The sequence below is a fragment of the Ambystoma mexicanum genome, chromosome 4q (genome assembly GCF_040938575.1).
Source record: "Ambystoma mexicanum isolate Mex_15411 chromosome 4q, UKY_AmexF1_1, whole genome shotgun sequence".
In the NCBI taxonomy this organism is placed as follows: domain Eukaryota; kingdom Metazoa; phylum Chordata; class Amphibia; order Caudata; family Ambystomatidae; genus Ambystoma; species Ambystoma mexicanum.
Genome location: NC_090928.1, coordinates 1,021,377,509 through 1,021,521,687, shown reverse-complemented (window position 1 = coordinate 1,021,521,687; position 144,179 = coordinate 1,021,377,509).

The window sequence follows — 144,179 nt, the reverse complement described above, 5'->3', positions numbered from 1 at the left end:
TACTGGATTTTCAGGCTTTGCTGTCTATTCCTGGCGTGTTAGAGGAGTGGGGGGCTTGTGTTGCAGATGCTTGTTCTTGAGTGGTAGCACATTGCATTTATGTGTGTGCTTACCACCATCACCCCTCCAGAGCTTACTTGTGTGTGTGGCGTCGTGAGCTCGCACTGTGGATGCATGTCCCTGATTGATTCCCCATGTGTCTGTGTGTACCACGGTCACCCTTATCTGTGTTTCATCATATGAGTTAAGTGGAAGTCTTGGGTTGTGGATTCTTTTCCCTGCGGTCACACTTCTCTGTATTCTTTGGTATAACTACAAGTGGAGTGGACGCTTTCTGTTGCTGATTTATGACGCCTCAATGGCACCCAGTTAATTTTGTGTGCGTTAGGGGTGTGTGTATGTGTGTGCGCATGCCATTGCGACTCCCGCTCTTTGTCCTGTTGAAACTTTCACACCAGATAACGTTCATGCTTGTTCTACATCAATATTGCTTGTCTGTTGCATGTATGATGCTCTTAGTGTGTGGCACATTTGCAGCTATCCTCCTTGTTTTGGGATAAGGAGGGTGGCGTGGTGTGTTTTGTTGTGTGAAATGCATAGAGGAGTTGCCCAATGTCTTTGTACTGCTAATATTCCTTGCATGGTAGTCGGTGATTGGTGAATGGTGCTGGAAGACAGCTCAGAGAAGATTGTTTGAGTGTGATGCATGAATGATTCTGTGAATGCCGCTGCAGACCTGAGCTAGGATCAACTGGTGGACATATCAAGGACTATGAGTTTCAAATGGTGTGAATGTCCATGTTCTTGCAGCATACACTGTACAGCTCTTCTGAGGCCACACTGCGCTTATGCAATTTTTAAGAGATGACATGCTATATTAGCGAATTCAAAATATTGAAGGCTACGTGCAAGTAAACTGCATGACGGTGCAGATGCTCTCATTTGCCTGTTTATTTTACTAATTTCATTACATGTTGCATTTATATTAGAATTACCAGCCATTATACTTTCATCTGACTTCAGGTCCCCATTGACTGTAAAGTTTCCTGCTGGTCTTTACATACGATGGGAAGATAAAGTCATTAAGCATGAATGTAACATGTTGACCAATATTGAAATCTGAAGCACTTTTTGCCATGAAGCATAATTTATAAATCATTTAGCAAAATATTATGTGAGAAAATCAACAATCATCTCGACCACTAACTAATTTAAGCTCAGTTGTGGCTTTTTATTCTATGGTATAAATGGTCTTATTTGTCCCCAAAAGTAAACAGTTGAGGTGTTGATTTAAAAGTAAAGATATTTAATAAACATTTGCAATAAACACCGTCTAAAATCATGTTTAATTTAATATTGCAACTGTTTAATGATATGTTTAATATCCTGGTCTCTCCCTGCTGCTTGCAAAGAATTATTGTGATTAATCAAAGCGTTGATTTAATCATGTGTTGAAAGGAGGAATACATTACTGCCAGGGAGGCTGCACAGTGGTGACTTGAATTAAGCATGTCTTGACGTACTTATGCTCTCTTCAAAATATTTGATTTGCTGGTACCTTTTAACTACCTTGTCATTTGTTTTATACACGCAGATACCTTTTATAAATGCAAAGAAAATTTTTCTGGATTCTGTAATCAGAGTTCTCCATGGGAGACTGAAAATACAGTCCGCTTCTTAGTACTGAAATGTAATTGAAAATATGATTAACGCCTAACAGTCTGTCCAAGAATATTTCAGTCTGTCTGTCTATATGACTGCCTTGTCGCTGTCTGGGTATTTTGGTTTGTTTGCCGACATGTTTATATCACTTTTTAAGTCCAAAAAGACATACTAATGTCATGTATCTAGTAGTATTGTTGAACAACAACAATGAGTGTTGTTTATAGGATCATTGAATTGAAGTGTCAAACAGAGTGCTATGAGTTTACTCTTTCTAGCAGCCATATTGTCAAAGTATGGCTCTGGTGTCCCCTAGGGGAGAATTGGCCCTGGCACCGGTGTCCCCTGCTGTTCCCATCAGGATGGTGTCATATAAGTTAGGCAAGGTGGGCATGAAAGGTCTTAGAATTCTTTACATGCAGGGGGAGATCAAATTCAGTGGCTGTAATTCATTGTGGTATCTATTTCTATTTATTGCGTGGCCAAATACATTTTTATTGCATTATGATATGATATGGCATTTGTAACGCGCCTATACACAAGTGTTAAGAATTAACACAATTCTCGGAGGCCAAAGGATTTATTCAGCTTCTGTAACTCAGTGTGTCATGTTTTTTTGTCAAGACCAAATACATGTTCCTTGCCAAAATGTGAAAAATAAGTTTGAACATTCTTTTTAGTCAATAGAGTGTATTCACTGGTTTCAGCTGAACATATTTATTTTTTGTGGCAAGTCAAAATACCAGTTGCTTGCATAGGTACATCTTATAATGTTTTGGTGGCAGGAGGAGATCTTACTTGCTGGCTGTAACTCTGTGTGACAATATGCGTGTTGCTTGCTAAATTGAACACAAACATTTTTTGGGTTCTCTTCTTTACCCAAAAGCCACCCCTTGGAGAATGTTTTGGGTTCTTCCCCCTATCTGAAAGCCAGCAACATGGACATCTTGTGATTCTACAGAAGAGAGACCGAGACATACTTTTTTCTGGGGTCTTCTGTGTAATTATGGGTAAAGGGTGAGACGTGAACAAAGCATAGATAATAGCCCAACACATAATATTTTCAAAGCCAGCAAGCATATAGAATGTAGTGATTAGAAGGAGGGGGACAAAGAGGGTCAAGAATGTGCTTTCAAGGCAGAGGTCGATAGGTATTACCAGTTTCACTGTGTGTGGTTGTGCCTCTTTCTCTACCATGCTTTATGTAAATAAGTACTAGCCAAAAACATCCATTCTATCAGCCACCTTCTTAGCGACCTTTTTTGACGGCCGCTCCTCTTCTACCACTTTCTCCATAGATGTGTGCTCCTCATGCTCTGCATCCACCTACAATTCCACCTCTAGGTGCTCTGCTGCTCTTCCTCCTGTAAGAGGATTCAATTCAACACTACAGCTAAGTCAACGCCTAGTCTAGAATACTGAATGAAAACCCTTATTGATATATCTTTATGTCCAGTTCATGCGTTCTGGATGACTACCCCTATATAACACCCCTCTCTTGGAATCCTCCTGACCCCACTGAGCCAAGAAGTAGTTCTGTTTTGCAAGTTAAAAGGTTTATTTGATAATTTAAACAATAGATATATATATCACACTTTATAATAAATTAATAATTGAATAGCACACTTAATCTGATATGATAAAGATTAACAACGGAGAATCTGGCACCAACACGCTTCTCTATAATCAATAAGGAGTTGACATGAAATGGATAAGGTAGCACACAGGTGAATAGGAACAAAAGAAGAAGGTGGTACAGAATGCTTTATGTAAGCTCAGGTGGATGCAATATTCAATGAATGCAATACAGAAAATACTCAATATGATTTCAACCAAACAATGTAATCACTTTTCTCTGGCTATTCACTCCCCCCCTCTTTATGCAATGCAAGGAAATGGGAGGAAAGCACACAGTTCTCAGAAATGCAATCAATTTAATTCAGTTCAATCCCCCCCAAGCACGCTTAAAGAAAACAGATAGGAGTTTTGAAAACACAGGCCCAAATGCTTTTATATGTGCTAGCAATGGATGAGAAATATGCTGGAAATGCCTAGAATCTCAGCTTCCAGATGAAAGTTACTGCAAGTCTCTAGCACAAACGGTCACGGAGATATGAGCGATTAAATAAAGGTCGTTTTTCAGATTTGAAATTTTAAAGTTAAAAAAAAAACAAGTGCAGCTTGCAACTAGAAAATGACAAGTGACAGCTTTACAAATGACAGGTGACAATTAGGAGACAGTTCTATTTAGATTAATAGCTTGGATTATATTATTTTAACTAAGAGATTGGTTCTGCACAGTTTTCTAGGTACTCACACTATATTCTTGAGTTAAATGGGCCTCGCCATGGATCTGGTCAGGTTTTAGACGGGACTCTGGTCTCTGCACTTCACAGTGATCTGGGTCTGCTCTCTCTCTGGATTCTGAAGATTGAGGGATTTAAAGTCTGGATCTTTCTGCACAGCTTTCTCTGGAGATTGATGGAGGTAAAGTATGGATTTTCCGGGCAGAGCTTCCAGCTGCAAATGGATTTGAAAGTCCCTATCTGTCCTGTCTGTCTGCTTTTATGTGTTTAGAATGTGGGTGTGTTCTAGCATCACTGACCCTACCTCTCTCTCAGCTTCTAATTGGTCAAACTTCCATTTCTCATTTGATTGGGGGAGCTAAGTTGTGTCAGAGTGATGTCATTTTATGGCTTGCAGAGAGTCCACTCCTCCTGTCAACTTACACACAAATCTAGATTTGAACCAAATACATATTTCATAACTACACAGTGGTTTGAAATTACATGCACCCATCACATATCACAGGAGGTATACCCTGTTCAAACTCTGCTCTTCCTGGGGGCTTGCATTCAGAAATGGCGATATTTTGCACTTTTTAACTGGTTTGCAATACCGGACATTAACCCAAATTTACACACATGTGCGCAAGGAGTATGGACATTAGTTGATGAAGTGTCAGATTTTTCACATGCACACATTTTGAGTAATATCCTCTTTTCCGCTAAAACCCCCCTGAACATGCCACCGGTTCGAAAAACCTCTTAAAATGTGGGCAGAAAAATCACAAGAATTATGGTGTCATTTATAAAATTTTCACATGTCCGTACTATGAGTTATTCATCTTTTTCTAAAACCATATTCTGGCTATAGAGGTGTGTCTTTTCAGGTCACATGGTACAGAAACCAGTCTTTCCAGTTTCTGCCAAGCTAGCTTGCTCTCACAGGCAGTGCCCCTCCCAGCTTCTGCCAAGAGGAAGCTGTTTTACGACCTCTGTAATAAACCATCTGCCTGGGTGAAGGGGGTTGCATTGTTCAGAGCTCCTGTGTTCTGTGGGGCTCCCCCTAATTCAATTATCAGAGAGATGGCATATCCTTAGTGTGGCCAGCAAAAGGCAGATAGGCCTGGGAACACAGTTGTGACTCAAGTTTCACTCCTGATGGGGGTAGTTGCCAGGCAAATTGGAATCTCTTTAAGCTGTCATTTCTGTTCCCCAGTTTCTGCATTCAAATAAACTAAACATTTTTACATATGCAGCTATAATGCTGATTCTAAGTTTAAAACTATGACATTTAAACAATTGCAACCTATGTGACACTCAAAGTAGGTCACTCATTTCTCTTAAACCTTGAGATTTTTAATGTCTTTCAGTCCAAATTTACTTGAACTGCTGAAATCCCCAGCTCAGCCAGTCTTGTTATAAACCTTCAAGTCACTTCAGAATATAACTTTACATTGTATCCACCTCTCAGTAAGTCTTTCTTTGGCTTGCCTTGGGTTCACTTATTCAGTTTTACACAAAAAAGTAAAATCTGGTGTTGTTTTAAAACGCCGGCTTTTGGATAGTGGTGAGTACTGGTACTGCACCCCTTTTTGGGATTTAAGAAAATGAATTCCCAACAGTTATGGGTTTGCTTTTGGCAATCAGCATTGCCACTCCCAATGGTTTCAGACTACTGTGTGGGTAGTCCAATGGTGGTTTTAGGCAGTGTCCTTCTGTGCCCATAACATCGGTAAAAATGAGTGGCAGCCTATTCTTCCTGCATTTCCCTGTACATTTTCTGGGAAACTCTGGCCATCATGATGTTTTCCATGTCAGTACTGCACAGTTTTGAGGTAGGGCTCGGATGCATGGGTAAATACATCCCACAAGCCCCCCTCTTGCGATGGCCATTCTATTTCACGAATGGGACTCGCAAGACCTGGGATGTTTCCTCATCTTCTTCCAATAGATGGCACAGTTCAGCATCTTTTCCTCCATCCGGTACTGATCGATCGGTTCTCCTCGCCGGTCCTGATGGGAAGATTAGGCGGTACCCCGGGCCCGTTGCGTCTCTGCTCGCGGTCTCCGGATCGTCCTCCTTGGTCATTCTCCATGGTTTCATCTCTCCTAGGATGATAAAGCAAAAGCGGCAATACCTACTCATAGACGTTTTTCCACCACTGTTGAGATAGTGGGGCAGCATATGCATTTCATCATAACAAAACATTACATTCTTATTTTGAAAAAAAAAACCAGTATAACTAAGAGACAGTTTCATGCAAATCACAATATTTTAGAGACTAGATGTGGTATGTTTTATGGTTGGAACTGAATTAGTCTGAGACAGTGCCCGCTAGGATTCCAGAGGATTCCTCCAGTTGTTGCAGAGTGTGCCTGGGATGGCAACATTTCAACTGGTTTATGTGGACCCACTTGTCTTCCCCCGCTGCCAAAGGACCTTTGGGGATGTGGATTTTGTAGGCCACAGGGGAGATTTTGTCGATGATCTCAAAGGGTCCCTTCCATGTAGGCAAAAATTTGCGCTGCTTGGCCTGGTTCCTTTGGAAGTTGTATAGATAGACCCGGTCTCCCACCTGATATTCCTTCCTGGAAGTTTTCAGGTCATAATGGGTCTTCATGCTATCAGCCGATCTTTCTAGATTCCGCTGAGCATAAGCAAAAGCATGTTGAAGGTGTTTCCTTAAATTCTCCAGATACTCATGAGTAGTGGAGGCATTTATCAGTGTCTGCTCTTGGGTCCTGTAGAGCAAATGCTGCGGAAGCACCATCTTGCGCCCAGTCATCAACTCAAATGGTGACATTTTGGTTGCAGATGAAGGGGTAGATCTGATGGCCATTAGGACCAGAGGTAATCGGATATCCCAACTTGGCCCAGAATCTGCCACAAACTTCTTTAATATGCTCACAATTGTCCGGTTATATCTCTCTACTGCCCCAGAAGAAGCTGGTCTATAAGCAATATGCAGCTTTCTCTTGACCCCCAGCATCTCCCACATCTTTGTCATTACTTCACTGGTGAAGTGGCTACCTCTGTCTGACTCAATCGTTTGAGGTAGACCAAAACAGGAAAAGATGTGGTTAATCATCAAGGCAGCTGCAGTTTCTGCCTTGCAATTTGGGGCTGGGAGACATTCCACCCACTTGGTAAACAAGCATGTGACAGTCAACATGTACTTATTCCCCCTAGCAGAGCGAATCACAGGGCCTACAAAGTCGATTTGTAAATCTGACCATGGCAGGGTCATCCCCCGCTTTTGGAGAGGCGCACGGTGCGTGAGGGATGATGGCTGAAATTGTGCACACACAAGACACCCCTTCAAGTATTGGTCGAGGTCCTGCCCCATGTGTGGCCAGTATGCAACCTCTCTTAAGATTTCCAATGTTGTGTGAAACCCCCTGTGACCGGCAGTGGCCGCATCATGGGCGTGACTTAACATCAGGCTTCGGAATGAGGTAGGAACCACCCACTGATCGTGGCCAGCTTTGGATTTCCTTACCAGCAAACCGTCTTGGATTCGGAACATTTTTGGACATTTCATCAACACTCTTAGGTCCTCTTTCCCAATATAATCGATATCCGTCAGGGGAAAGTTCTCAGGGTCCTCAAGGTGCTGGTAAAATTTACCAATTATTGGATCCCCCTTCTGAGCAGTAATCAAATCAGCATCAGGGGTCTCCTTACTCCATTGTGCAATTGAAAGGTCGTTGTGAGCATTTGTCTGGGACCTAGTGATAGCAGTGACCTGGATTTTCCCCAACAGGGACTCAATCTCAATTAGATCCCCTTGGATGGCCCCGGTTTTGGCCAGCTGATCAGCTAAGTCATTTCCAGTTTTGTCTGGTCCCTCTGCTTTGGAATGACCCTTGATCTTTTTCCAATAGATGGTCATCTCATTCGAGGTGACCAGATCATCAATGTTTTGGATCAACTTCCCATGTTTCAAGGGTTTGTTGTTAGCACATAACATGCCTCTGGTTTTCCAATTAACCAGGTGCTCCACGAACCCGTTCCGTACATAATCCGAATCTGTGATTATGACCAGTTCGTGGAGTTGATGCTGGACAGCAGTGAGGATGGCCTGATGCACAGCCATCAATTCTGCCACCTGACTACTTCGGGGACCAATTTTGTATCCAGCGGAGGGTTCTGGGGACTCATTCACCCATGCATTCCCTACGCCGGCCACCAGTTCTTTCTCCCCGTCGTTGTCAACATGGTAAGAGCATCCATCCACATACACAGTGGGCATTCCCTCACACTTGTCTTCTTCAAAGACTTTGTGGGGGGAATTAAGGTATGCCTCCATGTTGTCCTTTATTTTTAGACCTTCGTCCTCGAGACAGTTTTCTCTGGCACAATCATGCAAGTCAGCCAGACCTTGCGCGAGGGGACTCTTCTTGTTTTGGCCATATCGGACCTCCACAGGAAAGCCTTGCATTGACAGAATCCAGGAAGTAATTCGGGAATTACTCACATTTCCGGCCCGGATTCTGTCACTTTGGAGATATTGCAGAGGCTGGTGTGGAGTCTCCACTATGATGTGTTCCCCCTGGATAAACGGGCGGTAAGTTGCCAGGAGTGCCTTCTCACAATCGTTGAATTTTTCCTCCACAGAGGATAAAGTTTTGCTCGCATAGGAGATTACTTTATTGACCATGTCATGCTTTTGGTATAATACTGCCGTCAAGCACGTATTAGAGAACCCTGTCTCCAGGAAGAACTCCTTGTTTCTGACAGGGTATGCTAGGCAAGGCGCTTGTGAGAGGCTCCTTTTGAGTTGTTTTACCGCCTCGGCTTGTTCTGGACCCCATTCCCACTTGACCCCCCCCTTCAGGAGATGAATCAGGGGTCTGGTGATCTCTGCGTAGCCCTCAATGAACTTTCTGCTGTAATTAGTCAGTCCAAGGAGGCTCCTTAGTTCCCGCAGAGTTGTGGGGTCTTTCAGTTTCTGAAGTGCTTCCACTTTCTTTTCCTGGGGACAGAGACCCTGAGGAGTAATCTCATGCCCCAAGAAATTAACACGGGTTCTACACCACTGTGCTTTCTGAAAGGAAAGTTTTGCTCCGGCGGCCCTCAACTGTGTCAGAACATAACGGATCTCCGCTATGTGTTCCTCCACAGATGAACTTTTGATGAGGACATCATCTACATAAGCCAGGTTACCCCTCGCACCCAGGTCTGGCATGGCCTTATGTAGGAAAATGTTGAATTCATTACCGGAGTTAAGGTATCCGAAGGGAGTCCGGGTCCATGTGTATTGCTGGCCCCCAAAGGTAAAAGCCAGCTTGTATTGGTCCTCCCTACTGACAGGCACAGTCCAGTATCCATTGGTCAGATCTATTGCAGTGAATACCTGTGACCCCTGGATCTGGGCCAGCCCTTGGTCAATGTAGGGCAGAGGCCATCGGGAAGTATGGACCCGTCTGTTGAGCTCCCTGAGGTCGGCGCAGAGTCTCCACTGGCCGTTTGGCTTCAATATTCCCAGCACCGGATTATTGAAGGTGCTGTGGACTGGACGGATTATTCCCCGGGACTCAAGGTTCTTAATTATTTCAGTAAGTGACTCCATGGATGCGAGAGGCAAACGATATTGCTTCACAAACACAGGAGTCATGCCAGGGTCCGTGGGGATTGTTGTTGTGTGGATGTCGGTGCGGCCACAGTCATATGAGTCTACCGCAAAGAGATCTTGGAAATCCAAGAAAACTTGTTTCAACTTTTGCTTTTGTTCCAGAGTCACACAGGCGTCAGCTAGGTTGACTCTCTCTTCCACCATCTGCCTGAAGCCTGGAAAGACTTATGGTTTGGCTATCTCAGCGGCCTCCTCCAGCTGGGTGGAGAAGTCCCTGGTCAGAGTGCTGATTTGGACTGGAGGCTTCAGGTGGGAAAGGCAGCCCTCATGGACCTGGAAAATCACCTCACCCCTCCTGAAGTCACAAGTCACATCTTCCTTACCATAGGGGCAGGAAGAGTACACCAGGAAGTTTCCCCCATGCCGGGTAAAAATCCTGTCTGGTGTTGTTTTGTCCTCACTGTCACTGTCAAAACAGTCCTTGGGGATTGGTCCTAACAGTTCATTTACTAAGTCGATGGAAAAATGTCGGTCATCAACCGCCATTCCAATAATGGTGCCTGCGGCTAGAGTAATACTCTTTAAGTCGCTGTTATCCACCTCTATTGGAATGGTGTCATGTTCTATGTTGACTAATGGAGTTGGGTTTACCCCCAACCCTTGCTGTTGGAGAGAAGCATTGAGATGTATGTAAGCATCAGGGTTTTTCAAATGTTGTCCTCTTTTAACTTTCACTTCCAGGGAGAATTGTCGGGTCCTTTCTGGGATGGTGACTTCCTCTTTAATGTGAATTTCAACTGCATAAGGTAGCAATTGAGCTGACCTAAAGGCTTTTTCTGGATCATCAAAGCCCATGGGATTATCCGCTAATCGGGACCAAGCTTTGAAGTTTATTAGGGCCAAACTAATGGCAAAGCGATTGAGAATGTCACTGCCTAAGTAAAAGGCGGCAGGGACGTCTCGCAAGACCCAACAATTGTGGACTATGCTCTTGTTGCCAATGGAGATTTTGAGCATACACCTGCTTGGCAGGAGATGTTTGGAATTAGGTGCTTCCAGGTCCATTTCCCATTTGTCTATCAGTTTGAAGGTGGGAATGGCTGGATCTTTTGGGAGTTGGCGAAACATGGCTTCGCTGATGAAGCTCTTACCGTTGTTCACACACACTCGAGCGAGAACAGAGTCCTTCCCATCATTTAACTGAACAGGGATGAACAACTGCTCTCCAATTTGCTGAATATCAGCCAGGCTCTGAGCTGATTTCACATCTTTCTGGACTATAGGAGTGGGAGTTTCTGATTGTGGATTAGTATAGAATTTCAGAGTGTTTCCTTCCAGCGTGGAATACCACCTTAAACTGGAAGGAAGGTTGATTTTCAGAAATAGAGAGGACCCCCCATCATCAGTCTGTTGTCCTACTGCTATTACTGTCACGTCTGGAATTTGGTTATTCTGGAGGTGGAACTCTACTTGGTCAGACTTTTGTTCAACCATGTGGCAGGTGCCGTTTAAACTAACATGGTTGACACTCTGTTTTAATTTTATTGGTCGGCTAGTCTGGGTCCAGAGGACCTTGTTTACGCAATCTATTAGGGGTGACAACCTTCTCAGGACATCATTCCCTAGTAAACAAGGGGTGCCCTCTGGGGTCACTACTATGACCGGGTGTTTCAACTTATGTCGCCCAATTTTTATGTCCAAATCTGCCTTCCCCTCAACGGGAATTTCCTTCCCGTCGAAGTTCTGGAGTTGTCCAGGAAGAGAGGTGAGAGGAATTCGGTAATTCTCTCCCCTTCCTGCATTCAGTTCGTCAAAGGCCCTTCTGGACAGAAGGGTAGCTTGAGATCCAGTGTCCACCAGTGCCAAGATTGTACCCTGCCCCTGTACTTGTACCGGGGCATAGTATCTTCCCTCCTTCTCCTCAAGGGGGCACAGATAATGTACATTTTTGGACAACTGGTGGGCTAACTTTCTGGTTTTGGACATCGCTAGCGAAGAGATTTGGGAAGAATTCTGTGGAGAGCCTTGGGAATCTGAAAGAAAAAATTGGCAACTGGAGATCAGAGCCATGGTGGGTTCCCCTGGCTCCGGTTCTGGGCCGCCCCCCCCTTTTTGGAGGCAGTCACCAGGATGGGTTTGAACCAGGGGATTTTCTAGCTGTTGGTCCTGGGATGAGATGGTGGGCGGCGGTAGCTCAGTCTCCACATCTCCCCAGTCTGGATTTGCATCCCTAGGGACCCATTTTTCTTTGGGAGGAGTTCCCCCCTCTCTGAAGGAGAAGATCCTTTTCCCAGGATCCTCTGAGGATCCCTCTCCCTCAAATTGGAAGATCTGTACCTCCTCCTCAAACTGAGTCTGTTTGGGTCTTTTGTTTCTCCTACCCCCCCTCTGCTCCTTAGGAGGCAGACTTTCAGGGGCAAGAGATTTTGTTTCCGGTTCCTGGGTTTCCAGGGGCTGTTTACAAGTGAGGAAGGAAGCTTCCTCCAAGGCTTTACACCCCCCTTCCCTTTGTGCCTCCTCCCTGGGAACCGGTGAGTTATCGGGGTGCTGCCCCCGTCATTGTTCTGGAGCACCAGGTCCAGAGTTGGGTGCGTTCTGCGCCGGCACGCCCATCTGAGGGTTCTGCTGAGCCCTCAGTATGTGACCCAGATCCTGCGCCATGTTTTGAACCTGGCGCTCTAACTGGGAAATCCGCTCAGGCTGATACGGGGCCCTGTTTTCTCCCCTGGGCTGATCCCGGGAAGGGTAGCTGTCCCTCCTCTGGTAATACCCCGGGTTGGGAAGATTTGGGTACCCCTCCACCCTTTTCCTCCCCTCTCCCGGATTCAGTGGTCTGGGCTCAGGGAATTGGAGAAAGAAGGATGGATGGTTTTGGGGCTGAAAGTCGGGTGGATATCTGGGGAAAAAGTTCTGCCCAGGGTTTGGTAAATTTCTGCCCTCCTGTGGGAAGTTTGGAGGGAAGTTCCCTGGGTTAGGTGCTTGGCTGGATCCCCCCCCTTGGGCTGGAGGAGTCCACACATAACCCAGGATGGGTCGATTTCCCTTGTAACGGGGACTTACATAATCAGGAGAGCGAGGGACCCCATTTGTGGGGCTGCCTCCTTGGCTCCCTGTCTGTGACTGACCCGAGGACCTCCTGGGCCTAGCATTATTAGGTGCAGGTAGGTTTTTAGGCCCCCCCATCTCCACATCCAAAACGGGGGTGACCTTTACCTCTGCCACCTTGGCAGCAGCAGGGGTGCTGTTGGCTTTGGGTTTTTTCTGGGCATTACTTTTGCTATCTATCGGTTTCTGCACCTCATAGATCCGGGTAGCCTGTTCAATGACCCAGTCTAAAGATCTTTTCTCGTGAAAATCCCTCACGAGCTGGGTCATGATATATTTGGGCAAGGCATGGAAAAACGTATTTATAAATTCTCTGCTATCCGTGCGCACCCTTCTTGTGGTCTGTGCAAAAGCACGCTTTAACTCCTGCACAAATTCTTGTGGGGCCTGATCCTCCCCACATTGCAAAATGTAGGCTGCCTTGCGAGCCTCTTGAGGATTTCTGTGAACAGAAAAATGTTTCAAGATGGCCGCCTTATAGGTGGACCATCTTAAATGATTTTGGTCCTGCAGCCCCGCAAAGAAACTGGAGTATTCCGGGGAGAAGGTCCACTTTACATATTGAATACAGCTTTGGCTGTCCTTCAAATGGAAAGTCTCCATCATTTGTTCAAACAACTCTAAGTGCTCCCAAACAGAATACTTAGCGTTCTTATGGTAAGGCGTGATGACGCTCATGATCGCCTTAATCTGCTTTAAGGGGTCCTTAAGCAAGGCCCTTTTTGCCTTATTGGCCTTTTTGGTTCGGGTAACCCTTGTCCATTCGTCCTCGGACTCAGAGGCACTGCTCCCAGAGGTTCCCGTCTGTTCTTCCAGGTTTTCCCGGATTCTGCGAGCCTGGGAATGGCTGGCAGAATGTGGGGACCTGGTCTCCTGTGTCCTGCGCAGTTCAGAGGAGTCTTCAGATTCCTCCTTGCTGCCAGGATTTGATGGGTACCCCCTCCACTGACCTAACTGGGCAGAGGTTTTCAGGATGCCCTTAATGGGCCTACTCTCCTGGGGTTCCCCATTGAACTGTACTGTACTTGGGTGCCCATACCCGGATGCCCACCCCTCCATTCCTGAGTGGTACTGGCCTATGAGCCCCATACTCTTAGCTGGATAGTAATCTGCCATCCCTGTGGCCCTGTGCTCATGTGCGCCAGGGGACATGGGGGTGGTAGAGTCCAGGGACTGGGGGAGATGAAGGCCCCTGGTGTTAGGGCTCCTGCGGTTATGGTCAGGAATCTCTCTTTCCCAGCGGACCTCATCTCTATCCGCCCCTGCTCCCTGTTGCAATGCAAGAGCCTGCATTTGTGCTTTCAGTTCCTCTGTTAAGGCCTTACTTGACTCTATCAGTTTCTCCTGCATCGCTACCTGTTGCTGGAGCCTCTCATTGTGCTGGCAGAGAGCCTCATTTTCCCTCCCTGCTTCCTGGTTGGTCCTGGAGAACTGGGCCAGTCTTTGCTGCAGGAGGGTTACCTCCTGAGCTGTGTCCCTATTGGCCTGCTCCTTTCTTGCTAGAGCATCCTCCACCCTCCTGGTGTGCTCTAGCAAGTTCTGGTGTTCTTTTTGGAGGTCACCCAGTCCCTGGTGGGCCAGGTGATTTTCTTCCATTTTTCTTTTTAAGTGGCAGACTTCCTGGCCTAAGGTGTCCCTTTCCTGACTAAGAGTCTGCATCTGTACCGTCAGGTCGTCCCTTTGCCTTTGGAAGGCACCAGCTTTCTGGCGCTCCTGATCAAACTCTGCCTGGGTATCCAGGTCTTTCAGAATCAGTTTATTGCTCTCTGCCTTCTCCCTATCTAGGTGGCTTTGCAGGGTGACTACCTGCTCAGCACATGCCCTATTGAAGTCTAGCTGTTGCTCCAGCTTTTTCTGGCTTTGCAGTAGGGAGTCCAAACCTTCTTGGTGTTCCTTCTGCAATGCCAGAAATCTGGTATCCTGTTCTGACTTTTCCTTTTGCAGCACATCCATATCCTCCTTTATTTTAGTGATGTACTGTCTGGTCTCATTTTCTGACTCCTGGCTTCTGTGCGAAGAGTCCAGATCAGATTGGGCCTTCTCTAACGCCATCTGTTGCCTTTTTGCCAGATCATGGCCTTCAGCACATTTATTCTGTATGGCTCCCATATATAAATATAAATATGCCGCTATCCTAACGATCTTGTCGTGTTCATCTTTAGCCTTAGGAGCCATATATAGTTCACTCAGGGCCACATGTAATGGACCCTGATCTCTCCATAAGTCTGACCCTGTTTCAGTGACCTTTCGCGTGATGGCCTGCAACCAGGCATCCTGGCCCTGCTCAGCCCATTCACCTCTCACAAATAGTTTATGTAAGAAGTGCTCTCTGGCTATTTTCATATCTACCAAGGTCGTCATTCTAGAGATTGGTCTCTGTCCTGACTTACAGAAGTTAGTATTTTATTTTTGCAGAACAGAACTTTTCTTGGAGTGTCCCTTTTGAGGAATGCTTCACAGCGTAATGCAGCGTGGTGATCCGACTGGATGTATGTATCCCGTCAGTTAGCACACTGTATTAAGCTGCACAAGTGGTATTCTAACCCAGAATCCCGGATACGAGCCCCCAATTTGTAAGAGGATTCAATTCAACACTACAGCTAAGTCAACGCCTAGTCTAGAATACTGAATGAAAACCCTTATTGATATATCTTTATGTCCAGTTCATGCGTTCTGGATGACTACCCCTATATAACACCCCTCTCTTGGAATCCTCCTGACCCCACTGAAGTTAAAAGGTTTATTTGATAATTTAAACAATAGATATATATATCACACTTAATAATAAATTAATAATTGAATAGCACACTTAATCTGATATGATAAAGATTAACAACGGAGAATCTGGCACCAACACGCTTCTCTATAATCAATAAGGAGTTGACATGAAATGGATAAGGTAGCACACAGGTGAATAGGAACAAAAGAAGAAGGTGGTACAGAATGCTTTATGTAAGCTCAGGTGGATGCAATATTCAATGAATGCAATACAGAAAATACTCAATATGATTTCAACCAAACAATGTAATCACTTTTCTCTGGCTATTCACTCCCCCCCTCTTTATGCAATGCAAGGAAATGGGAGGAAAGCACACAGTTCTCAGAAATGCAATCAATGTAATTCAGTTCAATCCCCCCCAAGCATGCTTAAAGAAAACAGATAGGAGTTTTGAAAACACAGGCCCAAATGCTTTTATATGTGCTAGCAATGGATGAGAAATATGCTGGAAATGCTTTTAATTCCCTTTCAGAGGTTCAGGGTGAGTGGTATCTAGTTAATATTAGTCCAGGCTCACTCTTGCAATGATTCAGGAATGATTAGCAGGTTAAACGAATTTCTGGCAAATGGAAGGCAAGCAGCAGCAGATTTTTTTACACGTGGAGAAATTTGCAAATCACGGTAAAATTCGCGAATGCGCCGGGCGCTATTACAGAAGAACTACAAGGACTATCACTATCGTTTTGGGGTCCTAGGAAAGCCTAGAATCTCAGCTTCCAGATGAAAGTTACTGCAAGTCTCTAGCACAAACGGTCACGGAGATATGAGCGATTAAATAAAGGTCGTTTTTCAGATTTGAAATTTTAAAGTTAAAAAAAAAACAAGTGCAGCTTGCAACTAGAAAATGACAAGTGACAGCTTTACAAATGACAGGTGACAATTAGGAGACAGTTCTATTTAGATTAAAATAGCTTGGGTTATATTATTTTAACTAAGAGATTGGTTCTGCACAGTTTTCTAGGTACTCACACTATATTCTTGAGTTAAATGGGCCTCGCCATGGATCTGGTCAGGTTTTAGACGGGACTCTGGTCTCTGCACTTCACAGTGATCTGGGTCTGCTCTCTCTCTGGATTCTGAAGATTGAGGGATTTAAAGTCTGGATCTTTCTGCACAGCTTTCTCTGGAGATTGATGGAGGTAAAGTATGGATTTTCCCGGCAGAGCTTCCAGCTGCAAATGGATTTGAAAGTCCCTATCTGTCCTGTCTGTCTGCTTTTATGTGTTTAGAATGTGGGTGTATTCTAGCATCACTGACCCTACCTCTCTCTCAGCTTCTAATTGGTCAAACTTCCATTTCTCATTTGATTGGGGGAGCTAAGTTGTGTCAGAGTGATGTCATTTTATGGCTTACAGAGAGTCCACTCCTCCTGTCAACTTACACACAAATCTAGATTTGAACCAAATACATATTTCATAACTACACAGTGGTTTGAAATTACATGCACCCATCACATATCACAGGAGGTATACCCTGTTCAAACTCTGCTCTTCCTGGGGGCTTGCATTCAGAAATGGCGATATTTTGCACTTTTTAACTGGTTTGCAATACCGGACATTAACCCAAATTTACACACATGTGCGCAAGGAGTATGGACATTAGTTGATGAAGTGTCAGATTTTTCACATGCACACATTTTGAGTAATATCCTCTTTTCCGCTAAAACCCCCCTGAACATGCCACCGGTTCGAAAAACCTCTTAAAATGTGGGCAGAAAAATCACAAGAATTATGGTGTCATTTATAAAATTTTCACATGTCCGTACTATGAGTTATTCATCTTTTTCTAAAACCATATTCTGGCTATAGAGGTGTGTCTTTTCAGGTCACATGGTACAGAAACCAGTCTTTCCAGTTTCTGCCAAGCTAGCTTGCTCTCACAGGCAGTGCCCCTCCCAGCTTCTGCCAAGAGGAAGCTGTTTTACGACCTCTGTAATAAACCATCTGCCTGGGTGAAGGGGGTTGCATTGTTCAGAGCTCCTGTGTTCTGTGGGGCTCCCCCTAATTCAATTATCAGAGAGATGGCATATCCTTAGTGTGGCCAGCAAAAGGCAGATAGGCCTGGGAACACAGTTGTGACTCAAGTTTCACTCCTGATGGGGGTAGTTGCCAGGCAAATTGGAATCTCTTTAAGCTGTCATTTCTGTTCCCCAGTTTCTGCATTCAAATAAACTAAACATTTTTACATATGCAGCTATAATGCTGATTCTAAGTTTAAAACTATGACATTTAAACAATTGCAACCTATGTGACACTCAAAGTAGGTCACTCATTTCTCTTAAACCTTGAGATTTTTAATGTCTTTCAGTCCAAATTTACTTAAACTGCTGAAATCCCCAGCTCAGCCAGTCTTGTTATAAACCTTCAAGTCACTTCAGAATATAACTTTACATTGTATCCACCTCTCAGTAAGTCTTTCTTTGGCTTGCCTTGGGTTCACTTATTCAGTTTTACACAAAAAAGTAAAATCTGGTGTTGTTTTAAAACGCCGGCTTTTGGATAGTGGTGAGTACTGGTACTGCACCCCTTTTTGGGATTTAAGAAAATGAATTCCCAACAGTTATGGGTTTGCTTTTGGCAATCAGCATTGCCACTCCCAATGGTTTCAGACTACTGTGTGGGTAGTCCAATGGTGGTTTTAGGCAGTGTCCTTCTGTGCCCATAACATCGGTAAAAATGAGTGGCAGCCTATTCTTCCTGCATTTCCCTGTACATTTTCTGGGAAACTCTGGCCATCATGATGTTTTCCATGTCAGTACTGCACAGTTTTGAGGTAGGGCTCGGATGGATGGGTAAATACATCCCACACTCCTAGTGTCACTCGTCTCCCTGAATATGCTAGGTTAAACTGCATGTAGTATTATTCCATCACAAAGATTTGCACTTTAGCAAACATGCCCTTTAATAGATCTCTATGTTAGTTTCTAAGGGAGGACCATTATATAAGATTAACACCAAAGGTGCTGCTTGCGGGGGAAAGTATAATATTAGTAGGTGAACTGAAGCTCCTATCAGGCCTTATGACAGTGCCTTCCCCAGTTTGCTGCTTAGCCATCTATATACTTTATTCATAAGGCCCATTGGATTTTCAGGCTTGGTTGGTTCGGGAGTATTCAGAAGGAGTATATTCCTGCTGTCTGTGAGCATCTTCAATACCTTTGTACCTTGTCGTTTTTTGTCAACACACCATTTTTATGAGATGATCTGCATAGTCTAATCTAATTTAGTGCTTCCTGAACAGATGCAGGTAGCCATTCTGTCACCCTATTGGTGTCGATACTTAACGTTGCCTTCTTCTGTGGGTCAACTGGGCTTACTTGTTCTAGCGTGACCAAGTCTGGAACCTTCCCGCAAAAAGTTTGTAGACCGAGTTTGAAAATGTTTTTATGACTCGCTTCTAGATGGCTGTGTGCTGCAGAAGGACTTCCTTTTTCAGTGATTGTCCAGGTGTGAGTGCTTGCTGATGTACTTGCCTTATGTGACCGTCTGCCATCATTGGTCCTTCAGCCTTTCATATTTTTAATAGACTGGTTGTTTGGTGCTGGTATACAAGGCACCAAAGAACTCCTCTTCTCCATACAGCCTTGGTCCCTACATTCAGTCTATGCTTTGACTTGGTTTATATAACTACACAGATTTTACATTCTTGTTTAAATCTTTGGTATCATCTCCTTAAAAGGATCTGGGTTCATGTCAACCTTTGTACACAGTTTTCCAACTTCTTTAGTATTAGACTCTTCTGAGACACCTGTTGGCTTCTGCATTCCCAAATTGCAAGTGTTTCCATAGTCGCACTCTCCATCAACCATTGGTTTTCGTACAGGGCTAAGAGCTTGAATTATATTTGAGGGTGAGGATAACTTGTGATCCTTACATGGGCATTGAGTTTCCTGAAGCTGAAACGGTCTCTGTGGGATAGAATCCCATTCATGTGTGCATACTGAAAGCTATGACACAGGCCCTCATTACGAGTTTGGCAGTAACCATGCCGCCATTGGCAGCATGGCTGCCGCTGAAATCGCGTCGGGGTCTGGGTCCTCGGAATGAGGACTTACCGGGCCATTCCGAGGTTGGAAGGCCCGGTAATTCCTCCTTCCGAGGACCCGGACCCGGTTCTTCCCCATTCCCATTTCAGCTCCCATAGGGCTGAATGGGAATGGGAGAGGGAGCAAACAACGGGCCATTACGAGTTGGCCCGTTGTTTGCTCCCTCTTCCCCTCGCTGGACCTGCTCTGCACGTCTGGTGACACCAGACGTGCAGAGCGGGTCCCGCGAGGTGAACTCGGAATTCGGCGGTACGGGGTTGACGGCACCTTTACCGGTGCCGTTAACCCTGTACCGCCCGACTCAGTCGAGTCAGGTCTGGGGAGTTCTTCAAATCCGGGTCTAATTCGTTATTTATTCTACAACTGTCTTTTATAGACCACATTGGCACTGTCTCACCTGTATGCACTACTGCCGTCAAATGTGTGGTGCGTGTGCAGGGGTTTGCCACTTTCGTTTGCTTGTCACATAAACCCCCTCATTTGCTTCCAAAGTATCACTTGTAAAGCTTGCATACCTCTCCTCTGCGATCAGGGGAGGGATTATATAAGTTTTTGTTTCATCAACAGCCATACTAGATAATTTGTTGGGTCCTGTGTATGATTTTGTGCCTGGGCACTACACATGACCGTTGCTGCTTCCACCCCCACTAGCAGCTGATTGCTGCACACAATTGATGATAGAGCACTGCTTCTTCAATTTGTTATTAATGTGCTTAGGTTTAGGCCCACTTTAGTACTGGGGGCTACCTCGTTGCACTTGCTCGTGCCCATCCCCTCCTCCACCATTTGAGGTTAGGAATTTGATCAGAGGCTTTAGTGGGTAAATTTAGAGCTGCCTCCCAAATTGATATAGAACTGAGGCTAGAAGGTGTTGGTAATTTCTGTTATACTTAGAATACCTTTTAGCTTAGTGAAAAATGACACCACGCAAGTAGAAGCAACAGAGTTCCCTTAGACTAATTTGCTCCTGTAGCTTCTGAGCGAGAACACAACAGTGTACATGACCTTCCCCACTAACTTGATTCGACAGCTTCCAGTCATTTCATGAGACCACCAGCTAGACCCGACCTTTCTTCTACACTCATTCTCTTTCCTCAACAAGCATACTCGTGCAAAATAATGCTAGCTGGATTTACTCATAATTAGCCCAGAAATAGTGCTCCTAATTTTACCAGCCCACCTTTTCTTGTCTCACATAAGCATCTCACATTTCGAGTTTCAGAATCTAGTTTTTCAACAGCAATACCACTTCCATTTGCTCACCTGAAGTAACCTAACTCTAGTTGGCATTGGCTGTTGTTGCCTGTTTTATCCTTCACTAACATCACAGAATCGCTAAAAAGAGCTGCTCGGTATGACAGAAAGCACCTAATTGGAATTGTAAGATACACATTTATTACCAAATGTCTCTTACTTTACGTATGCTATCTTACATTACATATGATGTGCGGGACACATCACCTAATTTTGTGAACACATAACAGCATATGTCATCATTAAAATACTAGCAAATTGTTATTCTAATGCCACACTTTGCTTCTTCCAGTGGTAGGAACAGTAGAACTAATTGCAACCACAGTTACTTTGATAGAGTTTAACAACAGATTAAGGGCCCGATTCCTAGAATAAAATAGTGCTGAAAAACAGGCACTTGCGTGCAAAACTTGTGCAAGCGCTTGTTTTTTGATTCATGGAACACATTGCACGTGGCATAATGGAGACTTGCGCTGAATCCGCGTGAGTGCAACACCACGAATGCCTTGCGCGAGACGCCCAGCGAATGCACATACCGTCTAGCGCAGTCACCTAAAAAGGGGACGGAACACGTGGAATTGGGAACAACTAGCGTAAATGTGGGCATTACGTGGGAAGTACCACAGTAAAATACTTGCAACGCCCACATGCGCGCTAACAACACATATTAATGGAAGTGAACAGGGCTCTCCAGCGCGTGGAAAAAGACATGCTAATCTGGAAACACGTCCGCCAGGAGAAAGCAGGAGTAAGCGTCACTGCGCACTAAAAACAATGCATAAAAAGGGCGCGCGAAAAACCGAAGCGCTATACAGCTACGATGAATGTCCCATTTTTCCTAGCAGTGATTGCGGGACACCGCTGGAGGAGGATAGCCAGGGCATGCATTTTTTTACCCAGGACCAGCCTTTTTGGGATGCCTGAAGACCAGGTGTATGGCAGGTATAGGTTTCCATGTCATATCATATTAGACCTGGTCACGGAGAGTGAAGATGACCTCACATCACCCACCCTGTGCTCCCAAGCACGGAGCCCCTTGAAAAAGGTGCTCAATTTATTGCATTTTTTGGCCACTGGGTCATTTCAGCAGACAACTGCCATTGTCGGGGGCATTTCACTGGCCACGCAGTCACACTGCCTACACCAGGTGATGGCAATCATGACTGCATGTGCCTCAATCCGCAGGCACATATACATGCCCAGAACACCGGCAGAAAGGCAGGCCATGGTCCAGGACTTTTACGGGGTGGCAGACTTCCCTAAAGTGCTTGGTGCCATCGATTGCACCCATCTACGTCCACCTAGGGCCACAGAGCACATCTATCGCAATCGCAAGCACTGACATTCAATCAATGTGCAGGTTGTATGTGATGCCAAGGGAATCATCACCTCTTTATATGCCAACTATCCGGGGTCCACCCATGACATTTTCATATTCAGAATGTCACCCCTAAAGCGGGCCCTGGAAGCTGGGAGGCATGGCAACACATGGCTTATTGGTGAGTACAAATGGCCCTGCAAATGCATGCATCTCTCACACAGACAAAACCATACCACTGAAAACTAATCTCACCTCTGCAGGGGACAGTGCCTACCCTCTGAGCACCTACATGATGATGCCAATACGGAATCCCACCAAACCACCCCAGGTAAGATACAAAGCATCTGGACCCTGGGTGCTGGTGCCACGACGCTGCACAGCATGTCCCTTCAGCTTCGATGCACGGATAGCATCTGCCCATGTGTCTCCGTGGACTGGGGCGGGGAGCACCACAGGCATGGCTGGGTGACCTGGAGGCTGGATGGTGGTTGCTACAGCTGCCCCTGCAGCTTCCTGACCCTGTTGGTTGGGGGCATAGCTCTCCCTGCATGGGCCCGGACATATCTGCCATCTCGCACACCTCTGCCAACTCCGGCAACTTCGCCTTCTCAGGCGCTTCCGCCACCTTGGGCGCCTCTGCTACCCCGGCCACCTTTGCCTCCCTTCCCACTAGTTGACCTCCCAGTCATGGCACAGATGGATTGGTGCAATGGGAGGTGCAGCTATCGATTGTCCTGGGCAATTTGAGTGAGGGGGCAGTGTACGTGATGTCAAGCATACCAGTGTGCCCCAGCAAGGCTCAATGTTAATCCTTGGGAAAAAATAAAAGAGACCGTGTAGCACACAGGCACCCCAAATATGAAAAAAAAACATATACGCGACCCCTTGGCAGCCCACGTGTAAAGAAAAAACCTAATGCAGTACGATGTGACCCCGGCAACACAAACAATGCATACCGGAATGACAAGTAAGCTACAGTGATGTTAAATAAGGGGCTATGCGACACACAGGGGCACCCACAGATTGCAAAATGCATACGCAACTCACCATCAGCCTCAAAAGTACACGCGAATGTGTGCGGAAGCAATCCCCAACCAAAAGAAGAGGCTCGCGTGCAGTAAAGAGATTGTGTGGAAACAAAGTCCACACGTCTATACGCTATAACTTAGCAACCGTGTGATGCTCTCCTATGCACTACTTTATCCCGATCCTGAATGCCACGCCCAACACTCATCACGTGTCATGTAAATTACGCTGTTAGGGCCTTACCTCTGATTTCACAATAACACACTGTTTCAGAGTCACTGGGCCTCATTATAAGGCTGGCGCTCCCGTAATGAAGGGGGCCGGTACGGGACCGGCCCCCTTCATTCCGGGTGTGCCGATTACGAGCTTCCCATCGCGGAACCCGGGTCGCACGCCTGGTAAAACCAGGCGTGCTTTCCGGGTCCCGCGAGGGGAAGAGGGAGGCAATAACAGGCCAGATGTGATCTGCCTGCTATTACCTCCCTCCCCATTCCCATTGAGCCCTATGGGGCTCAAATGGGAATGGGGATGGGTTACTGCAAGGAGGAATTACTGGGTCCTCCTATGTCGGAGTAACCCGTTAAGTCCCCATTGCAGGAACCCGGTAATGGAGCCCGGAACGGAGATAGCCATGGAGCTTATAGCTCCATGGCTTCCTCCATTCTCGTATTGAGGCCCACTCTGTTTCCAGCTGGCCATGCGAGTGACAAGGATGACCCACGCTCCTGCCTACCAGTCAATGTACCTGCCACCAAGTGCCTCGAGCAGCCTCCCATGACCCCTCTGCTGCTGCCTGCCCACTGTGTGTGCCTGCTGCCCACATGCCCTGCAATTTGGTGCCTGCTGTACAGCCATTGCCAGAGCTCCTGTCACTGTGACCACATCTGCTGATCCTGAAGACTCATGATATGCCATGCCATGGCTCCACAGCCCAGCCCCAGGACCACCCTGCCCACCCACACCTGCCTCGGGGGTTGCCATGTCTGACCCAACATAACCTGAGGCAAGTGGAAACCCCCCGCAGCAAGGTAGCTGGCTGTCAGCTTCTCAACCAGAGAAGTTGGCATCCTGGTGGAGCAAGTCCTGGGACATTATGATGCCTTCTTCCACGGACCATTGGCAGTCGGCAAGGAATGACAGAGGAAGATCTGGGCGGACATCGTGGGTGCCATCAATGCGGAGGGGGTAGCACCCACGACTACACACATGTCCACAAGAGCTGAGAGCACTTCAAGGCCAGGACAGTGAACAAGGCCTTGCGCTTTCTCAAGGCTGCTGAGAACCAAGGGAGGTGGCAAGGCCGGTTGACCACTGACAACTATCGGGTCCTGGAGAGGTTCTACCCAGCGCTGTACACCCAGGTCATGGAGATGGATCTCCGTCTGGAGTGGACTGGTAAGTGTTCATGTGTTCTTGGACACCATGGTGCATGTGCATGTTGATGTACGATTGACGTGCGCACCTTGGCCTCATGCCTCGCATGCCTCTTATACAGATTTCTGTGTACATGTACCAGGCAGTGCTGCATGTGAATCCATTCAGACATGTGTGACAGCAATGGTCTTTGGGTTGCAATGCGTGAGGCACCCAGGCATGTAGCCACCTGCACATGTCTGCATGCATGTGTCTGTACTGGGGCATGTGAGTGGTGTTACACATGTGTGCTTTCGGCAACATCATGGGCATGCATGGTGTACATGTGCATGTGTCAGGGAAGTGAGTGTGTGAATGGCCAACATTCATGGATGTATGACACATGAGCATTTAAATGTGTGATTGACTCATGCTGCCAAGTTGTCCACAAGTGCACTCTGACGTGATTGCTCCATGGCCTGATGCATGACTGTCCGGTGGTGTGTGAATGAGATGTGTTTGTCCCATGATGCATGTGAGGTGTAGCCACAAATATGATGTGCTGACAGTGTCTTGTACATGGATGTGATTGTCTGTTGTGCATGACGTACATGAATGTGCATATGTGCTAATTGCACTGGCCTGTGTGTTGAGGAGGATGTTGATGGATCTGATGTTTAACTGTGCCACTCATGTACATTTGCTTTGTGACAACCATACATATGTTCAGTACCCTGATGCTTGTGTTCAATGTCTCCCTGTCCACAGCGATGATGGAGGAAGAGGGTGGAGAAGGGGCTGTGGAACAAAGCATCAGGAATGCCTCCAACAGGCACAGACGAAAGGCCCATTCGTCCTCCCAGGTACTGTCATCTTCCGGGAGCGAGGAGGCTGGTGCCGCGTCAGAGTCAACGGCCGCAGCTGCTGAGGGTAGGTCCAAGAGGGCGAAGGTGGTGGAGGACTCCTCAGCAGTGGGAGGGACAGATGACCCCGCAAAGGGCAAGGCACTGCGGAAGATGGTGGGGAGGCATCCAGGTTGGTGGTGGAGGAGGAGGAGGCCACATCAGTCCAGTTCATGGGGCTCGGCGGGGGTGAAGACGTAGGTGTGACTGATGCAATTCAGACTTAGGGGCCGGAGGCAGCACAGGTCGCCGTGGAGGTGCCTGTGCTTATTCCTGCCCCTGGGCCTGCGACTGCATCAGCATGTACCTGCGGGCATGCCTCAGGCTGGAACCAACCTCAGGTGGCGGATGTATCCACGCAAACGGATACACCAATACCTGCGGATGAAGCCATTCGGGACAGGGTGAAACCATTGCTAGCCGGTATCACGAGGCGTACAGGCAACATCCATGATGAGGTACAGGCTTCCAATCAGGGGCTTGCACTTCATCACAATGAGGTCTGTTGTCTCTTGAACTGGCTAGCACAGTTCCTAGTCTCGCAATGGGTCTGTGGGCTGACCACTTATGTGACCCCCTCCCCGTCTTTCTCCTCTGTGTGCCAGTTGTCCTCCTTGCCGTCTTGCAGCCCTGATACCACCAGGGCCCCCTGTGTATCTGTCTCAACCCCGGCGGCCAGTCTGGTGGAGATCACATCCCTGCCAGAGTTGGGAGTGGAGGTGGAATCGGTAAATGTGATCACCATAGCAACAGCAGCCGTGGCAATGGAGGAGGAGCAGGCACCAAGGAGAAGGGCACGTGCACAACAGCCCCAGGGATTGTCATCATCCCGGAGGCTGTCCTTGATGTGCAGGCACTGGGCATATTGGCAGCAGCAGGCTCAGAGTAGGATGCGACAGGACTCGGGGCTTTCAACAGCAGAGGGGCAGGTATCGGCTGTCAGGCAGGAGGCAGGAGGCACACATGGACCTTACAACAAGGCTGTCTTCCATGTTGGAGCATTTGGGCCAGCAGATCGGGGCAGAGTGGCAGCAGGCACAGGAGGCACCGGAGGCATGATTCCCCATGGCCAGGGCGGAGAATTCACTGCGTCGGGCAGAAAGGCGGGAGGAGGTCCTCGAGGAGACCTGCAGGGAATTGAAGAGGATCATGGTGGAGTTCTTGCAAGCCCTCGATGGGGAAGCATAGGCCTTCCTAGTGGAAGTGGATGCAGTGTTCGATGATGCCCTGGTGGAGACTATGAGGGAGCATGGTGAGAAGAAGGACTAGCCCACTGCCATTGTATATAGTTCTATACGTGTAGGTTTCATTTTATTTAACTTTTTTTGGAGTTCCTGGACTTTGCTCCACATTTTGTACATAGTTCTTTTTTAATGGTATTTTTTAGGATTTTAAAAAATGTTTTGGGGCAATGGACCCTGGTTGTTTGTAAATAGTTGGATTTTTCCAGGATCATTTTTAGTTTGTTTGTTTGTTTGTTTGTTTATTTTATTTGTATAGCGCTCCAAACCCAAGGGTAGAAGGGCACTTAAGAATACGGTTACAGCGTTGAGAAGTATCTTTGTGTTGCATACTTCGTACATACTTGTAATACATACATGTATATTCAGTTATCAATATCAAATACACATACGATACATACAATATACAATTTACAGTATAAATACAGTCCATAATCCAGTTGCCGCACAGGGGTGTAAGGTCTGGTGTTAGTGGGGCTACTCTTTGTTTAGGAGCCAGCTGATGACCTGCTTCCTGAAGATCTGGACGGACTCGATAGTTTTGATGTTTAGAGGTAGGGTGGTCTAGAGTTGGGGGCAAGTACTGAGAAGCTTGCCCCTCCAGCTCTTATTAGGTGGAATCTGGGCACTGTCAAGCATAGAGTATTGGACGATCTGGTGGATCTGATAGCAGGTTTCATGGTGAATTTGTTAGCTAGATATGGTGGTGCTAGATGATTGAGGGACTTGTACGTGAGGCAGATGGTTTTTATGCCAAGTTTTTGCCATATGGATAGCCATTTGCAGGCTTCCCTAGTAGCGGAGATATGTTCTCGTCTGGGAATATTGAGGGCTGCACACAGAGCGTTATTTTGTATTACCTGCAGCTTGTTAAGTACGGATTGGTTAGCACCTAGGGACAGGCTGTTGCAGTAATCCAGTTTGGATTGTATGAGGGCTCTGGCAAGGGTGAGGCAGCTGTTAGGTGATAGGAATGGTCTGCTGGCTAGTTCACCATGGAGGAATGGTTTCCTTTTCATTTGTGTTTTTATTTGGACTTACTTTGATGGAGATGGACCACATGTTTGAATTTTTCATTTTTAACATATGATTTATTTCAGTTTTCACAATCTTTTGTTTTTTTATTTGATTCATGCTGGTTTTATATGTTGTTTTTACTGAGTATGCTTTTAATACAGATTTTTTAAATATATTTTTAAATGTTGATATCGAAGTGGTGTCTGGTCTCGATGGTTTAGTACATGTTTCACTCTTCTTTGATTCAGTTCTTGTCCCTGCTGTTGATCAACGCAACGTTGTTTATGTGTGTTCACACATGCATGCTTGTGTGATTTTGGAATTCCGATACCATGGGGCATGTACTGGGGAGCATGAGCAATGGAGGGGTGTTTAGGTGCACCAGGAGTGTGCAGCGTGTGGTGGCATTTGATTTGACATGTGCTGCATGGATGTATATTGATCCAAAGTGTTCTGGGATGGGGGGGTGCCATGAGACAGGGCCTGCCTGCAGGTTGCCGTCACTGGTGGTGGTGGGGGGACATGAGGCAGGGCCTGCCTGCAGGTTACTGTCACTGGTGATGGTGGGGGGACATGAGGCGGGGCCTGCCTGCAGGTTGCTGTCACTGGTGTTGGGATGGGGGACATGAGGCGGGGCCTGCCTGCAGGTTGCCATCACTGATGGTGATGAAGGACATGAGGCAGGTTCTGCCTGCAGGTTGCCATCACGGGTGATGGGGGGACCCATGTGGTGTGGGCTGCCTGCTGGGTGTGGTCACGGGTGATGGGGTCCCATGTGGTGTGGACTGCCTGCAATGGTGGTCATGGGTGATGGAGGGTGCCATGTGGTGTGAGAGGCCTGCAGGGTGTTGTCACGGGTGATGGGGGTCCCATCTGGTGTGGGCTACCTGCAGGGGTGGTAACGGGTGATGGGGGGATCCCATGTGTTGTGGGCTGCCTGCGGGGGTAGTCATGGCTGATGGGGGGACCCACGTGGTGTGGCTGCCTGCAGGGTGTGGTCACGGGTGATGGGGTCCCATGTGGTGTGGGCTGCCTGCGGAGGGTGTTCACGGGTGATGGGGGCTGGGATGTGGCTGTCCCGTGAGGAAGGGTCATCTTCGAGGGCATTTGTATGTGTTTCGTGGGGTACACACTGATTTTACCAGCGCGTACCCCGGACGCAGCCCAGCCAAGTTGTGTGGAAACTCATTGTGTACCCCTGACGCACCCCAGCCAAGTCGCGTGGAAACTCATTGCGTACCCTGGACGCACCCCAGCCAAGTCACGTGGAAACTCATTGCGAACCCCTGACGCACCCCAGTCAAGTTGCATGGGAACTCATCACATACCCCGGACTCACCCCAGCCAAATGGTGTGGGAACTCATCGTGTACCCCGGAACACACCCCAGCCAAATCGCATGGAAACTCATTGCATAGCCCAGATGCACCCCAGCCAAGTCGCATGGAAACTAGGTGCATGCCCTGCCCCGTCTGCAATGGATTTTCACAAGATTTGCCTGAGGGGGTTGTATGCTGGACCTGGGATGACATGGGGGCTTGCGCCGTGTTGGGCATTTTGCTGTGCGTGTGGGTGTGTTGGGGGCATCATTGGCGCAACATGATGTTCCTTGCCACACGGCTAGTGTTGCCTCTGATAATACATGAATACGCGTGCCAAGCAATTGTTTATTTGCGCCACGGCTGCTGCACACATGGCGCATGTTCCTTCTTGACGCACAGCACTTGTGCCTACCCTGCGCTGAATTCTATGAATCGGGCCCTAAATGATAACTTGCTGCATTCGCACCCTTACCTCCAGTTTTCCATTTCAGCAAAATTACTTTAAAATTACAAACATGTAACAAAGGGCACGCAGAATGATGCTTCTATGGCGTACACAGCATAGGCAGAGTACGCTCTGCCCCTCAAACGTATGTTTACCTTTCTGGAACAGCAGTGACAATGATATTAGTTGAAGACATTTATTCAACACGTCATTGGACATATTAAGTGGTAATCTCATGATGAGCATTCATATACTTGGATTCGAATACTATTATGACAACATGCCTTATGCTGCAAGATAGAGCATTTGGGAATTACTTTCTTTGATTATTCTGATTATTGCCTTGAAAAAGCCCCATTTAGCATAACTCATGGCGTTGCATTCAGCGTTGCTCCATTTGTTATTACGTAAACAGAACCTGTTAAATCTCACTTTACTAACCCACACCTATTCCTTTTTGATAATGAAGTTGGCATTGTTATCAATTAAAGAGCTAACTGACAAAAATCCATATAAATGACCTTCATTCCTCATTATTAGAGCGCCTTCACTGGGGATTGTTTCAATTCTTTTCTCTATGTAATATTTGCACTAGGTTGTGTGCCAACAACCCCACAGTTTAGAAGCGCTTTTTTCAGACTTAGGAATCACTGAATTGGAATGGCACAGCTTGTACAGGTCTGAAAACCTTCTCACAGTTTAAATGTAACAAAGGGCATTTTGGGCGGGAGCTACGTTAGAATCTAGCTCTCAACCTTTTCTTAATTCGCTTTGTGATCTATATCTTTTTGCCCTAATGTAACCACAGAGAGGCCAATACATTCTCCATTTAATTCATAAAATAAAGTCAACATTTTTGTAAATGTACAGATAAATGAAAACTGATTTGACAACCTGCTGTCAGACAGTCTTCAATAGAAAGCGACACAAAACACGGCTGCCTCATTTTGTTTTACTTTACAATCCAGTCATTGTGGAACCTAGGCCTTTCTCCCTCTATTCAGGATTCTCAAACTTTGGTGGTTTTTTCCCCTGTTGTTTAATTTGCACTGTATCAATAGTGAAAATTGCAGTGTGAAACCTAGGCCTTGCTCTCTCTATTCAGGATTCTCAAACTTAGGTGGTTTTTCCCCTGTCTTAAACATGCATTTGGATAGTTCCTTAATCCTGAGTGTTGTCGTCTTGTCCTTTTGCTCAACCCTCTTGGCTCTCGCTTTCTCGTCTGCCTGCACCCTGCCCGGGGGCCTTCCCTAGTGTTCCCCACTCCCTTTCACCCTCTCCTCTCCCCTCCTACTCTATGGTGCTCTCTGTCTCTCTTATCTTTTCTAACTGCTTCTCTATTGACTATCCTGCTCTCCTCACAAAATCAGATAGGAAGAACTTTAAAAAGGATATCCTGGCCTCCAACCCAGGCCTCCGTATTGCTGACACCTATACCAGTGCCTCCTCCAAGGAAACTCTCACTGACATCCTCTTTGTCATTCCCTCACCAGACCTATGGACCCTACATATGGTCTCTGTGCTCTCTCCTTTCTCTTCTTCTCCCATTAATGGTGGCACCCGGTGGGGTGCCCTCCTGGCCTCCTACCTTTCCTCTAAGGTCATCATTAATGTTTATTCTAATGGGACCGTCGTGGTCCAATGCCCTCTGGCCAACCGTCACCTCTTTAATAGACGCTTTCCGCGCCTCATCAATTTCCTTTCTTCTCCGGCTGTCTCCTCTCCCCCGTCCATGGCCTCCTCGCCTTCCCCCGCTGCCTCCTCCTTGGCTAACTTGCCCTCTCATTCTCTCTCTGCCCCCCTTCGGGCTCCTTCCACACCTCTGCAGGGCATACCTCTGATCTGTACCCCTCCCAGGAAATCCTTCAAGGTTGGCAGCCTCCTCCACATTGCCACTCTTAACTCTCGCTCTGCTGTCAAACACTCCTCCGACATCTGCCGCCTTCTGGAAGAACTTGACCTTGATGTCCTCAGCCTCACCGAGACATGGATCATGGCCAGCTCTGTCACAAGCTTTGACACACTCCTCCCTGACGGCTACAATATCCTCTCTGCGCCCAGGTCCAACCGCTCTGGAGGGGCTGTAGCCCTGATCTTCCCCGTGTGGATTCCTGCTCTGTCATCCCTATGCAAGCCTACTCCTCATTTGAATGACTCATCTGCAGGCTCTCTCTCTCCCCTAGCCATTCCCTTACTGTGGGTACTATCTATCGGCCACCTGGTCAGAGTTCCTCCGTCATCTCTGAGTGGGCAGAGCTCTTCTCCTCCCTCCTGGCCTCGACCACTCAACTCCTCCTTCTTGGAGACTTCAACATCCACCTGGATGCCTCTTGTCCTCCCTCTGGACTCTTTCGTGATCTCTGTGACTCTCTCTCACTCACTATTCTCCCCTCTGCCCCAACTCACTCTGCTGGGCACACTCTGGATGTTCTGATCTCCTCAGATCTTCCCCTTCTGTCCCTCTCACCACTCCTCTCTCCTGGAGTGATCACTTTCTCGTTTCTTCCCATCTCGCCCTCTCTACCCCACAGGCCAGGCCACCTCCATCACTGCCAACCACCTTCTAGGTCCTCTGACCCATGAAGCGCGTATCAGATGAGGCTTTCGCTGCCACTTTCTCACCCCCTCTCCACCTTTGGCTGATTCTCACCCTGACACAGCCCTCTCCTCGCTCCACTCTGTTATATCTGATATTCTTGATATCCTTGCCCCTGTTTGATTTTGATTTTGATTTTGAGAAATTTTTAAAGCGCACCAGACGGAGTAAACCATATTCGGGGGCAGATGACAACTAAAATGTAGAATTGAGCAGCCAGAGGGACGAATTAATGTTGCAGTTCTAACAATCACTTTCCTCCTTTAATTAAATAGGAACGTTTTCAATTTCTTCCTAAATAAATCAAGGGTTTCACACATTCTAATTTCTAAAGGGATTTTATTCCAAACTCTGGGGCCAGATGCTCTGAAGCTTCTATCTCCTCTTGATACAAACTTCGTTCGTGGACTACAGATGAGACATTTATCCTCTGATCGTAGATTCTTTTTGGTGTGATATGGTATAATCTTATCAGCCAAGTACCCGGGCGCTAGCCCCTTCAAACATTTGAAAAACAAACATGCTATCTTGAATTTGACTCTGTCCTCCACCCTCAGCCAATGTATGGATCTCTGCATTGATGAAACGTGATCCCGTTTCCTAAGGTTCCCAATTACTCTGATTGCTGTATTCTGTGCTCTCTGCAGTCTGTCCTTTTGTTTTTTTGGGATACCTGCTAACAAGCTATTGCAATAATCCAAGTGGGGGTTAGTCATTGCCCCCACCACAGCCGCCCTATCTTCTATTGGAATGTAGGGTAATATACTCCGTAGTGAGAGCAGTGCAAAGTAAATTGTTTTTACCTTCGCTCCCACCTGACTCTCACTCCCTAGATTCTCCTGCCAGCAACAGCCTAGATGCTTTACTTTTTTGGCGTACTGTTCACCTAGAATCAGTGGTGGCGGATTTTGTCTTTCCTGTGACTTTTTACTTTTTGGATCAAACAGTATGATTTCTGTTTTTGCCGCATTTAACTGTAACTGATTGACAGTCATCCACTCCTTAAGTTCTTCCATACATAGATTTATTTGTTCGAAGGCATCCTGACTATCCTGGAGTTCTATGTATAACTGTGTGCCATCAGCGTATGAATGAAACAGCAGGCCATACTTTTTAAATATTCTAAAAACTGGATGAAAGTACAAGTTGAAGATGAGAGGGGATAAGGAGGAGCCCTGAGGCACCCCACATTCCAGCTCCACCATCTGGGAAGTAAATCCATCTAGTATAACTCTTTGTGGTCTGTCTTTGAGAAATTATTCAAATCATCTCACCACTTCCTTAGATGCTTTTCCCACTTCCCCTATACGTTGAGCCATTGTCTGGTGGTTCAGGGTATCAAAAGCCGCGGACAGGTCCAGCATCAACAAAACTGTTGATCTCCCCTCGTCCACTGCTTTGAGTAGGTCATCATGTACAGCTAACAGAGCTGACTCTGTGCCATGTTTAGGGCGAAATCCTGACTGAAGATTATTTAACAGTTCTTCCTTATCTACGTATGCTTGGAACTGGGAACAAACCACTTTTTCCAAGATTTTAGTTGGCCACATCAAATTTGCCACTGGCCGATAATTCTTCCTTACTTCCGGATCTAAATTGACTTTCTTTAGCAGGGGTTTTATTAACGCCTTTTTTAGGGCTTTAGGCACCTGAGAGTCTTGTAAAGACTTATTCACAATTTTTTTTATAAATGGTGTGAGCTCTTTTGCTAGCCGTTTAGTGACGTATGCTGGTATCCCACAAGAGAGATCATTTGTGGGTTTTTATTGACTCAACAACGGATCCTGTCATGAGGATCCGCCTGAAGCCCAAAGCCAAGTGCAACTCCTGGTACAACTCAGACCTCGTCACCCTTAAATGCAAATGCAGGGTGGCTGAGAGGAAATGGCATGCTTCTTGTACATCCTCTGACAAACTGGCCTGTCGCCTGCTCCAAAGGCAATACCGGCTCTCTGTCCTCTCCAAGAAGAGAGGTCATATCCAAGCCCGCATCTCAGCGGCATCTAATAACTCGGCTGAACTCTTTAAAATCTACATGGAACTGGCCAATCCTGCTGCAGTCTCTACCCCTCCTGTCCCTTCCCAGGCCCTCTGCACGGCACTGGCTTCTCACTTCATCTCTAAAACTCAGGACATCCTGTCCTCACTCTTCTCCTCTCCCCTCCCTCCCTATACTCCCTGCTCTTCCTCTGGCCCTTCTGCAGCCACCCCTCATCCCTCCTTCTCTGCCTTTCCCCTGTTCTCCGCAGACAAGGTTTCTAGACAAGTCCGATCTATGAAAGTCTCGTCAAAACAGGTTCACCCCTGTTCCTCCAAAACCATCAAGGACCACATTGACACCCTGGCTCCTGCTCTGGCTGACTTCTGCAACCACTCCTTCACCACTGGAGTCTTCCCTTCCCCCCCTGAAGCACTTCCTTGCACACCCTCTTCTTAAGAAACCCTCTGCCGATCCCTCCTGCCCAGCCAACTATCACCTAATCTCCATCACTCCCTTCCTGGGCAAGCTCCTGGAGAAACTGGCCATTTCCCAGCTTAATCTCCACATTGAATCTGTTGGTTGTCTCCATGACCATGAGTCTGACTTCAGAGCTGCCAGAAGCACTGAAACTGCTCTCCTGAACATCTGTGAAGACCTATTCTCAAACCTTGACTCTAACATGCCCTGTGTCCTCATCTTGCTTGATCTCTCTTCTTGGCACTGTCAACCATACAATCCTGCTAAAGTGTCTCTGGGATAACCTAGGTATCACCAGTCAGGCCCTGGCATGGCTGACTTCCTTCCTCTCTGACCGACCTTCCCAGGTCCAACTTGGGTCCTTCCTCTCTGCTATCTTTTTCTCTACCTGTGGTGCCCCCCAGGGGTCTAACTTCTCTCCCTGGCTGTTCAACCAATACCTGGCACTCCTTGCCCACCGCATTGCCACCCTCTGCCCCACCTTTCAATGCTATGCGGATGACACTCAGCTAATTTTCAGGCTACCTTCAGCCACTTCTTTCCCGTCCCTCATCTCTGACTGTCTATCTGCTATCCAGGTGTGGTGTGCCGCCAATTACCTCTGCCTTAACACAAAGACTGAGATTCTCCTCATTGGCAAACCCACTCTCTCCTTTCCTGTAGTTCTCTGGCCAGCCATTCTAGGCCCTCTTCCTGCTCCCACCTGCAAGGCTAAAAACCTGGGGGTCATTGTCTCTTTCCTACCTCGCATCTCTGACGTCTCTAAGAAATCACACTACCAGCTGCACCTCCTCAGAGGTATTCTTCCTTTCCTCTCCTTCCACCAGAAGCTCACTGTCTCTATAGCCCTGGTTCTCTACAGGCTGGACTATTGCAACAGCCTCTGTCTAAATCTGCCTGCTTCTACTCTACGCCCTCTGAAGCTCATCCAGAACAGGACTGCAAGACTTGTCCTTGGCCTCAAGCCCAGGGATCGTATCTCTGATATCTCTGCACTGGCTCCCAGTGGCTGTGAGGAATAAGTTCAAAATACTCTGCATCGTCCACAAAGCCTTCTGGGACCTCATTACCTTCAACTCTCTCTTCCTAAATATCTTCCTTCTCGAGCTCTTTGCTCATCCACCTCCAACTCCCTCAGGGTCAGTCGCTTCTCCAAGCAACGAGTTGGTGGCAGATCTCTCTCTTTGGCTGGGGCCTCCCTCTGGAACAGCCTCCCCGCCACCCTGAAATTTCAGGAGAGCCACTTTCGGTTCCAGAAGCATCTAAAAACCTTCCTCTTTGCTTCTGCTTTCTCTCCTCCTCTCCCCTGCTGAAGTCCTGGCTGACATTGAGACTGCACGGGTTACATGGCCACCCATCTGATCTCGGGCCCAAGCCCTGCAGGTTGCACGCTTGCGCTGCCTCCCTGAGGCAACCTCTGCACCTGGGGACTGTTTTCTGTATCCCTACAGTCCCTAAACCAGCACTTATGTCTGCACTTGCCACCAGCTGGCTGTTCTTATTTATTTTATGTCCATTTTTATTATCCCATGTTCTGCACTTCCTCCCCCCGCACTTTCTTTTCCCCCTTCCCTTGCACTTGCGTGGTCTGCTTGACACCTGGCCTAGTAAGATTGTTGTCTGTCTTCCCTCTGTTCCCCTTCCCTTGCCTTGTCACGCCTTGAAACACTTGTGTATAGGCACGTTATAAATGTCATATCATATCATATCTTTGAATCTTTAACTAGCCCAAAGTGCAGTAGGGTAATGTATTTATGTATTTCTTTTTTTTATTGAAGAACAGGGTGTCATTTCAAACAGGAATAACGTACAAAGTAAGCAATAACAGAGAGCAGCAGCTATCCTAGGTTAAGGTGCATCTGTATAGGGGTGTTGCTGGATTGAATGGCACATACCATAGGTGAAGGGTTAAGAGTGGGAACATATACCAGAGACATGGGCTGGAGGGCATAACCTATTTTTAAAATTGAGAGCTTATGGGCCAGCATTTACATATTTACAAATTCCATAAAGTAGACCTAAGGGCAGAGTGCAGGAAACATTGGAAAGAACATGGGAACTGAATTTTCTATCCAACTGCAAAATTACAAATGTGGTATTTTGCATTCAATGCCGCTGTGGCTTACGCTATTTTTGGCCGACTACCAGAGCAATACATGTCTGCATCAATGAACATCGGTCTGGGATTAGATGTAAAAATATTACTGCCCCTTTACTCTCCTATTTATTTGGATACCAACAAACCTGTCCATGACATATCCTGGTGGGTACTTGACACAGTTAGGTATGTGACTAATCCACAGAAAATACTTCTGTACAAGGAGGCAAGATGGATACATCACCTTAATAGCCTAGAGGAAGGACTTAATGAAGAAATACCAAACCTTTGGGGTACCAATGGGTGAATTGCCAACCATCACACTATATTATGAGTTATGCTCCATAATAGATGGTGCCTCTTTAGTCTAGCTCACAACGCTGTGATCCATACCCACTTTATTCATTTTTTTACTAGCCCACACAGGCCTGTTTATACATTGTACCTTGGTTGCACTACATATGGGTCATTGGGCTACCACACTGGATCCAGCCCATCCACCGTTTTTACTGTAGCGGGACCATTGGAATATATGCTATTCGTATCTCGTTCCTTATAGTGACCACACATCACCATGCAATTAGAAAGGCCACCTTCAGATGCATAGTTAGCAGCACTTCTAGTTACCTTTCCAAGATGGCCACCTCCCTTTCTTTTGATCGATAGCATCTTGTCCCGATGCACCTCACCGCTCTCCAGTGGCCTCTTGCTATTTCTGCCTCCAAAATGAGGCCATGTCCTCTCTTTCCTTTGGTTGCCCTGAAAACTGGCACAACCACACACACAGCTACTTGGCTTACTGCCTAACAGCAAGGTAAGTGTGACAGAAAGACTTGTTTCCTCGCACCTCGTTAATGCGTGTACCTAGACAGGGACAAATGGGCTAGCCTTATACTTAGAATTCCTCCTTCCTGCCTTTTATACAGACTCCGACACTTCTGACCAACCAATCTGTTCTGTCCATAACGGCAACTGTGGCTGCCATGACAGCGTGCACTCAATGCTGACACAGAACCCAGCTTGCCATTCCACCACAGGCTCCTCTAAGTATCCTCTCTGCACTGCCATGACAACTGTTTAGATTAGGACACCAGTATCTGCCCTTGCGCTCAACCACCTGCTGTCCCTCTTTTCTATAAACCAGCCCGCGGGCAGGCTTACCTACAGCTATTTCGCGCACTGCGAGGGTCCTGCACCAAGTAAGCACTGCACATTAGGCAGTCTTAATGGGCCCAGCTAACTCTTCTAGCTTCCGCACAAAGTCCTGAAACATCCCCTCTCTGGGACTTTTACAACATGGAGAAGACACTTATCCCGCAGTTGTAAGGTTTGAACTAATAGTAGGGGCATACATCTTCTATCATCTATGTGGAGATCCCAAATTTGGAAATTTGATTTTAATTATGACTATGGTGATTGTGCTTCTCTTTACTTTCCTTCTATTGTTTCTTGTAAAGATTTTGTTTGGTGTAGTACCCATTAGTCACTCTAGGGTTGGGGTGTTACTTTTATATACACCTCTGTAGTGGCCACCTCTGTCTATCTCTTCAAATAGTATTCCTAATATGCTGACTCTTGATACATTTCTTCAATCTCTTTTTGGTCCTAAAGGGTCACTATACTCAGTTTGGTCTCCTTTGAAACTAGGCAGAGAATAAGGACTGTGATATTGATACGCCACGTGTAAAATTGTTAGCAATTGTGTCCATCAATATATTTTTCTGTCCTTTTACTTTACGTTTTGTTCTCTTTTCTTTTTCTTGAATTAAGTACAAACAACCAATCATGGCCAAATGTATATATAGTATGTTGTATTGGATGCATGTATTAATTTATTTGCATTGATATGTCTAATGACTATTGAATTGGTGATAAAATATGAAAGTGATTTTACTTTTTGTAAAATAAAATACAATACTTGAGAAGTACAGGTTTAGAATAAAAATCAAACTTATGTATGAGTTGCCTATGATCTGTTGAACACATTAGTCAAAAAACATGCCCCTATACTTATCGTGTTAGTGTTTAGTAGGTTGGCATTGAATGCACCAGTCTCCACCACACATGACACACTTGCAACCAATTTGTTTCTGTTAATTTAAATCATTCCCGCGGGGCACCTTTTCTTTGTAATCTGGAAGCATGGGTTGGATAGATAGTATTGATTGATGGTTGGAGGTTTTGTGGGCTCCTTCAAAAAGGTGGGGTTTGAACCTCCATTTGAAAGTTACACTCAAGAGATTGCTTTAATGGCATGGGGAAGAATATTCCAGTGCAGTCAAGCAAGGGTTGAGGGTGAAGCATTGCATGCATAGGATGTGAAATGACAAGTACCATGGTGAGTACAGTTAGATGCATTCAGCGAGGTACTGGGGTCGGAGGGGGGTATACCAGTAAGCAGTGTAATAAACAAATCCAACTTGCTGGGCACACGACTATAGATAAGGGTTTTATAGAGCACTATGTGAGGTGTGGCCTGATTTTTACAGTTTTTAGGGGGTTGAGACTGGATGTGATGTCTGTAGCAATACCTTCCCTCTCATACTCTTTGCTCCTCCACCTCCAACTCCCTCATGGTCAGTCGTTTTTCAAAGAAACGAGCTGGGGGTAGATCTCTGTCTTCGGCTGGGGCCTCCCTTTGGAACAGCCTCCCTGCCACTCTAGAACTTGAGGAGAACCTACTCCGGTTTCCAGAAGCACCTCAAGACCTTCCTCTTTTCTTCTGCCTTCACTCCCCCTCTCCCCTGCTGATCTGTGCTCTCTTGACCCCGTGCACCTGGCCACCATCTGTCCTCCGGGCACAGGTACCTGCTCACCCTGCCACCTTCTCGCACTGCCTCCGGCCACCCCTTGCACTGGGGTCTGTATCTGTACCCATACAGCCCCCCCTTTTCTTCCTGCACTTATCAGACCTACCGTGTCTGCTGCCTTAAACCGAGCACTTGAAAATTGCTGGCTGCACTACCACTGTTTGTTGCCTTTATTATTTATTTATTGTTATTTATCTGTTTCTTCTCTGCTTTGCATTTTCCACTTCTCCCCTTTCCATGCACCCCCCTTTCTTTAAGTAATTGCTTCTGAGTGTCCCTTCCAGCTCCTTCCCAGCTATCTGACATACAAACAAGATGTGTGGTACAGTTAGTGAATATAAAATGAATGTTGAAAAAGTAAGTGGAATCCTCATTGTACAAATTTAAATGTTGCCATTGGAGACAAATGGGCAGCATCCAAGTCTCCTTATATATAAAATGCTTAGGTATGTTTTCCATGCTCAGCTGATGCAATTTATCAGTGTTAGGTTTTCCTCTGCTGTCCAAATGGCAAAGTACACCCACTTCAACAACAGCTACCATGTCAACAAACAGAATAAGCAGGGTTCTACGTGGTCACCTTCACCATCCACTATCGCAAACATTTGGACGTTACTTCTTTCCACCCCCACTTCTCTTCACATATGGCATGGTTGCTCCAGTTTCAATGAACAGCTAATTACCGGCTGTATCAGTTTCTAAAAGTGAAATGCTGTAGGGCAAATGCCTCCTCACGAATTAAAACTGAAAGTAGGTGCTGTAATTATGCTACGACTCAATCTTATGTCATCACAGGGACTCTGCAATGGAGAAGGTTGACAATAGCGCATCTACAAAGACACATTATAGAGGCCTGCATGATTGATGGAACTTAGATCCCGCTCTTACACTGCGCACACCTCTCATTCCATCTGATACATTTAGCCTTTTCAATTACCATTAATAAGTTACAGGGCTCACACCCCCCCTTTGTGGAAGTAATCAGTGGCAATTGTGATATTTAAGAAGGGCGACAGAAGTGACCCTATGCATTACAGACCGATATTGACCTTTAAAATATGGTAGAACGTGAATGTTGTGCCGGGAACAGCTAGTTTCTAAAATTGTTACCGTGAAAATGAAATGCATAGTGGGTAAAATATCTACTGATGTTGACAAGAGGCAAACATTGCACCTGGTCTTGTCTGGGTGAACTAAAGATGATATAAATCAAATCATTGCTGTCAATCGTGTATATATTATTAATAACTTTATGCTAAACATATAGTAGAGAAATGTGAACTCTTTAAAACAATCTTGCTGTAACAAAAATACCATGTTCTCCTCAAGTCATTGCAAATGTCATTGAACCATTGAATTAGCACCTCCCCAGCATTTTAAGCTAACTTTCAGCTAACTTTCAGCTAACTTTCTCATTGCTCGAGTGGATCATGTATTTCGAAATCTACCTGAAAACTATTTCACTTAAGGGTCTCTATTTAAATTGTCATCCAAATGGCTTCCCCTTCACCATCCGTTCGTAATGACTAAGAAGATCATTACAAAGATTTTCAGGGATAAAGTACAAGAGTACTTGCTCGGTTATATAGCGTGTGTGTGGGTTTGTGCATGTGTAAGTGTGTGTGTCTGTTGTGTACTGGTGAATGGGATAAATGGTACTATGACCCACATAGATGAGAGCACATGTGTTCACAGCTTATAGTGAACAATTGTGTGCATCATTTTACCAAGTCTGGGCACTGATTTAGTCTTGCAAACTATGATCTTTGGCACTACCAATGTCTGAGATCTGTATTAGGAAGTTGCCATGGTAGGCCGTTATCCCTTTGAAACATTTAGAATAGCTGAACCCAGAGATTTCGATTCAAGCCCCGTCCAAGATCCTAGGGAAAAAAGGTCCTACAGAAATCCTGGGCAACCTCATGTTATCTTAAAATCAATACAGCAGACTGGTGTCCAAACATGCAACAATTAAAAAAGTCATCGCCTAATCAAGGATGCGAAGGAGTGACTTTCATGAAGCACTCTGGCATAACATCTACTTCTGTATGGCAAGTGAGGTAAATGGGGCTGAGTAATGGTAATGATGAGAAATGCCACAATACCATGTAAATGTGAGGTTTAAAAATCCGGAGCTAACTCGGTATTGAGTCACAAGAATACTCACAGAATTCTGAAAGGTACATGGAATTGGATTACAAGTATGCACTGGTGTTTTCATTCCAACATACTATATGATGCTTTCGGTCTTCCTTTTTGTTTAAAAAATAAACAAAAGAATGACCTGCCCTTTTCAAATACAAGCTTAGCTGTTCAACTGAATGGTACTGCGAACCACTGCAAGGGGGGAAGCAAGTCTGTCTCAGAGTACACAATGATGTATGAAGCACTGCACATCATTTTAAAACATTGGTGGTGGGTGAAAGCTTGACTATGTTCTGCAAATAACCTGTTTCTTATGGTTAATGAGGTGTGACATGCTTTCATTTAAAGGCTGCAATCTGAAGAGAACAAATAACCCTAAAACTCTTTCTTTTTTTGTAAGGTAGGAGAACACACAGTGTAACATATTTTGGTGAGGAAAGCCAGAAATGTCAATGAAAAAAGTTCCATCTGCTCAGCTCAGTTAAATCATGCTGAACGCTATTGAATACGAGTTAGGCATTAGAAGATTAAAGAAGCATATGACTGGCATCCAGCCTTTTAATTAAATAATTTACTAATCACTCACTGTGGTACAGCTTCGCAATCAACTCTCCCCAGCTAAATCTCTGCCCCCTCCCACCTCCTCTCCCCGTCCTGCTCCTCGCGTAGCTTTCCCTCAACAGTTCACTTCAGGAAAGTGTTCAGCGGAGCCCATTAAGAAACGCTTTAATTCGAGAGGGTCTGGCTGATCAAGAAAAATTAAGCTCCTAATACCGGCAAAATCGACGGAAATTTAGACAAAATGACTCTCCGCATCACAGATTTTGTTTACTGGCGGGTAATTAATTCTCCACATATGCTGGAAACATCTGTTATGGTGACCTGCCATCCTAACTGCGAAATGACTGCTGCGTTGCTCCTCCGCAGGTCATTAGCAGCACTCCAGAAGGTGTGGCGTGCCTTCCCCTCCCCCAGGTTGGGCATTACTTTGCTGAGTGAGTACATAATGTTCTGACTTTAGTACGTCTCTGATCGCCCAGCATGGTAATGCATTTTACCTTGAGTATACTGAAACTCACTGAATGGCATTTTACAACAACATACAATTAGACTATTGGGTAAGATTACAATAAGTGCTGTTTTTATTCCCAGTTGTATTCCCTCCCAAAAAACAAATCGTATCTAGTTTATAAAGTTTAGAAGATTCACAAGCAAGGCAGGTACACTTTGAATTTTGCCAAGATTATTACATTTTTACCTATCAAACATTTCTTTTGCGTCCAGGTCTGTGGCACAGTAGACTAATGCATCCACTAAAGGGACTTATGTTTGACCTCATGGTCACAGGTTCAAATTCCAGCAGGTCTTTCCGAGGTCGGGTAAAAATAAACATCTGTTATTAGCGCCAAGATGCTCCTTTGGGGGTGAACTTATGCTTTACAAATATGCCTTTTATGTTACTGCAGGTTGTGCTGCTTCGACTCTATGGGTTTCACTTTGGCTGAGCCTGGATAATGCTTGTATACATGTAGATTAACATTCAAGCAGTCCTCTGAGTGCAACATTGATTATTTTCATGTTGAGCTTTAAATTATGCATGGAAGTCTGGTGACGGCTTTCCTGGTATGTGTGGCTCTCAACATGCTAACTATTTCAAATCGTGCCTGCTAACTCTAAGTCTGTGCATGGCAGGAGGATTTTACATGGATTCCTATTGGCTGAATTCCCACCACACATCTACCTTCCCTGACCTCCTCCCCCACACTATCTCATCCAACAAAGAGAGATCACCCACACACAGAAAGAGGTGGCATTGTCATAATTTAAAACCCAGACCTAAAACATTTGAAACCCTATCTATATACTGATCTCCTCCATCACACCCACACCCTGCGTTCATCTACCTAATTAACTGCCTCCAACATGCAATCACAACTTCCACATACAATAGTCTGATGTCAACACTAACAACCACAGCTCCCTCTGCACCGCCATCTACCTTAGCAATTTCAACCTAGGCAGTTCCCACAGAGACAGCAACCCAATACTAAACAGTAGCCTCACTCTGCTCACCCCTATGACTCCACACAACACAAAGCCTATCCCACACACGTGGCTGGCAATAACCTTGATTTTCTGATGTCTTTCAATAATCACATTGATGCGCAAACTGAAGTCTGGGTATCATGGTCAGACCACTTTTTGATCAATTTCACAATCACTTCTCCACACAACATCCTCCATATGCCACACATTTCCCATGGCCCCAGCCGTATACATCAAACACATTAGAGACACAGCCTTATCACCACTCATACAACACCTCACTTCCCATCACCAACATCCATCCACACTGCTCAACAATTTCAACAGCATCAGCAACCAGACACTTAACAAAACACCCCCCTCATCAACACACAAAAACCCACAACCACCACCATAAACCATGGGAAACAATGACCTTCATTCCACCAAACTGGAAGCCATATACCTTGAAAGAACCTGGTAAAAAATCATGCCCCACCACACAAACACTTCTTAAACACTGCTGCAACAAATACAAGATGGCCATAGATTGCTGCAAAATCAACCACTATCTTCAAATACTCTACTCAACCACCTATTGCACACAGACACCTTTCAATATATTGTCAAGACATTCTCTTGCCATCAGCCACACATTTACACACCCATACACCATAGCAGGCAAATCCCCCATGGACTATTTCAACTCCCTCCCCTCTGCAATCACACTCCCACACCCTACTCTCAAACATTCGAAAACATGGGACACATACCCCCCCATCAACCAACACAGCCAGAATAAAACCAGCAAACATCCAGGATGATGCAGGCCCACCTGAAGCCGCATCAAACTGCATCACTATCCTGCCCTGCACTGGAACAAAATCATCAACTCCTGGTTCTCACATGGTACAATCACTTCCACACACAAAATAGTACACATTTCCCCTCTCCTCAAAAAGCCACCTCCCTTCCCCAACCTCCCTGGAAATGACAACCCTATAAAAATCCTGCCATATCTCACCAGAATTATAGAATGTTTCATCACCAGCTAATTAAAACATGACATCACCACAAACAACATTTTCACCCTTCCCATCTCATGTTTGACCCAGCCACAGAACCAGGATTGCACCACTTCCCATCCTCAATTACCTCCACACCGCCAAAGGACACACAGGCCCTCATTCCGACCTTGGCGGGGCGGTAGTCCCCAATCCCCATTTACCCTTCCCCATTCCCATTTTTGCCCCATAGGGCATAATGGGAGTGGGGAAGGCGTTAATTACGCCACCGTAAATTACGGTGGCGTAATTAACAACGAGGTCCCTTAGCGCCATGGATTTTAACACCTGCTAAAAGCAGGTGTTAAATCCGCCATGGCGCTAAGGGAACTCGTACTCAGGCGGTAAGGGTCGGCGAAGTTTACGCCGGCGTAAACCCCTTACCGCCTGGGTCGTAATGAGGGCCACAGCCTCCAGGTATTCCTGGAGCTCTCTGTAGATTTTGACACATTCAACCACACCATTGTCCTGAACACCCTATCCCACTGGTTTAACCTCTCAGGCACTGTTCTTGACTGGTGTACCTCCTTCATCACTGACAGGATACATTTGGTCTCCTTGCCCTCTATTGATCAGACCCCACCACAGTCAAGTGTGGGGTTCTGCAAGGACACTGCTGTATCCCTCCCCTTCAACCTACATGCTGGATCTCTCAGACAGACCCTTAGCAACTCAAGCATTTCAATTGGGCGACACACACCTTGGTCGCAGATGACTTCATCTTTATTTTATGCAGATTCAATTTGAGCTGGTACACAACTCGTCTCACACCCCCTTTTTAAAATACCTCGGGTCACAATGGACCATGAACCAGGCTGGTTGGTGAAAATGCAATATGTTATTTACTTTAAGATTCAAAGGAAATCATACAATTCTAATATTGAGCAGCAATCACCAATAGAGTGATAATTACAATGGAAATGGAAGCAATGCACTTGGTTAACCTTCTCCTAGAACATATACAAAGCACAAGTGAATAGGAACACTTTTTGAATTAGGATAGATAACACCCAGGAATGCACTAGCAATCACAATGCAATGGATCAACAAGAAGCATACAATTCGAAAATTAGTGGAAAGTTAGAACATGCTGCAGCCGAATGACAAGTTGGAAAGTTGCAATTTTCTCAATTCCCGTTTAAAATGACCCAAACGTTTTTTTTATAAAAACGGGTGAAATACTGAAAATCGCAATGCGGTTTTTGGTCTGAGGGACAGATGTATATCACATGGACAATATCAAAGTGAAAGAATGGTGGTAGCTGAAGATTTGGATGAGATTTTCGGGGTGGAATGAGGTTCAGTTTTAGGAAAAATAAAGCAGTTAAAATGAAAACTTCCGTTTTGAAAGAAAGGCAAAAGTTACTTAAACAGAACAACAGAAAAGATTGTCCAGAGTAACAAATCAATTTGAAAAAATGTGTACCAAAAAGTATTGAAAGTGATACCAACAATTTAAACAATGGTGAGTCAATCACAAATAATTAAACACTGCTCACTTTAATACAGCAAAACAGCAGCAACCGTATGCCTAAAGTCGGCTAAAACATTGTCACACATACTTGCCATTCATAGTGTACTCATTCAAACCCAACTCAACATACCGTGACATACACCCAAAATCTTAAAAGACAAAAGAATCATGCTAAAAACCTGTGGGGAGAAGGAATTCATGACTGGTCCCCATCGAACAGACATCATTTTTATATTCATAATCAATAGAATTAATTAATAAATAATCTATTGTCAGGGTGGATCGGAAGGAAAAGTGCAAAAGATCACATCCCTGTAGGGTTTATCTCTCGACCGGTTTCGACGTGTAGTGGTAGTAAACACAACGTCTTCCTCAGGAGGTGGAGGTTACCATTCTGTAAAACACAAAAACATGGCTATAGATTACTGCATAGAACATATGAGTCATAGCTGACTGTCTGCCGAATACAATTAAAAAGAGGGGGCAACTACAAAAGAGCAGCCCAATTTTCTTTGTGAAAAAACTCAGGGATCATATATGCCGTATAACCATTAAGCAAAATAGGAATCCCAATCTAACAGCTATATATGACAGAGCGAAAGGGTTAGTGACTCCCAAAAGAAGACCGTGCAGAATGGTGGGGAACCTTCAGGACCATGGTTTATCTGCAACAAGTATATAAATGCACAATGCAGATTATATATGAACATATGATTGTTAGTCAGGTCCGGGATGGAACCGTGACCCCGAAGAAGACCAATACTGGACCAACCTGATGAATGCCAAATTGCTATGGTGGCCGTAACGAAGTGATATGGTCAGTCATGCTGGGGGAAGCCAGAAACAAATCCTAACCTAAAGCAAGACCGACATGCACAAAATGAAATAAAACGAGACAAAAGGTGCTATATCAAGTGCTGTTCGATGGGGACCAGTCATGAATTCCTTCTCCCCACAGGTTTTTAGCATGATTCTTTTGTCTTTTAAGCTTTTGGATGTATGTCATGGTATGTTGAGTTGGGTTTGAATGAGTGCACTATGAATGGCAAATATGTGTGACAATGTTTTAGCCGACTTTAGGCATATGGTTGCTGCTGTTTTGCTGTATTAAAGTGATCAGTGTTTAATTATTTGTGATTGACTCACCATTGTTTAAATTGTTGGTATCACTTTCAATAAATTTTGATACACATTTTTTCAAATTGATTTGTTTCTCTGGACAATCATTTTCTGTTGTTCTATGCAATTGTAATACTCTGGTCCAGAGGCTAGAGTTTCCCTGCCCTTTTCAGATTAAATGTTACTTAACCTACATTTTCTAGACTATATTGTTAAAGAGGAACACAGTGCGCTCCAAGGTTGTTTCACAATGTCAACCTTATCGCCCCAATGCTCAACCGTACCTGGAAATAAGTTTGATTACTCAAAATATGACTAAGCGCTTATGATTTACACCAAACAAAAATGGAAAGAGAGATGGCACTAGCACTTAGAAATCAATGACAGGGTGCACTGAGAATTCTAACAGTTTTAACAAGTTATCAGGGTATAAATAGGATTGCTTGGAGGGGGTAATACAAACAAAAGGGTCAAGATGGGGAGACTATGGGCCTCATCTGAGTGCGGCGGTAAGGAGTTAACAGTGCCGGTAAGGATGCCGGTGCTGTTAAGCCCTTACCGCTGCATTCCGAGGTCCTTTAGCGGGTCCCGCTAAGGGCGGCTGGTAAAACCAGCCGCCCTTAGCGGGACCCGCAAAAGGACCAGGGAGCTAATAATGGGCTCGTTATTAACAGGCCCGTTATTAGCTCCCTCCCCATTCCCTTTGAGCCCTATGGAGGCTCGAATGGGAATGGAGATGGCTTCCCTGAATGGGGAAATACCGGGTCCTCTAAGGTTGGAATGACCCGGTAAGTCCCCATTCAGGGAACCCGGACCCGAGTTTGGAGGCAGCCATGCCACAAATAGCGGCATGGCTACCTTCAAACTCGGAATGAGGCCCTATATGTTTCTCTGTGATGGGGAGATACTCACATTCCACGCTTCCGCTTGGAATTATGGAACAGCCAATTGGGTCTGGTCACCACATGGCGGGCGCGCCTTACAGCAAACAGCTGGGCAATTCTGGTCACCGGATGGCAAGGACAGCTGGATGGCAGGGCTGCAGCGGGCATGCAGGTAGTCGGCAGCAAGCTGGTCAGATTTCAGGATGCAAAAGGTCCACAGCTTTTCCCTTTTTTTAATGGGATATTAGTGTTTTTTTCTGGATAGATGGCCTTGCTGGGACAGGATCAGCAATGCTTTGGCCTTGCTGGAGTAGGGTCAGCAATGCTTTGGCCTTGTAGTGAAATCTGGAATCAGCAAGATGAATGGAGCAGATCAGGAACGCAGCCACAGGAAATTCAGGAGAGAGTGTGTGTGTGGGGCTCTGTCAACCACTTTTATTTATAGGGCATGGTGACATCACAGTAGTATTGGTGGGCATAACTTAGCTAGGCCTACCTCCAAGAAGCGGATAGGACAATTAATGTTGGTTGCCTCCTCGAGGAGGAGTCCCAGTTTATGAGGTTGCATATTATGAGGTTAAAAGCCATCCCACAGTCCTTTTTGCCAAACATCAGTCATGACCTAATTTAGAAATTTATACATTTGTTGCACTTTAACAAATCACATGGGCAGATTACATATTGTATGTAGAACATAGCTGTCATTGATATCAGGCAGGTAGTTGGGGCAAGCTGGGTGGAGGCTTGGCAGGCCTGGCATAGGCAGACAAAGAACCCATAACAAATCCCTCCTTTCATTCCTTCCTAGTGTTTGTAGTAACTTCCTGATTACCACTTCCTGTTGCCAACCAGGAAGTGCATGATAACTCATGAGCTCTCTAGTGTTTGGGTGTGGCTGGCTATATAAGCCACACCCAAGATTCTTCCAGTGCTTCGTGTTGCTTACTGTGAGCTGTATCAGCAACACACTTGCCGTGCTCTGGATCATCCTGTTTCTGCCTACCTGCTCTGGATCATCCTGCTTCTGCTTACCTGCTCCGGATCATCCTGTTTCTGCTTACCTGCTCTGGATCATCCTGCTTCTGCTTACTTGCTCCTGATCATCCTACTTCTTCTTACCCGCTCCGGATCATTCAGTTTCAGCTTACCTGATTCTTACTCCATGCTGCAGCTATCTCCAGCCAAGAGGGCACTTCTACAAATGCAACTGTAAGAACAAATAAGAACAGTGGTAACACGCGCAGATCAGTAACGCTGTGCATACTCACTGAATCATCCCGCGATGCAGGAATCCAGGTTAGTTGCACGAGCGCACAAACCCCTGTAAGAAAGAAGAGACATTATTCATTGCGCTCTCTCCAATAACGCGGACACTTATTTCACTGTGCTCTCTCTCAATGCGGTGCATACTTACCAAAAGCCTCAGTGCAAACTTACCTAACCACCAAGACTCCAGTAGCGCTGAACCCGGACTCGAGGTACTAATACCACATAATTCCTCCTGCAAGGGAAAGGGAGAGACATTACCAGGCGTGCTCGAATTGAAGGCGCTGGGCAAACCTACCAGCAGCTAGCTTCTACACACAGCGCTACTCACCCACAAAAATACGGCAAACAAAGACTATATGGACAATTTTGGACACTCAACATTCTCCGCGCAACGTTCACTTGTGGGAAGGACTTTCTAGCCAGTGAAGAAACTGGCACCTTGAACTCTCGGCCTCGCTGTGAAGGCATAAAACAGCGTTTGGCACCTGAACTCAGCCTTCAGACATTGGCACCAATCATATGAGTGAATCGCACCCCTGCAAATGCAGGATGGAGTGCACACCCTACTAAAGATCAAGGTAAAGCAATAGGGGGACATCACAGCACACAGTAAAGAGAAGGGAAGTGCCCAGGGGAATCAGGTGAATTCAGGTCTGAGTGTACACCTTGTATTTGACAGGTATTCCTCCGGGTGAAACATGGGAAGTGAAGACTCAGGGTCAAGGGAGGCTTGTCCATTGCTCCTGCAGAGACACAGGTGAGTGTGACAATAGCAGTCTAATCCTCACGGTTGTGGGACCTTGTTTCACCCTTCTACCAGTTTTTCACACTTTTCAGTGAGAATTATATTACTTAAAATTCTATAACTTTATACATGGGTGTGGATTATCATTAGGCATTAAGTATTAAAATCGCAATGGCATCATGGATACTTTCCTTATAATACCCAATTATCTGCCATTTCTATTCCCCATTTGTCAGTGAAGTCTATGATGTCTTAAATGAAAGCCCATAAAATCACATTTAAACTGTTAACTTTTCACATTTTTGCAAAGTCCTGTGGCAAAGATAACAGTCTTACAAGTTTTATTTATAAAATAGTCTTTGGAAACAAATGTTCAGTATTGTTCCCCATATACGGGCATAGCTTCCAAGCTCCCCCCTAAATCCAGGGTTTGTCATGGAGTTTTTCATTGAAGCTTCTTGTAGAAGTCACAGGGAGGTGTGATTTTCTTTTTCGCACATCCATGTCCTAGAAGTTTCATTGTAAAATGGCTCAGCCCAGACACAAGTCTGATTAGTATGTGAAGTTTCTTTGTCATGGACAGTCAAGGTTTTCCAACCTAGCAATTATCACTTTCGTGTCCTGGAAGTTTATGGTGTTTCCTTTTTGGGGGAAGCCTTAGCTTAGCCAGCAGGGAAAAACCTGTTCTGGAGCAAAATTCAGCCCAGGCAGTTTAACATTTATATTTTTCTTTTATGTTGTCCTGAATCAAAACAAGCCTGTTGAATAAAACAGCCCATATATGTTTCCCCAGCAACAAACCCCTTAACATTGCTATTTTTTGAAACAGGCATTTTTTTTTCTCTTGTTTGTAAAAGTCCATTCTGACACATGTGGTGAAAGCTGGCATATTCCTTTCAAATTCGGTTTTGCTCTCCATCTGGATTCCCATGTGGTTTTGTAGCTGTAGTGAGCTTGTTTTACACAGCAGTCTGTACAAGGAAAACATCTTCATGAAATTGACATGTGCACAGAAAGCTATGATTTTCTATTCAAGCAGTGATTTTTTTGACATTTTGTAGAAAAATGTAAGCATTTACCGTGTAGCTGAAGGACAGCTTTTGTTGATTTTCTCAGGTTTGGCTGGCACAGCCTGTCATTCAGGAATAAGGCTCTTTTCTGATGGAGCACAATGTGAATATGGCAGGGCCTGACAGGGTCTTTTTGATAAAAACAGTTTTATGAAAACAAGGCAAAATAGCATCAGAGCGGCATCATTTTAAAGGTGAAATATTCCCTTTTTCAATAAGAATTTTGCCCTTGCAGCAAAACACTGCTGCTTTTTCACTCCTTTTCTTTGAGACAAACATGAATACACCCTAGTAGACTTTCTCGGGGTGCTTCCTTTTCCATCTTACCCAATGGCGCTTGGCAAAACACTGCAGCCCTCCTTTTGTCGCTGCAAAATAAAGTGTTGGTGTGAGGCAATGGCGCTCACAGGAGCCAGCGCAGCTATTTTTCTGGTTCTGTAGAAGTGCAGCTTGGTGATGTGGGGAAGTACTCGTGAGGGGGTAAACATATCCCACAAATCCCCCCACGACTCTTCTGAGATTCCTTGTCGAGGAAGAGTAGGGGAAAGTGGAATTCATCAAGTGGGCAAAACGGGGCTCTTCAGGTGTAGTCCTTTCATCAACAGGGAGCGGTACTCCACAATCCTCCCGTTGTCTCCATTGTAGTATGGGGCGACATCCATAGCTTTCTCTTGGATCTTCCTTTATGGTGTTGAGCGACACCCCCAGATGTTCTTCGACTTCTCCTTTCCAGATCCCCGGGGAGGTCCTCCTTGGTTATGAATAGGCACAACCAGTAGAATGTCTAAAATAAAGAACCGGTTACTACATTCTCCCACTAACTGCCCCCCCCCCCCGAGAAGGATGACAGCAATGGGACACACATTCATTCAATAATGACAATTGACAATGAAGAAAAATACTCCCTGTTACATAATTATACCTATTAATCTATCTGTTCCCTTCAGGTTCTGCTTTGTCTGGTTCTTATTCTTCAGATATCTCCTCTATTTGATTCTTCCTTGGCTCCTCAATTAGCTGCAAAGTGTGCCTAGGGTGACAACTCTTTAGCTGATTAATATGGTCCCATTTCTCTTCTGTTAGTTCGCCTTTGGGGATGCGGATTCTGTAGGCGACAGGTGAAATGTTATCTACAATTTCAAAAGGACCCCGCCTTCTTGGCAAAAATCTATTTTCTTTGGGCTGGTTCCTTTGGAAATTGTATAAGTGGACCCTGTCTCCTACTGGGTATTCCTTTTTGGTTGTTTCAGATTCAGTTGAGCGTACGCAAAAGCATGTTGAAGGTGTTTTCTTAGATTCTCAACATACTCATGAGTTGCGGAGGCATTTATCAGTGTCTGCTCTTGTGTTCTATAGAGCAGGTGCTGAGGTAACAATATCCTTCGTCCAGTCATCAGCTCAAATGGACACCTCTTAGTTGCAGAAGAAGGTGTATATGTGAACGCCATCAGAACAAGTGGAAATCAGATGCCCCAAACTTTTTTAGAATGTTCACAATTGTTTTATTGTACCTCTCAACTCCACCACTAGAGGACCGGCTGTATGCAATGTAAAGTTTTCTTTTTTACCCCAAGTATCTCACATATCTTTGTCATCACTTCGCTGGTGAAGTGACTACCTCGGTCTGACTCAATCCTTTGGGATTGGCCAAAACATGAGAAGATGTGGTTGATCATCAGGGCAGCTGCTGTTTCTGCCTTGCAATTTGGGGCCGGGAGACATTCCACCCATTTGGTAAACAAGCATGTTACTGTTAACATGTCATTTTTCCCCTTAGAGGAGAGAATCATGGCCCAATGAAATCTACTTGTAAATCTGACCAAGGAAGTGTCATCCCCCTCTTCTAGAGAGGAGCTCGGTGTGTGAGTGAAGTTGGCTGAAATTGTGCACACACAAGACACCCCTTCAAATATTGGTCGAAGTCCTGCCCCATGTGTGGCTAGTATGCAACCTCCCGCAAGATTTCTAAAGTAGTGTGAAACCACTGATGACTGGCTGTGACCACATCATGGGCGTGACTTAGCATCAGGCTTCGGAATGAGGTAGGGACCACCCACTGGTCACAGCCAGATATGGATCTCCTTACCAACAAACCGTCTTGGATTCCGAAAATGTTTGCACACTGCATCAACACTCTGAGGTCCTCTTTACCAGTGTAATCGGTATCTGTCAGGAGAGAGTTCTCAGGGTCCTCAATGTGTTGATCAAATTTACCAATAATCGGATCCCCTTTTTGTGCCGTGATTAAATCAGCATCTCGGCAGTTGAGAGTTCATTGTGAGCATTTGTCTGGGATCTAGTGATATCAGGGACCCCAACAGGGACTCGATCTCAAGGAGATCCCCCTGGATGGCTCTGGTTTTGGCCAGCTGATCAGCTAGGTCATTTCCAGTTTTGTCTGGCCCCTCTATTCTGGAATGGCCCTTGATCTTCTTCCAATAGATGGTCATCCCAGTAGTCAATGTTTTGGATTAGCTTGCCATGTTTCAGCGGTTTATTATTAGCACATAGCATGCCTCTGGTTTCCAATTAACCAGGTGCTCCACAAACCTGGTCCAGACATAATCTGATTAGGTGATTATGACCAATTTGTGGAGTTGGTGTTGCACGGCAGTGAGGATGGCCTAATGAACTGCCATCAACTCCGCCACCTGACTACTGCAGGGACCGATTTTGTACCCAGTGGAGGGTTGCGGGGCATCATTCACCAAAGCATTCCCAACACCGACCACCAGTTCCTATTCCCCATTGTCAACATGGTAGGAACACCCATCCACATAAACTGTGGGCATTCCCTCACACTTGTCTTCTTCATAGACTTTGTGCAGGGAATTCAGGTATGCCTCCATGTTGTCCTGGGTTTTAAGACTTTCATCTTCGAGACAGCTTTCTCTGGCACAATCATGCAAGTCACCCAGAGCTTGCGCGAGGGGCCTCTTCTTGTTTTGGCCATTTCTGACCTCCACAGGAAATCCTTGCATTGACAGAATCCAGGAAGTAATTCTGGAATTATTCGCATTTCTGGCCCTGAGTCTGTCACTTTGGAGGTATTGCAAAGGCTAGTGTGGAGTCTCCATGCTGATGTGTTCCCCTTGGATGAACGGGCAGTAATTTTTCAATGCCCACACCGCTGTAAGGAGTGCCTTCTCACAATTATTGCATTTTTCATCCACAGAGGATAAAGTCTTACTTGCATAGGAGATGACTTTATTGATCTTGTCAGGCTTTTGATAAAATACTGCTGTCAAGCATGTATTTGAAAAACCTGTCTCCTAGAAGAACTCCTTGTTTTTGACAGGGTAAGCTAGGCATGGCACTTGTGAGAGGCTTCTTTTGAGTTGTTTTACTGCCTCGGCTTGTTCTGGACCCCACTCCCACTGGACCCCCTTAACAGATGGATCAGGGGTCTTGTGATCTCTGCGTAATCCTCAATGAACTTCCTACTGTAATTAGTCAGTCCAAGGAGGCTTCTTAGCTCACGCAGAGTTGTGGGGTCTTTTAGTTTTAGGAGTGCTTCCACTTTCTTCTCCTGGGGACAGAGACCCCCAGGAGTTATCTCGTGTCCCAGGATGTTCACACGGGTCCTGCACCACTGTGCTTTTGGAAGGATAGTGTTGCTCTGGCATCCCTCAACGGGGTCCGAACATAACGGATTCACGCTATTTGTTCCTCCACAGTTGAGCTTTTTACCAGGACATCATCCACATAGGCCAGGTTACCCTTTTCACCCAAGTCGGGCATGCCGTTATGTAGGAAGATGTTGAATTCATTGCCAGAGTTGATGTATCCGAAGGGAGTCCGGGTCCACATGTACTGCTCCCACCAAAGGTAAAGGCCAGCTTGTATTGGTCCTCCCTACTGACAGGCACGGTCCAGTACCCATTGGTCAGGTCAATGGCAGTGTATACTTTTGAGCCCTGGTTCTGGGCAAGTCCTTGGTCCATGTATGTGAGAGGCCATCAGGACATGTGGACCTGTTTATTTAGCTCCCTAAGGTCAGCACAGAGTCTCCACTGGTTGTTCGGCTTTGGAATCCCCAGCACCGGATTATTAAAGGTGCTGTGGACTGGACAAATGAACCCACGGGACTCAAGGTTTTTGATGATTTCTGTCAGGGACTCCATGGATGCGAGAGGCAAGCGGTATTGCTTCACAAACACTTTACTAATTCCAGGGTCCATGGGAATTGTTGTTTCGGTGCAACCACAGTCATACAAGTCCACTGCAAAGAGATCTTGAAAATCTAAGAACACCTGAATCAACCATTTGCCTGAAACCTGGAAAGTCTTCGGGTTTTGATATCTCTTCGGCTTCCTCCAGCTGGGCGGAGAGGTCCCTGGTTTGAGTATTGACCGGGACAGAGGGTTTCAAATAGGAGAGGCTGTCATTGTGGACCTGAAAGATCACCTCATCCTGCCTGATGTCACAAGTCACCTCTTCCTCACTGTAAGGGCAGGAAGAATACACCAGGAAATTCCCCCCTTGCTGGGTGAAGATCCTGTCTGGTGGTAAGTCATTGTCACTGTCATGGTCAAAACAGTCATTGGGTATTGATCCTATCAGTTTATTTCCTAGATCCATGGAAAAATTTCAGTCATCAAACGCCATTCAAATAATGGTGCCTGCGCCCAGAGTGATACTCCTTAGGTCGCTGTTATCCACCAATATTGGAATGGTGTTGTATTCTGTATTGACTAATGGTGTTGGGTTTAACCCCAACCCCTGCTGTTGGAGATGGGCGTTGAGGTGTACATATGCATCAGGATTCTGCAGTTTCTGTCCTCTTTTAATTTTTAATTCAAGTGGGAATAGTCAGGTCCATCCTGGGATGGTGATCTCCTCTCCAATTTGAACTTCAACTGCATACGGCAGCAATTGGGCTGACCGAAATGTTTTTTCTGAATCATCAAAGTCCATGGGATTGCTCCCTATTCAGTACCAGGCTTTGTATATATCAAGTACAAATGAATGGCAAAATGATTGAGAATGTCACTGCCTAAATAGAATGCAGCAGGGACGTCTCGCACAACCCAACAATTATGTTCTATGCTTTTGTTTCCTATAGGCAGGAGATGTTTGGAATCAGGATTTTCCAGGCCCATATCCCACTTATTGATCAATTAAAATGTGGGAATGGCTGTATCTTTTGGGAGCTTTCGGAACATGACTTCGCTGATGAAGCTCTTACCGTTGTTCATGCACACTCCCCTCATTTAATTGAATAGGGATGAACAACTGTTCTCTAATTTTCTGAATATCAGCTAAATTTGAGCTGGTATCTCATCACTTTTGACTATATAATTGGGATCTTCAGATTGTGAATCAGTATAACATTTCAAAGTATTTCCTTCCTGTGTGGAATGCCACTTAAAAGTGGAAGGAAAGTTGATTTTCAGGAATGGAGAGGAGTTCCCATCACCAGTTTATTGTCCTACAGCAATTACTGTCACGTCAGGTATTTGATTGTTCTGGAAATGAAACTCAATATGATCAGGTTTTTGTTCAAAAATGCTGGCATGTGCCATTTACACTAACATGGTTGACACTCCGTTTTAATTTGATAGGCCTGTTAGTCTGAGTCCAGAGGACCTTTGGGGACAACCTACGCATGATGTCATTCCCTGGTAGACAGGCTGTGCCCTCTGGAGTCAAGACTATGACCGGGTGTTTCACCTTATGTCGCCCAATTTTTATTTCCAAATACGCAGTCCCCTCGACAGGAATTTCATTCCTGTCAACGTTCTCGAGTCGTCCAGGAAGAGGGATGAGAGGGATCTGGTATCTCTCCCCTCTTCCCGAATTTAGCTGCTCAAAGGCCCTTTTTGATGGAAGAGTGGCTTGAAATCCAGTGTCCACCAGCGCTGCAAATGTACTTTGCCCTTGCATTTGGACTGGGGTATAACATCTACCCTCCTTCTCCTCAAGTGGGCAAAGGTAATGTGCATTTTGAGCAAGCTGGATCGTCAATTTCCTTATTTTGGACTCCGACACAGGGCTAGTTTGGGCATAATTCTGTGTTTTGAAGTTTGGGAATCTGAGAGCAAAATTTGACATTCTGATATTTGGGGAGTTTCGGGATTCCCTTTTTCTGATTCTGGGTTGACTCCCCCTTTTTGGAGGCAGTCACCAGAATTGATTTGGGAAGTTTGGGAATCCTCTTTTAATACTTGGTTCCCTGGATGCTCATTCTTGGGTTCAAAGATGGCCGATTCTGATTCAGTCCCCACACCCGCCCAGTCTTCATTTAGATCTCAATGGGAGGAAATATCCCATCCCTGAAGGAGAAGATGGTTTCCCCAGAATCCTCTGAGGATTCGTCCTCTGAGGACACTAACTTCCTCCACAAAATGGGCCTTTTTGCTGTCTTTATTTCTCCTACCCACCCTCTGTTCCCTGGGTTGCAGATTTTCGGGGACAAAACATTTTTGTTCCAGTTACTGGGGCTTTTCACAAGTGTGGAAGGAAGCTTCCTCTAGGGCTTTACACCCCCTTTCCCCCACATGCCTCCTCCTCTGGAACCAGTGAGTTGTCAGGGTTCTCTCCCCGTAATTGTTCTGGGTTGCCAGACCATTGGTTTGTGGGGTTCAGAGCCGCCATCTTTATCTCAGGGTTCTGTTGAGCCTTCAACATGCGACCCAGATCCTGGGTAAGGTTTTGGACCTGGCGCTCCAGTTTGGACAACCGTTTTGGCTGGTACGGGGGTCTCTGTTCAAATCTAAGTGGATCACCGGAAGGGTAACTATCACTTCTCCCGTAGTACTGTTGGGTGTCCTGACCCATGTTTGGACTATTATGCTGCAACATTTGGTGCTGTGGGTTTAGGAAATCCAAGATGGTGGAAAAGCCTACATTTGCGCCAGAACACAGGAGAACCGTGCAGTTTTGCGCACACCAAAATGGTCCCCTGACCTGCCACCCACCAGTGCAAAGAAAGATGGTTCTGTTCAAAACCCGTTTTTTATTAATGTCAAAAATTGCTAAGATCATGGGCCCGAAACCACCAAACAAAACTCCAACTATGGTTGAGTGTTTTACTTTACTCTACTACAGATCCACATCAATGCCATGTCAAGCAGGTGTCATGATCTCTGCTTCCAAAAGGTCAGGGTTTTCCCAACTCCCTTGGAAGCAGATCCATAACCCAGGTTCCGAGTGCCAACCAGTCCCAATTGGGACCTTTTAGACCCAGTCCTGGCGCCAGTGGCACCAGGCTCATAAATATGCCCAGTCCCAGCGCTGGAAGCGCCGGGCTCATAATGCTTGGGTGGACTTACCTCCAGCAGACCATGCTGCTTACTTGCCTGCCAGTTGAGCCTCTGATCCTCTTCTGTTTGGAACTACTTTTCCTGTTGGGTGGGGCTGGAGCCACTCCCTAGATTCAGAACACTGGAACTCTTCTGGAAGGCAGGAACTCATTTCTTACCAGGAACTCTTTTCTTACTTAGGCGTGGCTGTGGAAGGAGACACCTTAGCACTACAGGAGGCTATTTAAACCACACCCGGTGGATGAATCTTGCTTTGCGTTATTCTGCAACCTCTGCAGCAGAACGCTCATCGTGTCTTCTGCATCCGGTCCTGGGCCTAAGGAAAAAGGCTTACCATCCTGAATCCAGTCTTCAGCAACACCTATAAAGACAAGAAAGAACAGGTTAGCATTCCGGCATCTGAAAGGCAAAAGTTTACCAACTCTTTGCACGCTCCGGAGGCCTTCGGCGCTGCATCCCGCATCTGAAAGACAAAACAAGGTGCGTTTAAAGACATTGGGGAACATTAATACTCACGTGCCATTACTCCTTTCCACATCTAATCCAGTGGGTATTCCGGCACCCTGCAGCCGCTCCGAACTCGTACCTGCAAAATAAAAAGACGGTTAGAGCGCATAGTGAAGCAGGCAACAAGCGCTTACTTACGTGCTTCCAGGCGCTTCTATTCATCACACGGGCTCCATCTTCAACTCACTTCAGCCCGTCATCCGCCATCGCCGGAACCCTGCAAAACAAGAGACATCATTACTAAAGACTTTAAAGACATTTGAATGACTCGAAACTTACCGTTCGTGCAGTAAACGACGGACAGCAGTCCTCTGAAGTCAAGAGGCCTGCGCTACCTATCCAGTGAAGAAACTGGTTACAGCACCCTGCCCCGAGGCAGATGGAGAGCTCGGCATTCACTTACCTAAGGTGAGAGCGTTAACCTTTGGGGGTCTACAGGAGAGGAGAAGAGGAAAGAGATAGGGACACCCCAATAACCCCAGTTCATTAACCCCATATTTTCTATCTGCAGACATCTTACTCTACACGTCAGGCATACAGTGCACAGAGGTCCAGCCCAAAGAGCCAACCGGGTGCTACACATCACCTTTGAAGATACGGTAGTCGCCCAGTCAAGACCGGCGCCTCTGCGAGAATCAGGTGAGCGTTACAGAACGCAAAGCCAACCGCAAAACTCTCGCCCAGGCGCTATGGAAACCTCGGATACTGACCCCCTAGCCCGGTTACTTGGGGAACTAAGGGCAGAAGTGCATGCAGCTCGTCAGGAAACGAATGCTCTAAGAAGGGAACTAATTATTTCCAAGGAGAGAACAGACAATCTTGCTAGACAAGTGCTACAGTCACAAGCCGGACAGACCCCGTTACCCGCATCAGGGGCAAATCTTCCTTCAACATCCTCTATGAATCCAGTGCAGATCAACCTACCTGGGAATGTACCTCTGGCTCCGCCCGAACGATTTTCTGGTGACCCAAAGAGGTTTGCAGTATTTATCAATCAGTGCCGGTTGCACTTCTTATGCCGGCCAGCAGCCTTTCCAACTGATCAAGCAAAAGTAGCTTTTGTACTTTCGTACCTTAGTGGCAATGCGGCAGACTGGTCGATCCCTCTAGTTAATCAAGATGATCCGGTTCTCCATGATTTTCAAGCCTTTCAGCTTAGTATGGAAAAACTGTTCGCAAGACATTCACAGGGGCAGGCCTTGGACAATGAGCTTCTTTCGTTGCGACAGGGTAATCAAGACCTTTTGGCTTATATTGCATCTTTCAATAGACTAATAGTGGAAACTCAATGGCCTGAGGACAAAAGGATTACGCTGTTTTATAGAGGTCTACGTGGAGAGCTCAAAGACGTTTTAGCCCAAGTAGTGAATCCCCCACAAGACTGTTCGGGTTATATAGACTTGGTCGTTCAAATAGATCACAGGCTGCAGAACAGGAAGGCCGATCGTTCCAAGTTTGATGCTCGAGTATTTTCCAAACCGCCAACTCCTTCCAAAGGAGTAGACTCCGGGGAACCCATGCAAATAGGGGGTCTGAAAGGTCCTCTAACACAAAGGGAGCGGGAAAGGAGGAAAAAGTTGCAATTATGCCTATATTGCGGAAACTCAGGGCACTTTCTTCGAGACTGTCCGGTGAAACCTGCCAAGAAGGCAGTAGGAGCTGCAGTTACCAAAGTTACAAACTCTGAGCAGGGAAACGACCTCGCCCGACAAGAATAGAGGTCCTCTTGCCGAGCGTGAAAACCAGTTCCGTGACCTCGCATTTCGTGATACCTATGGTCCTCATTAGCCCTGATAATCCGGATCGATTACATGCAATTGAAGCTTACGTCGACAGCGGTGCCATCGGCAATTATGTGGATCATGAAATGGTTTTGAGGATGAATCTAACTCTTTGTCCCAAGGCTGTAAAGGACGTCATTACTACGGTGGATGGTACGGAGATAGCCTCCGGGCCAGTAACGCATACCACTCAAGAGGTGACGCTAGTAAGTCAAGATGGACACCATGAGAAGATCGTGTTCGATGTGATCAAGGCCCCTCAGTTTCAGATTATTCTAGGAATACCTTGGTTAGAGAAACACAATCCTCTGATCGATTGGCGAGCAAGAACAGTCCAGTTTCCAGAATGTGTCTCTACTTGTCACCCTCCACCTGGTGTTGCACTGGCTGCAATTTCTTCAGAGACTCCCCAGTTACCTCCCCAATACCTAGAATACCAAGATGTTTTCCGGAAGGATCAGGCTAACTCTCTACCTCCTTATAGGTCTTATGACTGCCAGATAGACCTGATACCTGGATCTACTCCTCCTTGTAGTAGAATTTATGCCCTCACCGAGCCTGAGAACCTTCACCTTCGACAATACCTGGATCAATACCTGGCAAATGGGTTTATTCGTCCTTCCAAGTCCCCTGCTTCTTCAGCTTTGTTCTTCGTTCCAAAAAAGGAAGGAGACCTTAGAACTTGTATCGATTATCGCTCCCTGAACCAGATCACCGTTAAGAATAGATATCCGTTACCTTTGATCCCTGAACTCCTGGACCAAGTCAGAAAAGCATGCATATATACAAAGCTGGATCTTAGAGGAGCTTACCACTTGGTACGAGTAAAAGAGGGCGATGAATAGAAGACGGCCTTCTGCACCAAGTATGGGCTATTTGAATATCAGGTCATGCCCTTCGGACTTTGCAATGCCCCGGCCGCCTTTCAATATTTTATGAACGATGTCCTCAGAGAGCTCATAGATGTATGTGTTGTTGTTTACATTGACAACATCCTTGTTTATTCTTCATCGGAATCTGAACATCGGAAACACGTGAAAATGGTCCTCGAAAGATTGCGTCAACACAAACTTTTCGCTAAGTTGGAAAAATGTGTTTTCAACGTGACTGAAGTTGAATTCTTGGGATTCATATTATCACCTGGCGGAGTGCGTATGGATTCAAAGAAGGTCGATGCAGTTCTCAAATGGCCATCACCATCCTCCGTAAAAGGTGTGCAAAGCATGTTAGGCTTCGCTAACTTTTACCGCAGGTTTATCCCCGAATTCTCTCGAATAGTCCAGCCCATCACTGCCTTGTTAAAGAAAAACAAACGTTTTGAATGGTCTACCGAGGCGGAACAAGCTTTCCAGGATTTGAAGACTAAATTTATCTCTGCACCAATCTTAAAACACCCTCGCCCCGAACTCCCCTACATCGTGGAAACTGATGCTTCAAGCCTTGCCATGGGGGCAGTTCTATCACAAAAGGACCCGGTAACCAATCAGTTGCATCCCGTGGCATTTTGGTCCCGCAAATTCTCGCCTCCTGAAATCAATTACACGATTACTGACAAGGAACTTCTGGCTATCAAGTCTGCCTTTAAGGCTTGGCGGCATTATCTGCTGGGGGCCCGACACACCGTTACTGTGATTACGGATCACCGAAACCTGCAATATTTGAAGACCGCAAAAGCCCAATCCTCTAGACAACTCCGTTGGGCATTATTCTTTGCCGAGTTTGACTTCATAATTACCTATCGACCTGGTACAAAGAACGGTAAAGCCGATGCCCTTTCTCGGATGGGAGTGGAAGAACACTTGGTCAACCCTAAACCTGTACCAATCATTCCCGAACAAAGAATTCTGGGTGTAATCGCCACAGAATCCATAGAGGAAGTTAAGGATAAAGCCAGGCAACTTGTAACTCCAGCAGATATACAGAATTGGCATCTGCAGGGAAAGGACTTTGCAGTAAAGGACAACTTATTGTATTTCCAAGAACGATTATACCTACCCAGCACAGATTTACAGAAAAAAGTAATCTCTTGTTATCACGACTCTTTAATGGAAGGTCATCCCGGTATAGCCAAGACCTCAGAAAAGATCAAGCGCTACTTCTGGTGGCCGTCTTGGAAAAAAGATATCAGAGACTTTATAATGTCCTGTGGAGTATGCGCCCAAAACAAGAGTCAAAAGGAAAGACCAGCAGGCCTCTTACGCCCTATTGACATCCCACCTCGCCCTTGGCATACGCTTTCTATGGACTTCATCACCGATCTACCTCCATGCTCCGGATACAATACGATTCTAGTAATCGTGGACTTATTCTCCAAGATGGCGCATTTCATTCCGCTCAAAGGCTTGCCAACAGCAGCAACTCTGGCCCGAGAATTTCTCGAAAACATCGTCCGACTGCACGGTTTTCCTTCGGTTCTAATTTCGGATCGAGGTAGTCAATTTATTTCTCATTTTTGGCGAAGTTGCTGTCGGTCGGCTCAAATTGATGTGAGACTATCGACCAGTCACCACCCTCAGACCGACGGACAAACCGAGAGGACCAATCAAACTCTGGAACAGTATTTACGCTGCATGCTGCAACAAACTGAAAAAACTTGGAAAGATATCCTTTGGATAGCCGAGTATGCCTACAATAACTCTGTCCATTCGGGAACTGGGAAAACCCCGTTTTTTCTTTTGTACGGCAGTCACCCTCGAACCTCGGAGTTGGATCCCCTCCAAGATCTTGAAACACCAGCAGTAGACTACCTGCATTCTACAATCACCCAAGCCTTTAAGGAAGCTGTTTCTCACCTTCAAAGGGCTAAAGAACAATACAAGAAAGGAGCAGATCAACATCGGAAGGAAGCCCCTCACTATCAAGTAGGGGATCAAGTCTGGTTATCCACCAAATATCTATCTCTAAAAGGGCCACGCACATTCAACCCAAGATACCTTGGTCCCTATTCCATCACTACCATAGTAAACCCAGTAGCGGTCAAGTTGGACTTGCCCCCATACATGAAGATACATCCGGTCTTCCACGTCTCTCTATTAAAACCCGTGCAACCTCAAACCCGACTAACCAAATCTCCAAAACCTATCCTAGTGGATGGAGAACTCGAGTTTGAAGTCAAAAGCATTCTGGACTCCAAGATCTCCAAATCTAAACTATTCTACCTAATTGACTGGAAAGGCTACGGCCCCCAAGAGAGATCCTGGGAACCTGCTGAATATGTCCACGCTCCTCGCCTAATCAAAAGATTTCACCGAACATTTCCTGACAAGCCAAAACCCCCGGAGAAGCCCGGTTTGGGAGGGGCCTTGAGGGGGGGTACTGTCATGATCTCTGCTTCCAAAAGGTCAGGGTTTTCCCAACTCCCTTGGAAGCAGATCCATAACCCAGGTTCCGAGTGCCAACCAGTCCCAATTGGGACCTTTTGGACCCAGTCCTGGCGCCAGTGGCACCAGGCTCATAAATATGCCCAGTCCCAGCGCTGGAAGCGCCGGGCTCATAATGCTTGGGTGGACTTACCTCCAGCAGACCATGCTGCTTACTTGCCTGCCAGTTGAGCCTCTGATCCTCTTCTGTTTGGAACTACTTTTCCTGTTGGGTGGGGCTGGAGCCACTCCCTAGATTCAGAACACTGGAACTCTTCTGGAAGGCAGGAACTCTTTTCTTACCAGGAACTCTTTTCTTACTTAGGCGTGGCTGTGGAAGGAGACACCTAAGCACTACAGGAGGCTATTTAAACCACACCCGGTGGATGAATCTTGCTTTGCGTTATTCTGCAACCTCTGCAGCAGAACGCTCATCGTGTCTTCTGCATCCGGTCCTGGGCCTAAGGAAAAAGGCTTACCATCCTGAATCCAGTCTTCAGCAACACCTATAAAGACAAGAAAGAACAGGTTAGCATTCCGGCATCTGAAAGGCAAAGGCTTACCATCCTGAATCCAGTCTTCAGCAACACCTATAAAGACAAGAAAGAACAGGTTAGCATTCCGGCATCTGAAAGGCAAATGTTTACCAACTCTTCGCACGCTCCGGAGGCCTTCGGCGCTGCATCCCGCATCTGAAAGACAAAACAAGGTGCGTTTAAAGACATTGGGGAACATTAATACTCACGTGCCATTACTCCTTTCCACATCTAATCCAGTGGGTATTCCGGCACCCTGCAGCCGCTCCGAACTCGTACCTGCAAAATAAAAAGACGGTTAGAGCGCATAGTGAAGCAGGCAACAAGCGCTTACTTACGTGCTTCCAGGCGCTTCTATTCATCACACGGGCTCCATCTTCAACTCACTTCAGCCCGTCATCCGCCATCGCCGGAACCCTGCAAAACAAGAGACATCATTACTAAAGACTTTAAAGACATTTGAATGACTCGAAACTTACCGTTCGTGCAGTAAACGACGGACAGCAGTCCTCTGAAGTCAAGAGGCCTGCGCTACCTATCCAGTGAAGAAACTGGTTACAGCACCCTGCCCCGAGGCAGATGGAGAGCTCGGCATTCACTTACCTAAGGTGAGAGCGTTAACCTTTGGGGGTCTACAGGAGAGGAGAAGAGGAAAGAGATAGGGACACCCCAATAACCCCAGTTCATTAACCCCATATTTTCTATCTGCAGACATCTTACTCTACACGTCAGGCATACAGTGCACAGAGGTCCAGCCCAAAGAGCCAACCGGGTGCTACACATCACCTTTGAAGATACGGTAGTCGCCCAGTCAAGACCGGCGCCTCTGCGAGAATCAGGTGAGCGTTACAGCAAGCATCATATACTATCAAGTAAAATCCTTTCCTTTTGAAATGTATTAATTCAAGACAGCTGTCAAAAATAGGTGCAGTACCGGCATTGGACACTGACCGGTGCTGGCGCTCTATAAATCCTGACAGGAGAGCTGTCTTGAAGAACTGGGCAGTGAACAGAAGTGGGTCTTATGTAATTAAAAGTTCAAAAGACTGACCTTTCCTGAGAACTCTTAACACCCCAGAGACCCACACCAGGAGGCAGGATATCACATGGCCATGTTGATTGAGAGGGAGGGGACTTCCCTGCAGCCTGCTGGACCCAACACAATAGACCCTTTCAATTGAACGGAGTATGCTGATTTTGGGTGTGGCCTGTAAACAGAGCTCTGCCTGAAAGGAGAGACATGTGATCCCTGACTCCCCCAGTTCCTAGGGGCGGGCTAGACAGGACTGTGGATTCATATTGCAGCAAATATATGTTTAAGTTAAATGCTTCTAAAATGTTGTATTAAGCTCACAGAAATGTACAATTTGGGGATCCTGAAAATGAAAAATGCCCTCACAATTTGAGCCCAAATTCCACTTTGTACGGTGTTCTAGGACCGAACCCCGCTATTTATTAATATTGCAGACACTGTGTTTAGGATAGAGACATAGTAATTTCCAGTAATATGCTCAGGGAAGGGGTGCAGGTCTGTGTACATTTTGAGGAAAAACCAATATGAGGAAAGTCACTAAAAAGCACAAAATGTTGCCATTTGTGAACCCAGGCTCTGAGGGGGATCAGAGTTGGGCGAGAGTGTATCTTAAATTAATCTGTGAAATGTGTATGAAATTACAACGACGTGCGTATCTGGGAAACCTGTCAGTTATGAAAAATTTATTTTCTAAGTAAAAGCAAAGGGGCGTTTCTTCAATAGACTGTAAGACTCTGACACACTATCCCTTCTCAAATCAGGTAACAGAGAATCCTTGACCTATCAAATCATGAGAGGGTTGGGCATGCAGAATGAGTAGACCCACCCACTTTCAAAACACATAAAAAGAGACTGCTTGGACAGGCAAGAGATTTTCCATTTTCTTGCAGAGCATTTTGCCGGACCACACAACATCTAGAAGGAACATCCAGAACTTAGACTCCAGATAGACTACAGAACTTAAAGCAAAGGCCTAACCCACAAGCTGAGAACTCTTCTCAGCAGGCCTTCAGAATCCATCAATCCAACCAAACTATTCAAGCAGCCGGTCTGAGCTGTTTGATTCTGGCTAAAACCATATCCAGACCCAGAAAGCAGTGCTGTATCCAGAATCCACTTGATCCAGACCAGCAGAACCAGAGACCCAGACCAAATCGCTGTGAGCAGAACCAGTATTCCAGAAGCCGCCAGAAGTCCAGTCCAGCCTGTTGACCAGATCCGTGACGAGGCCCAGTCCTTCCAAAATTAGGAGTGAGTATCCTGAGGCCTGTGCAGAACCCATCTCTTAGCTTACAATAATCTGATTCTAACAGTTGAACCAGTCCAGAACTGCATCATAGGAATCGTGTGTTCATTCTCCGATTTTAAAGCTGTAAAAGTGTCATTTTTCCATTTTGAATCATTATTTCATTTCTGAAAAACTACCTTCATAAACTCGTCTGTATCTTTGGAATCGTAGGTGCTAGGAACGTGGTTTAACTTTCTTAAAGCTAAGATTCTAAGCTTTTCAACAAGCCTAAAACCGACTTGCTACTCCTTATAGTTCCTCCGTAATTGCGATCGACGCACTCGGAAAAAAGTGCAGCGAATTGACAGTTTGCTTAATTTCAACCACGTGTAAAAATATCTGTCTTTTGCTTCCATTACTGAATCCCGTTTTCAACCTGATAACCATCCCTGAATCATTGGTAGGGCTGACCTGAACTGATTTAAAGTATCTCTCACTCACCTTGAACCTCTAGAGGGAATTAAAAGCATTTTCAGCATATTTTTCACTTCATTGCCACCACATTTAAAATGATCTTGCCTGCTTTAAAATCATACCTGTTTTCCTCTAAGCTCGCTGGGGGGAACTGGACATTTGTATTGCATTTTGTATTCCTGAGAATTGTGTGCTCTCCTTCCATCTCCTTATTTTGCATGGGGGGGAGGGAATTGTCAAAGAAAAAGTGATCATATTATCTTTTGTTGAAATCAGATCAAGTTTATTTCTGTGCAGCATTTTCCCTCATTGCTTTCCTTTGAATCCATAAAAGTATTTTCTGCTACCTTATCCTTCCTATACTAACTCCTCATTGATTGTAAAGAAGTGTGCTAGTGTCAGATTATCTATTGTCGATCAACATTATATTCATATGCCTAAGTGTGATATCAAATATTAATTTATTATAAAAGTGTGATATATATATATTGTTTAATTTTTCCAATAAATCATTTAAATTGCAAAACAAACCTACTTCTTGGCTCAGTGAGGTCAGTGGGATTCAAAGAGAGGGGTGTTATATAAGGATTTATCATACAGAGTATAATTTGTCATAAAAATATATAAATAAGGGCTTCCCTTGAGCAATCCCAGACAAGGCACTGACTTAGTGGGAGTGTTTGATTGGAGTCACTTAACAGATTTGGAGGCTCGTGCCGGGGATTCTGGATTAGATCTATCACTTGTGCACATTAATACAGTGTGCTAACTGACAGGATATATAAATTCTGTTGGATCACCACGCCATGTTACGCTGTAAAAACACCCCTCAAAGGAACGCTCTAAGGAAACGGTCTGTTTTGCAAAATAAAATACAAACTTCTGTAAGTCAGGAAGGAAATCAAATTCCAGAATGACTACCTTAGTAGATATCAAAATAGCCAGAGAACACCTCTTACATAAGCTATTTGTGATAGGTGAGTGGGCTCATCAGGACCAGGCGGTCTGGTTGCGGGCAATCGCACCCCAGATCACTGAAACAGGGTCAGATATATGGAGAGATCAGGGTCCCTTACATGTGGCCCTGAGTGAACTATATATGGCCCCTAAGGCACAAGGATGAGCACAACAAGATTGCCAGGGTAGCGGCATATTTTTATTTATACATGGGAGCCATACAGGACAAATGTGCTGAAGGCCAGGATCTGGCAATAGGCAACTGATGGCATTAGAGAAGGGCCAATCTGACCTGGTCTCTTCTGAGCAGAGGCTGCAGAGGAGCCAGGAATCAGAAAATGATAGTAGGCAGTATATTATTAAAATAAAGGAGGATATGGATATCCTGCAACAGGAAAAGTCTGACCAGGATAACAGATTTCTGGCCTTGCAGAAGCAGTACCAAGAAGGTTTGGACGCCCTACTGCAGAGTCAGAAAAAGCTGGAGCAACAACTGGACTTCAATAGGGCATGAGCAGAGCAGGTAGTCACCCTGCAAAGCCACCTAGATAGGGAGAAGAAAGAGAGCAATAAACTGATTTTGAAAGACCTGGATACCCAGGCAGAGTTTGATCAAGAACGCCAGAAAGCTGGTGCCTTTCAAAGGCAGAGGGGTGACCTGGCGGCACAGATGCAGGCTCTTAGTCAGGAAAGAGACACCTTAGGCCAGGAAGTCTGCCAATTAAAAGAAAACATTGAAGGAAATCACCTGGCCCTCCAGGGGCTGGGTGACCTTCAAAAAGAGAATCAGAACTTGTTAGAGCACACCAGGAGGGTGGAAGATGTTCTGGCAAGAAAGGAACAGGGCAGTAGGGATGGGACTCAGGAGGTAACCCTCCTGCAGCAAAGACTTGCCCAGTAATCCAGGACCAACCAGGAAGCGCAGAGAGAAAATGAGGCTCTCTGTCAGCACAATCATAGGCTCCAGCAACAGGTAGCCATGCAGGAGAGACTGATAGAGTCTAATAAGGCCTTAACTGAGGAAATGAAAGCACAGGCTCTTGCATTGCAACAGGGAGCTGACAGAGATGAAATTCGCTGGGAAAGGGAAACACCTGAGCATAACCTCAGGAGCCCTAGTACCAGAGGCCTTCATCTCTCCCAGTCCTTGGACTCTGCCACCCCCATATCCCCTGGCGCACATGAGCACAGGGCCATAGGGATGGCAGATTACTATCCAGCCAAAAGTATGGGGCTCATAGGCCAGTACCACCCAGGAATGGATGGGCGGGCATCCGGGTATGGGCACCTAAGTAGAATGCAATTTAGCGGGGAACCCTAGGAGAGTAGGCCCACTAAGGGCATCCTAAAAACCTCTGCCCAGTTAGGTCAGTGGGGGGGGGTACCCATCAAATCCTGGCAGCAAGGAGGGATCTGAAGACTCCTCTGAGCGACTCAGCACACAGGAGACTAGGTCCCCACATTCTGCCAGCCATTCCCAGGCTCGCAGAATCTGGGAAAACCTGGAAGATCAGACGGGCACCTCTGGGAGCAGTGCCTCTGAGTCAGAGGATGAGTGGACCAGGGTTACCCGAACCAAAAAGGCCAATAAGGCCAAAAGGGCCTTGCTTAAGGACCCCTGAAAGCAGATCAAGGCAATAAGGAGTGTCATCACCCCTTATCACAAGAACGCCAAGTATTCTGTTTGGGAACACTTGGAGCTTTATGAGCAAATGATGGAGACTTTCCATTTGAAAGACAGCAGTAGCTGCATTCAGTATGTAAAATGGACATTCTCCCCAGAATACTCCAGTTTCTTTGCGGGGCTGGAGGACCAAAATCATTCAAGATGGTCCACCTACAGGGTGGCCATCTTGAAACATTTTTCTGTTCACAGAAATCCCCAAGAGGCTTGCAAGGAAGCCTACAATTTGCAATGTGGGGAGGATCAGGCCCCACAAGAATTTGTGCAGGAGTTAAAGCGTGCTTTTGCGCAGACTACAAAAAGGCTACGCACGGACAGTAAATAATTTGTTAATATGTTTTTCCATGCCTTACCCAAATACATAATGACCCAGCTTATGAGAGATTTTCACGAGAAAAGATCTTTAGACTGGGTCATTGAGCAAGCCACCCACATCTATGAGGTGCAGAAACCGATAGAAAATAAGCATCAGCCCAGAAACCCCAAAACCAACAGCCCCCCTGCTGCTGCCAAGGTGGCAGAGGTAAAGGTTGCCCCCATTTTAGATTTGGAGATGGGGGGGCCTAAAAACATGCCTGCACTGAATAATTCACAGCCCAGAAGGCCCTCGGGCCAGTCACAGACAGGGAGTCAAGGAGGTAATCCCACAAATGGGGTCCCTCGCTCACCTGACTATGTAATCCCTGCTATAAGGGAAACAGTCCAATCCTGGGTTATGTGTGGAGTCCTCCGGCCCAAGGGGGGGATCCAACCAAGCACCCAACCCAGGGAACTATTCTCCTAACTTCCCACAGGAGGGCAGAAATTCCCCTTAATACTGGGCAGAACTTGTTCCCCAGGTATCCACCCAACTTCCAGCCCCAAAATCATCCATTCTTCTTTCCCCAATTCCCTGAGCCCAGACAACCGAATCCGGGAGAGGGGAGGCCAAGGGTGGAGGGGTACCCAAATCTTCCCAACCCGGGATACTACCAGAGAAGCGATAGCTACCCTTCCCGGGATCAGCCCAGGGGAGAAAACAGAACCCCGTATCAGCCTGAGCAAGTTTCCCAACTTGAGCGCCAGGTCCAAAATATGGCACGGGATCTGGGTTACATACTGAGGGCTCAACAGAAACCTCAGATGAGCATGCCACCGCAGAAAGCCCCGCACTCTGGGCCTGGTGCTCCAGAACAATGACGGGGCAGCACCCCGATAACCCACCGGTTCCCAGGGAGGAGGCAAAAGGGGAAGGGGGGTGTAAAGCCTTGGAGGTAGCTTCCTTCCCAACTTGCAAACAGCCCCTGGAAAACCAGGAACCGGAAACAAAATCTCCTACCCCTAAAAGTCTGCCACCCAAGGAGCAAAGAGGAGGTAGGAGAAACAAATGACCCAAACAGACCCATTTTGTGGAGGAGGTACAGGTCCTCCAATTTGAGAGAGAGGGATCCTCAGAGGATCCTGGGAAAAGGATCTTCTCCTTCAGAGATGGGGGAACTCCTCCCAAGGAAAAATGGGCCCAAAGTGATTCCAACCCAGACTGGGTAGATGTGGGGATTGAGCTGTCGCCGCCCATCATTCTATCCCAGAACCAACAAGACCAAAAACCTCGGGTTCAAACCCATCCTGGTGACTGCCTCCAAAAAGGGGGAGGGGCGGCCCAGAACCGGAACCAGGGGAACCTAAAACTGAATCAATAGACTGGGTAGATGTGCGGATCGAGCTGTCGCCGCCCATCATCCCATCCCGGAACCAACAATTTCAAAAACCCCTAGTCCAAACCCATCCTGGTGACTGCCTCCAAAAAGGGGGGGTGGCCCAGAACCGGAACCAGGGGAACCCAAAACCATCTCCAGTTGCCAACTTTTCCTTTCAGATTCCCGAGACTCTCCACAGAATGTTGCCCAAATCTCTTCTCTCACAATGTCCAAAACCAGAATATTAGCCCCCCAGTTGTCCAAAAATGTGCATTATCTGTGCCCCCATACAGAGAAGGAGGGAAGGTACTATGCCCCGGTTCAAGTACAGGGACAGGGTACAATTTTGGCACTGGTGGACACTGGATCCCAAGCTACTCTACTGTCCAAAAGGGCCTTTGATGAACTAAATGCAGGGAGGGGGGAGAATTACCGTATTCCTCTCACCTCTCTTCCTGGACAACTCCAGAACTTTGACGGGAAGGAAATTCCCATCGAGGGGACTGCAGATTTGGACATCAAAATTGGGCGACACAAGGTGAATCACCGGGTCATAGTAGTGACTCCAGAGGGCACCCCTTGTTTACTAGGGAATGACCTCCTGAGAAGGTTGTCACCCCTAATAGATTGCGTAAACAAGGTCCTCTGGAACCAGACTAGCCGACCTATAAAATTAAAGCAGAGTGTCAACCATGTTAGCTTAAACGGCACCTGCCACATGGTTGAACAAAAATCTGACCAAGTAGAATTTCACTTCCAGAATAACCAAATTCCAGACGTGACAGTAATAGCAGTAGGACAACAGAATGGTGATGGGGGGTCCTCTCTATTTCTGAAAATCAACCTTCCTTCCAGTTCAAGGTGGTATTCCACACTGGAAGGAAACACTCTGAAGTTCTTTACCAATCCACAATCAGACATTCCCACCCCAATGGTCCAGAAAGATGTGAAATCAGCTCAGAGCCTGGCTGATATTCAGCAAATTGGAGAGCAGTTGTTCATCCCTGTTCAGTTAAATGATGGGAAGGACTCTGTTCTCGCCCGAGTGTGTGTGAACAACGGTAAGAGCTTCATCAGCGAAGCCATGTTCCGCCAACTCCCAAAAAATCAAGCCATTCCCACATTCAAACTGATAGACAAATGGGAAAAGGACCTGGAAGCACCCAATTCCAAACACTCCTGCCAAGCAGGTGTATGCTCAAAATCTCCATTGGCAACAAGAGCATAGTCCATAATTGTTGGGTCGTGCGAGATGTCACTGCCGCCTTTTACTTAGGCAGTGATATTCTCAATCGCTTTGCCATTAGTTTGGACCTAATAAACTTCAAAGCTTGGTCCCGATTAGTGGATAATCCCATGGGCTTTGATGATCCAGAAAAAGCATTTAGGTCAGCCCAATTGCTACCATATGCAGTTGAAATTCAGGTTAAAGAGGAAGTCACCATCCCAGAAAGGACCCGACAATTCTAACTGGGAGTGAAAGTTAAAAGAGGACAAAAATTGAAAAACCCTGATGCTTATATACTTCTAAATGCATCTCTCCAACTGCAAGGGTTGGGGGTAAACCCAACTCCCCTAGTCAATCTATAACATGACACCATTCCAATAGAGGTGGATAACAGCGACTTAAACAGTATTACTCTAGCCGCGGGCACCATTATTGGAATGGCGGTTGATGACCGACATTTCTCCATTGATTTAGGAAATGAACTGTTAGGACCAATCCCCAAGGACTATTTTGACAGTGATAGTGATGACAATACAACACCAGACAGGATCTTTACCCGGCATGGTGGGAACTTCCTGGTGTACACTTCCTGCCCTTATGGTAAGGAAGATGTGACTTGTGACTTCAGGAGGGATGAGGTGATTTTCCAGGTCCATGAGGGCTGCCTTTCCCACCTGAAGCCTCCAGTCCAAATCAGCACTCTGACCAGGGACTTCTCCACCCAGCTGGAGGAGGCCGCTGAGATAGCAAAACCAGAAGTCTTTCCAGGCTTCAGGCAGGTGGTGGAAGAGAGAGTTAACCTAGCTGATGCCTGTGTGACTCTGGAACAGAAGCAAAAGTTGAAACAAGTTTTCTTGGATTTCCAAGATCTCTTTGACTGTGGTCACACAGACATCCACACAACAACAATTCCACGGACCCTGGCATGACTCCAGTGTTTGTGAAGCAATAGCGTTTGCCTCTCGCATCCATGGAGTCCCTTACTGAAATAATTAAGAACCTTGAGTCCCGGGGGATAATCCGTCCCGTACACAGCACCTTCAATAATCCGGTGCTGGGAATATTGAAGCCAAACGGCCAGTGGAGACTCTGTGCCTACCTTAGGGAGCTCAACAAACGGTTCCATAATTCCAGATGGCCTCTGCCCTACATTGACCAAGGGCTGGCCCAGATTCAGGGGTCACAGGTAGGGAGGACCAGTACAAACTGGCTTTTACCTTTGGGGGCCAGCAGTACACATGGACCCGGACTCCCTTCGGATACCTCAACTCCGGCAAAGAGTTCAACATTTTCCTACACAAGGCCATGCCCGACCTTGGTGCGAGGGGTAACCTGGCTTATGTAGATGATGTCCTCATCAAAAGTTCAACTGTGGAAGAACATATAGCAGAGATCTTTTATGTTCTGACCCAGTTGAGGGCCGCCGGAGCAAAACTTTCCTTTCAGAAAGCACAGTGGTGTAGAACCCGTGTTAAATTCTTGGGGCATGAGATAACTCCTCAGGGTCTCTGTCCCCAGGAAAAGAAAGTGGAAGCACTCCAAAAATTGAAGGACCCCACAACTCTGCGGGAACTAAGGAGCCTCCTTGGACTGACTAATTACAGCAGAAAGTTCATTGAGGGCTACGCGGAAATCACCAGACCCCTGATTCATCTCTTGAAGTGGGGGGTCAAGTGGGAATGGGGTCCAGAACAAGTCGAGGCAGTAAGACAGCTCAAAAGAAACCTCTCACAAGCGCCCTGCCTAGCTTACCCTGTCAGAAACAAGGAGTTTTTCCTGGAGACAGGGTTCTCTAATACGTGCTTGACAGCAGTATTAAAATTCAACGATTGTGAGAAGGCACTCCTGGCAACGGTGTGGGCATTGAAGAATTACCGCCCGTTCATCCAGGGGGAACACATCAAAGTGGAGACTCCACACCAGCCTCTGCAATATCTCCAAAGTGACAGAATCCGAGCCGGAATTGTGAGTAATTCCCGAATTACTTCCTGGATTCTGTCAATGCAAGGCTTTCCTGTGGAGGTCAGATATGGCCAAAACAAGAAGAGTCCCCTCGCGCAAGGTCTGGCTGACTTGCATGATTGTGCCAGAGAAAACTGTCTCGAGGACGAAAGTCTGAAAATCAACGACAACATGGAGGCATACCTTAATTCCCCACACAAAGTATTTGAAGAAGACAAGTGTGAGGGAATGCCCACTGTCTATGTGGATGGATGCTCTTAACATGTTGACAACAATGAAGAAAAAGAACTGGTGGCCGGCGTAGGGAATGCATGGGTGAATGAGTCCCCAGAACCCGCCGCTGGGTATAAAATTGGTCCCCGAAGTAGTCAGGTGGCAGAATTGATGGCTGTGCATCAGGCCATCCTCACTGCTGTCCAACATCAACTCCACGAACTGGTCATAATCACAGATTCAGAGTATGTACGGAACGGGTTCGTGGAGCACCTGGTTAATTGGAAAACCAGAGGCATGCTATGTGCTAATAACAAACCCTTGAAACATGGGAAGTTAATCCAAAACATTGATGATCTGGTCACCTCGAATAGTATGACCATCTACTGGAAGAAGATCAAGGGTCATTCCAAAGTAGAGGTACGAGACAAAACTGGAAATGAATTAGCTGATCAGCTGGCCAAAACCGGGGCCATCCAAGGGGATCTAATAGAGATTGAGTCCCTGTTGGGGGAAATCCAGGTCACTGCTATCACTAGGTCCCAGACGAATGCTCGCAATGATCTTTCAACTGCACAATGGAGTAAGGAGACCCCAGATGCTGATTTGATTACGGCTAAAAAGGGGAACCAATAATTGGTAAGTTTTACCAACACATTGAGGACCCTGAGAACTTTCCCCTGACGGATACCGATTACATTGGGAAAGAGGACCTTAAAGTGTTGATGAAATGTCCAAAAATGTTCCGAATCCAAGTCGGTTTGTTGGTAAGGAAATCCCAAGCTGGCCATGATCAGTGGGTGGTCCCTACCTCATTCCGAAGCCTGATGTTAAGTCACACCCATGATGCGGCCACCGCCAGTCATGGGGGTTTCATACAACACTTGAGATCTTAAGAGAGGTTGCTTACTGGCCACACATGGGGCAGGACCTCGACCAATACTTGAAGGGGTGTCTTGTGTGTGCACGATTTCAGCCAACATCCCTCACACACCGTGCCCCTCTCCAAAAGAGGGGGATGACACTGCCATGGTCAGATTTGCAAATCGACTTCATAGGCCCCGTGATTCGCTCGTCTAGGGGGAATAAGTACATGTTGACAGTCACATGCTTATATACCAAATGGGTGGAATGTCTCCCGGCCCCAAACTGCAAGGCAGACACAGCAGCTGCCCTGATGATCAACTACATCTTTTCACGTTTTGGTCTACCCCAAAGGATTGAGTCAGACATAGGTAGCCATTTTACCTCGAAGTAATGACTAAGATGTGGGAGATACTGGGGGTTAAAAGGAAGCTACATATTGCATACCGGCCAGCCTCTTCTGGTGCAGTAGAGAGATACAACAGAACCATAGTGAGCATCTTGAAAAAGTTTGTGGCAGATTCTGGGACAAGTTGGGATATCCGATTACCTCTGGTCCTAATGGCCATCAGATCTACCTCTTCATCTGCAACTAAAATGTCATCATTTGAGCTGATGACTGGACGCAAGATGGTGCTTCCCCAGCATTTGCTCTACAGAACCCAAGAGCAAACATTGATAAATGCCTCCACAACTCATGAGTATGTGGAGAATTTAAGGAAACACCTCCAACATGCTTTTGCCTATGCTCAGCGAAATCTAGAAAGATCAGCTGATAGCATGAAGACCCATTACGATTTGAAAACTTCCAGGAAAGTATATAATGTGGGAGACCGGGTCTATCTATACAATTTCCAAAGAAACCAGGCCAAACAGCGAAAATGTTTGCCTACATGGAAGTGACATTTTGAAATTATAGACAATATTTCCCCAGTTGCCTACAAGATCCGCATCCCCAAAGGTAGTTTGGCAGAAGGGGAAGACAAGCGGGTCCATATAAATCAGTTAAAGTGTTGCCATCCCAGGCACACTCTGCAGCAACTGGAGGAGTCCTCTGCAATACCAGAGGGGGCCGCTCCAGAGTAATTCAGTTCCAACCCTAAAATATCCCACATACAGTCTCTAAAATATTATGATTCTTGAATGAATATCTCATGTAATTATATCTTGTTTTTTTTGTAAAATAAGAATGTAAATGTCTATTGATTCATAAAATGTATATGCCACCCCACAATATCAATTGTGGGGGAGAAATGTCTACGAATAGGTATTGCCGCTTTGCTTTGTCATCCTAGGAGAAAGAAAACCTGGAGACTGACCACGGAAGACGACCCGGGGACCGGGAGCAAAGATCCGAGGGGCCCGGGGTACCGCCCAATACTCCCATCAGGACCGGCGAGGAGAACTGATGGATCCACCCTGATGGAGGAAAAGATGCTGAACTTTGTCATCTGCGGAATCGGAAGAAGATGATGCGCACATTCCAGCACGTGGATCAAAACATCCTTTGCACCCGAATCCCCCTCGACTCGAAATCAAAGCGCAGTCGGGCGGGGGAGCTTGTTGGGTGTCCTGACCCACGTTTGGACTATTATGCTGCAACATTTGATGCTGTGGGCTTAGGAAATCCAAGATGGCGGAAAAGCCCACATTTTCACCATAATCCAGGAGAACCGTGCAGTTTTGCGCACACCAAAATGGTCCCCTGACCTGCCAACCACCAGTGCAAAGAAAGGTGGTTCTGTTCAAAACCCGTTTTTTATTAATGTCAAAAATTGCTAGGATCATGGGCCCGAAACCACCAAACAAAAATCCAACTATAGTTGAGTGTTTTACTTTACTCTACTACAGATCCACATCAATGCCATGTCTAGCAAGGATCATATACTATCAAGTAAAATCCTTTCCTTTTGAAATCTTTTAATTCAAGACAGCTGTCAAAAATAGGTGCAGTACCGGCATTGGACACAGACCGGCGCTGGCGCTCTATAAATCCTGACAGGAGAGCTGTCATGAAGAACTGGGTAGTGAACAGAAGGGGGTCTTATGTAATTAAAAGTTCAAAAGACTGACCTTTCCTGAGAACTCTTAACACCCCAGAGACCCACACCAGGAGGCAGGATATCACATGGCCCTGTTGATTGAAAGGGAGGGGACTTCCCTGCAGCCTGCTGGACCCAACACAATAGACCCTTTCAATTGAATGGAGTATGCTTATTTTGGGTGTGGACTGTAAACAGATCTCTGCCTGAAAGGAGAGACATGTGATCCCTGACTCCCCCAGTTCCTAGGGGCAGGCCAGACAGGACTGTGGATTCATATTGCAGCAAATATATGTTTAAGTTAAATGCTTCTAAGATCTTGTATTAAGCTCACAGAAATGTACAACTTGGGGATCATGAAAATGAAAAATGCCCTCACCATTTGAGCCCAAATTCCACTTTGTACGGTGTTCTGGGACCGAACCCTGCTATTTATTAATATTGCAGACACTGTGTTTAGGATAGAGACATAGTAATTTCCAGTAATATGCTCAGGGAAGGGGTGCAGGCCTGTGTAAATTTTGAGGAAAAACCAATATGGCGAAAGTCAATAAAAAGCACAAAATGTTGCCCTTTGTGAACCCAGGCTCTGAGGGGGATCAGAGTTGGGCGAGAGTGTATCTTAAAAAAATCTGTGGATTCCAAGATGGCCGCCGGGGTGTTGAGCCGCGTCTAAACCGCGCTCTCCCCGGGCCACCAAAATAAGCACCTTTAAGCAGCGGAACGAAGAAATCCACCAAGCGGATCACCCCCCCTCATCCCCTGAAGCCTCAGACACGAAATCGGAGCAGGGGAAGCCGTGGAACCGACGGCAACGGCGATCGCCCATCCCCCATCGGGAAACCGCGCCAGCAGAGCCGGCATCAACGTGGGCGACGAACCGCGGCCTCGCCGTACACACTAGCGAGGAGAAGGCGCCGCGGCAGGGACGGACATCATTCTCTAGGCGGGCAGCTGGGGCTCTCCCCCACCGGGGACAGGCACAAAAGAGGCGGCTGCTGAGGACCACGGAGCGGGTGCACCAGCCCCACCCCCAGCCCAGGGGAGCCACCAGGTACCGGGCATCCTCATCCAGCAGGGGAGGCGCACACTTGGCGCAGAAGAGGCCGGAGTAGGGAATCTCCCCGGAGGCGAACGCAGCGCCAGAGGTATTGAGGCCCGGGAACTCCTGGGAACCGGCCGGAGACCAATAGTCCCGTAAAGCAGGGAGCATAAAGCCGATAACCCGCAGAACAGCATAAGGGAACACTATCCCCCCATAGAAGACACCCGGCACCGGTCACTCGGAGCGCGGGCCCCTTAACAACTCGCGAGGCGGCACAAGGGATACGGCGCCCAAAGAGTGTGGAGTAGCAGAATCGGTGCCCCGCGGAGGGGCATGAAGGTACGAACCCGGCGGCAGTAAGAAAGGCGCTAATAAAACGAATAAGGCCCAGAGATCAGGGGAACATAACAACAGGGAGGAGAGAGCCACAACCAAATTTGTGAAACCTGCATGGAGACCCTTGCTGCCGGGACGGGAACGAAGGGAGCAACACATATCGGGGTAGGGCCTTTCCAGGCAGGCCCCACCAGACGCTAATTCCACCGGCGGGAGAGATTGAGAACCACCAGCAGCACAGCGGAGTGAGGACCTCAGAGGGAACATATTGCTGATCGCAAGGGCAATCAAAGAGCCCAAGCCTGCCCAGGCAAGCTAACGGAACATGTCAAGGGCGAAAAACAAGAACATTGCCTCCCAACAGACCCCACAGCCCGCAAGGCAAGAAGATAAGATTTTACAATTATGGTCAACGGACCCAACGCCACAAGTTAAAGGGAAGCCGCAGGACAATCAACAAGGCGAGGCCATGACGCAGACGAACCCACACCACCCAGCCTCAAAGGATGACATGCAAGCATGGTTCCAAGATCTGCAAGAAAAATTCATGTCGACAGTTCAGGAACAATTCAACACGATGAAAAACGACATGAAACAGGCGGTCCAGGACCTAAGGGTGGATGTGGCGAAATTGGAGGAGAGAACAGATATATTGGAGAGAACGGTCCAGGGAGTGGAAGAGGAAATGCAGCAGGTGAGCGAAACCCAAGAACATCTGGTGAGACTTACACATAACCTGGAGTTACAATGCGAAGACTTGGAGAACCGCTCCAGGCGATCCAACATCCGCATCAAAAATATGGCAGAATCAGTGCTGGACAAAGATCTAAAGAATGCGGTGACGGAGGTGTTTAGAGACATTCTGGATGCCCCGGATACAGATATAGTCGGAGATGTCTTGGTGGCACTATCCTCTTACCCGCAAAAAGAACAAATACTGAGGAAGGCCAGAGAAATGGATCACATCAGGATGAATGGACAAGACATCCTTCTTTACCAGGACCTGGCCTTGATTACATTACAAAAAAGAAGAGTGATGGCCCCGCTCGTAAAGGCACTAGTGGCAAAGGAAATTCGGTACAAGTGGACCTTCCCATTTGGGCTGATCTTCACTTGGGAGGGGAAACAGCGAAGAGTTACCTCCTGGGAAGAGGGCTTCAACATAATGGGGCTCCAGGATGAGGGGGAGGAAGCGGAACAAGCAAGGCCCAGCGGGGAGCAAAGGAGAAGACCTAAAGGATGGGAAACGATCAAACAAAAAAGGCCAAACACGGGAAGAGAAGGCCTTAGGAAAATGCCTTGATCGGAGACAGAGAAAGAGGAATGCCGGGGACAGCCTGAGGCACCCACGGAAGACAACAGCGAGGGGGAAGGCGAGAATAAGGACCGCTACATAAGTGGCAGAGACGGCGGCCCGGGACGCGCCACCATGCTTGGAATCCGGTAAGAACAATTGGCAATGTGGGGTTTAGGAACCCCCACCAAAACTTTCCCCGAGAGGTTGAAGGGCAGGGAGCACTGGGCGCAACGCCCTTGCTACACTAGGGACCCTAGCCCTACTCGGGGGCATATTGTTTGGTTTATGGTTAAAGGTTGGGGTGGGAGTTCAGGGGAAAGGGACAAGGAGAAAGGGGACACAATATCAGCATAAGAGGCAAGGAGAGGGAAGCCAAGCACAATGAACTTATGCCTTACTGAATGGGGAAAATCTGCATAGTATCTTATAACATAAGGGGGATGAACCACCCCACGAAAAGGGTAAAGTTGGAGAAAATCATCAAAAGGGAAGGGGCGGACCTCCTGCTCCTGCAGGAAACCCACATAAGAACAAAGGACAAACAGAAAATCCATGTAAGGGGATATAATATCTGGGCCCAGGCCAACACGACTGAAAAAAGATCGGGGGTCCTTATAGCAGGGAGGGATGAAAGGGACGCTAAACTGGAGGATACCTTGGCAGATAAGGAGGGAAGGTTTGTCTTTGCTAACGTGGTATTGGAGGGGCAGCGGCTCACTCTTGCATCAGTATATGCGCCCAATGTGGGACAAGATGGCTTTTTGAGAGACACCCTGGGAAAACTGGAATCCTTCGCAAGGGGGGAGGTGATTCTGGGGGGCGACCTGAATATGGCATGGGACCCACAACTGGACAGGAGCTCTGGCGGTGCACACGGTCACGGGGCACCGTCGAAACGCCTCAAACAACAGATGGACCAACTTGCCCTGAATGATGTGTGGAGGGAATTGAAGGGAGAGCAAAGAGGGTATACATTATTTTCACATGTACATAACACCATGTCAAGAATTGACTATTTTTGGTTTTCAGTCGGGCTTATGGGCAAGATCCAGGGGTGGAAAAGGGGGCAATTGCTCTTTCAGACCATGCACCCCTGTGGCTAGAGGTAAAACTCCCGGGGAAGCCTCAAGGGCTCTGGAATTGGAGGCTACCGGAGGACATTATCCGGGATCCGGTTTCGGGGGAGTCCATAAGGGAAATGATTGAAGAATATTTCACTCAGAATGACACAGGGGAGGTCTCTATGAGTACGGTCTGGGAAGCCTTTAAAGCGGTGATCCGCGGGAAGATAATGGCACTGAAAATCACAAAGGAGAAGCAGAGGGCTATATGGGAAAAGGAACTGGAAAGATCAATAACAGAACTACAAGGGAAAATAGTGGCACACCCCTCTAGAGACCTGAAGAAGACGCTTAGACATACCGAAGGTCAACTTGAGATGCTACGCACAAAAGGTGCGGAAAGGAGCCTTCTCTACCTAAAACAAAGGTACTACATAAAAGCAAACAAAGCAGATAGGTTGCTAGCGAGACAACTCCGCGCAAAACAGAAAGACACCACGATCAAAAGCATCACAGCCAAGACAGGGGAACTTCACACGCGCACACAAGACATAGGGGAAGTGTTCAGAGAATACTATCAGGACCTCTACTCCACTGACCACCCACAGGCAGACGCACAGGACACATATATGAAATCCCTCACCTTCCCACAAATCTCAGAAGCAGATAGGCAGGCCCTCGAGGAATCTATTAAAGAAGAGGAAGTCAAAAAAGCAATAAATAACCTCCCAATGAATAAAGCCCCAGGCCCGGATGGCTTCACGGCCCCCTTTTATAAAAAATATGCGAATCTCTTGACTCCAGTCCTGACCAAGCTCCTCAACTCATTTAAAGATAGTGGCACAGTGACCCCCACATTGAACGAAGTGAAGGTCCTAGTGTTTCACAAACCAGGGAAGGACCCTATAAATCCGGCTTCATATAGACCTATCTCCCTAATAAACATCGATGCAAAAATCTACACGAAAATCCTAGCCACCAGGCTCTCCCCTATACTTCCCAAACTAATACATTTGGACCAGTCGGGCTTTATCCCAGGAAGACAAACTCACGACAATCTGAGAAGGATAATTCATTTGGTTGAAAAAATTGGCATAAAACAGACCCGGCTATCCTACTCGCAGTAGATGCGGAAAAAGCTTTTGATCGGGTGGAGTGGTTCTTGCTCTTTAAGACACTCCACTCCATGGGCTTTGGGGAGAACTTCATCGCAAGAATAAGAGCGAACTACATCGCCCCAACTTGCAGGGTGGCCGTTAATGGGGAAGTAACGGAAACGGTACACATAGCCCGTGGAACTAAGCAGGGATGCCCGCTCTCCCCGTTGCTATACGCCATATTTTTAGAACCCCTACTTCTGAAATTAAGAGAAGCCACACATATTAAAGGGATAAACATGGCAGGCATACAACACAAGGTAACCGCATATGCAGACGATATGCTGCTTGCATTAGAAGAACCGGGCCGAACATTGGCGGCAGCGGTGGGGGAGCTAGAAGCATTTGGGACCATCTCAGGCTTAAAAATTAATAGCAATAAATCGGAAATTCTGATATTGGCGGGAGACAGGGGGGAGATTGTCAAAGAAGCTAAGGCTCTAAATCTCAAGATAGCAGAGAATGGCATCAAATATCTGGGAATTACACTCACACACAGGGTGGAACAGCTCTATGGTAAAAACTTCCCGCAGCTCCTCACGAGCATCCGTAGGGATATGGAGAGATGGAACCCTTTGCTGATCTCGTGGTGGGGCAGGATCCAAGCGGTAAAGATGACCATCTTAACAAAACTTCTCTATTATTTCCAGGCCCTCCCGATAGGGGTACCCAGATTATTCTTTAAAACACTGTCCCGGGTAATCTCAACCTTTGTGTGGAAAGGGAAAACACCAAGAATGGCTAGAGCGGTCATGTCCACATCAACCAGGGAAGGGGGTTTGGCGCTCCCTCACTTCCAGAAATACTATCAAGCGGCACAGTTAAAGGTCCTACGGGAGTGGCTAGGTGATGACCCACAACCGATTTGGGCAGCACAGGACAGAGCAGGGGCAAGAACCCCATTAGTGGAACTATTATGGAAACAGAAACAGCACAGACATCCCAACATAGGGATAAGCGAAATAATGAAAGCAACGATGGAGGCTTGGGACACGCAAACCCGAAGGGGCATAATGACCACCACGCTAGGCCCGTTCACCCCCATTTGTAGAAACCCGCAGTTCCCACTGGGGATGGAGCAGGGGGCATACGACAGCTGAGAGGAGGAAGGAATAACGAAAATTGGGGAAATGTTTATCAACAATGAAATTAGGTCATTTGAAGCCTGCCTCCCACTAGCAGCACGCTCCACTCGGGAGAAATACAGACACGAACAACTCAAACATTGGTTGAGATCCCCGGATATAGCGAGGGCAGCAACGAGAACTCTCACCCCATTTGAGAAATATGTTACGACGAGCTCAGGGGCTAAGAAATGGGTTTCTACCTTATATTCCTTTATAAATACACAGGATGAAGAAATTAAGTGGTCATATATGACTAAATGGAACAGCACCCTGGGTTGGGAACCAACAAGGAAACAATGGGAGGACCTCTGGACTCTAATTCCAAAAATGACCAGATCTGCTCAAACAAGAGAAATGTGGATAAACATAGTAACACAGTGGCACTACACCCCAGAGAGACTCCACACTATGTTCCCGAAAATATCATGCTTATGCTGGAGGGAATGCAGAGAGGTGGGAACCTGGAAACACATCTGGTGGACTTGCAAAGGAGTCAGGCCTTTCTGGGAAGAAGTTAAAGGAGAAATGAGCAAAATATTCTCAGATGTGGGGCAATTAGGAGAGGGAGTCTGGCTGTGTGGAATAAGAGACGACATGGCTAGAAGATATAATAAAACACAATGGAGAAGTCTTATGGGCCTCATTATAGCGGCATGGACAACAATTGCCCACAGTTGGAAAAAAAAGACACCCCACTGATCTTCGCATGGCTCCAAAGAGTCTGGGCCCAGATGGCGATGGGAAAAATAACACCCACAATCCAGGGAACGAGAGACAGGTTTGCAAAGGAATGGGGCGTAGTCCTGGAGTATCTCCAATCAGACTATATGGAACAGTGGTGCCCGCACAACATCAAGATATCGGATATCTTTAATGCATAATGTAACCCTTGTACTAAAGCTCACGTTTCCCCAGGGAGGGAGGGGGGGAGTTGAGGGGGGGATGTTGAAGTAATGTTATTTAATTGTTGTTTTTTCGAAAAATAATAAAGACAATTAAAAAAAAAAATTAAAAAAAAAATGAATCTGTGAAATGTGTATGTAATTTCAACGACGTGTGTATCTGGGAAACCTGTCAGTTATGAAAAATTAATTTTCTAAGTAAAAGCAAAGGGGCGTTTCTTCAATAGACTGTAAGACTCTGACACATTGGGCCTCATTACACGGACGGCGGTAAGGGTTAACGGTCACCGTTAATGGCAACGGTGACCGTTAACCCTTACCGCCGTACTACGAGGTCCCTTTGCGGGTTGGAGGAATTAACGCCTGCTTCTTGCAGGCATTAAGTACCAACCCGCTAAGGGACCTCGGAGCTAATTACGGCACCGCAAAATTGCGGTGCCGTAATTAGCGCCTTCCCCATTCCCATAGAGCCCTATGGGGCAGAAATGGGAATGGGGAAGGGCAATGGCGGAAAGGGGATTTACCGCCCCTCCAACCTTGGAATGGGGCGGTAAATCCCCTTTCCGCCAAGGCGGTGCCGGTAATTTACCGGCATGGTCCAGGGTGCTAATAGCACCCTGGATTACCGCCTTCCGTGTAATGAGGCCCATTATCCCTTCTCAAATCAGTCACGGAGAATCCTTGACCTATCAAATCATGAGTGGTTTGGGCATTCAGAATGAGCCGACCCACCCACTTTCAAAACACATGAAAAGAGACTGCTTGGACAGGCAAGAGATTTTCCATTTTCTTGCAGAGCATTTTGCTGGACCACACAACATCTAGAAGGAACATCCAGAACTTAGACTCCAGATAGACTACAGAACTTAAAGCAAAGGCCTAACCCACAAGCTGAGAACTCTTCTCAGCAGCCCTTCAGACTCCAGCAATCCAACCAAACTATTCAAGCAGCCGGGCTGAGCTGTTTGATTCTGGCTAAAACCATATCCAGACCCAGAGAGCAGTGCCGTATCCAGAATCCACTTGATCCAGACCAGCAGAACCAGAGACCCAGACCAGACCGCTGTGAGTAGAACCAGTATTCCAGAAGCCGCCATAAATCCAGTCCAGCCTGTTGACCAGATCCGTGACGAGGCCCAGTCCTTCCAAAATTAGGAGTGAGTATCCTGAGGCCTGTGCAGAACCCATCTCTTAGCTTAAAATAATCTGATTCTAACATTTGAGCCTGTCCAGAACTGCATCATAGGAATCGTGTGTTCATTCTCTAATTTTAAACCTGGAAAAGTGTCATTTTGCCATTTTGAATCATTATTTCATTTCTGAAACACTACCTTCATAAAATCGTCCGTATCTTTGGAATCGTAGGTGCTAGGAACGTGGTTTAACTTTCATCTTAAAGCTAAGATTCTAAGCTTTTCAACAATCCTAAAACCAACTTGCTACTCCTTATAGTTCCTCCGTAATCGCGAATGACGCACTCAGATAAAAGTGCAGCGAATTGACAGTTTGCTTCATTTCAACCATGTGTAAAAATATCTGTCTTTTGCTTCCATTACTGAATCCCATTTTCAACCTGATAACCATCCCTGAATCAATGGTAGGGCTGACCTGAACTGATTTAAAGTATCTCTCACTCACCCTGAACCTCTAGAGGGAATTAAAAGCATTTTCAGCATATTTTTCACTTCATTGCCAACACATTTAAAAGGATCTTGCCTGCTTTAAAATCACACCTGTTTTCCTTTAAGCTCGCTGGGGGGAACTGGAAATTTGTATTGCATTTTGTATTCCTGAGAATTGTGTGCTCCCCTTCCATCTCCTTATCTTGCATAGGGGGGGAGGGAATTGTCAAAGAAAAAGTTATCGTATTGGGCTTCTATGTCTACATTATTCTGCTGTTGGAGAGCCAAGTCCTTTTTTTAGTTTTAAAATGTAATTTCCAGATTCTACCTCCAAATCGTGGCTTTTTTGGAATTTTTGTTCTGCTAATTTCAGTTCCGTCTGGATTTTATTTAATAATTCAGAGTTGTGTTTTCCTCATGCTTTTCCCTCATCACTACCACGTGGAGATACATGTAGGCCACATTCTGACGATTTTAATGTGCTCCTCTTAAATTTTTGGGGTCATATATAACTCACTCAATGCTCTGGCAACCAAACTCAATCCCCGGCTACGAACCCCCAAATTTTTAAGGATTGCAATCGGGCGACACACACCTAAGCCTAGTATGTAGCACACAACTGAGATGTCTTTCTCTTTATTTTATTTTATGCAGATTCAATTTGAGATAGTACACAACTCGTCTCACATCCCCTTTTTAAAATACTGCGGGTCACAATGGACCTTGAACCAGGCTGGTTGGTGAAAATGCAATATTTTATTTACTTTAATATTCAAAGGAAATCATACAATTCTAATATGGGGCAGCGATCAACAATGGGGTGATCATTACAATGGAAATGGAAGCAATGCACTTGGACAACCTTCTCCTAGAACATATACAAAGCACAAGTGGATAGGAGCACTTTTTGAAGTAGGATAGAGAGCACCCGAGGTAAAGTTCCCCCTGCAACGTTCCCTCAACCCCCACTCAGATTCTGAGTGGATATAAAGAAGCAGCGGGTAGTCAGGAATAAGGGGCAGGAAACAGAATCCAAATCCGACATTCCCTCACAGAATGAGGATTTTAAACCCTTTGCATGAGAGGCATGAAATGACACTCGGAAATAGACAAATAAATAATTAATGTGTGGTTAAATGTGTGAGGCAAATATGATTTCTCCCAACAACAGGAATGCAGAAACACTAGCAATCACAATGCAATGGATCAACAAGAAGCATACAATTAAAAAATGAGTGGAATTTTAGAACATGCTGAAACCGAACGACACGTTGGAAAGTTGCAATTTTCTCAATTCCCGTTTAAAATGACCCAAGCGGTTTTTTATAAAAACGGGTGAAATACTGAAAGTCGCAATGCGGTTTTTGGTCTGGGGGACAGGTGGATATCACAGGGACAATATCAAAGTGAAAGAATGGTGGTAGCTGAAGATTTGGATGAGATCTTCGGGGTGGAATGGGGTTCAGTTTTAGGAAAAATAGAGCAGTTAAAATGAAAACTTCGGTTTTGAAAGAAAGTCAAATGTTACTTAAACTAAATTATCTAGATTATATTGTTAAAGAGGAACACAGCAAGCTCCAAGGTTGATTTGCGAGGTCAACCTTAATACCCCAGTGCTCAACTTTAACTGGAAAGTAGTTTTATTACTCAAAATATGACTAAGGGCTTATGATTTACACCAAACAGAAATGGAAAGAGAGATGGCGCTAGCACATAGAAATCAAGGACAGGGTGCACTGAGAATTCTAACAGTTTTATCAAGTTACCAGGGGATAAATAGGATTGCTTAGAGAGGGTAATAGAGACAAAAGGGTCAAGATTGGGAGACTATGTGTTTCTCTGTGATGGGGAGATACTCACGTTCCACGTTTAGGTTTGGAATTATGGAACAGCCAACTGGGTCTGGTCACCACACGGCGGGAGTGCCTTACAGCAAACATCTTGGCAATTCTGGTCACTGGATGGCAAAGACAGCTGGATGGCAGGGTTGCAGTGGGCATGCAGGCAGTGGACAGAAAGCTGGTCTGATTTCAGGATGCAAAATGTACCACAGCTTTTCCCTTTTTTTAATGGGATATTAGTGTTTTTTTGTGGATCAATGGCCTTGCTGGGACAGGGTCAGCAATGCTTTGGCTTTGTAGTAAAATCTGGAATCAGCAAGATGAATAGAGCAGATCAGATACGCAGCCGCAGTAAATTCAGGAGAGAATGTGGGGGTCATTACGAGTATGGCGGTAGGGGCTTAACGCACCGTTAAGGATGGCAGTGCCCATATGCCCCTACTGCCATATTCCGAGGTCCCTTAGCTTGTACCCCCAGGAACAGCCGTTCTTTGCGGGACACGTTAAGGGACCTTGGAGCTACTAACGGGGCCGCAATTTCCAGGCCCATTATTGGCGCCTTCACCATTCCCATTGAGCCCTATGGGGGCTCAAATGGGAATGGGGAATGGTTTACTGAATGGGGACTTACCAGGTCCGCATAGGTCGGAAAGTCCCCATTCAGTGAGACCGGATCCGGACCCGGACCCGGGTTTGGAGGCAGCCATGGCGCTAATAGCAGCATGGCTACCTCCAAACTCGTAATGACCCCCAGTGTGTGGAGCTCTGTCAACCACTCTTATTTACAGGGCATGGTGATATCACAGAAGTATTGGTGGGCAGAACTAAGCTAGACCTACCTCCAAGTAGAGGACAGGACAATCAATGTTGGTTGCCTCCTCGAGGAGGAGTCCCAGTTTATGAGGTTGCATTTTCTGAGGTAAAAAGCCACCCCACAGTCCTTTTTGCCAAAAAATCAGTCATTATCTAATTTACACATTTATAGATTTGTGGCACTTTAACAAATCACATGGGCTGATTATATATTGTATGTAGAGCATAGCAGTCCAATCCTCATGGTGGTGGGACCTTGTTTCGCCCTTATACCAGTTTTTCACGCTTTTCAGTGAGAATTATATTACTTAAAATTCTACAACTTTATACATAGGTTTAGATTACCATTAGGCATGTAAGTATTAAAATGTACAATGTCATCATGGATACTTTCCTTATAATACCCAATTCTCTGCCATTTTTATTCCCCATGTGTCAGTGAAGTCTATTGCGTCTTAAATGAAAGTCCTTAAATTCACATTTAAACTGTTAACGTTACACATATTTGCAAAGTCCAGTGGCAAAGATAACAGTCTTACAAGTTTTATTTATAAAATAGCCTGTGGAAACAAATGTTCAGTATTGTTCCTCATTTACAGGCATAGCTTCCAAGCTACCCCCCCTAAGTCAGGGGTTTGTCATGGAGTTTTTCTTTGAAGCTTCTTGTAGAAATCACAGGGAGTTGTGATTTTCTTTTTTGCACATCCGTGTCCTAGAAGTTCCATTATAAAATGGCTCATCCCAGACCCAAGTCTGATTAGTATGTGAAGTTTCTTTGTCCTGGTCAGTCAAAGTTTTCCAACCTAGCAATTATCACTTTCGTGTCCTGGAAGTTGATGGTGTTTCCTATTGGAGGAAGCCTTAGCTTAGCAAGCAGGGAAAAACCTGTTCTGGAGCTTGCAAAACTCAGCCCATGCAGTTGAACAGTTTTCTTTTTCTTTTATTTTGTCCTGAATCAAAACAAGCCTGTTGAATAAAACAGCCCATATATGTTTCCCCAGCAACAAACCCCTTTACATTGCTAGGCACGGACACGCTTTCATTCAACATTGTACTTTTTAAAACAGGAATTTTTTTTCTCTGGTTTGTAAAAGCCCATTCTGACACATGTGGTGAAAGCTGGCATATTCCTTCAAATTCAGTTTTGCTCTTCCATCTGGATTCCCACATGGTTTTATAGCTGTATCAGCTTGTTTTACACAACAGTGGGGATCATTCCGAGCTTGGAGGTAAGTACAGGGCATGGAGTAAAGAACGAGTCTGATCTGGACACAGACCGCTAATTGCGGTGCATTACGAGATCGCAGGCACAAGCTTTGCGCCATGCCGGTAAAGTACCTAGCGGCATGCCGCAGAACAGCCCGTAAAACCCCCCACCAGCATGATGCATGCCGTAATTAACAATACCGCCATGGAATCAGTGATGTCCGTAAATAACGATGGCTGTAAATTACGGCTATCGTAAATTACGGCCACCGTTAAATAACAGAACCAGAAATATCGTCATCGCACAGAACGGGAAGGAGCGCGGTGGCCATCTTTAAAAACACAATCTATTGCCATCCTCATCAGGCAGCACCCTTGGGAGCATTCTGACCACTGGAAAAGGCAATCACACCCTACAGGAATGCCAAAAGCTCCAAAGAAGACGGCAGACCGGCTCCGCAAGCAGCGATTTAGCCCCGAAGAGTTGCAGGCCTTGGTAGACACACTGCAGGAGCACGCTGACATCGTGTTCAGCGGAGACATGCGCCGAGAGCCGGTGCTCTGCAAAAAGAACATCTGGGCACTATTCGCCCAGAGGGTGAGCGCAGTTGGCACCACCCCCGCACACCCAAGGACTGCCGCAAGCGGTGGGATGACCTGCGGTTGAGGGTGCGGAGCATCCTCTCCGCCAACCGCAGGCAGGCACTGCAGACCGGAGGGGGCCCAAGTTCCCCAATGAATTTCATGGCATGGGAGGAGACATGTGCTGCACTGATTGGAACGGAATCCATAGAGGGCATCGGCGAAACGGAGTGTGGGGCGCCATCGTCCGCTGATGGAGGTGAGTGTCCATAGTCTACACTGCCAATGCCAATTAAATGATATATACACTCCCAAGGGCCATCCAAGGCACCTTGTCATGGTGCCCACCCCCTATCCAAATCATGCTGAACCAACTGCCACCCAAGCTACGCCCAAGTGCAAGACATAACGCACATCTCACACAGTGCACAAACTGGCACATCCCATGATGCACACTGTGATTGACTCCGACACCTACGTACATATCATACACATGATTATAAAGTAGTGCTGTTGCATACCCAAAAGGCCACAAACCCCAAATGATTGAAATGTGAATGTAGCCATTAATGTCAATAGCGTCTCAAACAATCACTCATGTCGTCCCTCTCTTCTACCCCAACAGGCAGTGACCATGAGAGTGGGGAGCCCGAGACCAGCTCTCCCTCCACATCCATGGGCAAAGGCAGGGTCTGCTGCATACCAGCACAGAAGGACACACCCACCCCGGCTCCTCAAAGGCTTCCCTGTATCAGCGCAAGGCACATCGAACAGCCCAAGGTCAGAGGAGGCCAGAATCGCTGTGGTGGTGACAGCCACGGCCCCCCTTGAAACCGTGGACAGCCCCTTGTCAATCTGTGGAGCATCAGAGGAAGAATCAGACCCCACCGTCCACACTCCAGAGCCCTGCAATTACCCCCAGGTGTCATGCAGCGACTCAGGGGAGCCTGACACACCTAGCAGATGTGCACGTGGTGAAGCACAGGAAAACACCAATCCCGTGCCCAGTCCCCCAGTCGAAGCCCTGTCAGGGCATGTAAGCCCAATCCCATGCAGGGATGACACAACATCAAATGATGCACGGCATGCGGCACAGCTCACTGCACTCATTTCTGAGCTGATGGAAGACAACCGCCAGAGCAGGGTGGAGTGGATTGATGAACTAAGGACAATGCGTCAGGTGGTAACGAAAAGTACAAACCGCCTTTGTGAAGTCCTTGGACGCATTGCAGATGCCCTTGAGGCTGCATGTCCCACTCAGCCGCCTCAGCAAGAGGACACCCCCTCATCCGGTTGCTCAACCCCAGCAAGCCCACTGCAACGTTCTCTGCGCACACTGCACTGCCGGGACATGCCTCCCCCGGGAGCATGGCCTTGATGGACACAATGGGACTATTGTTGGGGAGTTGTGGGGGAGTGGGTCGGTGGGTGAGGGTGTTTTGGGGAGTTGTGGGGCTGGGTAGTGGTGGGTGAGGGTGGTTTGGGGAGTTGGGGTGCAGGGGGGTGGTGGGTGAGGTTGGTGGAGGGTATGTTTACACTTATGCAGTTACATTTTCAATACACCCTTTGTGTCACAAAGTTGCACCTGTGTGGACATTCATCATTGAGCATGTGTATCATGATATCTGACAGTGCATGGTGTACAAGTATCCCCACACCCAGTGCCCTATGTGCCCATGTCATGCCACCCTCTGCTGACTTCTGTTTCGGTTTTTATGTCCAATCAATTTTTGCCACACAACATGTCCTTCCTGTGCACTGGCACCATGATGCTGTCCTGCCCTTTCCTCCTCCTATGACGCTCCATTTTCATCTGGTGTCAGCAGTCCCATGTTAGGGGACAGGGCCATGTTCCAAGGGATGCACATTTTGTTCAGCATTACACATGTCATGGGGGTCTTGCACACCAACGCATTGCAGTAGATGGGTGCCCCACCCGACCTGCTTAGGCAACTCATATGTGCCTACTACAAGCCATTTGCCAGCTTCATCTCCACACATGCACGGGTATGGGCAGTATTGTAGGCCTCCTCGGGCCTGTTCTGTGGGTTCCTGACTGGGGTCCTGTACCATGGTGTCAAGGGACAGCCACCATCACCTGCATATGTAGGCAATGAAGGTGATTGTTTGGACTGTCATGGTGGAAAAGTGAACTTGTCTTACATGGCAGCAGGTTGTTAATGGCCATACGCACATGTCCATGGATGCATTCACCCCATTCATGGCCCCGATATGTGTCCTGTGCAATGGAATGATGTAGGGGGAGCATCTTCGACATGGTCTATGAACTATGGCACGCACATCTTGTAGAACAACCATTGTTTATACATGCAGCAGTCTTGGGGTAAGATCCCTGAAGTGCTGTTTACTGTGAGATTCGGTAGTTGGGTGTGTTGGCTGTAGTCAGTAGCATATTCATCATACAGCACTGATCCGTACCATGGAAACTTCCACCACTCCTATGGGTGTGCCGAACTGGTGATGCGGTCTGGTATCCCTGCTGGCCTCAGTTCAATCCACTCCCAGGGATGATTCTCCGGTGTGGTGATATGCTGGAGGCAGCTGCATAGTGCATATGCAGTGTGTCTTCCTATCTGCCCTTACGGTGTGTGATGGCCGCCAATGAGTGGTGCATGTGTAGTGGGTTGTGGCCTTGTCACATGTTGGTCATGTAGTGTTAGGTGTGTGCCTTACTACATCAATGTGGGTATCTGTATCTGTACTCATGTGCCATTACACTGGCTCTCTGTCACAGTGTTTGGTGGGGTGCACATCGTGCACTGGCGTCGACATTTCATCCCGGTTTGCTCATGCAGGCACCCACCTCATGACAGTGATGCACTGGCATGACGCAGTCAGACAACTCACCAAGCATCCAGGCACGTCGTCCTGCATGTCGCCCCATGTGGCTGGGTAGCGTGGGGTTCAGCTGGGCCATTGAGTCATGAGTTGGTCCTGGATGTCGGGGCCACCCATGTGCTATGATCTTGCTTGCGTTACATACTGTCTGCACGTTGGTGGAGTGGTATTGCTTGCGGTTGCGATACGCCACCTCCATGCCATGCAGGTCTGCCTACTCCATGTGGGTGCAGTCAAGGGCACCTATGCAATTTGGCATGCCTGCCAATGCATGGGAGGCAACATTTGTGTCGCATATCTCCTGGGTAGTCCATGGTAGGGATTTGTAGTCCCTTGTGTGCTTGAGGAGGTGATCCAGCACTTGGTTCTGTGTCCGTGAAATGAACGGTTGTGATATGGCATGCTTGGGCCGGTAGGTGGCTATGACATGGTGGTGGGGCACAGGCAGCACCTTCAGTTGAGGGGGATAGCGGTGTGCATTTTGTTGATGCTCACTATATCATCATTTCTCAGGCCAACTATGGTGGTGATGGTGTCACAGTCAAGCTGGTACAGGGTGTGGATCTGCTCAGGGGTAGCTTGAGGGACCGGACCTGATGCGTGGGAATGTGGGCTGCTGGGGTGGTGACGGTGGCTTCACTGCTGCTGCATGCCGGGCCTGTCTCACCCTCCTTCTCCTCCTGTGTCTCCTCTGTGGTGGGGCCTGGTGTTGATATTGTAGTTGTGCCATTGCAAGCAGAGCCTCCTGCTTCAAGTACTGCTACTACTATTGTTGTCATCTTGATGTGGGAGGGGGTGTGGTGTGTGGATGTCGACCTTTTCTGCTGTGGAAGACTCCATTGGCTACACCTGTGCTGATTGTGTGGACCTGTGGCTCTGGGAACTACTGCTCAGGGTTCTTTACACCTTGTGCGCATTCCGTGTGATCAGCTCTGGTTTATGCCATGCCACTAATTTTGGCATGGTGTGTCGCGCGCGTGACCCAAGATTGCTATTTACTGCATCGTACTTTACAGTGCCGTAAATAGTGGTCTGGTTGGTCGGAATAGGCTGTAGCGGTAAAGGATGCCGTTAATCACTTACCGGCATCCTTTTCCCCTTACCTCCAAGCTCGGAATGACCCCCAAAAAGTCTTCATGAAATTGACATGTGCACATAAAGCTATGATTGTCTTTTCAAGCAGTGATTTTATGACATTTTGAAGCAAGATTTAAGCGTTTCCTGTGTAGCTGAAGGAAAGCTTTGTTGATTTTCTCTGGTTTGGCTGGCACAGCCTGTCATTCAGGAATAAGGCTCTTTTCTGATGGAGAACAATGTGAATATGGCTGGGCCTAACAGGGTATTTTTGATAAAAGCAGTTTGATGAAAACAGGGAAAAATAGCATCAGAGCAGCATCATTTTAAAGGTGAAATATTGCATTTTTCAATGGCCATTTTAGGCTTGCAGCAAAACAGCGCTGCTTTCTCACTCCATTTCTTTGAGACAAACAAGAATACACCTTAGTAGCCTTTCTCGGGGTGCTTCCTGTTCCATCTTGTCCAAGGGCGCTTGGCAAAACCATGCAGCACTCCTTTTGTCGCTGCAAAACGCAGTTTTGGTGTGAGGCAATGGTGCTCATAGGAGCCTGCTGGTTCTGCTGAAGTGCAGCTTGGTGATGTGGGGAAGTACTGCTGAGTGGGTAAATATATCCCACACAACCACAATGGCCACTTCCCCCAATAAACAGATGCCACACAATACATTTTCAAATCTTATCCTCTCACAAGTCCACACCCGGAAAAGCTGTCTCTAGACCATCACCATCTCGGTGGTCAACCACTTCCTCAAACTCAACCCATCCAAAATGCATATCTCTGGGATTGTGCCCCTCAGGTACAATCCCAATCTCGCCCTTTGGATCGAAGAACCTGCCATGGAAAACCCACATATCCCCCATTACATCTGTGAAATCTGTTGCCTTCACCATCAACCCCCAACTTTCTTTCACACACCATGTAGCTGCTGTCACCAAAACATGTAAACTACAACCACACCTTCTACATAAAATAAGACACATCCTACCGCCTGATGAACTCTGCACCACAGTCTGAGCACTAGCTCTATCCAATCTCAACAATGGGAAGGGTCTACTTACTGGACTCTCCAACAACACCCTAACACCTTGCAAGCAATATAGAACGCAGTGACAAGGCTCATCCTGCACTTACCCAAACACTCATACGTCACCCCAGCTCTTGCCCATTTCCATTGTCTCCACATACACTAAAGAATTTCCTTCAAAGGGTTCTGATGAATATATACAAAGCCATCAACATCAAAAACACATACTACCTTAACAACAAACTGAAACCCAACAACCACACACACACCAAACAAGCTAGCCAAAATCTCTGATGCATTCCACTCTGCAAACTAGCATGCATACAAAAGCAAGCATTCACATATTGAGCACCCAGCTAGATTCTGGAGCACACCACCACTCCACATGCACTACAGGCCCTTTATCACCACTATCTGAAAAAGCTTCAAAACATAACTTTCCCCACACCTAATCCTGCCACCTCATGTCACCTGCCATTGCATGTCTTACTTTTATCTTTCTATCTTGTACGGTTTCACCTCTCACCTTTTGAAATTTTAAACCTTGTATGGGGCTCTGAGATCCTCTGGGTAGGGCAATCGCTGGAAAAAACTGAACTGGACATTGCCCAGATAATGCTTTGAGTGACAAATATTTGGAGCCCTCCAATGAAAACAATCATATACCCCGCACACATCTATATGTAACAATCTACAGCAACATGCAAACCATGGATTCTCTATGTTTGCCGCCACATGCTGTATTTCATACAAAGACCCTGCAAGACAAAACTTCATTTAAAGATCAGAATGATAAAACATGTATTAAAACGGGATCAAACCTGCAAAGATGTTCACTAAAACACATCAGTAAAAAAGAATGGCCCTCATTAGGACTATGGCAGTTATTTTGGTGAAATTAGCACTACACTCGGTTACCATTACTGTCACGTGGTCCTGTGGATTTACTGTGGGATTACGAGTGCTGGTACCATGGTGTTCATCTCCATTTTTGAAGTCAATACGACACCATGGGGACTTTGGTGTATTTACCTTAATTGGAAATTCAGCCTCAATTAATCTGCCAATTTGTGGCCTTATATTGAAGGAATTACCTCTATCATCCTGCCAGCATTAAATTGTTCACTGTAAATTCAAAGGTGTAATCTGACGGTGCGCTACACACTGCCACACTTGTCTTTTATAAAAATGCATTTTGAAGATGCATGAAAAGAGTATGTATGACCATATGAGTGCTCCATGTTTATTGAACAAAGTGTGACTGCTATGCATTTCCCAAAGTTATTTTGTGTTTGCGCATAGAAATTGGGTCTATTTATTTTCTGTTATTTGCATAGGTTTAATGTATGTGAGCAACTGATCCAGTAGAAGCTAACTGAGATAACCCACCCGTGCTGTAATTATCCACCTCTGCCTCATCTTTATAACCAAGGCTGGATGTTTTCAGTGTTTTATTTTTAAAGGGTTCCTACTCAAGCAAGGTTCTCACAGGTGCCTGTTTGTAGATCTGATATCTACCAAGGAAGGCCCACGGGGTATTTATATTTTAGCAGGTGAATTTTAGACCGCATGTTCTAGCTGCATTCAGTAGAAACCATGTTTTAAACGTGAATAGGATGTTTCACAAGCTTCTGACAGCTGCCATAGTACTACCTGGGATATCCCCTACCACAACCAGGACTTTTTCACTTGAAGATAGCGTGCCCACATGGATATTCCACTTGGCTATTTACAGATGGTTTCTACTGGATCCAGTTGCGGATATGCAGGATTATGTACGTCTCGTGAACTGCTATAAAGAAACATTTAGATATGCATTTATTCATCTCAGTGCACTGCACCAACCTCCATATCCCTGTCTGTACAGCTGCAGACAGAGCAATGCAGGTTCCACTCCCACCTTCTTTACTCACTCATCTGCACCTTTGTCCCTCAAAACCCCTCTTCCTTTGCCCTCCCTCATTAACCTACTCTTCCAGACCATCGTGTCAATGCCTATGCCACAGCTGTACTGGCTTTTGCTAATGCTAGTTTAGATTTTATGTCTGCATATCTAACAAAGGCAGCACAGTAAAATAGGTGGATTAAAAAGTTATCAATGAAACAATACATTCTTTGTGATTTGAATAGAGATGATTAACTACTATGTTGAAAAGTAGACCACCTTTGCAATGTTCACCTTTGCAAATGGGCATAATTCTGTGTTTTGGAGTTAGGGAATCTGAAAGCAAAATTTGACATTCTGATATTTGGGGAGTTTCGGGATCCCCTTTTTCTGATTCTGGGTTGACCCCCCCTTTTTGGAGGCAGTCACCAGAATTGATTTGGGAAGTTTGGGAATCCTCTTTTAATACTTGGTTCCCTGGATGCTCATTCTTGGGTTCAAGGATGGCCGATTCTGATTCAGTCCCCACACCCACCCAGTCTTCATTTAGATCTCTTTGGGAGGAGATACCCATCCCTGAAGGAGAAGATGTTTTCCCCAGAATCCTCTGTCGATTCTTCCCCTTCAAACTGGAGGACACTAACTTTCTCCACAAAATGGGCCTTTTTGCTGTCTTTATTTCTCCTACCCACCCTCTGTTCCCTGGGTTGCAGATTTCGGGGGCAAAATATTTTTGTTCCAGTTCCTAGGGCTTTTCACGAGTGTGGAAGGACGCTTCCTCTATGGATTTACACCCTTTTTCCCCCCTGTGCCTCCTCCTCTGGAACCAGTGAGTTGTCAGGGTTCTCCCCCGTCATTGTTCTGGGTTGCCAGACCCTTGGTTTGTGGGGTTCTGAGCCGCCATGTTTATCTGAGGGTTCTGTTGAGCCTTCAACATGCGACCCAGATCCTGGGTAAGGTTTTGGACCTGGCGCTCTAGTTCGGACAACCGTTCTGGCTGGTACGGGGGTCTCTGTTCAAATCTAGGTGGATCACAGGAAGGGTAACTATCACTTCTCCCGTAGTACCTGGATATTGTGAATTTTGGTAACCCTCCACCCTTGGCCTCCCCTCTCCCGGATTGGGTTGTCTGGTTTCCTGATAGCAGGAAAAGAAAGGAGGGTTGTCCCTCAGGTTGGGGTTTTGTGGGTACCGGGGAAAGAAACTTAACCCAGCATTTGGTGGATTACTGCCCTCCTGGGGGAGGTTAGGAGGGAAGTTTCCCGGGGCAGTACTTTCCCAATTGGATCCCACCCCTTGGGCTGGGGGAGTCCATTCATACCCCAAGATTGGTTGGTTGCCCTTGTATCTGGGACTTATATAATCAGGGGAGTTAGGGGTCCCATTGGTGGAATTACCTCCATGACTGCCACCTGTTCGTGATTGGCCTGAAGCCCTTCTGGATCTCTGATTTTGCTGATTTTGTCTATGTACATTTTTAGACTCCCTCATCTCTAGATCTAAAATGGGGGCAACCTTCACCTCTGCTACATTAGCAGCGGCAGGGGTGTTGGCTGGCTTGGGGTTTTTGGTCTGATTTTTGTTTTCTGCAGGTTTTTGGTCTTCATAAATGTGGGTCGCCTGCTCTATTACCCAGTCCAGAGATCTTTTATCGTGGAAATCCCTCACCATCTGGGTCATGATATACTTTGGGAGCACATGAAAGAATGTAGTTATAAACTCCCTGCCATCCGTGCGCACCTTCCTAGTGGTTTGTGCAAAGGCACGTTTGAGCTCCTGCACATATTCTCGTGCGGCCTGATCTTCCCTGCACTGCAAATTGTAGTCCGCCTTGCGAGCCTCTTGGGGGTTTCAGTGGGCAGAAAAGTGTTTCAAGATGGCCGCCCTGTAGATGGACCATCTTGAATGGTTCTGGTCCTCCAGTCCAGCAAAGAAGCTGGAGTACTCTGGAGAGAACGTCCATTTAACATACTCTATGCAGTTCTGGTTGTCTTTAAGATAGATGAAAAGTGTTCATCATCTGTTCATAGAGTTCCAAGTGTTCCCAGACAGAATATTTTGCATTTTTGTGCTATGGGGTTATGAAACTCCTAGTGGCCGTAATCTGCCTAATGGGTCCTTTGTCATAACTCTCTTGAGTTTATTTGCCTTCTTTGGCTTAGTCACCCGAGTCCCCTCACCCTCAGATTCAGAGGCGCTGCTACTTGAGGTCTCATCATGATCATCTATGCACTCCCTGATTCTATGAGCTTGAGAGGGGCTCGCAGAATGGTGGGGTCTAGTTTCTTCACTCCTGCGGCCCACAGGAGATTAGTCTTCTGACTCCTCCCTGCTGCCAAAGTTGGCAGAGTATCCCCCCACTGCCCTGATTGGGTGGTGTTCTTCAGGATGCTCTTATGGGGCCTCTTTTTCTGCTGTCCCTGAGCAAATTGAACCAACTGGTACTTTTGGAGGTAGTGCTTCTGTAGGTCTGATTCCCTGATTCTCTCCTCATAGGAGGGTTCCTGGTCAAAGGCATCAGTCTTTATATTTTTGTACCTGCATTGGGACGCCCTTCTATCAATTTCTGGGGTGTGCTGACCTGTTAGCTCCATTATGCTTGGCCTATTAAATTCTGGTGGCCTCATGGTTTCCAGCTCATGTGAAACGGTAGCCATGAAGTCAGCAGTGCGCATAGGATTAAATGGGTGTGAATCCCTTAGCATAGAGTTCATCAGACTATGATCATGGGTTGCCCTGTCCCTCTCTACCTGTTTGGGGTCCCTCCAGTTTTTATTAGAGCTAGGATACCCCTTCTCCAACCTCGCTAGTTTTTCTTTCTCAGCCCCTATCTATTCATAATAGGCAAATATCTAAGCCTTTTGTTCAGCTATCAGGGTTTTACTAACCTCTATGACCCGCCCTTGCGCTGCCACATGTTTGTGAAGCCCATCATTCTCTTCATAGAGGGCCTCGTTATCTCTTTGTGCTGCCTGTATAGTTTGGGCACCCTGAGCCAATTTTTGTTGCAGGAGACTCACCTCCTGAGTTTGTGCATTTTTGGTTTGGGTATACTCTTCCAGAGCACCTTCTATCCATCTGGCGTGCTCCTGTAGATTCCCATATTCTGTTTTGAGTTCATTTAGTTTCTGGAGGCCTAATTCACTTCCCTGTAACTCTGTTTTTAAATTGCTTACTTCCTGGCATGGGGCGTCTTTCTCCTGATTTAGGGAGCCCCTCTGTTCAGCCAAGTAATCCCTTTGTTTCTTGATGGAATTTAATTCTTGGTGCTCTTGATCGAATTCTTTATGGGAGCAGAGTTTTTTAATAATGTATTTCCTATTCTCTTCTTCGAACCTTTTGACCTGATCTTGCAGCATGGTTATTTGTCCTGAGCAGCTCCTGTTATACGTTAATTGTTGAGTCAGCTTCTGTTGACTCTCTTGTAGAGAGTCAACCTTTTCCTGACACTCTATTTTTACTGCTTTTAGTTGGGCCTCTATGTCTACATTATTCTGCTGTTGGAGAGCCAAGTCCTTTTTTTAGTTTTAGAATGTAATTTCCAGATTCTACCTCCAAATCGTGGCTTTTTTGTAATTTTTGTTCTGCTAATTTTAGTTCCGTCTGGATTTTATTTAATAATTCAGATTGATTCTGTGCAAGAGTTGTGTTTTCATCATGCTTTTCCCTCATCACTCCCACATGGAGATACATGTAGGCCACATTCTGACGATTTTAATTTGCTCCTCTTAAATGTTTGGGGTCATATATAACTCACTCAATGCTCTGGCAACCAAACTCAATCCCCGGCTACGAGCCCCCAAATTTGTTAAGGATTTCAATCGGGTGACACACACCTTGGTCTAGCGCTAGTATGTAGCACACAACTGAGATGCCTTTCTCTTTATTTTATGCAGATTCAATTTGAGATACTACACAACTCGTCTCACATCCCCTTTTTAAAATTCTCTGGGTCACAATGGACCATGAACCAGGCTGGTTGGTGAAAATGAAATATTTTATTTACTTTAATATTCAAAGGAAATCATACAATTCTAATATGGGGCAGCGATCACCAATGGGGTGATCATTACAATGGAAATGGAAGCAATGCACTTGGACAACCTTCTCCTAGAACATATACAAAGCACAAGTGAATAGGAGCACTTTTTGAAGTAGGATAGAGAGCACCCGAGGTAAAGTTCCCCCTGCAACGTTCCCTCAACCCCCACTCAGATTCTGAGTGGATATAAAGAAGCAGCAGGTAGTCAGGAATAAGGGGCAGGAAACAGAATCCAAATCCGACATTCCCTCACAGAATGAGGATTTTAAACCCTTTGCATGAGAGGCATGAAATGACACTCGGAAATAGACAAATAAATAATTAATGTGCGGTTAAATGTGTGAGGCAAATATGATTTCTCCCAACAACAGGAATGCAGAAACACTAGCAATCACAATGCAATGGATCAACAGGAAGCATACAATTAAAAAATGAGTGAAATTTTAGAACATGCTGAAACCGAATGACACGTTGGAAAGTTGCAATTTTCTCAATTCCCGTTTAAAATGACCCAAACGTTTTTTATAAAAACGGGTGAAATACTGAAAGTCGCAATGCGGTTTTTGGTCTGGGGGACAGATGGACATCACAGGCACAATATCAAAGTGAAAGAATGGTGGTAGCTGAAGATTTGGATGAGATCTTCGGGGTGGAATGGGGTCAGGGCTGGACTGCCCCACCGGGACACCGGGACATCCCCCGGTAGGCCTCGGGTCAAAGGGCCTCTTTTCACAGAACTCGGAAGGATACATATAAATAATGAATAACAACGATCCGACTGGGTCGTTCGCATGGAACTGGCTGCGGGTGCTGCGCATGTCTTTTCTTCAGCCCCCTCCAGGACTGACGAGCCAGACTGCATCTGCGCATGAGGCCAGGAACTGCACGTGCCCTGCAGCCTGTCTCTGCACAGTGCACACATGCGCAGCAGCCAGGCAAGTGACAGGGGCAGGCTGCGAGTGACCTGGCTGGCTGGCTGCTCTGCTCCGACCAGCGAGCTAGGCAGGCCATGCTGGGGAGGATTGCTGAACTGCGTCTGCGAGGGAGGTATGCTGGTGGCTGCGAACATGGCGTGTGCGCAGGAGGTCAGGGGCTGCTCTGAGCAGGGCTTTGCAAGCACGGGCACTGAATTTACCCCTTTCTCATCTCTCCTCTCTCCCTGGTGCTAATAACATCGCCCTCTCACCGCCTCCCTGGTAAGCACCACCCCGAAAATATTCATTGGGGAGAACTTGCCGTTGTCTTTGGTGTGCGGGAGTTGCTGGGCCAGGATTGGCGGCACATTGCAGGGTGCTGAGTCTATTGTTGGGAGCATCTAGAACACCCGAGTATCCGGGGTGAAGTTCCTTCCTTGCTTCCTTCCTTCCTTCCCTGCTCCCTTCCTTGATTCCTTCCTTGCTTCCTCCCTTCCTTGCTTCCTCCCGTCCTTGCTTCCCCCTTCCTTGCTTCTTTGTTTCCTTCCTTCCCTGCTTCCTTCCTTCCTTCCTTGCTCCCTTCCTTGATTCCTTCCTTGCTTCCCTGCTTCCTTCCTTCACTGCTTCCTTCCTTCCTTCCTTCCTTCCTTCCTTCCTTCCTTCCTTCCTTCCTTCCTTCCTTCCTTCCTTCCTTCCTTCCTTCCTTCCTTCCTTCCTTCCTTCCTTCCTTCCTTCCTTCCTTCTTTCCTTCCCTGCTTCCTTGCGTCCTCCTTTCCTTGCTTCCTTGCTTGCTTCCTTGCTTCCCCCTTCCTTGCGTCCCTCTTCCTTGCTTCCTTGCTCCCTTGCTTCCTTCCTTCCTAGCTTCCTTCTTTCCTTGCTTCCTTCCTGCTTCCTTCCTTGCTTCCTTCCTTGCTTCTTCCTTCCTTCCTTCCTTCTTTCCTTCCTTCCTTCCTTCCTTCCTTCCTTCCTTGCTCCCTTCCTTGCTTCCTTGCTTGCTTCCTTCCTTCCCTGCTTCCTTGCGTCCTCCTTTCCTTGCTCCCTCCGTCCTTGCTTTCTTGCTCCCTTCCTTGCTTCCTTCCCTGCTTCCATGTATCCTCCCTCCCTCCCTCCCTCCCTCCCTCCCTTCCTTCCTTCCTTCCTTCCTTCCTTCCTTCCTTCCTTCCTTCCTTCCTTCCTTCCTTCCTTCCTTCCTTCCTTCCTTCCTTCCTTCCTTCCTTCCTTCCTTCCTTCCTTCCTTCCCTCCCTTCGTTCCTCCCTCCCTCCCTCCCTCCCTCCCTCTTTCCTCCCTCCCTTCTCCTTGCCTTCTTTCTTTCCTTCTCTCATTCCTTAAGTGTATTTCTCCCCTCCTTTTATTCCTTCTATAGTCCTTTGTTTGCTTGTATTTTTCTTTCTTAGTTAATTTCTTTTTATTTCTCACACACTTCCTCTTTCTGCCTTTACTTCTTCTCTCTTCCTTTCTTTCTTGTTTCTCTCTTTTGTCTCATTTTTCTTCCTTCCCTTCTTTCTAAATATTGGTCGGAATCCATGTGTTACTGTGTTTCTTGCACGGCATGACCTTTATATTTTACACGTGTTTCAAATAAAAGTTAATGTCATTTTTATTTAAAGTAGTATTAATCTTTGCAGGCAATGTGTACTCCTCTGGGCGCCATTATATATCTGGGAGACTTTCATTTCAGCTTGACAATTAATTGGGGTTCAGGAATGGGGTGGAGGGCCCCTCACAATAAACCTGAGCAAACCCACCAGCAAATCTAAGTGTTGGGGGGCTTGGAGGAAGTGGGCCTGGTCTTGGCCGGGAACTCAAGCGCAATAGATTCTGGAATCCTGGAGTTTTGACATAGTGACCTAATGACATTGCTATGCAGAGCGCATCGTGTGGAAGCGTGGCCTAATGTTCACATGTACACCATGTACTTCATTGCAAGTATCTGTGGCCCACGTGGCCGGAGCAAGGTGTGACTCTGCACCACTGGCGGATGCAGGCGCGTCAGTGAAACTGGCGTATGTTTGCACATCCACAGATTGCGCTGCTTGCAGAATACGGAGCAAGTTCAGTGTACGCTGGTGCCACAGACGTGAGCAACCTTAGCTCAGACAGGCGGAAAATGCGGGTACGTGGTTGCCCATATACCACATATGCATTGCAAGTGCAACATGCGTTTAACATATGCACATACTGAGTGCGGATAAAATACACACAACTGTAAATACGCATGCTAGGTTGGAAACAAGAACAACGCGCATTGGCAGAGCCAACAGTTTGGGCTTTTTTAGGCTGAATCTGTTCCTTGTGCCCAGGGCTGGACTGGCCTATACGTAACTCTGGAGATTTTTTGGTAGCCCTCTGCACCCTGTGCCTCTTTTGTGTGGTATTTCCAAATGTTCCCATAGGAAAAGGGTTGGGCTTGCTGAAAATGTGTAATATGGGGCCACTTTGAAAATAATTTCCAGGGCCTCTTTTGATTACCAGTCCACCCCTGAATGGGGTTCAGTTTTAGGAAAAATAGAGCAGTTCAAATGAAAACTTTGGTTTTCAAAGAAAGTCAAATGTTACTTAAACTAAATTATCTAGATCATATTGTTAAAGAGGAACACAGCAAGCTCCAAGGTTGATTTGCGAGATCAACCTTAATACCCCAGTGCTCAGCTTCAACTGGAAATTAGTTTGATTACTCAAAATATGACTAAGGGCTAATGATTTACACCAAACAGAAATGGAAAGAGAGATGGCGCAAGCACTTAGAAATCAAGGACAGGGTGCACTGAGAATTCAGTTTTATCAAGTTACCAGGGTATAAATAGGATTGCTTAGAGAGGGTAATACAGACAAAAGGGTCAAGATTGGGAGACTATGTGTTTCTCTGTGATGGGGAGATACTCACGTTCCACGCTTAGGTTTGGAATTATGGAACAGCCAACTGGATCTGGTCACCACACGGCGGGCCTGCCTTACAGCAAACAGCTGGGCGATTCTGTTCACTGGATGGCAAGGACAGCTGGATGGCAGGGTTGCAGTGGGCATGCAGGCAGTGGACATCAAGCTGGTCTGATTTCAGGATGCAAAAGGTACCACAGCTTTTCCCTTTTTTTTAATGGGATATTAGTGTTTTTTTTCTGGATCAATGGCCTTGCTGGGACAGGATCAGCAATGCTTTGGCCTTGCTGGAGTAGGGTAAGCAATGCTTTGGCCTTGTAGTAAAATCTGGAATCAGCAAGATGAATGGAGCAGATCAGGAACGCATCCGCAGTAAATGCAGGAGAAAGTGTGGGGGTCATTACGAGTATGGCAGTAGGGGCTTAACGGCACCATTAAGGATGGCGGTGCCGTTAAGCCCCTACTGCCATATTCCGAGGTCCCTTAGCTGGTGCCCCCGGGAACAGCCGTTCTTTGCGGGACCCGTTAAGGGACCTTGGAGCTAATAACCAGACCCATTATTAGCGCCTTCCCCATTCCCATTGAGCCCTATGGGGGCTCAAATGGGAATGTGGAATGGTTTACTGAATGGGGACTTACCGGGTCCGCATAGGTCGGAATGTCCCGGTAAGTCCCAATTCAGTGAGACCAGACCCAGACCCGTGTTTGGAGGCAGCCATGGTGCTTATAGCGGCATGGCTACCTCCAAACTCGTAAAGACCCCCAGTGTGTGGAGCTCTGTCAACCACTCTTATTTACAGGGCATGGTGACATCACAGTAGTATTGGTGGGCAGAACTAAGCTAGACCTACCTCCAAGTAGAGGATAGGACAATCAATGTTGGTTGCCTCCTCGAGGAGGAGTCCCAGTTTATGAGGTTGTATTTTATGAGGTAAAAAGCCACCCCACAGTCCTTTTTGCCAAAAATCAGTCATAATCTAATTTACACATTTATACATTTGTGGCACTTTAACAAATCACATGGGCAGATTACATATTGTATGTAGAGCATAGCAGTCCAATCCTCATGGTTGTGGGACCTTGTTTCGCCCTTCTACCAGTTTTTCACGCTTTTCAGTGAGAATTATATTACTTAAAATTCTATAACTTTATACATGGGTGTGGATTATCATTAGGCATGTAAGTATTAAAATTTACAATATCATCATGGATACGTTCCTTATAATACCCAATTCTGTGCCATTTTTATTCCCCATGTGTCAGTGAAGTCTATGACGTCTTAAATGAAAGTCCATAAATTCACATTTAAACTGTAAACGTTTCACATATTTGCAAAGTCCAGTGGCAAAGATAACAGTCTTACAAGTTTTATTTATAAAATAGCCTTTGGAAACAAATGTTCAGTATTGTTCCCCATTTACGGGCATAGCTTCCAAGCTACCCCCCCAAGTCCAGGATTTGTCATGGAGTTTTTCTTTGAAGCTTCTTGTAAAAACCACAGGGAGTTGTGATTTTCTTTTTCGCACATCCCTGTCCTAGAAGTTCCATTGTAAAATGGCTTATCCCAGACCCAACTCTTATTAGTATGTGAAGTTTCTTTGTCCTGGTCAGTCAAAGTTTTCCAACCTAGCAATTATCACTTTCGTGTTCTGGAAGTTTATGGTGTTACCTATTGGGGGAAGCCTTAGCTTAGCCAGCAGGGAAAAACCTGTTCTGAAGCTTGCAAAACTCAGCCCATGCAGTTTAACAGTTTCCTTTTTCTTTTATTTTGTCCTGAATCAAAACAAGCCTGTTGAATAAAACAGCCCATATATGTTTCCCCAGCAACAAACCCCTTTACATTGCTAGGCACAGACATGCTTTCATTCAACATTCTACTTTTTAAAACAGGAAATTTTTTCTCTGGTTTGTAAAAGCCCATTCTGAACCATGTGGTGAAAGCTGGCATATTCCTTTCAAATTCGGTTTTGCTCTTCCATCTGGATTCCCAAATGGTTTTATAGCTGTAGTCAGCTTGTTTTACACAAGAGTCTGTACAAGGCAAAAGTCTTCATGAAATTGACATGTGCACAGAAAGCTATGATTGTCTTCTCAAGCAGTGATTTTTTGACATTTTGAAGCAAGATTTAAGCGTTTCCCGTGTAGCTGAAGGAAAGCTTTTGTTGGTTTTCTCAGGTTTGGCTGGCACACAGCCTGTCATTCAGGAATAAGGCTCTTTTCTGATGGAGAACAATGTGAATATGGCTGGGCCTGACAGGGTATTTTTGATAAAAACAGTTTGAGGAAAACAGGGAAAAATAGCATCAGAGCGGCATCATTTTAAAGGTGAAATATTCCCTTTTTCAATGGCCATTTTGGGCTTTCAGCAAAACAGCACTGCTGTTTCACTCCATTTGTTTGAGACAAACAATAATACACCTTAGTAGCCTTTCTCGGGGTGCTTCCTGTTCCATCTTGTCCAATGGCGATTGGCAAAACCATGCAGCACTCCTTTTGTCACTGCAAAACGCAGTTTTGGTGTGAGGCAATGGTGCTCATAGGAGCCAGTGCAGCCATTTTGCTGGTTCTGCTGAAGTGCAGCTTGGTGATGTGGGGAAGTACTGCTGAGTGGGTAAATATATCCCACAGAGCCACAATGGCCACTTCCCCCAATAAACAGATGCCACACAATACATTTTCAAATCTTATCCTCTCACAAGTCCACACCCGGAAAAGCTGTCTCTAGACCATCACCATCACGGTGGCCAACCACTTTCTCAAACTCAACCCATCCAAAATGCATATCTCTGGGATTGTGCCCCCCAGGTACAATCCCAATCTCATCCTTTTGATCGAAGAACCTGCCATGGAAAACCAACATATCCCCCATCACAACTGTGAAATCTGTTGCCTTCACCATCAACCCCCAACTTTCCTTCACACACCATGTAGCTGCTGTCACCAAAACATGCAATCTACAACCACACCTGCTACGCAAAATAAGACACATCTTACCGCCTGATGAACTCTGCACCACAGTCTGAGCACTAGCTCTATCCAATCTCAACACTGGGAAGGGTCTACTTACTGGACTCTCCAACATCACCCTAACACCTTGCAAGCAATACAGAACGCAGTGACAAGGCTCATCCTGCACCTACGCAAACACTCATACCTCACCCCAGCTCTTGCCCATTTCCATTGTCTCCACATACCCTAAAGAATTTCCTTCAAAGGGTTCTGATGAATATATACAAAGCCATCAACCTAAAAAAAACACATACTACCTTAACAACAAACTGAAGCCCATCAACCACACACACACCAAACAAGCTAGCCAAAATCTCTGATGCATTCCATTCTGCAAACTAGCATGCATACAAAAGCAAGCATTCGCATATTGAGCACCCAGATAGATTCTGGAGCACCCCACCACTCCACATGGACTACAGGCCCTTCATCACCACTATCTGAAAAAGCTTCAAAACATAACTTTCCCCACACCTAATCCTGCCACCCCATGTCACCTGCCATTGCATGTCTTACTTTAATCTTCCTATCCTGTCCGGTTTCACCTCTCACCTTTTGAAATTTTAAACCTTGTATGGGACTCTGAGATCCTCTATGTAGGGCAATCGCTGGAAAAAAATCAAATAAATAAATACATTGGTATTCGATATATGGTGCACCCAGACAGGACTGGACATTGCCCAGATAGTGCTTTGAGTGACAAATATTTGGAGCCCTCCAATGAAAACAATCATATACCCCGCACACATCTATATGTAACAATCTACAGCAACATGCAAACCATGGATTCTCTATGTTTGCCGCCACATGCTGTATTTCATACAAAGACCCTGCAAGATTAAACTTCATTTAAAAATCAGAATGATAAAACATGTATTAAAACGGGATCAAATCTGCAAAGATGTTCACTAAAAACACATCAGTAAAAAAGAATGGCCCTCATTAGGACTATGGCAGTTATTTTGGTGAAATCAGCGCCACACTCGGTTACCATTACTGCTACGTGGTCCTGTGGATTTATTGTGGGATTACGAGTGCTGGTACCATGGTGTTCATCTCCATACGACACCATGGGCACTTTGGTGGATTTACCTTAATTGGAAATTCAGCCTCAATTAATCTGCCAATTTGTGGCCTTATATTGAAGGAATTACCTCTATCATTCTGCCAGCAGTAAATCCTTAACTGTAAGGTCAAAGGTGTAATCTGACGGTGCGCTACACACTGCCACACTTGTCTTTTATAAAAATGCATTTTGAAGATGCATGAAAAGAGCATGTATGACCATATGAGTGCTCCATGTTTAATGAACAAAGTGTGACTGCTATGCATTTCCCAAAGTTATTTTGTGTTTGCGCATAGAAATTGGGTCTATTTACTTTCTGGTATTTGCATAGGTTTAATGTATGTGAGCAAGTGATCCAGTAGAAGCTAACTGAGATAACCCACCCGTGCTGTAATTACCCACCTCTGCGTCATCTTTATAACCAAGGCTGGATGTTTTCAGTGGTTTATTTTTAAAGGGTTCCTACTCAAGCAAGTTTCTCACAGGTGACTGTTTGTAGATCTGATATCTACCAAGGAAGGCCCACGGGGTATTTATTTTTTAGCAGGTGAATTTTAGACCGCATGTTATAGCTGCATTCAGTAGAAACCATGTTGTAAACGTGAATAGGATGTTTCACAAGCTTCTGACAGCTGCCATAGTACTACCTGGGATATCCCCTGCCACAACCAGGACTTTTTCACTTGAAGATAGCGTGCCCACATGGATATTCCACTTGACTACTACTTATCTACGGGATCCAGTTGCGGATATACATGATTTTGTACATCTCGTGAACTGCTATAAAGAAACATTTAGATATGTATTTGTTCATCTCAGTCCACTGCACCAACCTCCATATCCCTGTCTGTACAGCTGCAGACAGAGCAATGCAGGTTCCACTCCCACCTTCTTTACTCACTCATCTGTACCTTTTTCCATCAAAACCCCTCTTTCCTTTGCCCTCCCTCATTAACCTACTCTTCACAGACCATCGTGTCAATGCCTATGCCACAGCTGTACTGGCTTTTGCTAATGCTAGTTTAGATTTTATGTCTGCATATCTAACAAAGGCAGCACAGTAAAATAGGTGGATTAAAAAGTTAGCAATGAAACAATACATTCTTCGTGATTTGAATAGAGATGATTAACTACTATGTTTGAAAAGTAGACCACGTTTGCAAATGTGTGCTGGAACCTTCTGTGGCTGCACACCACCTCAATCCGTATCATTGTGCCCCCATTACGTGTTGAGATTACGCAATAGGGAGAGTTGAGAATACCCAACAGGCAGAGCTGAGAATACCCAAAAGGGGAGCCCAGTATACAGGAATTTAAAATCAACAAAGTAATGGGAGGGGGCAAATGGATTAGCAGCTCTGGACACGTCCCTAAGACACGGCGATCGGCAGAAAGCTGTCAATTTGAAATATAGACAAATTAATTGGAAGGGGTAAATATATCGTCAGCTCTCACCATACTGGGCAGACGACATGTCTTGCACAGCGATGTATTTACAATAAGGCCAACTAGGCCCAGGCCTAGGGCGGCAGATTGCCACTAGAAACACATGTGTATAGCAAGTCATTTCATTTGCTATTTTATTAAATTAAAGGTATATTTTTTTCTCAGAATTTGGCTGATCCACAACAAAGCATGCATGATTTCAAGCTGTTAGCAGTCATTGTACTCTGACTGCTTAATGCTTTGCTGGCTAAACGTGTATATATGCTTCATATTTACAAAAGCTTTATTGTTAAAGTGACTTTTGTAACATACCTGATAAATATAAACCTCTTTGGTCATTTGTATGTTCCCAGAAAGCTCCTTTATATGCAAAACAGGCAGAAACTCATTTGTTATATTGGTGACACTCCCCATTGTCACTGGCTTTCGTTCTAATCAACACATCTATACACTACACGTTAGGCAATCACTTTTATGTTCAAATACATGAAATGGATTTTTATACCAGTGCACAAATTAGGTGTATCCCTCCAGAAAAATGGAGGATACAAATGATACCTCATTTCACAATGTTAAACCCATGCTTAAGTGAAGCACAGCAATCGCACAGGTGGGCATTAAAATGAAGTTCAAAAGCAAGCACTACCCCCTGGCCCCACATTTCGGAGTTAACAAATCTTTTAAAGGTAATGTGCTGAAAAGCCCGACCCATTACTCAGTTCCACCTTTGGTGTGTTGGGTATTTTGGACAACAGCACATGTAGTGATGATGTCAAAGGTATCCACCGCTTAATTTGTTATAAAAACCACAGGGAATGCTATTGCTTCCCACCCATGAATGTTCAGAGTCGCCCATATCCATTACTCCACTATGAGAATGCATGGCCAAAAGATTCCAAGAACATTCTGCAACTGTCTTTTCTCCAATTAGGTGTTTGTGCCCACGCAGAGTTCAAAAATGTCACTTGTGATGTTGCCATCTATTAATGGTGCTCCAGCCCAAGGGATTGGAGGTACATGGGCTGCGGCTGGTGGTAACATGTCTTATCTCTTTTATGCCCCCTGCTAACACCAGAGCTGTAACCCTGAAAGGGAGGTTGAGCTTTTTTTTTAAATACATTTCCTTTTCTTAAAGTTACTGCAACATTTACATTTCATATGTAAAATATATAATTTAACAAGGCAGCATGTAGAAATGTATTTATGATGCCAGGAACATTCATAATATAGACCAGGAGGTACTCCTCATGGGTTTACAGCAAGCAACTTGGGAGGCACCAGATAGCCGTATTAAAACTATCATTCCTCGTTCCTATCCTCCCTCACTTGTGTCCAGTTGGCAGACAGCTTATGTTCTCCTCACTTTTATTAAGATTGTTCTCGATCTAATACAAAATTGGCAGTTGGTCTCAGCTAGTACCTCTAATGCACTCGACTAACTGTGGAACACACTGCTATCTCCAAACTCTAGGCAGAAGACACATCAAAACATTCCTTCTACTACAATAACATAGAAGATAACAGGCTTGACTTGGGATAAGAAATCCCATCAGCCTTAACAATGTCCTTGTGTTGTTATGGAGCAGGATGGTGGTGAAGGGCTGGAGATTGGCCAAGACAGGGTACGTTGGAGGGATGTAATATGGGGATAGTGCAGAATCTGGCATAGGTGGAGTAAAGTCTGGGAGAGGGGGTGCATGCAATTAGTTGGGCCTAAGGCCGCAGAAATTCTAAATACACCATTGGCCCTGCATCCAGACCCCAGCCTATGGTCTGCTGGTGCAGATACTGCACCTTCGGACAAGGATTGAGCGCTACCAAATCATATCACTGCCAGCTGTGTGCTACACAAAAACCCTTAGCTCTCACATTTCTGCAGGCCAAACTCACTAGATCACATGCAAGAAAGGTATCAGAACAGAGGTGTTGCTAAGCCTGGAAAAGACCTGGGGCTGCGCTCATGTCGGAACTGTCGGGACTGGGGTTAGCTAGCCTTTTGGTTGTAGCTCCAAAGATTCTATCCGGGACTACAACCAAAAGACCAGGGGCTATAGCCCCTTTAGTCCCTGCCTAGCAACACCTCTGTATCAGAACATACATCAGCGTTCTGAAATTTCTTTTTTAAAAAGAACTGTTGAAAACTGAAGTTGAACCTGCATGATCGAGGCCCTGTCAAGAATATTGGTTCCATGAGCAAAGTGCATATTTTGCACTCCCCACTACCCTACAATAGGAACAATCAGAACTCCTATATGTTGGCTGCTTGGTCAACAGCTCCACTTCTTACTCCCACCCCCGGGGCACCCCCTTAAATGTGTCTTGGGACCTATGTGTGTTTGAATAGTAGGTCTTGCCAATATCATAGATTGGTGGTGTAACAACATCTTTCCCCAGCATTGTTTTAAGTGCTACCAATTCACTAATTGCATGCATTAGGAATTAGGAAAACAATGGGGTTTCCTTGCCTCACCAGGAAAAACTGACTTAAAACCCGACCATTCTGTCAACACAAGGCACCTCATGAACTTTATAGCAGAGGACTCGCAACATGTATTATACCTCCTGGGCACTATGATAAAAAACGGGAGCTATTTGTAACATGTTACTACTAGCCAGATAGATAGAAAATATATCACAGTTAATACCATAACGTAGAATTCTGTATCCCCACCGCAGAACGTAAAAACATAAACATGCGTGCCTAGCCATTTTTGCTTTGGTCATAATCACTGTCATATCTACACATAATAATGCTCAAACTTTGATATTCCCCATTTTGGAGGCATATACTCCCACTTCAACCAGTCATGCACTCAAATCATTTAAGAGCTGCCTGAATAAAAAGAATGCTAGAACGTAGTCCTGGTGTAAAACTTCCTCAACAGGAACTCAGTCACCTATTTCACCAGCTGGACCAAAGTTTATCAAAGAGAACATTGAGTTCTTCAGTCTACGCAGGAGCCATACCCACCTTGCTAAGTGAAACCCACAGCAGGATGTGGTTAACTGAGTTAGCCCTGTGTTAAGACAGATTTCTAAACTCTGACCTGGTGGGCAGAGGTTCAGAAGGCCAGCCTAGTTTCTTGGAACAAGGTAACCTTCTGGACAAGCCAGACCAATCAAGGTAGCATTGGCGGCGGTCAAGACTAGGTCTCAGGAGGGGTGAGGATGACTGAAAGACCTCAATGAGCACACAGAGTAAAGGACACCTACAAATCACTCCCAGTCAGGTGTATATATTAAAAATACAGATACATTTATTTCAAGGCCTTTGAGGTTCAACACACAATAATAATCACAGAAATACTTCTAAACCAACACAATCCTCTCAAAAAACATATATACTAGAACAAAGGGGCCTAAAGGGTTAATGCATAAAATGGGTCCATAACCTAGAAAGGGAAGGAAGCAAGCAGTGCAAATAGTCTTTAGGCAGTTCTGCAACAAACACAATCCTAACGGAAAGGCAGTTGAATCCCTAAGATGAGAGGAGCCTAGTGCTCAAATGTACTTGCGATGCTGGCGCACGCAGTAGTGCAGATGGGCGAAACAGGGTCTTTTGCAGGGGCTGTAGCCGCTCAGAATGGTGGGTGAGGTGATGCATAATAGGTATCCACTATTCGTGGAGGGTCTCCCCTTGAGGGCAGAGCAGGTTCCAAGAGTTGGGAATATTTTGCTAGTTCGCACTAGCAATGGACAGGAGATGGGCCCTCAGAGGCCACTTGTGCATAGAAATTGATGGATGAGCTAGGGGCCACCGGTAAGGGTTGCAATTGCCCAACGACCCCCTGAGCACTCTGGACCAAACTTTGGCATTCGATTACACTTCGGTTGCAGGTTCAAATGTGCCAATAGAGCCAGTCTTACACCAGATTGCACCCCAGGCGGGAAGCCTCGTTGGCGCCCCCCCCCCGCCCAAAACTGGCTCACGTCACTCCCAAAGTACACCTCTGTTGTGAGACAAAACCCCTTCTCAATATGAATAAATAATTGCTATATAAATGAAGCTAGTTTCATTACATTGTAATTCAAGTACTTTACAGAAGAATTCTAATGTGAAAACACAGCTGTTGCTGCCCAAGTAAATGGTTTTTCTGTCACCTGCTCTTTTGGAAGGTCTTGCCTGAATGCAGTTTCAAGCTGTCCGTACTGGCACACTGCGGTGTGACCAGCCTGCAGGCGTCTGAGAGCCCACTGACCCTGTGTTGCAGCCAGGTGTTCTGTTCATACCACCTCACATGTATTTCACAAGGGGTAGTACTAGACTAAACATATGAATAATTTTCAGATAGTAGGTTATCACTTCAAGATGGACAGTCTGGTACACCCTTATTGTACTCTTTCAAAATACCTCTCTGAGAGTGGGAAAGGGGACAAATAGCACCAATGAGGATTCCTGTATGCTTTGCATTAAATCACAGAGAATTTCAGGACTATAATAATGATCAGAGATCTCTACATTTGATAAACAAGTCTGTGATAAAAGGATTGTATGTGTGAATCTCTAAATGCATACCGATGCATGGCTTGGTGCTCACATCACGTTTCACAATATTCACCCTAACATTACATACATGCTCATTTGGACATCTTAAATTGTTGGATGCGAGTATTACATGGCTGCAACATCAGCCACTCAAATGGGGTACAAGGGCCCTTTTGCTTCTTGTTTCTGAAGAATTTTAGATGAGGGAGGGCTGGGTCTCACTGTGGGCATGCCCAACCCAATACAGAAACATCTTTTGGGAAGTATATCTACAGACAGGACAGATCTACAGACAGGACAGGATACCACACAAGAGAGACCAAATAAACAATGCACAGAAAGGCTACACAGAAAAGATTGTACCTCTTACAAACTTTAGCCTGACCAGTAATAAGCTGATGAAGCGTTTTAAACAAAACCGGCTTCTAGTGCACAGTAAAGGGTCCATAGTTCCTCAGCCACTACCTCCTCACTATTACGCAGGCCTCAGGGGTTATTTTGGCAAAAAAGAGCAGGCCCATACTCTAACAGAGCTGGCATTAGACTATTTTATTATTGCTCCACTGCAGCTAGTTAAAACCATGGTGTGGCAGTACAGAAAGCCGTATGGCCTAGTGGATGTACAATTTGAGGCAACTTATTTGATTGCTTTATTTGTTTAAGTGTGGGCACAGTAGGGCATGCTGAACAGAGACACATACACAAAATATTCCAGTGTACTATTATATGGACATTGGATACGTCAGAAAACAACAGGTATACAAGCTGTTACAAAAGGGAGCACCACATAGATGCCATTTACCGACAGGGTGGTGGCTTGGGCAGCACACAAATCATTGCTGCACACATATCACTGCATTGATTTGCCATGGACTACTGCCTGCATGGTGAACTCTGCATTCCTAATCAAGGTGCCAAGTCGTATCGAGGTGCTATCTGGTGTGCGCGCTAGGCAGTCATTGGCTTGTTTAGAAAACTAAAAGACCTTTGCTGCTAAGCTGATGCATTTAGACCATGTCCCAAAGCAGCCACTAGAATACTTAGCAAGAAAATGGCACGTTAGTGGTTGCAATAATGTAGAACATGTATCCTATCATTTAACCATTGCCCATGCACTGCAGCCAAAAGGCAGATTGTGGCAGATAATCAAGTCATATACACTGCGCCTGGAAGTGTATTTCGCAGAGGTGAAATGCACCAAGATTTCCAGGTGTTCCTTATTCCATAGATTCTTCAGCACTTAACATCAGAACCAAACAAACTGCAAACCATTTTTGCATTTTTCTGGGAGAACCTTTACATGTTTCATGCAAGGGCACCATCAGTGGCCTAGTTAAACGTTCTCTCCTGGGCAAGGCAATGATGATCATGGCGTAGCCGTAAGTCCTGAACTAGGGCTAGTCTCGTTGTCCCACCAAGTAATAAAATCCATTGCAGTATTCCGGATGGATCTATGAGATTTTCCTGACTTTTTTGGGTCAAAATACACTTTTTGCCAATTCATTTTTTTGCTGAATTGTAACTTTTTTGTAACCACAAAATGCAGTTATAGACACCAAATGGTGGGCCACTGTGAATGTAACTGAAGTGCATGGGAGCAAAATGGAGTCAGAGCCTAATGTGCTTAGCCCTTTTTTAGCAGCTGGAAGCTGTCACCCATGTTTATATGCTGTGGACAAACAGCCCTGAAAAATGTGTGGGTAGGCCCCTTTGACCTTTTGGTGAACCCACTGAGGGAGTGTCTGTGCAATCTGCCCAGTTTGGAAGCTCTGGTATATACTTGTTGTTTTGGTATCATGGGGGTACACAGGCTCAAGCTAACTGACACTTGTGGTCTGGTGAATAAAAATGTCCCACGTAACGTTCAGTTCTTAACACTGACATTTTAAGCACAACTGAACATACTGTATTAAAACAATGGCTTGTTAAATGAGTCATCGCTCATAAATTGCCCCACTTGACTGCGAACGCAATAACGCATCGCAGTCGGCAGAGAACAATGACACAGAGGCTGTCACAAAAAACACGCCCGAGCCTGGCAGCAACCTCACCTCGGTTCAGACCTGTTTATGGCCCATGCTCCCCAGGCCGCACAGTCGACATGTGAAAAACACAACAATCTGCTCAGTGTAGGCACACAGCAGCAGCCAGCCTAAGTAAAGTATGAATCGTGCTGACAGTGCATGGCATGACGCACGCACAATCATAGTCGCAAGGCTGCCTGCCTGCACTAGTTAAAATAAAAATGACTTACCTTGAGTTGACAAATCCACGTTCAGCCAAAGAAAGTGAAGTCCTTGAGTGAGTCCTGCCAACCTCCCGAACTGAAGGCTGAAACCTTAGATCCTGTCCGACACAGGCGTGCGACTACCTCCTTGCGCCTTGAAAAACAAAATGCACTACCCGGCAATATTTTCCATGAAAATAGCCACAACCATTTCTGACGTGTACTCAGGTGGTCGCTTTTCTCAGAGGCTTTCTCCCCTCTTGGATCACAATCTCCAATTGCATGAAAATGATACAAGAATTCAAAATGAATAAATGAACCTCGCAATATTCAATATGGACCATGCCTATCCATATCAAGACACCTTTGAGGTCTGTTTCATGTACAAAGTCGTAGGATAATTTACAAGTGAAAGGAAGGAGCGTGGAAGCTGGAACGCTCAAACACGCAGCAACATAATCCAGTGAGGCTTTACCGATTGCGGGAAATAACAGCGAATTCCAAATTGCAGGCTGCTGCGCTCGCAAACCTAATCCCGCGACCTAAATGCAAGAGCCCTGTAGACTGGGGCACCTTTGAGACTCTAAAGAGTGAGCTCATTAATTGTGGAAAAGGGGCCCTCATATGTGCTTGCAGGCAGCTTGCTACTTTTTGTATTGTATTGTGAGCAGCTCACTCCCTCTGACTGAGAGCACAGCACAGTGTCAGCGACAATGGCGTGCCCCCCCCCCCACAGCACAGGGGCTGCGGGGGGCCCTGTTATGCCACTGCTGCACATTTACCTGCTGCACACCCACTCGCCTCTTTCCCATAATGGCAGGGGCCGGACACGACAAAGCCAGCCAGCCCCAATGAATCCTACTCAGTGCGCGGGCATAATGTGGAGGAGGGCACGTGCGCCCATGGGCCTAGCTGGCGCCAGCAGTGCCAGCGCCACCCGGGGCCCAGGGTCAGGGATGGGGGGAAGTAATAAAGCAACAAATGTTGCACATTCTTTTGCCAATGCCCTGCCTGAGTACCGAGGCTGCAGCCTGCAGCAGTGCCATTGCTAACGTGTATTCTAGCACTGATAGGAAAAACGTTTGTTTCGTATTGTATCATTATAAAAATGAATGCCCCTGGCCTGGCTTGCAGGCTGCAGACTGCTGGTGCAGCGCCCCCTAGAGGCTGGCTGACGTCAGGCAGCCGCCTGAGCTGCCTGACACAAAGACCGTCCCTGTGTGGCAATCTCGTGGCTCTGCGGCTTTCAGCGACAAAGTTACAGCGTTGATTCCCAAACGGGACAGTGGCGATTTCTCCGCTCCTGGTGGATGGATCAGGTCAGTTCTGCTGTAGCAGGTTTCAGGGCACAGAGGGGCACATCTGCAATTAACTTAAGTTCGTCACCACGACTGGGCGACACGGTAACCGTGTATAATCTGGATCGGGGGCTCTCTCTTTACTGCAGACCTGGGAATGCCAAGTGTATGAAATTCGGTGTGAGAGTGCCGTGAACACAGAGCTTGCGATGTACCTAGTTTCAACGGCCTCCACGAAATGGCGGCGGTATCAGAGCAAAGGTTCTGCGCATGCTGGCCAGCCCACTGGTTGGCCCAGGGACACTTTTGAAAAGGATTACTTGCAGGGTTTGATGAAGGTGCCGAGAATAATTGGTCCCCCTATTCCAATGGTTCGAAGCGTCTTTGCAGACTTTTTAGGACGACCAGATGCAGAGGGGTCCAGCGGGACGACAGCGGGCTCAGGGTGCCAAATCTTCCAGCGGGTCACTAGCGGTTCTTCAACTCGGTTTCTTATTTTCAGGATACTTGGATCCTATCCTTCGTTCAATGAGAACTCCAGAGATCGACATGGTATGGGTGTTTGGAGCCTTCTCTTTTCCAAAATCTCCTTTGCACCAAAAACAAAGAGGACCCAATGGGAGATCTGCTCACATACAGGCTTACCATACATGGTCCAACCATGGACCACAGTGGTCCCAGCCATTCAAAGCACACCAGACTCTCCGGCACACAGGATATGCATTGGAACCAGACAGTCCAGCCCACACCCTGGAGGCACACACACAAGGCATGCGGAAGCCCGTGAAAGCTTGGTGTTTTGTGGGAATATGTATGCCGGAATAAGGACTGACTCGGGTCGGCTCCACCTGGGGAAGGTGAAGGGGCAAGGTGGCCAAAGGACAGGACAAAGAACTTTGTGGCATGGCCATTTTGGAGCCAGGCCACCTATTGTGCCAGCCGTGGTAACCGCGGTTTACCTGGCAGGAAAGGGTTACAAATATATGAAAAGATACGCTGCCACCTTTTCTCTCTTGCTTGTTCATTGTTGTGGTGATTTGTGCCTGCAGGCATGGGGCATGTTTTACTTCCTCTTTTTCATTATTAATATCATACAAGTAACTATTAGTAATAATTATCACAGTACGAAATGAGGGTGAGAACACAATAGCCAGAATAGTGGTTGTGCCAAGGTGTTTGTTGTAGGAGCCAGGTCTTCAGTTATTTTTGTAAACTAAAGGAGACTTGTAGCAGTCTGGATTGCCTTAGGATTTGCATTCCACTGTTTCTTAGTTTTCACCTTGTGTGCCTGTCTAGTTTTCCTTCATGTAATGGTCTTACTGTGAGATGGCAATGTAGAAGAGAGGTCTAACATTGGGCTGTCATGTCGTTATAGTCTGTGACATTCTCTTGCTTGTGCAGATTGTATTTATGGAATGGGCTGAGGAGGCAGGATGTTTGGGTTGACACATTTTTTCTAAGATGCCAAATTTTGACTTTGGGACAGGTTTATAGAAGTTTCAGGAGTGGGAATACAGGTAGTAGGGACTTTGTAAAGATGGAGCCGAAATAGGTGGGAACAGAATGACATTTTGATGGGAATTTTGTGGAGATGGAGGATCCTTCTAACATTGCAAATCTAGCAAGGGAGATATCCAGGTAATTTGCAGTGGACATTGTAAGGTTTCATTTGGGGATCTCTCTTGTAATGTTGGTTTGGAGGAACTCTGCACCCTTTCTGTCCAAGCTTTGACAAGTGATGCTTTTGAAGGAGTCCCAGGAGATACTATTGTCAGCCAATCTATGAAATTAGTTCCTGAGCAGATCTGCACTTTGGGTCCTAAATGTAGACGTAGATGTGCTTCACCATTTTGGACACGTTAAATAAGTTGAAATGCTCCAAGGTAGAGAATATTTCCATAGTCAAGGTTGGAGTAAATGATTGCCCTCATTGTGGTTAGAGGAAGGGGAAAATGTGAGGAAGGATTTGAAGATGAAGGAAAGACTGCATCATGCGTGTGAAAGATCAGGTAGAGGCCTGAGGCCAAAAGACTCTTCTAGGTTTTAGTATGCAAGTGGAGCTCCTGTATAGCCTGATTACACTTTTATTGGATTTCTGTTGGAAAGAAAAAACATATATCTAATTCTAGGTCTTTGATGCCTATCTTGTAAAGTCCCAAGATGATAATACTGTTCTCTAATTTATTAATGTCTGCTGTAAGGCCTAGAATGATGAGGATGGCCCTGTCTGTCTGCCAGTTTTCTTGGTATCTCAGAGTGGTCACTGGACTGGCTGACCTCCTTCCTCACTGACCGTCCCTCCCATATTATCCTGGGTTCTTTATCCACACCCACTTCTAGCTCCACTTGTGGCATTCCCCAGAGCTCTATCCTGGCTCTTTGACATCTATCTCACTTCTGTCACTCACCATATCTCCACTTGTTCACCAAACTTCCAGTGTTATGCAGACAACACCCAATTCTTTTTCAGACTACCATCTGCATCTCTTCTGACCTCCTCTGTCATTCCTGACTGCCTGTCACCAATCCAATCTTGGTGTACCTCCAATGACGTCTGTATCAATACCTGCAAAACTGTGATTCTTCCTATTGGGACTCCTGTTCCCTCTTTTTTCCCCTCACTCTGGCCACCCTCAATGGGCTCTCCACCATCTCCTTCCTCTTAGACCTGAAATCTGGTACCGGAAACCTCCTCTCTCTCTTTCATTCCTCACATCTACCTCCTTCAGGTCAACCTCCATGTCCTCACTTTCCCCCAGAAGCCCAATGTCCTTTTTTTTTCTTTCAGTTGCGAAATACTGCAGAGTCTTCAACTGAATAAAGACATTATTAGTGCTCTGGGTTGAAGTAGATGAAGACTTGTGGCAGATACATTGCATAAGAAAGAAAAGATCCTGCGTGGCCCTCTCACTCATTCAAGTGGTACTCAAGGACATAGAGCAGCACATCTGTTCACACTACAAAAGCCTCCCATCTAAATGTCTTTACCATTTCTAATAACTCTGCAAATAGAGTGCTCCTGTGTTTGAATACTCTGTTGCTAACAGCACCTTTAATGGGTGAAGGTTGATTCGAACAACCACTACTCACAGCTACAATAAAGATATCAGACCACATATTAGCCAAAAAAGACTGCAGCCCAGTATTGTCCAGACCATGACACGCAATTTCCAAGACACATCATCCCAGGAGACTCTCACCAAATGTTTTATCATAATTGATTTTCCCAAGCTTCATCCCACATCTTCTTTGTCTTTGTTCACATACAAAATACTGGAGTGTCTTCAACTGAATAAATACTGTATTAGTACCGCGGGATGAAGTGGATGAAAAGATCCGACAAATGCATTGGATCAGAAAGAAAAAAAATCCTGCGAATGCCTCTGACTCATCCAAGTGGTACTACTGGAGTTAGGAGCAACACATCTGTAGACACTTCATGAAAAGTCCCCTTTCTAATTATCTCAACCGTTTTGAATAACTCTTCACATAGAGTGTGCAAGTGCTACCTGTGTTTGAAGACTCTGGTTGTTGCTAGCAGCACCTTTAATGGGTGAAAGTTGATACTTCACAATCACCACTCATGGCTACAATGAATATATAAGACCAAAAAAGACTACAGCCCAGTATAGTACAAACCATCCCATGCAATTTCTAATACACAAAGTCCACATCATCCTAAAGATTTATCTTAATTGATGATCCCAAACTTCGTATCCCAGTTTTTTTTTCTTTTTTCAGTTGTGAAATGTTGCAGTCTTTAACGGAATGAAGACATTGGGGTCGATTCATGGAAATAATGTGCGCCAAAAATTCCCGCGCAGAGGTGCCAAAACGTGCAAATCGCAGGAAAAGTGCAAAAATCGCAGTGCAAGTGTGAAAATCACAGGGAAACCAGCGCACAGCGATTCATGGAAGTCCGTGCGCGAGAAAAACATTGGATGTGCGCTAAAAATGTGCGCCGCGCACACCGGCGCACAGGTCATCCAACAGCGTGCGCCACGGCCACTGCGAAATCGCACATAGCGCGGCGCACATCACAAAAGTAGGCGGAACATGGGGCGTAACACTCGGAATGGGGAACAACGCGTGAAAATATGGGCGTCACAGGGGAAGTATAGGAGGCAAGTGCGCGGAACGCCCACACGCTCGCCTACAACCCGTATTCATGGAATCGAATAGGGCAAACCAGCGCACGGTCAAAGACGCGCACAGGGCCAAACAAGTACGCCACAAGAAAACAGGCGGTAGCGCCCCTGCGACTTAAAAAAATGTGCGCCAAAATGTGCGCTAACAAAAAGCACCCATATACAGCCATGATGAATGGGCCATACAGTGGCCCTCTAGGACAAATGAGGTGCAAAGGGGCACTGACAAACACGGACACCCGCTGTGTGAAAAATAGCGTGTGCGCGTGTTCCTGGGTACGCAGGAAGTTCCACACGCGATTGGCCTGGGTATGTGTACTTCGGGGTGCGCGGGAAGTTCCACACGCGATTAGCCCGGGTACGTGTACTACGGGGTGCGCGGAAAGTTCCACACGCGATTGGCCTGGGTAGGTGGGGGTGCGCGGGAAGTCCCATACGAGATTGGCCTGGGTACGTGTACTTCGGGGTGCGCAGGAAGTTCCACACGCGATTGGCCTGGGTAGGTGGGGGTGCGCGGGAAATTCCACAGGCGATTGGCCTGGGTACGTGTACTTCGGGGTGAGCGGGAAGTTCCACACGCGATTGGCCTGGGTAGGTGGGGATGCGCGGGAAGTTCCACACGCGATTGGCCTGGGTACGTGTACTTCGGGGTGGGGTACGCGGGAAGTTCCACACACGATTGGCCTGGGTACGTGTACTACGGGGTGCGCGGGAAGTTCCACACGCGATTGGCTTGGGTAGGTGGGGGTGCGCGGGAAGTTCCACACGCGATTGGCCTGGGTACGTGTACTTTGGGGTGCGCGGGAAGTTCCACACGCGATTGGACTGGGTACGTGTATTCCGAGGTGCGCGGGAAGATTCAAACGCGATTTCTGCAGGGTACGTGTATTTCGGTGGTGCCGGGGAATGCTACACGTGATTTGGCCATGTGGGAACTCCCAGGTGTTCCCTCTACACCCTCCACGGCCCCTGCAGGCAGCCCACACCACAGGGTAATACCCTGCACCCCTGCTCATGTCCCACAGGCATCCCATCCACCATGGCCATGCCCACCAGCCAACCCACATGTCACCGTGCACTACTGATCACCAACACATGTCTCCCATCACCCTCACCACCCGGCAGTGCAGGGGCAGCCTCCACCAGGCCCCCACTGATGTCCAACTCATGTCTCCCTGCACCCCCACCCCCCAGCAGTGCAGGGGCAGCCTCCACCAGGCTCCCACACATGTCCCCCTGCACCCCCACCCCCCAGCCACCAGGGGCAGCCTCCACCAGGCCCCCACTCATGGCTACCACCACCCCCACCCCCCAGCAGTGCAGGGGTAGCCTCCACCAGGCCCCCACTCATGTCTACCACCACCCCCACCCCCCAGCAGTGCAGGGGCAGCCTCCACCAGGCCCCCACCCATGTCTACCACCACCCCACCCCCCAGCCACCAGGGGCAGACTCCACCAGGCCCCCACTCATGTCTACCACCACCCCCACCCCCCAGCAGTGCAGGGGCAGCCTCCACCAGGCCCCCACTCATGTCTCCCTGCACCCCCACCCCCCAGCAGTGCAGGAGCAGCCTCCACCAGGCCCCCACTCATGTCTACCACCACAACCACCCCCCAGCAGTGCAGGGGCAGCCTCCACCAGGCCCCCACTCATGTCTCACTGCACCCCCACCCCCCAGCAGTGCAGGGGCAGCCTCCACCAGGCTCCCACACATATCTACCACCACCCCCACCCCCCAGCAGTGCAGGGGCAGCCTCCACCAGGCCCCCACCCATGTCTACCACCACCCCACCCCCCAGCCACCAGGGGCAGCCTCCACCAGGCCCCCACTCATGTCTACCACCACCCCCACCCCCCAGCAGTGCAGGGGCAGCTTCCACCAGGCCCCCTCTCATGTCTCCCTGCACCCCCACCCCTCAGCAGTGCAGGGGCAGCCTCCACCAGGCCCCCACTCATGTCTACCACCACCCCCCACCCCCCAGCAGTGCAGGGGCAGCCTCCACCAGGCCCCCACTCATGTCTCCCTGCACCCCCACCCCCCAGCAGTGCAGGGGCAGCCTCCACCAGGCTCCCACACATGTCCCCCTGCACCCCCACCCCCCAGCCACCAGGGGCTGCCTCCACAAGGCCCCCACTCATGTCCCCTATCACCCCCACCCCCCAGCAGTGCAGGGGCAGCCTCCATCAGGCTCCCACACATGTCCCCCTGCACCCCCACCCCCAGCCACCAGGGGCAGCCTCCACCAGGCCCCCACTCATGTCTCCCATCACCCCCACCCCACAGCAGTGCAGGGGCAGCCTCCACCAGGCCCCCACTCATGTCTCCCATCACCCTCACCCCCCAGCAGTGCAGGGGCAGCCTCCACCAGGCCCCCACTCATGTCCCCTATCACCCCCACCCCCCAGCCACCAGGGGCAGCCTCCACCAGGCTCCCACACATGTCCACCTGCACCCCCACCCCCCAGCAGTGCAGGGGCAGCCCCCACCAGGCCCCCACACATGTACCCCTGCACCCCCACCCCCCAGCCACCAGGGGCAGCCTCCACCTGGCCCCCACTCATGTCTCCCATCACCCCAACCCCCCAGCAGTGCAGGGGCAGCCTCCACCAGGCCCCCACCCATGTCTACCACCACCCCCACCCCCCAGCCACCAGGGGCAGCCTCCACCAGGCTCCCACACATGTCCCCCTGCACCCCCACCCCCCAGCCACCAGGGGCAGCCTCCACCAGGCCCCCACCCATGTCCGCTATCGCCCCCACCCCCCAGCAGTGCAGGGGCAGCCTCCCCCAGGCCCCCACTCATGTCTACCACCACCCCCACCCCCCAGCAGTGCAGGGGAAGCCTCCACCAGGCTCCCACACATGTCCCCCTGCACCCCCACCCCCCAGCTACCAGGGGCAGCCACCACCAGGCCCCCACTCATGTCTCCCATCACCCCCACCCCCCAGCAGTGCAGGGGCTGCCTCCACCAGGCCCCCACTCATGTCTCCCATCACCCCCACCCCCAGCAGTGCAGGGGCAGCCTCCACCAGGCTCCCACACATGTCCCCCTGCACCCCCACCCCCCAGCCACCAGGGGCAGCCTCCACCAGGCCCCCACTCATGTCTCCCATCACCCCCATCCCCCAGCAGTGCAGGGGCAACCTCCACCAGGCCCCCACTCATGTCTCCCATCACCCCCACCCCCCAGCAGTGCAGGGGCAGCCTCCACCAGGCCCCCACCCATGTCTACCACCACCCCCACCCCCCAGCCACCGGGGGCAGCCTCCACCAGGCCCCCACTCATGTCCCCTATCACCCCCACCCCCCCGCCACCAGGGGCAGCCTCCACCAGGCTCCCACACATGTCCCCCTGCACCCCCACCCCCCAGCTACCAGGGGCAGCCTACACCAGGCCCCCACCCATGTCCCCTATCACCCCCACCCCCCAGCCACCAGGGGCAGCCTCCACCAGGCTCCCACACATGTCCCCCTGCAACCCCACCCCCCAGCCACCAGGGGCAGCCTACACCAGGCCCCCACTCATGTCCCCTATCACCCCCACCCCCCAGCAGTGCAGGGGCAGCCTCCACCAGGACCCACCCATGTCTACCACCACCCCCACCCCCCAGCCACCAGGGGCAGCCTCCACCAGGCCCCCACTCATGTCCCCTATCACCCCCAGCCACCAGGGGCAGCCTCCACCAGGCTCCCACACATGTCCCCCTGCACCCCCACCCTCCAGCCACCAGGGGCAGCCTCCACCAGGCCCCCACGCATGTCTACCACCACCCCACCCCCCCAGCAGTGCAGGGGCAGCCTCCACCAGGCCCCCACCCATGTCTACCACCACCCCCACCCCCCAGCCACCAGGGGCAGCCTCCACCAGGCCCCCACTCTTGTCCCCTATCACCCCCAGCCACCAGGGGCAGCCTCCACCAGGCTCCCACACATGTCCCCCTGCACCCCCACACCCCAGCCACCAGGGGCAGCCTCCACCAGGCCCCCACTCATGTCCACTATCACCCCCACCCCCCAGCAGTGCAGGGGCAGCCTCCACCAGGCCCCCACCCATGTCTACCACCACCCCCACCCCCCAGCCACCAGGGGCAGCCTCCACCAGGCTCCCACACATGTCCCCCTGCACTCCCACCCCCCAGCCGTGCGATTGGCCTGGGTACGTGTACTTCGGGGTGCGCGGGAAGTTCCACACGTGATTGGCCTGGGTACGTGTACTACGGGGTGCGCGGGAAGTCCCACACGCGATTGGCCTGGGTACATGTACTTCGGGGTGCGCGTGAACTTCCACACGCGATTGGCCTGGGTACGTGTACTACGGGGTGCGCGTGAACTTCCACATGCGACTGGGCCTGGGAGAGCGTGCTACGTGTATTCCTGGGATGGGATGGGTGGGAAGATTCACACGTTCGACTACGACGTGCCGAACAATAAATGGTCCAATCCTGAGACACGTACGCCAGCCTGAAGCAGGCATACGTCGACCCGCGCAGCATAAAAGTGCACGCAAACAACAAACAAGCTCATACGCCAGGATGAATATACCATTCCTAGCAGCAGTGGCCGTGGGTTACCAAAGGAGGAGGAGGAGGATAGTGCGGGCCCGAATTTTCACTCCCAGAACCAGCCTTTTTGGGATGCCTGATGACCAGGTGTATGGGAGGTACAGGTTTCCCCCACACATAATACTGAACCTGGTCAGTGAGTGGGAGGATGACCTCACATCACCCACCCTGTGCTCCCAAGCACTCAGCCCCCTGGAGAAGGTCCTCAATGTACTGCACTTCTTGGCCACAGGATCATTTCAGCGGACAAGTGCCATAGTGGGGGGGGGGGTGTCACAGGCCACGCAGTCACGCTGCCTACACCAGGTCTTGAACATCATCACTGCACGCCCATCAGTCCGTAGGCACATATACCTGCCCAGGACACCTGCAGAAAGGCAGGCTGCCACCCTCGATTTCTACGGTGTGGCACAACTCCCAAAAGTGCTAGGTGCCATTGACTGCACCCATGTGGCACTACGTCCCCCCAGGGCATCTGAGCACATCTATAGGAACCGCAAGCACTGGCATTCCATCAACGTGCAGGTAGTATGTAATGCTAAGGGAATCATCACCTCAGTATATGCCAACTATCCAGGGTCCACCCATGACAGCTTCCTTTACCGAATGTCTACCCTAAGCCGGGACCTAGAAGCTGGGCGGCATGGCGATACATGGCTGCTTGGTGAGTATGAATGCCACTGTACATGCATGCATGTCAGATGCAGAGTTATGTCACTACCCCACTAATGATACCCATCACCTCCTCACCAGGGGACAGTGCCTACCCTCTGAGCACCCACATGGTGACGCCAATTCGGAACCCCATCACGCCTCCAGAGGTAAGATACAATACAGCCCATATTGCAACCCGGGGCATAGTGGAGCGCACATTCGGAGTGCTCAAGTCACGCTTTCGCTCCCTTGACCGTTCTAGCGGGCAGCTGTTATATGCGCCCCCAGTAGTGTGCAGGATCATAGTGGCAGCATGTGTCCTGCACAATGTTGCAACACGCCCTGGCCTGGCTGTGGACATGGTGGTGCCCCCACATCCCCAACCACATGCACGCCGCTGCGCATGGGAGGGGAGAGGGCACGGGGTGAGGCAGCCCGTACGCAGCTGGTGGCTAATTACTTCACATAGAAATCACATCCCAGTGGAGTGCACACAGGCCTGGCACATACCATCTGATAAGCAATGATGACTCAACCTGACAATTAAGACGAACAAAGGGACTGTCAACTGTCAGAACCATAGCAGCCTGAGATTGTTCAAGTGGAAGTGTCACAATGTGTGCATGCCTACCTACACAAACACCACCAATGCAGTGTCATGAAAAGACACTTCCATGCTGCAGAAATTAATACCCACTCGCAAAATACTACATGAAAACAGTGCCATGTCACCCACCCCCTCCCCGGCACGGCCACACAACACACCATGGCATGTCATGCAATGTGAGAGGAAAGAAATTAATCCCCACAACATCCCCCAAGTGTCACCAGCTACAGTGTCCCTAATGGAAACATGTCCACACATGAAATGCTCACAGTAATGCAGGACCTACAACCCACATTACCAAATACTTACCAAGAATACCAATCACCCACACAACCTCCAACCTACCTTAAACATGACATTACAGACCTAAAAATTAGCTAGCCTCACCACCTCATGATGACAGCCCTCCGAACACTTCCAAGTATACAGTGTTAGCGTCACACAAGAGTGTAGGTGCACTACTTACAACATGGATTCCAGTTCCAAGGTGGACCACATTGTGAAGACATGAGGAATGGACCTGCAAATATGGAGGATGAGATGGATGCAGAGGCACATATCAATACACCATGCAGTGTACAATACAACAACAATATGCACTATGAATGTATACACAGTATTGACTACAGACTGCCCACACAGCTCATGGGAGACCAATGTCACCATGTACGTCAATGTCACTTGGGCACACCCTTTGCAAGCCCAGGGAAACGGGAAGCAGGAGGGGTGTGTGTGACAAAAACCCAAGCATCTGAACCAAATCCATGACAAGCCTGCATGTGCCCAGCCACAATGCAGCGTATGCCCACGGGAGCCACACAAGGCAACACACTGTCCCAAAAACAAAAACAAAAATAAAAAAATAAAAAAAAATAAAAAATGGCCAATGGGGGCCTGGGGGTATGGGGGAGGCCACCCAGGAGGTCCGAGGACAGGGTGCACACCAAAACCCACCTGTGTGGATCTTGCGGAAAAAAAACACCTCTATGGGCTCATGGCCTACACGGCTACCCTATTGTGGGAGTATCACTGCTGTCGCTATCCTCACCCTCTGCAGCTGCATCAGGAGGTGGTGGCACTATGGGAGGCAGCCCACGCAAAGCCCTAGTCTGTTCCTCCATGGCTGCAAGCATGCGGGTGTGGTAGGTCTCGTTCTGGAGGATGAGTGTGCGGAGGTCCCCATGCAACAACTCACGGGATGCCCGGACCTCCACCCTAGTTGCCTGCATCTCAGCTGAGAGCGTACGGGTGAGACGCTCCAGCTGCTGTTCTGCCCTTTGGTTTGTTGAAGTCTCAAGCTCAACAAGAGTCATCCTGAGGTGAAGGAGTTCCAGCCTCGGCTTCCCTGTGGCCCTGGGACTCTATGGAGATGGCTTCCTGCATATTCACCAGTGCCGCCCGCCTGTCCCTGTCGGACGCCAACATGTCCTCCCTGTGTGACTGGCAGATGGAGTCGGTTGCCTGCTGTAGTCGCTCCATCAGCCTTTCGGGGGGGACAATGGAAGTGGCCACCCTATCCATGGCCTGAGCCATCATCGCTGATGATGCTGCCTGTTGGGTTGCCATACCGTAAATGGATTGCTCCCATGCGATATTGCCAGGTGGCGTACGGCCACCACGTCGCCGGGCACCACACCTGTCTGGGGCAAGGCGAACTACGCCTTGCTGTGCCGGCACTGCCTGAGGCTGCAGGACTGCATTCCCCCTCTGATCTGCTGGCCCAGGAACAGGATCAGATGTCGCGGAGTGTGACCCTGCATCCGTAACCACTAAAGGCGTACCTGCCAACACTGACATCCCCATTGAGGGTTCTAACCGTGGTGCAGGTGGGTCGGACAGAACAGAATCCCTCCCAGGAACACTCACCTGCGATGGCACGTAGGTCTCATCATCCGAATCGACACCTGAATACAGCTCGGGGGAGGTGCAGCCAGAGACACCCCTTGAGAGCACGACCTGCAGCAGTTGTGGGTTCTCACCCACCAACACACCACGTCCCTCACTGGCGGTCGGTCGGCCCTCAGACCCCTCCTGGGTCTGCACCATCTCAACAACCCCAGCAGTATCAAGTGCGTCTTCCCCTGCAAAGACATAAAAGAAAACAAATGGAAATAGGCAGTAGCACTATGGCACACAATTAGGGATGAGAGGCTACAGAAACAGTACTTGATTGACACATGTCCCACATGATTAAAACACTCCCATGCATGCACCGTCACTGCGTGTGATGGGGAGGCAGATGGCACACATTGATGACACCAAGATGGAAGATGAACACATTTGCTGCATGCTGCCTAGCAGTGGCATCACACATTGGCCAGTGATTGGCAGGTCAAATACACATGCCATCACACAGATGGCATGTACCCTAGCCATGAAGTGAAGAGGGAGAGGAGGTCACCAATTGTTCATTCAGTCCAGTTTGCTCATATAATTGATTATTTTCATTGTAATGGTTCAAATGTTTAACCTGCAGCTGCCAGTCAAAAATGGTCCTATAGCACAGGGACATGTCTAAACTAATCATGTCCAGGAAACTGAGGCAGTCCACTGTACCATAGCCATGTCAGACATGTGACAATAGGACTGAGAAATCCCGAGTAAAAGTGGTGGTATGCAAACAATCTGCCTGAATAAACAAAGGTAAATAAGCAACAGTGTTGTGGCAAGATGACACTCCAAGGGCAACGGGCGTGGTGTTGGGCTGGATGTCTAATGTTGGCCGAAGGGATGCTGCTATACCCAAATGCTGGTGCCAAGAATGTATAGGAAGAGGCACATGGGTGACCCAAACCACTCAGGCACACACACCCTCCCCTGGCACCCAAACAGAAGCCCTCCCACACACACCATGCACATGGATGACACACACATGCATGTGCACTCACCGGACAATGCCTCGTAATCTGCCAGTTCTCCCACGCCTTGGATCTGTTCCTCCGTGACGTAGGTCCCAGCAACCTGCTCATGTGGAGTGAGTTCTATGTCGTCTGCTGGAGACCAACCTCCAGTCACTAGAGTTGCGGCATGACTTGAGGCCAGCTTATTCTTTGCCCTGCGCTTCAGGTCATTCCAGCGCTTGTAGCATTCATTAGCTGTGCGCCTCACGATTCCAAGGGCACTTATGATGTCCGCAATGGTCTGCCAGTGTGCCTGACATTGTGCAGGTATGGTCTTGGATCCTGCAACAATCACCATTTCGCGGTCATGTGCGGACACATACTCTACAAGTGCATTCAGTTCGGCCTCATTGAAGCTGGGCTTCCTTGACGGGCCGGACTGTGTAGCCGTGTCTGGGGCATCAGCCTCTACTGGACGAGCACTCTTCCTCTTCCGCTTGGAAGGTGGTGGGGATCCTGAGTGTCCTACGCCGCTCTGGACACTAGGGGCAGGAGCATGGGATTGCACACTCAGCATGGGAGTTGGTGCAGGCATTAGCTCAAGTGTGATGGTGTCAGGGGGAATGTCAGCATGATGGACTTGGACCGACACTGTCCTGGATGGATGTGTGAGAGGTGGGGTGGATGGAGCCGCAGCTGCCCCTGCAGCCTCCCCAGCCTGCCTTCGCGGGGCAGCAGATGACCTAGCTGCCCCTGATCCACGTGGCCTGATGACACCAACGTTCACCGGCGCACGTGGCCTAGACCTGCTGACCTGGAAGTCAGCCATGGAGTCACCCTGTGCCAGGTCTGGTTCCACAGTGGGCTGGTCCAACAAGGACTGAGCATGGATGGTGTCAGCGATGGTAACCTCAACCAGGGGGGGGGGGCATGGGTGTCCCTGACTGCTCCTCCACACATGGGGGGCTAGGGGCACCCTGCAAGTCACGGCCACGTCCCCTACTGGATCCACCACGGCCACCACTTGGGGCTCGGCCACCTTTGCCACCCTTACGGCTTGGTCGCCTCCCAGCCATGGCACTGATGTTATTGTGCGTATGGGAGTCGATGTGAACTATTGTCCTGGGCAATTGGGGGTCAAAGGGGTTGGGTACCAGATGGTAATCGTACCCTAGTGCTCTAGCAAGGCTGTATGTCACCCCTGGGTAAAGATAACGGGTCACGCAACGCACATGCACCCCAATAAAGCGAAGTAAGGTGCATGCAACCCCTCCTAGACCACGTGCATGGAAAAATAAACCTGCACTACGCTGTGGCACCCAGAAACACAAGAATGAACGTATGCATGTCACACGCAGCCTAGAATGACCTCTGAAGGGGCACGCGACACACGGGGCAAGCACAGATGTTAAATACGTGCGCGACTCACCGTCTGCCAGGAACAAAAGCGTGAAAAATATGCGCGTGTGCGCGTTGGCAACACATCCCCGCCAAAAGAAGAATTGTACGCTGTCTGAGGAGACAGGACAACAGTAGAAGGGAACGCTGTTTGAGGAAACAGGCCCAGGAAAAAGAGGAAATGAGAAAAAGCTGTCAGAGGTAACAGGGAGTACGAACTGGAAACGCCGTGAAGTAAATCGCATGTGAACCGACAAGAAGTACAGAATTCACCCACTTGCTCTCCATGAAAAGCACGTACAAGGAAATGGCGTTCTACACGTACCTTTTATACCCACGTCACAGACGCGTATACGCGATGAGGACATTTCCACCAATTACGCGCTTTGACACTTGGACGTGTATCTCTTCATTTTTACACGCGCCATTCTCTATGGCCATGCGTGTGATGTCACAGCTGCGCATGGTGGCCTTTGGGCCAATGAAATCGCATATGCGAGCCACGTGGTAAAACTGCATGTCCGAGTGTCATCGCATGTAATCGGAGGGAAGTGAGCGTACACGTGATTGGCCTTGGTACATGTATTTCTGGGGTGCGCAGGAAGTTCCACATTGGTGGAAATCCACGTGTGCTCTGTCATGACGTGTAATGAGGGAAACACCCGCGCGCGTCACGTCACAGACGCGCTTACGCACTAAGGGCCTTTGGTCCAATGAAATCGCATATGCGTGCTGACGTGCATACGCGCTAAGGGCCTTTCCTCGATTCACATGCAGACGTGCAGGATTTTCACGTGCCAAATCACTCCGTATCAAGCTGGCCACGCGTAAGCACACGGAAGAACACGCTCCTGCCCAGAAGGCCGAATTACTGCCGCCCAGAGCCCCGAACACGCTCCCACCTGCCATCTGCTGCTGGCTGACTGCCTGCTGCCCACGTGCCCTGCCATTTGCTGCCTGCACATCAGCCAGGGGTGCTGTTGCTGTGACCACCCCTGCTCGAACCGAAGACTCCCGACTGGGATTCCAACGCTCCACAGCCCAGCCCCAGGACCCAGTTGCCCACCCACTACTGCCTCTGGGGTTGTCATGTTGGGCACTGCAACATCTGGCACCACTGACAACCCCCGGCCAGAGAGGCAGAGGGGCACCAGCTTCAGTGCCAGGGAAGTTGGTGTCCTGGTGGAGCAAGTCCTGGGGCAGTATGATGCCCTCTACGAAAGTGTGCGCGCCGACAAGGAAGGACGGACTCGGATATGGACGGACATCGTGACTGCCATCAAAGCGGAGGGGGTGGCAGTCCGCGACTTCCAACATGTCAAGAAGCGCTGGGAGGACTTCAGGTCCAGGACCCTGAACAAGGCCCGGCGCCTCTTGAAGGCAGCGGATGCTAAGGGCGCTGGGGCCACTTTTCGGAAGATCAGATGAGGGTCCTGGAACACATATCCCCAGCGCTCCACGTCCAGGTCCTTGAGAGGCAGACCCGTCTGGAGTCGAGCGGTAAGTGTACATGCATCATGATTGTAAGCTGTGCGTGTGGTGATGTGCCAGTAGTGTGCCGGTTGCACTTCTGTTTGTATGGGGCCGAGTATGGGTGGGGGTGTACAGGGCTGTGAGGCTAACACATGCGAGGGCTGTCATGTGTGAGACATGGATGGTGCTTGTGTGTGTAGGCTTGCATGCCAAATGCAGTTGTGTGGGCACACATGTTTGGATGAATGTGTATGTAAGTGGGCCTGTTCGTGATGTCACGCATGTATGTTGTTTTCAGCTGCATGTATCAGCACTGTGTACATGTGCATGTGTGTGTATTTGACAAGGGTGCAACAGTGATGCAACATGGATGCATGTGACAGCAGGATGTGGAAGCCTGATTGGCAGATGTGACATGGATGCCCATCGGAACACTGCAACAGTTGGCTGAGGTGTACACATGCATGCAAGTGTGGTGGTGTGTGTGCATGTGTAGTGCACTCCCTGTGTTGCATGTGATGTCTGGCTCACCTTTGCCTGCTCATGCTGTTGTATGTGTATGGATGGTGCTGGCAGTTGCAATGTGGCTGTGGTATGGCTCATGTGTGCAAGTTGAAATGACATGTGTGTTGCCGATTGTGATGCCATGTCTGAGGTTTGCCAATGCCACTCATGTGCAACTGTCATGTGTGTATGTGTCCATTGTACATTGCCCTGATGCCTGTGTTTTATTTCTCCCTATCTGCAGTGTCAACTGATGAAGAGGGCGGAGAAGGTGCTGTGGAGCACATCGGCGGGGATCACACTGCCAGCCGGAGACGCAAGGCCCGGCTCCCCTCCCATGTTGTGATCTCGTCAGGGAGTGAGGAGTCCGGTGCCGCGTCCCAGGCCGCAGCTGCCGGGGGGAGGTCCAAGAGGCGGAGGTCGGAGTTGGACTCCTCGGCAGCAGAAGGGGCAGCTGGGACCCCACAGGGCCCAACGGGGGAAGATGGCACGGAGTCATCCAGGTTGGTGGGGGGTTTGGTGGAGGAGGAGGCCATGCAAGCAACAGAGACGGGGTCAGGAGGTGGGGATTCCACTGGTGCTAGTGGTGCAGTGCAGGACCAGGGACAGGAGGCAGCACAGGTCGCCGCGGAGGTGCCTGTGTGCAATCCTGTCCCTGATCCTGTCACTGCATCATCTTGCACCAGCAGGGATGTCTACGTCCAGACCGATTTTCATGCAGGGGATGAGCTCAACTGGCCTTCCTCTGCGTGCGGACGTGGCTATCCGGGTCTGGGTTGAGCCTGTCCTGACAGGTGTGGCGTTGCGTCAACGGGCCATGCGAGGTGACCTGCAGTCTTTTCATGAGGAGACTGCACGTCATCTCGAATGGCTCGTTGACCGCGTCGGCCTACTGGGACAGGTCACCCAGGCCGGATTCCTCCGTTTGATGGGGCTTGCTACGACCCCCTCCTCAACTGAACCCCCTATGCGCCAGTCGTCCTCCGTGCCATCTTCCCACCCATCAGTCACCTGGGTGCCCTGTGGAGCTGCCTCTGACGGTGCGGCCAGGCTGGTGGAGGAGGCATCCCTGCCACAGTCGGGAGTCGGACGTCCAGCAGGGCTGGCCACATCAACAACTGCACCCCAGCCAGCGGAGGATGTGCAGGCAGCAGGTGGCAGTGCACGGGCAGAGGCGCCGCAGCAGCAGCAACGTGGTGGGAGCCATGATGGCTCGGGGCCTTCCACATCGGAGGGGCAGGCAACGGCTGGAGGGCAGGAGGACCCAGGACGGGAAGTGTCTTCCATGTGGCAGCGGTTGGGCCACGCCATAGATGCGGAGCGGCAGCGGGCGGAAGAGGCATGGCTCACGATGGTCAGGGCAGAGAACTCCATGCAGAGGGCCCTGAGGCGTGCCGAGTGCCTCGAGGCAATCCACAGGGAGTTTGGGGGGAACATGTGGACGGCCCTCCGGACCCTCGGGGCCATGGAGGAGGAGCACCTCCGGGACATTGAGCAGGAGTTCGATGATGCCCTGGCCCGGAACATCCCGAAGTGAGCCGTCGGACTAACCCGCTGCCCTTGTAAATAGTTATATAGTTAGTGTTAGGTTTCCTTTGGTTTGGCTTTATTTTTGGATCTTTTGGACAATGGGCCACATTTTTGTATATAGTTTTTTTTTTTTAGGTAGTGTTATTAGATAGGTTTCATTTCTTCGGTTGGGATCATGAACCCTGGATAGTTATCTGTACATAGTTGACTTTTGGATTTTCAATTTTTATTATGATTTCGCCATGGAGCAATGGTTTTCGATTTTAATTTGTGACTTTGGACACCTTTCCTTTGCATTATGATTTGTGGTTTAGCATTTTTTCACGGGCCTGCTGTTTTTTTTGTGTTAAATTTCTATTATTGTTTGTTTATTTTTTAATCAATTTATGTTGCTTTTAATACATATTTTTTCTTCAAAGTTAAATGTGTAGTATCATCTCATTGGTTTCATGCATATCATGATATTGGTCTTGACATTCACTGACACCCATTGGGTGTATGTGAGGGACATGTGTTCATTTCAAAACTTGCAATTGGGTTTCTGTCATGTTTTTGCAATTTCTAAGTGGGTGGATGCAATACTCGGGTGGGTGTTTGGCATTTGGAGGCTGACCATAAGGGCCAGGGATCTACATTGTGGTGACATGTTGGCTGGGAGACGTGAGTGGGGGCCTGGTGGAGGCTGCCCCTGCACTGCTGGGGGGTGGGGATGATGGGAGACATGAGTGGGGGCCTGGTGGAGGCTGCCCCTGCACTGCTGGGGGTGGGGGTGATGGGAGACATGAGTGGGGGCCTGGTGGAGGCTGCCCCTGCACTGCTGGGGGGTGGGGGTGATGGGAGACATGAGTGGGGGCCTGGTGGAGGCTGCCCCTGCACTGCTGGGGGGTGGGGGTGATGGGAGACATGAGTGGGGGCCTGGTGGAGGCTGCCCCTGGTGGCTGGGGGGTGGGGGTGCAGGGAGACATGAGTTGGACATGAGTGGGGGCCTGGTGGAGGCTGCCCCTGCACTGCTGGGGGGTGGGGGTAATAGGGGACATGAGTGGGGGCCTGGTGGAGGCTGCCCCTGGTGGCTGGGGGGTGGGGGTGATGGGAGACATGAGTGGGGGCCTGGTGGAGGCTGCCCCTGCACTGCTGGGGGGTGGGGGTAATAGGGGACATGAGTGGGGGCCTGGTGGGGGCTGCCCCTGGTGGCTGGGGGTGGGGGTGATGGGAGACATGAGTGGGGGCCTGGTGGAGGCTGCCCCTGCACTGCTGGGGGGTGGGGGTGATGGGAGACATGGGTGGGGGCCTGGTGGAGGCTGCCCCTGCACTGCTGGGGGGTGGGGGTGATGGGAGACATGGGTGGGGGCCTGGTGGAGGCTGCCCCTGGTGGCAGGGGGCTGGGGGTGATGGGAGACATGGGTGGGGGCCTGGTGGAGGCTGCCCCTGGTGGCTGGGGGGTAGAGGTGCAGGGAGGGAGACATGAGTTGGACATGAGTGGGGGCCTGGTGGAGGCTGCCCCTGCACTGCTGGGGGATGGAGGTGATGGGAGACATGAGTGGGGGCCTGGTGGAGGCTGCCCCTGCACTGCTGGGGGGTGGGGGTGATGGGAGACATGGGTGGGGACCTGGTGGAGGCTGCCCCTGCACTGCTTGGCGGTGGGGGTGATGGGAGACATGAGTGGGGCCTGGTGGAGGCTGCCCCTGATGGCTGGGGGGTGGAGGTGGTGGTAGACATGAGTGGGGGCCTGGTGGAGGCTACCCCTGCACTGCTGGGGGGTGGGGGTGATGGGAGACATGAGTGGGGGCCTGGTGGAGGCTGCCCCTGCACTGCTGGGGGGTGGGGGTGATGGGAGACATGGGTGGGGGCCTGGTGGAGGCTGCCCCTGCACTGCTGGGGGGTGGGGGTGATGGGAGACATGGGTGGGGGCCTGGTGGAGGCTGCCCCTGGTGGCAGGGGGGTGGGGGTGATGGGAGACATGGGTGGGGGCCTGGTGGAGGCTGCCCCTGGTGGCTGGGGGGTGGAGGTGCAGGGAGAAATGAGTTGGACATGAGTGGGGGCCTGGTGGAGGCTGCCCCTGCACTGCTGGGGGGTGGAGGTGCAGGGAGACATGAGTTGGACATGAGTGGGGGCCTGGTGGAGGCTGCCCCTGCACTGCTGGGGGTGGGGGTGATGGGAGACATGGGTGGGGGCCTGGTGGAGGTTGCCCCTGGTGGCTGGGGGGTGGGGGTGCAGGGAGACACGAGTGGGGGCCTGGTGGAGGCTGCTCCTGCACTGCTGGGGGGTGGGGGTAATAGGGGACATGATTGGGGCCTGGTGGAGGCTGCCCCTGGTGGCTGGGGGGTGAAGGTAATGGGAGAAATAAGTGGGGGCCTGGTGGAGGCTGCCCCTGCACTGCTGGGGGGTGGAGGTGCAGGGAGACATGAGTTGGACATGAGTGGGGACCTGGTGGAGGCTGCCCCAGCACTGCTGGGGGGTGGGGGTGATGGGAGACATGAGTGGGGGCCTGGTGGAGGCTGCCCCTGCACTGCTGGGGGGTGGGGGTGATGGGAGACATGGGTGGGGGCCTGGTGGAGGCTGCCCCTGCACTGCTGGGGTGTGGGGGTGATGGGAGACATGGGTGGGGGCCTGGTGGAGGCTGCCCCTGGTGCCTGGGGGTGGGGGTGATGGGAGACATGAGTGGGGGCCTGGTGGAGGCTGCCCCTGCACTGCTGGGGGGTGGGGGTGATGGGAGACATGAGTGGGGGCCTGGTGGAGGATGCTCCTGGTGGCTGGTGGGTGGGGATGATGGGAGACATGAGTGGGGGCCTGGTGGAGACTGCCCCTGCACTGCTGCGGGGTGGGGGTGATGGGAGACATGAGTGGGGGCCTGGTGGAGGCTGCCCCTACACTGCTGGGGTGTGGGGGTGGAGGGAGACATGAGTTGGACATGAGTGGGGGCCTGGTGGGGGCTGCCCCTGCACTGCTGGGGGGTGGGGGTAATAGAGGACATGAGTGGGGGCCTGGTGGAGGCTGCCCCTAGTGGCTGGGGGGTGGGGTGATGGGAGACATGAGTGGGGGCCTGGTGGAGGCTGCCCCTGCACTGCTGGGGGTGGGGTAATAGGGGACATGAGTGGGGGCCTGGTGGAGGCTACTCCTGGTGCCTGGGGGTGGGAGTGATGGGAGACATGAGTGGGGGCCTGGTGGAGGCTGCCCCTGCACTGCTGGGGGGTGGGGGTGATGGGAGACATGAGTGGGGGCCTGGTGGAGGATGCTCCTGGTGGCTGGTGGGTGGGGATGATGGGAGACATGGTGGGGGCCTGGTGGAGACTGCCCCTGCACTGCTGGGGGGTGGGGGTGATGGGAGACATGAGTGGGGGCCTGGTGGAGGCTGCCCCTGCACTGCTGGGGGGTGGGGGTGATGGGAGACATGAGTGGGGGCCTGGTGGAGGCTGCCCCTGGTGGCTGGGGGTGCAGGGGAACATGTGTTGGTGGGCAGTAGTGCAAGGTGACATGTGGGTTGGCTGGGGGGCATGGCCATGGTGGATGGGGTGCCTGCATGAAATGTGCAGGGTAGGCCCCTGTGGTGTGGGCCACCTGCAGGGGCCGTGGAGGGTGTAGAGGGAACACCTGGGAGGATCCACACGTGCAATTCACGTGTGGTGCTCCCCGCGCACCCCTGTAATACACGTACCCTGATGGAATTGCGTGTGATACTTCCCGTGCACCCCTGGAATACACGTACCCTGCTGTTTTTGCATGTGATACTTCCCGCGCACCCCTGGAATACACGTACCCTGATGGGATCGCGTGTGATACTTCCCGCGCACCACTGAAATACACGTACCCTGCTGTTTTTCCGTGTGATGCTTCCCGCGCACCCCTGGAATACACGTACCCTGATGGAATCGCGTGTGATACTTCCCGCGCACCCCTGAGATACACGTACCCTGCTGCTTTTGCGTGTGATACTTCCCGCGCACCCCTGGAATACATGTACCCTGCTGTTTTTGCGTGTGATACTTCCCACGCACCCCTGGAATACACATACCCTGATGGAATCGCGTGTGATACTTCCCGCGCACCCCTGAGATACACGTACCCTGCTGCTTTTGCGTGTGTTACTTCCGACGCACCCCTGATGCACACGTACACAGGACAATCGCGTGTGGAACTTCCTGCGAACCACTGAAATACACGTTCCCCGCTTGGCGTTTGCTGTTTGCCAGCCCTGTGAACTGGTCCAGGGTTGGCGCAGCCCTTTGCGATTATTTGGGGATTTTGAAGGCTTTTCCTTGCATGAGGGCGTTCTTGGGGGCGTAACTGGCGCTGCTGCAGGGTCGCTGCGCCACACTGCGCCACGGCTGGTTTTGGATGCGAAAATCCCTGAATACGCTGTGCGCGGAAATCGATTTTAGCGCACGCGGCTGGCGCAGACATTCGTACAGGCACGCTGTGTGCCAGCACGTGCGCCACTTTTGTGCGAATTTCTATGAATTACCCTGATTATTAGTACCTCAGGATGAAGTGGATGAAGACTTTCAACAGATACATTGCATAAGAAAGAAAATATCCTACCAAGGCCTCTCGCTCATCTAAGCCTCCTCTCTAAACGTCTCTACTATTTCTAATAGCTCTTCATAGTGCTCCAGTGCTACCAGTGTTTGAATACGCTGGCTGTTGCTAACGGCACCTTTAATGGGTGGAGGTTGATTCTGCACAACCACTGCTCACAGCTACAATAAAAATATCAGACCACATATAAGCAAAAAAAGACTGCAGCCCAGTGTGGTCCAGACCATCTCATGCAATGTCCAATATACATCCTCCAATCATTCCAGATGATTTGCACCAAATGTATCATAATTGATGTTTCCAAGCTGCATATCCCACATTCTTTTTTCGTTTCTCAGTTGAAAAATTCCTGCGAAGGTGTCTCGCTCATCCAAGTGGTACTGATGGATATAGAGCAGCACATCTGCAGACACTTCATGAAAAGCCTCCTCTCTGAACATCTCTACTATTTCTAATAACTCTTCAAATAGAGTGCTCCAGTGCTACCAGTGTTTGAAGACTCTGGCTGTTGCGAAGAGCAACTTTAATGGGTGGAGGATGATTCTGCACAACTATTGCTCACAGTTACAATAAAGATATCAGACCACATATAAGCCAAAAAAGAATGCAGCCAGTTTGGGCCAGACAATCTCATGCAATTTCCAGTACATATCAACCCAAGAGACTCGAACCAAATGCTTTATCATAATTGATGTTCCCACGCTTCATCGCACATCATTTTTTTTTCTTTTTTCAGTTCTGAAATGCTGGTGTTTCTTCAATCGAAAAAAGACACTATAAGTACCCTGGGATGAAGAGGATGAAAACCTCAGACAGATAGATTTAATCAGAAATTCAAGTGGAACTACTGGCGATTGGAACACCACATCTGTAAACAATTTTAAAAAAGCCTCCTCTCTGTACGTCTCTAGCATTTCTAATAACTCTTCAAATAGAGTGTTCCAGTGCTGCCAGTGTTTGAAGACTCTAGTTGTTGCTGGCAGCACCTTTAATGGGGGAGGTTGAATCTGCACAACCATTGCTAACAGATATAGTAAAGACATAACACTACATATAAGCCAGAAAAGGCTGCAGCCCACTATGGCCCAGACCATATTGTCCAATTTCCAATACACATAAGCCACATCATCCCAAAACACTTGCACCAGATAATTTATCACAATTCATGTTTGAAATTATTGTGACAGAACATTAAAAAAGCCACATCTTCATGTTTTCTAACTTAATATGATTTTTACTGTCAATAATTTCTCCTAAATTTATAATATACTTTTTAATTGATTGTACCTCTTTTCCAACATTAATTAAAAGTTGTTTTAATTGTTTAAATTAATCCAGGATTCGTTTTGGGAGTAGTTGTTGAAGTGCTTCTTCTTTGATTCCTCGTCATACTACAATAACTTCTTCATCTGCCTGTGGTATATATTTTGTTTCTTTTTTTGGTCAACAACTTCTTTTGTATTTATTTATTCTGTAGAATAATTGTCCTCCATCCTTTGCATGTAGATTTCTGCTTTAGTGTGGTAGACGAAATACAGCTTGTCAATTCAAATATTGGAATTAGAAACATAAAAACAGTACATGAGAAATAGCAACCATTCAAATAGTGAGCACACTTTCTATCTCATTCCATGGCAGAAATCTTTCTCAGCAAAATTCCGGTCTGTCTTCTGAGCAAATAAAGACAGTATTACTAGTCTACTCTAATGGAACACAATTCTAACAACAATAAACCCGCAGCCTGTAGGTGGGGGCAGTCCTGTGTCACATAGTGCCCCAGCTTGCCACTTCAAAATTGGAATTAGAAATAAAAAAAACACTACATGAGAACAGTCAATTGAAAATGTATATCAACTTTCTGATTCATTGGTCATTGGTCATTGTCTATGTTGTGGGTAGCTACCAATAGCATGTCAGGTCCGTCAGATGCTGTTGAATTTTTGAACCTATTGGAGAATGTATTTTTTTGAGTAATGTTTATATATGCCAAAAAAACTGTAGATTGTATTATATCATTCTATTAGGACTTTTTCTACATAGTGCATATTTATTGCATAAGAGTGACATTTGGTATTAGGAGATTTTGCTGTTTTTAGGGTACATTTATTGTTGAATTAGATATTTCAAACATGCAGCCCATTTTTAAAAGAAAGGATTTCTATTGTTCAGAACACTTAGACATTGCCAGATGCAAAAACTGGTACATCTGAAGTCGACACTATTGTCAAAGTCCATGTTTCATTAACTGTTAGTGGCATCACACTGGGGGAATCGCCTACTTGACATGCAATCAATTTCCATACACATAACAAATGAGCCCCAAACATTTTATTTTTGGTAGTGCTCATGCAATTTCCAATACACATCATCCACATTATTTCAGGAAACTTGCACCACATAATTGATTATAATTAATGTTTCCAAGCTTTAAAATAGAACAATAGATGTGCCACTCTTCACATATACGAAAGAACTATAAAGCTCTTTTAAGAAACATATTTTGCAACATATACTTATGTCTGTTGTTATCAGAAGTGCATACTAGGGATGGAAATCATCATTCAATTCCCTATGGCATAAGTCTCCACCATGACATCAGCCAAACCAAACAACCCTATTATTCACTGCACCTACCCTGCATCCTAGTTCAGTGTCCACTATACCATAATAATGTAACCAATGGCCAGTGCTCGAGTCTTGAAACCATATCAAGTCTCCAAATCCATGGAACACAGGCATTAAACCTTGCTGCATTTCCCAATAAGCAAATCAGAGTACACATTTGCATTTGTCGAGGGTCAGGCCCACTACCCAGATACCAAATGTATA